Genomic DNA, 144,179 nt, shown 5'->3' on the forward strand with positions numbered 1-144,179 from the left:
GGGAGTGCACGGTTAAATTTGTTCATGCACTCGTGCTCCAGCACACAAACACACACTTGTGAATATACAGCGCGTGCAAGGCGAGCAGAGCAAGAGCTATAATGCTTTCCTTCCTGTGCTGAAAATTCCTACTGGGCAATATGAACTGTCAATAGAAAATCTTCTTCTGCACATCTCTTCTGAAAATTAAGTAAAGACAAGGACACAGAGAGTGTGTGGAGCCTCACCAAGCTTTATTTACATGCGCACTATTTCTTATACAAACTTCAAAATTCAAAATGTAATACACAGGAAAATACCCACTAACATTAAGTTGAGAATAAGCAAGATTAATAAAGAGCAAAAGTTCAAAGGGAAAAGTTCAGAGTGTGTATGAAAGGGAGCTGGCCTGGGCTTCTTAACAAGGATGGAAGGACTCATAAGAAGATAATATAAAGAAAATGTCCAAGAGGTGATTAAGGTTTCTAGTGGTATGTGTCTATTTTTGCTTTTCTCAGCTTTAAACCAGCATATTTTGTTCTGCGCGTGTGTGTCGAGCATCAGAGGAGGTCATCTGTGCCTGAATGAAGCAGTGGTTTTGTGAAAGGCCTGCTCAGCTATGACTACGAGAAAACTACCCTCCCAAAGAGTCGATGCATTTTTACACCGAGCCGAGTGCACATAATGTTAGGAACGCCTTTTAGATTTGATATTTCCCAAATTGATAAGAGCTCTTTTCAAAGATGACTGCGTTCCCCGGATTTCACTTTGCCTGTCGTCTTCACAGGAGTAAGTAATTTTAAGTACAGACAGTGTAGATGAATTCAAATGCTTAACAGTTCATGTGATGGCTCAGGAGTCCCCCTGACAACAGAAAAGACAGATAGTGTTCTGGAAATTTTAGATGTAGCAAGGTGTTGGTAATTCCAGCTTGCTGACATTTTCACTACGTCAGTGTAATGGGTTTGTAATAATAATAATAATAATATCGGAGGATGGTGCAAGTGCTCCTCTTTAAGCCCTGATTATTACTTTTTTATTTTTTAAAAAGGAACAGAGTGTTTTAGCACTAAAAACACAGTGTTCCTCTCAGGTTGAGAAAGGTCCAGCTAGCTCATGCGCTAAACCTCAGTTAGTATAACAGACCATTCTAGCCAACCATGCACACCCACTCCTCCTTCCTTCCTTAGCTTCAAAGAGATATACACGAATCTGTACACTGATATACATGACAGGGAATACACTTCATGTCACTGCCCCCAAATGGAGAAGGGGTCTCCAGACGCTACAACAATGGTGCCTTCCACCATTTCCAAAATCTGGTTCAACAATTAAAATTGCTGGTAACAGTTTTCCCTCCTTACCTGGCGCATGATGTATTTGCTATTTCTTCAAATTCAGAGGTATGACAAACCCCAAGGGTCAAGTACTACATGAGCATATAAGGACATACAGCGAGTAAATATGCATTTCACACGGTTCATAATGCATAAATACATACATGCATACAGTCGGCTGTTCTGTATGCACTGCGAGGAGCTACAAACCCTCGTGAGATTAATTCAGTTGAAATAAAACTCCATCGATAAACACGTACACACATTAACATGTATTTAGGAGATACAGGAAGTCACCTGCAGGAGCACCAGGTGTGTCCACGAGGGGATCTGTGTGTGTGTGTGTGTGTCAAGAGTCAAACAAGAGGAGAAAAAAGCTATGACAACAAAACCAAAAAACAACAGACTGTGTGAAGTAATAATCCTGACATTTATCGTCCTTCTAATTCTTCATCCTGGTGGCCAAAAGTTCACAGGTTACAAGTTCAGAAACACAAAGAAAATATGTCTCCCCCCCCCCAAGAAACGTTAAAATACTACTCGACTGTGACTTGACGTTTCTTAAATGGAAAGCCTTCCTTCCTCACCCCCTGAGTGATTCTGTATATGCATAACAAGCCCCACAAGCTCACGACAAGAAACCAGCAGAGCTTAACATGGATCCCTGCTATTTTTTGCTTTTTTTTTTTTTTTCCTGTGTGTGTGTGTGTGTGTGTGTGTATTTTAAGTGTGTGCATAAATGTGTGTGCTGTCATTTGGCTGCCAGCATATCCTACTGTTTATTTCAAGTAATTTGGCAATATACAGAGATAGCTTATTGTTTTAATCAAGAAACAAATGGCTTCTAGAGGAATGAGCCTATAAAAGAAAAAAAAAAAAGACAACAACCTTCTCCCTTTGCTCAAACTTATCATGCTACAAGTGGCCGCAGCTCTAGGCTTCTGTGGGTTTTGGGTAAAAACAGAAAAAAAAAAAGAACAGAAAATATGCACAGCTTCCTCTCGGGACAGGATTCAACACTGTTTATATAGCACCTGTTGTGGTGTGGAAATGTTCACAACCCTAGGACACAGGTTTTTGTTTTGGCTACATCGAATGCTGTGATAAATGACCTCAACAGAACTCACCAGAAGTTAGGAAAGCAATGAGAAGACATACAAGATCTTTTCCCTCTTGAATTTTTTTACCTGCCCTGCACTATTCTGTACCAGAAGTTTTCTTCCTCTAGTCTTTTGATATATACAAGGATAAAACAAAAGCTGTAGCAATCGTCTAATCATAATATAACCCTCAGTATGCTGCTGTTATTTCAAAGTCATGCATCATATAATATAGAAAACAGCAAGTGCATTGTGTTAAATTGAGGAATTTAAACTTCTGGGGTTTTGGAGATTTCGCAATCTGGTGCAACGTTTCAGTTTGTCTACACATGGGTTTGCATGGACTGAATAAGTGGACACTCAGTGAGTACGACATTCCCATTTCCACCTTTTCATTTCACCAGTACACTGACTCTTTCTCTACAGACATTTTTGATTAAGAAACAAATATGATAAAACAGGAACTCAAACAACAACAACAACATATGACATTTAAAATTACTTAGAACAGTGGGAATTTCTTTTTCAGTATAGTATACGTCTCAGGAAACCACTGGATCTGATTTACACCACAACATGTCTTGTTTTTTTTTTCTCTTTACACTTCAGTGGGAACACCTGCACCATGCTCTCCTTCGATTCTTTGCTTGCCATTTAGTCCTCAATTTCCACCTGAAGACCCCTTTTTGATAAGCAGTGTCTCTTTGATATCAGCAGACTGGGCGTCAAAGGAAAATTGCATAATTCTAAGATTTGTGAGTTTCTTGTGATTGTTAGATGTAGCTTTCGTTTTTGCTGTTGTCGTTTCACAAGAAGCTTTGAGGGCTCATGTGCAGCATCTCTCGAGTCTGCAGGATCGTTCATGGTTCACCAGTGTGGGAGCGAAGGTAAAGCTCTCAAGAGGAAGTCTTCTTCTGTAAACACAGGGTTGGTTATTTTACATTGTGCTGATGGCAGGTTTGGCAAAAAGGATGTTGTGTGTTCGATCTTCTCTTGCACCACACAGGTCAGACCTGGAATGAAAAAGATATGATTATCTTTTTGTGTTCGTAAGAATGAAAATCTCTTCCCTTTTTTAAGTCACATTTTTGAATAAGTAGATTGGCAAATGTCACTGGCTCATATTAACAACAAATTTCTGTTCACTGCTGGTTATTTGCAGCTGCAAGCTAAGTGCTTAAAGCTACCACTTCTGCATATGTTTCATAATAAATGCATTTGAATATGAATTATTAAATCCATGAATTATTCCTAAAGTCCTGATCAAGTCCTCATCACATACTTCCTAGAAACCCAAGAAACCAGTGGTTGACTGACATTTCTTCAGCAATGTGCACATGACATCATGACATCACTGGAGAAACCTCAATTGAAGTTTATGGGAAAATTACTTCTTCTCACTCTAATTAAGACCTCAGTAAATGTTTTGCTGGTGAATTTATGGTCTCAGTCATATTTAATTAAGCATGATGTTCATTTCATAAATGGTAACAATAAATTGAAACAAATGAATCGAATGTATCTGGGCAAGTCTTCCTTGTGGTAGACAAGTTGCTACTGTTTGAGTATGCAGCTTTACTGGGTTCTTGGTCATATTCAACCCTCACTCACGACTACAGGATTTAAAAAAATTGATGATAATGGCCAAAATTCCCAATTCAAAGCTGCGAAACAATATCTTCAATGTCACAACATCACGGCAGCTATTTTCATCTTTTACAGACCAAATACTTATTTCACTCATGACAAGTAGATCAATTTATAACTTTTATGGGTGATATTCTTTCTCTGTCAATCAATTGAAACAACCTTTAAAATAGACACTGCTTATTTCTTTATAAGTGAGCAAACTTACAAATTCAGCAGGGGGTCAAATAATTATTTCCCCAAAATTTATATGCAGTCCACATCCTTATTAAAAACATATAACATGTAAGGAAAAAAAACTGCTGGAGAAGTTTTTTTTATTGTGTCAATGTGATTTAGGAAGAACAATTAAGGTTGAAGTGGTTCAATAAAGAAAAAAACCCAGTAATTTTGTTCTGTGAAGTCCTTTCTTGACTCCTGTTATTATCACATCATCTTAGTGCTTTTGTCTAAGTCTGTCTCTATTCATGACAAAAATAACTCTACAACCCTACTGTGAGCATGACGTGTACTACACCAAATTTTACAGAGTTTTTTCAGGAAAAAACAACCACTAATTAGCTCATACATCTAATTTCCCATTAGATACTTCAAAACAAACAACACTTCAATTTACATACCTGCTCTGCTCCCACCCTCTCAGCCGGGTACCCAGCTCTGAGAGGTCTGCTTGGTGTTTGTGAAGTTGCTGACTCCATTCATGTTGGCAAGAGAGTCAAAGTTAAAATCCAGGCCATCTGCATCCATAAGATCGTTCCTGATGATGGAGTCCATGTCGCATTCCAGGCTGCCATTGAATATGTCCAGGTCCAGATCTGTGGGGAAACGATCCGGATAGCTCCCTCCATTGCTGCTAACTGTCCCGTTCAGGAAGATTGAGGTGTCAATCTGCATGGAGGAAGACCCATTTCCTCCCAGGGGTGAGAGCAGGAGCTGCTGTTTGGCATTAGCCAGAGTGTTAGCCTCATTCACTAGGTTCAAGCCTCCATTTATAGACCTCAGAGAGCTGTGATTGTGGTTGTTACTTCGCAGTATCTCTTGTTGGTTGCTTTGAAGTCCTCCAGTTGTCCCAAAAGTCATGACAGGATCATTGCGGAGCATGAGGCCACGGCGGGAGTTCTGGGAAACGAGGGCAGCTGCACTGGCCTGTGACATCAATGGATCTGACTGGGTCATCATTACATCACTATGGTTGTGACTGTCAGAGTTGAGCAAGTCTTGTAGTGTCTGGGTGCCAAAGCGGGTTGTGCTGATGCTGGAGAAGGACGTTTGCTTGTTCTCCTGGATGGTCTGCATGGGGGACGAACGCAGAGAGGAGCCCGCCGCGTGGGGGCCGAAGATGGAGTTACTGTAGCTAGCACTTCCATTAGAAGAAGAATTGGAGGATGGAGAGGAAGTGGAGGAAGGTGAGGCTATCCCATTGGGTTTGGACCCAAAACTGAAACCTGAGGAACCATTTGGTGCAGTCTGGCTGGAAGTGGTTGGCACCATGCTGATGTTCTCCAGGAACTCATCCATTATGTCATCTGTGAGTCCATCATTCAGATTCATTGTACCCGCCAGGTCTGCCAAACGGGGCAGCTCAGTCGGCACAGCCTTCCCATTCGTCTTGGCGTTCCCAGGAGACAGTGTTCTGCCAGGACTGGAGTAGAGCATAGGCGAGAGAGGCGGCTCGTCATCAGGCACCTCGTCTAGCTCGGGGTTGGCCAGAATAGGCGAGAGGCGGCCACTCACTGTGCTGGCATTGGAGTTTGTGCGAGAGCGGAAGTCTGTCCAAGCATCCAGCTCCTCGCTGCTGCGTGAGGTTGGGCTTCCAGGCCACTTAGAGAGACCTGAAGGACTGTCCGCACCACCTTCACCAGCTGCAGCAGCTGCAGCCTGCAGGGCTGCCTTCTTCTTGGCAGCACGGCCGCGGGCAGACTTGGTGTACTTGTTGCTGTTGTCCATGGAGACTGCCCGGCGCCGTGGAGCCTTACCACCCTTTCCTCCTTCTGGATTGATCATCCACCAAGAACTCTTTCCTGTTCCCTCATTTTGGACACGGATGAAACGACTGTGGAGGGATAAGTTGTGTCGGATGGAATTCTGTAACACAAAACAGAGAAGAAGACTCCGCTGAGTGCTGTGTGGAAAATACTTTTTGCGACAATTACTCAAACTCTGCCTGTCACCAGTATGGATTTGTATCCATTCTTCTTTTTGCCAGTGCAATATTCAATGAAAACCTCTCATTAAGTTCAACAACACTGATCCATAAACCACCCACGAACGCTCATTCTGCAGTCACGTAAACAGTTCTTCTCAGTGACTAGACGTACAAACAGCAAAAGCCTATTGTTTCAATTGTTGATCCACTAAATATAGACAGGCTCACATTAACATTGTGCACCACTTAGCGCTGATGTCTGCATTGTTCCCGTTGTAGCTTTTGTGTTGTGGGCATAAAAGAGAAAAGAGAGAGACAGTGTTCTAAAAATCAAGCCTCCTCAATAATGAATGACACATACAAAGAGCCTCTATATGTCAGATCACGTGTGTTTGTGTGTGACTGTTTGTCTTGGCTGGTGTGTATTGATTAGCTCTGAGCTCTTTCCTTGTGAGAGGCCAAAAGGCCCACTGTGGGGCAACTTTTTCACATGACAGTCCCTGCCAGTGATCAAGAGTTTCATTCACAACACAGAGACGTACGCGCGCATTAAAGGCCCAAACGACTACATAACAACCCTGTTGAAATGCTTGTTGTCTTGCTGCTGACTATGTTAGCATTAATAGTTAGCAGGCGTACATTTGTTCGTGCTTCACATTGTGCAGAGACTTTCACCACACTTGCAATCATTGTCGAGCTACTTTCACACGTGCACTGCAGCCCAGAGGTTTTCTAGACATTACCCAGAAACGCAAATGTCAAACTCAGTTGCATCTAACATTAAACACTCTTTACCCTACCAGCTTAACAGTACAAAGTCTGTGTCGTGTACAACCCATCCTTTTTCATAAATAGAGCCAGTAATATGCAGAAGGACCCATGCCATAATGGGTCCTTCTGCACATCTTTTTTCATGCATCTCCCATCACCGTACCCAAACAGAGCATTTCCAGTAGTGAGAGATGTTGTCATGTGCCACATAGGACAAAGGGCAACCTCACTGCTTGTATAGATCTGATCCTCCTGGAGTTCATGTGTAACTCTGTTATCTGTCCATAACCTTGGAAATTGTGCATGGTAAAAGTGGTGTACTTATTAAACTTCATGTTAGAAGTGTAGAAGTGTCAGAATGATTATGTTAGCCAAACTAAAAACGGGTGATACTGAGGTGACTATCTGATATTTCTAGTAGTTTCAGAACACAAAAGACTGAGAGAGTCAGATTGGCTTCTTTTGGATGCAATGGCTTGGGTTATAGTTAAACCACAAGATAAGAGTCAAAGGCCAGTAACAGATAACACAGCTTGATAAAACTGGGATACTATTTAAACATGAGAAGTTCTTGCAAGTTTTATTGATGTGTGTCATTATGAGTTTCTATTTGCACAACAGCAAAGATTTTACATGCCTTGTTTACTTTAGAGAAGTCTGTTCACTTCAGTACTCTTTTCAATAATTGACTAATGCAGCTTAAACTGAGCATGGCATTGTGTAAACGCAGTAATTTAAGGCTTGAAACTCCAACTTGATCCCTAAATTACAAACATGTTCTTATCCATCTGGACATCCACCCCCCCACCCCCCACCCCTTCCGGCCATCGCACACATGCTCCCACACAACACACACGCCGCCATCTGGTTACATAACAGGACATCATTTCATGGATCTTTTTATGACAGGATAACAATGTGTACACACAGCCATAGTCTCAAATTTCAACTCACAGTAACACCATTAGGAGTCTTAAAAAAAAAAGAAACATGCATTTTAATGAAAAATAATTCTGTTCTGGATCACTAACTTATATGTTTATAACCTTGCCTCTAGCATTAATTACACTTTCCCCGTCTTCTCAATTTATTGCAGGCTTTGCTGAATTAATTATTTTGCCTCAGTCTCCTTCTTTTTCCACATCCCCTCCTTCTTCCGCAGTTTCTGTTGTTTCACAAACACATAGCTCTTATGGGCCCTGTGGGACTCTGGGGCTATGCAATATCCTCCCATATAAACAACCCAACCGCCATCCACAACATGCATGCAATTTTCCCCTCTCCTTTTACCTCTTATGTATATTTTTACTCATAAAGACGGAACAGACTTCTGGGTTCAAACCAGCGAGAACCAACATCTTCTCGTTTTTGTGGGAATCACAATATTGTTTTCCACGAAGCAGCACCGTCTTTACCGGGCAACAGTTTACAGGCAATTTGGTCAGGACTGTTATTCTGGTCAAAGGCAGTTCAGTCAGAGAGGAGAGAGAATGGGTTTAAGTTACATTTCTGAATGCTGTGTTGGCAGAGCAAAATCTCTGGGGCCAAACTGAACCCATGACCCTGTGTGAGTGTATGCATATTTGAGCGCGTACTATGGGTGCGGTTGTGATAGTTATATGAAAACGCTCCTAAATGGTTTGCAACTGTTATGCAAAAACTTGTTTCTGTTGGAGCGTACGCTTCTCCCGACCTTTGCTATGCATTGCATAGAATCATGAATGATGGTGCGAACATATTTCTCAATTGTGCACCGTGTATTCTGCAGTGAGGTAAGAGGGGAATAAATACTAGAGAGACCAGTGTTTATCCTCTGCCGGCATCTCTCGAGGCATGACGTATTGCTGCTTTATTACAGAACACACACGTACATAAATGTTTCCATCTGCCAAGAAGTTATAAATAATGGCAGGGGATCGGCTTTGTAAAGGAAAAATAAAAAACTTTGGCGGGATGAATAATAGGATAATTTCTTAAATAACAGAGTTTCTTTATCCAGCTGGTGTAAACATTCACCTGCCAGCGCCTGATACTTCATCAGTCCTTCTCCCTCGAAAGCCACTTGTTTAATGCATCTCTTTTTTTGTGCCATTGCTCGTTTCCTTCAAATGTCAAGTGTGATATTTCATAACTTTGTGTGACGGGCAAGTGATAAAAGCAAGCAGGGCATCTGCAACCGCAGCATGGCCCTTCATCGGAAGAAAAGAAAATTTGGATCCATGTGAAAGGGAGGATAAGAACATGATGATTACAAGATGAAAGAATGAATAATGTGCATGCTGTCAGTACAATGTGTGATAAACTAGTAGAAGCAAGCCCTCCCACATACTCTTCCTCACAAACTGCACTGATCACCACTTTTATTCTGGAGATTTCAAGGATTTCCTAGGCACAGTTTTCCGTGTTTTTTTTAATTTGCCTTGAGCACCACAATCCAAACTGTGCATAGATGCAGCACTGCCTGCGGTTTAGTACATGGAAAGTATGTTGTTTTCTGATTTTGGTGGCCTGACCTTTTAACCGTTTAAAACATTTTTTACTTTGCATTTCTTGCAGACATTCAGCCTGTCGTGCAAACCACAACATCTCATTTCTGTCTGCTGTGATTCTTCTACTGCATTTAATGACACACCCAGCATATTGTTGAAATTTCCATGAGTTCATTAAACTTAATATAAAATATAAAACATAGGAAAAACTCTTAAGACACATATGGTGAGCCCAAACCAAAGTCCTGGAGCTTAAATTTAAAACCCACCTCCTCCTGTCCATCATAAGCTTAAATTTCCCGTCATTACTGACATGCACTCACTGGCCACTTCTTTAAGTACACCAGTTCAACTGATTGTTAGTGCAAATATCGAATTAGCCAATCATACGCTGGGATTTTCCCACACAATCATCTCTAGGGTTTACAGAAAATGGTCTGGAAAAAGAGAAAAGGCAAAAAATGTCTTGTTCCTGTCAGGTGTGACGTGGGATTGCCATCATGGATGTGCAGCCTACATATCTGCATATCTGTGTGATGCTATCATGTAAATATGGACCAAAATCTCTGAGGAATGTTTCCAGCACCTTGTTGAATCTATGTCAAAAGACTTAATGTAGCCTGAGAGTAGATTTCAAAAATGTGATAATATCTCTTACTTTGAAGCGACTTCCTTTTATTTATTCATTTTTAAATGTGCCTGATGGTTACCACCCCCAAACTATTAAAGTTGTTTCATTTGCTGAAAATTTGCACGTTAAGAATTTATGTGTGAACATGGTAAAGTCACAGTGTGAGCTGAATACTGTATGCATACTGCTGTAGCTCCTTTGGGGTATTCCCGAAGCCCATTAATAAAAACAGCTCACTGAGACAGCAGCTCTGATTCATAGCTCCTACTATGCAGCCACGGCAGCTAAATAACGCACATACACACCTACAAACAGCAACAAAAACATTCCAACGCAGAATGAAACTGCTGATACTATCCAGGTAACTTTCGGGACTTTTTTCTTTTTAAATTCTTTCTTTCTTCAGACCTCCTCTTATTTCTCTCTCAGGTGAGCTTTAATTTCTGAGACTTGAAGTTTAGCAGGAGGGCCCTGTCACAAAGGCAGACAAATAGATTTTTTTTTTAACTCAACCTTGCTTTTCATTTCTTGAAAAGAAAAAAATACTTCTTCAAAGATGTAGTTTGACATTTTAGCATTGTTGAGAGTTACTTCAGCATCCGTATTACTCTCATACCTGTTGGTTAAATAGGACGTGACAGCCAGACTATGGTTATCTTTACACGGCACAAAGAGTGGAACGTTGGCAGCAACGACAAAAACTTGAATTAGAATTGTGATTCAGTTGTGCTTGCAGATTTTGTTAGCCTCACAAAGAGCCATCCTAGCAATTTAAACACTCCTGAGCTAAACAAACCTCCAAGTTAGCCATAGCTTTATATTTAGACAGGCATAAGTGTGGCTCGAAAAGCTTTAATCATTTAATTTTTGCCAATGAAACTGATAACAGACACAGATTGCATCAACATCTGATTTGATATTTAAAATAAAGTGCTCTTTCTAATTATGTTTTCTCTGACTCACCTCTGCTCACCTAGATAATGCAGGTTCAGCTATCAACTGTTTAGCAGACCGGTTATCCAGGTTTAAAAGCCAACTAACTCAGAGTAGCCAGATAAAGTTGAATTTGCTTGGTGAGACAGGCCCCAGCTGGGTGTGTGTGTGTGCGTGTGTGTGCGCACCAGCTGCAGCTAAAACGTAGGAACACATAGGCCTTTTTGTCTGTCAGCAACATGTGGGAACAATTAATCACTGTCAGCAACCACGCTAGGAATCTCCCTCCCTGCTTTCACTCAATCCTCAAATTTTTGAAGGTGTGTCAGTGAATGCATAGAATATTTTTGCATTTATGCAAAACTGATTTGCCGGAGGTGCAGGTGTGTTATAGACACAATGAAGTTTTTAAACAAAGAAGGGGATTGTAAGTGCACTCGGGAAATTTAGACTGATGTATAGGCAAAATGTCGTGTTTTAAATGCAGAGAAAGAAACGACTGAAAAGTCATTTAAAAGCCGATTTCTCTGATTGGTTCAAACGATCCTGGGAGCGCTTTGTAATTGGTTGTTGCAGTAGCAGTGGTGATTGGTGGAGTGAAATTGCTTTATGTAGCCAGGCAGTACAGAAAAGGGAGGGTCTACGTGGTGTTGCAAGTGTATTTCATCACCCAGCTACAGCACATATTTAAACTCCAATGCATGAACTGGGTCAGTTTCACTTTGCCTTGTACTCTGTGTTCGTTTGAGAGAAGTGTGGACACAAGAGAGTGTTCATGTGAAGGTGAAAAAGGTGTGAGGGGGCAAGGAGGACGCAGCTTTTCATGTGTGCAGGAAAGAGTTGTGTCATGAGGTTATAGTGTCATGGAGTCATTAGAGAGCACTGAGTCAAAGGTGCTTTGAGGTTGCACTTTTCACCCCATACATCGTACAACTCCACCCCTCTTGTCCTGCTTCCACCTCCCTGATTGGACAAACTGTGTGACCTGAGCCTCACACCTATGGTGTACTTAACCATCAACTGGTACACTGTGCATGTTTTCAAGAGCCCTAGACAAATACAACTTTATCAGCCATTATGTAAACCAGCACTGATCTGAGACCAGTGTCAACAGAGACTGCTGCAGGGTCAAGTGTACAACTATCACAAAATTAGCTACTATTTCAGATCAGGGAGTGATATATGGATAAGTCTTGGCTTCCCCTGAAGTTTGGCGTCTTTACAGAGTGCAAATAAGATTACATTTGTGCAAACAGGTGGTAGACAGCTTGCTGGCAAATGTACAACAGATATGACCATAAAATGTTTCTGAGGCAAACGCAAGGGACAAAGAGGTCTTATTTAGATATGATAACTCTGAACGTCATAGTTTTTATGATTCCTCTGTTCTCTTACAATTCTGCTATGTTTATGATTTATACTAACCTTTCTATAAGGATCCTATTCATTCTTACTGCATGAATTTACTGGGTTTCTATTATTTAAAATTGCAGCTTGTTAGCAAGCTGTATTTGCAGAGTGGTGCATTTACTGGCACTTTACTTTGTTGTGCAAAATTTGCAGTAAAGTGGATGCCATTGCAGACTTTAAGAAGTCACTCACTCAAAAGTGCTTCGCAGCAGGTCTGAGTCGAATCTCATGGCTGCTGGACTCCACCAGGGCTATCCTTTGACACCCATTCTGTTCACAACTTTTATGGAAAAACGTTCTAAGCCTAGCCAAGCAGTGGAGGCTTTCCACTTTGGTGGCCTTGGGATCATATCTCTGCTTTTTTGCAGATGATGTGGTTCTTTTGGGTTCATCAAGTAGTGATCTCCAGCTCGCACCGGGGTGGTTCGCAGGTGACTGTGGTGGGAATGAGAATTAGTACCTCCAGGTTTGAGGCTACGGTTCATTAGTGACAGGAGAGTGGAGGGGGAGGACAGACAGACTGTTGTGGCATCAGAAGTTGATCTGCATTCCTACCCTCAACTACAGCCATGAGCTTTGGATAGTAACCAAAAAACCCCCAAAAGAAATCTCAGATACAAGCAGCATCTTGAGGGCATTCTAGCAAGACTCCTTCTGAATGCAGGGAGTTTTGAGCATGAGTAGACTGTAGGGCAGATCCAGGACACGTGGTGAGACTGCATAACTTGGCTGGACAGTGTTCCCTTGGAAGAACTGGAAGAGGTGCACGGGGAGAGCCAGAAAAAGGGCAAAAAAATGGATGGATGGATGGATGGATGGATGGATGGATGGATGGATGGAATTTGGCTTTTAAGGAGTGCAAGATAATGTAATGTAGAACTCACTACTATCCATCCTTCTGGTTCTGGGTCATGTGATGTTATGTAACAACTTGGACGAATTAAGAATAGTCATGTGTAAAAAAAAAAAAAGTCATTTGTGCAAACATATATATAAAACACACATTCTCGCATGAACAGCTAATCTGAGTGTGTAAGATGTGGCCGAGAGCACTGAAAGTGTAGCCAGGTAACGTCAGACAGAGATGAAGATGACACGCAGGTCTTTGACACGTAGATGGCGGATTATAAATAAACTGCCCTGCTGGTCTGTGCTAACACTCCCCGAGAGGGGACGATTATTTATACTGTGACCCTTCACAAACACACACACGCTCACATAAACACACACACACATACACTCGGCCCAGGTTCCAGCTGCCCTGAGCTCTGGACCTCAGACAGAACATTCCATTCTCTTCAATCATATGTGCGTTTCCTGGCCAGAGGCTGGGTGTCTCTCCAAGCTTGTGTGTGTGTTTAAGTTTCCTTTATGTGTGTGTGTGCTGAAGAGGGATCTGGTGCTTACTGGTAGGATCCTCGTCGTGCTTATAGTTCCTTTGTACAGTTTGTTAATTCGGTTAACTAAGGCACACATAAACAAAACTTAAGTGTCATTTAAGGTAAAAAATGTAATTTTGACAAAAAAACTTACATCTTTAAAACAACTTTAAAACCTGACTCACATATCACAATGTAAACGGGAGCAACAAAAATGCACAAATGCTGTTTTCCACAATTGTGACCCGATTAAACCAAAAGATAAGAAGCTACTGACATCACAAATGCCTTACTAATGTAATATTAACCTCTCTCTCTTTCTCACCACTTCTGATTCGTCTCCTTCGCTCTCTTTTCTGTCTGTTTTTAACTGAATAATGTGTAAGGCCCCATGCTCAAAGAGCTCCTTGTTTACTCTGACATTTCCTCCAATCACTTTGCCTGAGTCGGGGGGAGTTGGCTCACCCATCCCACTTCAAACGACCAATCAGTGTAGATCATGCAAAGGTAATGGTTAGTCATGTTACCTTGCCTAGGCTTCACTGGGTCAGTGTGTTTTTATCAGTGCTGGGGCTATAGAAACCTCAGCACACGCACACAAACAAGCGCATACACACAAACACAGAGCAACTGGTGGGGTCAGGGATACATCCCGGAATAAAAAAATCTTATTTCTGACATCAGCACACAAAGAAACATGAGCTTGCGAGACATATGTAGCTGTACATTAACCAACATGTTGTTCATTATAGCTCAGAACAGTGTGTGTAGTCTTTGCTCTGGGACAACACAGGACATCCCTGCTGGGTTTTATCAACCCGAGTTCCAGGACACAGCGTCCTAAAGCTACAGAGCAAGTGCGCCTGCCAAGAACATATACGCACACGCACGCGCATGCAAATACACACCCACGCACATTACACACACACACACAACTAAGACAAAGATGACTTCTTCAGACACAGAAGGAGAAACAGGCTTACAAGAGAGAGTCTGAGTGCAAAGCTGTGTGCATCCAAAATCAGGAACAAATCTCTCGTATCCGTGCTGTTTTGTTTCGTAAGAATTCAAGCTGTGCTACTGCTAAAAGCTGCGCATGCAAGTGAACTTGCACATGGATCAGTCAACCCATACCGATAACTTTCTATTCCAATATTAATCGAGCCTAGCTGTTAAATCCCTGTTATATTAATGCCAACTTGAGCTCTTTTAAGCTCCTTCAGTCTAAACATAAAAATGTACCAGGCACTTAATGAAGCAAGGACCAGACATCTGCCAGTGTTTTGTAAAGAGAACCAGAGTTAAAAAAAAAAAAGAAAAGAAAAAAAAAAGCTTTTAATATATTTGACGATAAGCTGCTGTTAGATTCAAAATACATTTGCTTTGTGGAGTTGTTTGGGGTTTTCTCTGGCCGTTCTACCCTGGCTTTGGGATGACGCTGTGGTGACTCTCGGCCTGCCCTTTTTAAGAACTTGAACGATTTCATCAACAGACATCTAAAAATAGCGAGAGACCAGAGGGCGAGCCTGCCAGTGATGATAATCGTGGCGTGTGAGCGTTGATGACAGAAGAGCCGTTAGAGAAGGAAAACACATTGACGTGCGATGGCGCAAGGTATACCCGAGTACAAAGAGAGAATAGTAAAAAAGACAAGAAAGGCTAACCACCAAATGATCCCACTAGCATGCATTACAGAGCTTTCCTGTGTGAACAGGTGATTAATGAGTCTGTGTGTGTGTGTGAGGGAGAGATAGAAAGTCATTGAGAGAGACTCGAGGAGACAGAGCTAGATAAAGTGTGAAGGAAAAGAGGACAGCCTCAGTATTAAGAGTAGCAGGGTGCCTACATGATTAATTACATCTCTGTGTGATATGAGCAGAGCTGAAGTGCAGAGGGACAAGAGGTGGTGGGGGAGGGAAGGACCAAATCGTATAAAATGATCAGGAAGGAGAATGTTGCCATTCCTGTGGGAAGATATGGTGCAGGTGACAAGGAATACATTTGGGGTATGAGCCTGGCATCTACACCTCGCCACTCAAGACACATTTCAAGGACAATGTAGGAAGACAATGTGATTTATTTATCGTTCATTTTCAGCACAAGCAACAGCAGGTGAAGGAGTTGACGTTGATCTCTTTCATTAAGTTTCTCAGTGAATGAAACGGAACAAACCACACACCAGTATTATTTACCAATTTCTTTAGTTTAACTTGATTCTGTTTATCAGTAGTGAGTTTATTCTGCCTTACATACTAACACGCAGGCTCATAGGTGCAACTCTGTGGCAGCCCCCAAAAATGGGGGGAAAATTATTTTAATAGTTGAAAGAAAACCAAGAAAAGAAGAACAGGTCAGGTCAGTGGAAAGAAAAGAGGAGGGACAGTAGTAGGAAGGGAGGGCGAGGAGACATACATGACGTTTTAACATGCACCGTTTAGGTGAGGGGTCGACTGAGGTTTGCCACCTCCTTTAACACCCCTCTTCCCTGTGTGCATAGCGGTATTTTCACTGAGGACTTGTCTGAGCTCTGTACAGAACAAAATGTTTTTAGCTAAACTGAGGACACAGAGTGGCTTATGAATTACTCTGAGGGTCTGTGAAAGATTTATGAAAGAACTGCGCACCCTGATTTTTCTCAGCAAAAAAAAAAAAAAATACAAAGAAGAACTGAAGTACAGAGAAGATTCCCCCACTCTTGACACTGTGGATTTTTCTTAGTAACTAAAAATAATTTCTAATATTGTCATTTATTATTTCTGCTCTACAAATGTTTTCCTTGTGACTTCTGTTTTTTCTTTTCACAGAGCACCACTCTGTACTACCAAAATAATACATTACTAGTGTCACCAGATGTGTTTTTTAAAAAAGAAGAAAAATCTGAGAAAATCTTCTTTTGTGTATTTCTTATAGTTCCATGTTTTTCCCCATTTAATCAGTGTTTATTAGAAATTTTTATCTATAATATTCTATAGTATGATTTTGCGCAACTGTAAGTTGAAAATGTCATTTAATAGCACATGCCCATGGTACAGTATTGTTTGGTCTGTGTTGTTTGGTGGTTGCTCGGCAACATGGCGACATCACAACACAACATGGATAATTCCAGTTTTGTTAGCTGTCACGAAATCAAGATGTTATTATGCTTTTATAAAGTGTTGTTGATGCGTAGACGCTACAAATTGTTTATTTTTAGCCCATTTGTGGGTGGTTGCTAGGTAACATGATGATTTCATAATATCTGCTATAGATAAGAACCTTCACGGTGCACGAAGGTGTACCCTTGTGCCAATTTTGGCTGCTGAACTCCTGATTGTGTAACAGGAGTTGGTAAACAAACAGGGATTTTTGTACATTATAGCCTAGCTTGGAATAAGGTAGGAAACTAGCAATAGCTATAAACTCTCACGCAATGTACTGGCACTATTTTAAATGCCATAATTCCTCCCAAGTAGAAATTATTATTATGACCATCATTATTATAAACATCCTGTTGGATTGTGGACACAGAGTAGGTTTTTCTTCACTTCTCTGTGTCACAAGACAAAAAGGATTGTAGCAATATGAGGCCTGTGACTGTACACTTGTTAGTACAGTTGTAGTGATGCCTATGTTAATAAGAGTTGTAAGAGAACTTAAGTCAAGACCTTGAACTTATGTAACACAAACATTTGCGCAAGTCCTGCCAAACTGTCTCACTGTATCTCCTTAGCTGTAATAAATGTATTAAACTTTTCTTTGCCTATTCAAGAGTTCACTTTTCACTGATCTTGCAACAACAATCCAAAGCAGACCTTTGCCAGCAAATTTCTAGCTACTTTAGCTTCAATGTGTGTGTGTGTGTGTGTGTGTGTGCGTGCAACTCTGAGCTGTGTCGTTTCTTTGGCCGAATATTTCCACAGCACAGGCTGCCTGATGCCTCAGGCTGTAACCCGGTCATGCCTGCGTTTCTATCACTTGTCGTGTGCACTGTAATAACCTCTGAACCTATCAATTCACTCAGCTGAAGGTGAGCTATGATCTCGTTTGACAGATCACGGCGATAACAGTGTTGCACATGATCATGTAACAAAATACTAGTCCACAAATCGAGTTTGACCTCAGTTGTTTGAAACTTGTGACTTGCTGTTCCTTGTTTGTATGTGAGTATTTGCGTTGTGATTGGTGCCTTGGTTGCTGTAGGGGAATTCACATCTGGTCCAGATTATCTTGTGCTGAGTTGAGGCCCTGCTGGTGTTCATGGGGCTCTTCACTCTAATGGTGCTAAAAACAGATACAGTACACACAGCAGACCGCAGGGCACTGATTTCTACCATATGCTGTACCATGACAAACATTTAGAGGATAATTGTGGTTTATTGTAACCCGGCCTTTATTTTTGCAGTTCTGCTTGCTCTAATAATAACATGATGCTGAAATTTGATTTCTGAGAAACGGGAGTGTGTGACACTCATAAAAGGATATCTAGCTCAGCAAGAAAAACAAACAATCAGTCAGTCTGATGGGTCTCAACCCCAGAGGTCAGTCGAACTTATTCTGAACGGGACCCAAAGGTAAATTATGAATTGCAGATTGTAAACACTGAGCTCAGTTTACAGATACCAAGTTAATTCCTTGCAGTTTAACCTCAAAATAGAGTGGTTTAGATAATCCTGCAAAACTCAGTGTGCATCTTGCAGGTGTGCGTTTCTCCACCGTCATGCAATATTTCACACTAACACATAGAAATGAGTGCCAAAGCTACAAGAATACGAGGTTATTAAAGCCAAACCTAAGCCTTTGTGATGACAAAGCATGCTGCAAACTCATTTATGTTTATTTTTTTATGACTTGTACCAGTTTGGCCAGTCATACTGCAAAAAATGAAAATTTGATTATTTATTTTTTTTTAAATCTAATAGGTTTAACCTCACCTGATCTAACCAACACCTCTGCAACAGAAAGTGTTTCTATTTGACTTCATGAGCATTTGAGTGCATGTCCTTGTGTGTGTGTGTTTGTGTGTACTTGAGTGTGTGCCTTCTTCTCTGCTGATGTCAGCACTTTCAGGCCTGTCAGCTCTCTTCCTCCCACACACCAGCTGAGCAGCAGGAGAAAGGGAGCGAGGTGGCGGTGAAGGTCTTTGACATGCATATGCTCACATTGTGGATTTCATGTGTGTTTCAGTGCGAGTGGAGATCCTAAGTAGTGTTAATGACCAACTTTTTTTAATTTTTAAATATGCAATTAATAGTGTTGCAAAGGGACACAGTTAAGAGGGCTTCCTTCTCCATATGCTCTTTAAAGTGCTTTTAAAAGTGAAGAATATCAGTGAACAATTGTGCACCGATATTACGGTGCGGGAAAGATTCCCGTCAGTCATGTTACAGTTTTGGTTGCCTCTGCAAGACAGACAAATCACGCACACACTCTGTTAAAGCACACACCAACCTATGCGTTTTGCCCCAGCAACAATGAGCTTCTTTTTCAGCCCCTCTGGGCTCAAGCCCTCTGAGGAATCACATGACTTCCTGTTTCAAGACAAAAGGAAGGCGAGTTGCAGCTGCCTCAACTCTGACCTGGATTTACAGTTTCTACAAATGCATATTTTCATTTCTGTCGTTTCTAACTGAAATCGTACAAAGTCTGTGATGAAATACCCCAAAAACATGACTACTGAACTCAAAGGTAAAAGAAATAAACAAAATATCAACAACACAAAAATCCAGAACTGGCATCAACTGTCTCTCACTTTGCACTTTGTGTCCTTGTGTAAAACCACAGTTTCCCCCCCTTAATGTACTCCTTTCTCTTCTATTCCGCTTTCATCACTTCCTGTGACAGAGATGCTGAAAAACCTGGTTTATAGAGCAAAGCAGTTGTTCTATGACCACATAACACACTTCACCGGTCTCCGTAAGTGCACGGGTTTGCGTGACCGATATAATTATGGCTGATTAAACATCACTGTTTGTGTGGATCACTGCAGTGGAGCTTGTGTGTGTGTATTTGAGCATGAGCAAACATGAACTCAGAAGTTTTACGCAGGTCTGTTTGTGTAAGTGATGCAAGCGTCTGTTAAGCTTATTAATTATGAAAAGTGGCTCACGATAGCGTAAACGTGCACGTCCTCTTCACCGATGCACACTTGCATGCACGTTTGTTTCTTACGCACATTATGTGCTGTTAGGTTTGCACATACGGATCATACGGATCATATTGTGCAAGCACAGCTTATTTGTGGATTGACAATTTCATAGCGCTAAATCAAGAATGACATGTGAAATTCCTGATCTACCCGAAACAGTGAGTGGTGAAAAACGAAACATTCTGTGTGTTTGTTTTTTTAACTTTGACATAGGACGTGAACTTAAAACCATAGCCACAGACGGGTGTAGTGAGCGTCATTCTCAGAAGCACAGTCTCTTCTGTGATTCTTATCTCCACCTCTCTTTCACATCTGCCTACAAGAAAAGCTCAGTTTTAGTTGTTTACGGGGCTCCTAATTACTGAAAAGAAGGAAAAAAAATCTTGCACAAGGCTCTCTGTTTCTCTTCTTTTAGACCTGTCTGGATTTTATTAAGACTTTCTGGTATGGAAGAGCTATGCTGTGCTTTTATGCAATATTAAAAAATACACAAAAGGAAGTGACAGGGAGTCTGGGGGAATGAGAGCAGACATGCTGAAAAGGTTATGAGCCAGACTGTGATGAATTTTAAATTATGCATTTTTGTCCAAACGGACCAGTCACTCCAATTTTTTTTAACACCTCATAGAAAGCACAGTGAAAAACAAGTCTTCACTATAAGGAAGACACTTCTGTCATGAAACAAGCAATAAGGCAAATTAAACTTCTTATTTAAGCTTCTCCTTTTTCGCTTGAGTGCCATGGTGCCTGTAGTGGAATTTCATTAGCAGAGTTGAAGCAGACTGTATTGTTATCAGGTCTCAGTACTTATTTTGAGCCTAAGAGCAGCGTGAACTTAAATACCCTCTTTCTATATCTTACTATTTGAGGTACAAGTATGGGCGCATGGGTTATGTCGTCTGTCCTAGCTCTCTCACACGCTCATAGCTTAGTTTCCTGCTTCATGCATGGCAGTACTTCTGCTCATTAGTCACAAGGTTTTCTGTGTCATATACACACATATACACATTCTATCTATCTATCTATCTATCTATCTATCTATCTATCTATCTATCTATTGAATCACATAACCTGTCCCATGTCCCTTCACATAACCCTCCCTCTGATCCACACGCAGCACTTTATATTAATGTTACTTCACTATTAATAGACCACTGATAATTGCACTGCTACCACTTCTGTCTTTCGCGAGTGTTTTTCGTGCAGGGGTGACCAGCAAAAGAAAAACTTGCACTTTTCAGTCGTTGCTATGTCTAAGATCGGTTGTGAAAATGTGTGCAGCTTGCAGCCGTGACCTCAAGTGATTCTCACAGAAGCCGGTCTCATCTAAGCTGCTGATCCCATTTCCCATGGCATTAGTGACTCAGTGCACTTCTCCTGACCTCACCTGTTGTAAAAAAAAAACAAAAACAAGAGACTACCTAGTTTGTCTAAGTTCATGCCTAAAGTTTCTTACAGACTAAGCGGTTTGGCAGAGGATAAAAAAAAAAACATGGAGGGAGGAATAGACGAGCAGAACAGTGTGGCCTAATCTCTTTAATCTACTGTACAGGCTCATGAATGAGTCTCTATCTTTTCCCTCAAACCCTCCTCCCACTTTCATTTTCTTCGTTCTCATTATTTGTCCATCTTCTCCCTAACAGCTCCCCTTTTGTAATAATTTTTCCTCCCATTTTGTTCCTTGTCCTCTCTCTCTTTAATGCTCTCTCATTGCCAGTTTCTGTATTTTCCTGTCATCTCCCGCTTCTTTCTTCGCCTCTCTGAAAGGTCTTTTCTAAGTCAACTCTCACAACAAAAGCTGTATGGTGGCACTGGTTGGCTGTAGGCCAAAACTCTGCTCTTTGCCTCTTTCTCCATGTCTGTGTTGGTGAGCAGCCATCACTCAATCTGCTCTTCATACTCCCCCCTCTCCCAGCTCTCTCCTCCATCCACACCTCTCTTTTTGTTTTTCCTCCCACACGTTCTTCTCTCTGAGGAGGCAGAGTGGGTAGTAATTTCGGGATTTCAAATGTTCTCTTACACACCAACACACACGCACACTGCAAGGTGACTATGGAGCTGTAGGGCTCAGTGCTTCTGAAAGGGGTGTGTCTGGTAATCCTTTAGAGCTTGTGTGCGAAGGCCTTGTAAACCAGAGGGAAAAAAAGGAACAAGCAAGGAAGAGTGGAGAGAAAAAAAATGAGAGAGAAAGAAAGAGCCGACAGGCTTTTGAGCAGAGCAGGCCTCTTTCTATAAGGGGTTCAACACCGCAACCTCCACATGGTAATAAAAAAAAAAAAAGCACACGCACATATGGGCTAACAAACCACACTGACCTGAGAGTGTGTGACTCCTTCAAGCAGGACTCTAAATAGCAGCACCTTAGAGCTGATTGACAGCGCTTTCACCCAAATGCAAACATGCACACAGTAATGAAAGGCTTGCTTAGGTTTGCTTACAAATGCTAGTCATGCAACAGGTCCACGGAGCTTCAGACAGCAACCGTGGAAGGGAGGAAGAAGTAAGAGACTAGAAGTCTTGTAAAGTAGGCCAAAAAAAAAAAAAAACCCTAACCAAGAAAAAAAGAAGTAAACAAGTGACGGGGGGAAAAAGTGGTTTTAGGTGTCTGCTGTGCAACGCCAAACCAAAATCCTTCGTGTGAGTTTTACCCATCTGAACCTACATGCTGACCTTGCAGCAGTAGCTGTGTTGTGGCACATGCAGTCAGCAGGCACCGGCAAGTGACAGAAATAAGCAGGGGAAAAAGGAAGCGGTGGCGTTGCACGAGTCAGTCGATCTGTCAATCGCTTGCCTGGTCACGAGACTGAGGAGGAAGCGAAGAGCTGAACTGGCTAGCGCCGTATCTCTCCATTGTATAATGCGTATGCATCTTTCTTGTGCGTTAGTGCATATTTGCCTTTAGACATGTTTATGTTTCAAGGCGTGGTTGCGCGCAGTACATTACAGGCTCTGTGGATGCATGTTTTTTTCTATCTGTACGCTGCCATATGCCGTCTACTTGGTGAGCAGTGGAGAGGTTAAAAATTTGAGGAGAGGTTAAGCATTTAAATGAGAAAATTTACATAATTTTCAAATCTGTCTGCACAGTGTAAACCTAGAGCGAAGACACAGTAAATCTCCCTGCCAGAACCTACTACTATTTATACTCTGATTAGTAAAAGAATATTTTCCACAAATCACGATTTATCAGTTTTTTCTAGGATTAAACAAACATGATACCAAACTAGCTGCACTAAAAATGCTCTAGCTCTTGTTCATATTGAATGGACACACGCAAACCGTATCAGTGTTCTTAACTAGCTTTCTGCAATTATGAATTTTTAACAATGTAACAACTGCATAAGACATGAGACTGGAGAGTATTCATTTAAGGTCACAAAGATGTTACTGTATGCATTTCTAGTTGGATTTGTGTGTGACCAGTCTGCATTACCAGACACTGAGTAAGCCTGTCTTATATCTGTATTTGTCTCTGTGTGTGTGTGTGTGTGTGTGCGTGCATTTGCATCTTTTGTTGTTTTTTTAGCTTCGTTTTCACAGCGTGCCCTGGAGTAAAAAGCCCGCCGCCCGTCTGGTGCGCTATTTCTCACTAAGTGGGTCAGTTGCTGGGTAAGTTGGGGGTAAAGTTCAGGTTAAAGTCAGCCTATGTATCTGTGCGTGTGCATGAAGTCGGGGCAGGGATGAGCCTCCGAGGTTGGGGCAGGGCGAGAAGATCCGAAAGAAGAAAAAAAATGAGAGCACCAAGATTTAAAAGAGGAAATAAGAGACGTCCAGACAGACAAGAATGTGCTTTACTTCGTGTGGGCAGGGCTGCATCTAAAATGCAAAGATATGGGGGAGTAATAATAAAAGAAAACGCAGACTTGTGTGAAAGGGTGAGATATGCAGATTGGGAGAGACAGACAGACATCGGAGGGGGCGGGCAGGGGCTGCAGAGAACACAAACTGCTGCAGGGTGCTTTTAATGTGAAGTAGGAGGGAGTAGTAAAGTGAAGTGTACAAGACTTTATTTTGTCTGCTTTTCACAGTCTGCTTGTCTGGGTTAGTCTACTATGGGCAACGCCTAGGGAGCACCACTTATGGGGGGGGGGGGGGGGGTGCTTGACTGTGTGTGTGTGGGAGCACTTAGGGGTAGAGTAAACACTGTAGAAGAATTTGGGTTAGCGTGAATTATTCACTGGTTCAGCTGAGTACAGAAGTGCCAGGCAGACTTCTCCTTGGGCGGTGCGCTCAACTTTAAAAGCTGTTATCGGATGCGAGGGGTAGCTGCTGGAAGATTGCTGCACAAATGAATGGGTTCGCTTTGTGCACAGTGTCACAACCCAGACGATTAGATAACCAAGCAATCCTGTTTCTAAGTCATTTGTGGTCTGCGAACTCAGGATGTCCTGTGATCAGCCTCCGTGTGAAGAAGCAGTTGGGCAAAGCACGCACTTTGAAATAGTGTACCACCAATTCACAGCTGCAATCTCCCTTCTTTCATCATATTTATTTGTGACACTCTTCGCTCTCCTCCATCTCTTCCAACATTCAAACGGAGAGAGACGAAAGACACTGTGGAGCTATATTTGCCAGCAGGTGCCTGTTTGTGTGTCTGTGTGTATTTGACTGCCTAACACGCTAACACACACTATTGCACTCTCAGATGCAACAGGGCACCCCATGTTAATTCTCCCCCCAACCCCCACTCTCCCGCCTACGCTCTCCTATGCTCTGCTGCCTCCTTCCTTCACCTCGCTTCCTCTTTTAACCTCCCTGTTTTATTCCCCCTTTCCTCGCTCGCCTCAAGTCTGGGTTTGAAAGTTGGAACGTGGCCAATTAACACAACAGCCGGTTCACCAAACCCAGGCGGTGGAGGAGGGGAACACAGAGAGAGAAAAAGGCTCACATCACTACACACTGACCTACATACACTTCCACCCAGCTGATTGAATCCTACGTTGAAGCCCGCGGCCAATCGCGAGTGGGGGTGGAGTGCCAGCCAGCCAATGGCATTGGCCACTCTTCGCAGAGCTCTTGCACTGTCTCTATACAGTTTTCAGTAATCATACAGAGGCAGGGAAAATGAACAAGACGGAGGAAGAAAGGGTGACAGATGCGAGGCACTGAAAATGAGCAAAAGAAAGAGACAGAAGGGGGTGAGAGTGTGGCTGATACTGAGAGGAAAACGTGGCTCAAACGGGCAAAAATTTCACACTTGCTCTCAGCCTCAGTGTCCCATGGTGCAGCAGCCACTGACAGATGAAGTGTAATACTGGCTAATGCTAAAGAGTGGATTAATGGCCCATATTTGTCCTCGCTCCATTCCCGGTCCAAGGCCCAGCCTAACCTTTTCAGAGCCACACCTCTTAATCTCAAATAGTCCCCAAACATGCCAACGAGTTACGTAAAAATATGAAAAATTCCAGAATTTTTTGCTGAATTTTGCCAAACGACTGCTCTCCTTGCATGAACATCGGTAAAAACCCTTCGATAAACACTAAAAATCCTGAATTCCACACCTTCTGTCGGTTTGTGGTTTTGCTGCCACACCAGTGCAACCAGCAGTTACGCACCTCATGATTACATTATCTACTAAACCTCATAATCCCATGATGACCATGAAAGCTGAATTAGATCAGTTGTCTGAGTGATTAATCTCTTAAAAATAAAAAAACCCCTACACATCGACAACAACTCTTTGCCAATACGGAAAGACAAATGAGATCCGACTCAGTGTAGATGAATTACAAAAAGAAAAAATGAGCAGCCTGAAGTCTGACATGCTGATAAACCTTAGCAATGTGTGCATGTCTGTGGTAGTGCACACAATATGCACTTCCACAGACATACACTTGTGATAGCATGATGCCATCGCGGAGAGGGTTAGGGCATTCTGGCAGTGATCAACATGGAAAGTTCAATCTGCAGCCAACTGACTCTAAAACAAAAACTTACATAACTGTTAAGGCTTTGTTTACATGGAACAGAGATAGGACAAAATAGAAATCCACTATTCTGTTCTATTCTATTCTACTCTACTCTGTCACCGTTTTGCTGTGGTGGCAAAAATAAAGGAAGAAGAGAAAAAAGGGTGTCACAATCACAACAAAAAAACGCTTAGAAGAGCAAACTGAAGGAAAAAGAGGGGGCAGTGGGGAGGCGCAGAGAGACATCATGAGGCACACTAACCCATATTTGAAGAGATTGAGGCGCATATAGCACCATACAACAGGGCCAACACTCTGAAAATGGATTACGAGCCTCCCGTTTTGTTTTTTCTTTCCACACTGGGTGGTGGAGCCTGCCAGCAGAGATGGCCCTTCATGAATAATGCACACATTGACTCATGTGGTCATATGAAAATGGATTCCTTGCCAATATTGACCAGTTGAAAAAAAAAGAAAAGAGAGAGAGCAAAAGACAGAGAAGCACTCAACTCGCTAAGCTCTCTCCAGAGTGAGGGGGGTCCGAGATAATTAAACTGTACTGTCAAAGTGAAGAGGGGTGGAGGGTTGGTGTGACCCTCCAGTCTGAACGCTGCACCGTGGCAGAGCACTCTCGTGGTGAGAGGAGGGTGTGGAGCCATTTGGAGGCATATCGCGGCATTCGGGGTGGACTGCTCACAGCGTCCGAAGCTTGTCCGCTTCACTTTTTGTGCTTTTTAAAAATCTGTGCAAATTAAGCGTTTTATTTCTGATGTGACACTTTTTCTTGTGCCTGCCTCATCTGGAGTTGGCTTTTTTCCTTCATTTTCTATAATATCATTTGACAACCAATGAAGAGCAAAAGGGATGGAATATTGCTCTCACTGCAAGTTCTACTGCAGCTGTTATTATTGCAGGCTCTGCCTTCCCTGCAAAGAACACAACTTGAGATTAAAGAATCACTGATGCTTTAATTCTGAAAGGACGGGAACCCCAATTTTCACATGCAAAATGCTGTCCTACACTTCTTAACACCTAGTGAAGTGGGAACTACCACAAAAGGTGGTTTTAGAGTGCTTCGGCAGGTGTTTTTTTATGTGTGTGGACAGATTTCGTCAAGTCAAAACCACAATCACATCAAAAGTGATCAGGTTAGACTCACGAAACTTTACAGATTTGGAGTAGAGATCAAAACTAAGGCCGAGTTTAAATATGGGTTTGGTTATTTTGGAATATTTTCTTTAACTCCTCATATGAGGTAGTTTTGTGTATCCCTTTAATTTGCCTTGGTTACAGTTGCCTATAGTGTGTAAAGTATCTTAAATACATAACAGGGTCGGACTGCACACTCACTCCAGCCAAATCATGGCTTCCAATACTTTACATACCCATCTCCCCGCCACCTCCACCAACATGTTGAGGGATTGACAGAAGAGGAGGAGAAAAGCAGAAGGCGAGGGGCCCACTTTCTTTTTCTCAGCTCTTGCTCTCTTTTTTTTTTTTTTTTTTTTAAACCTCTTTACATGTAAGGGTGACCCGAAGGCTTCTTCCAGAAAGGAAAGCATGTGTGCGGGGAAAGTGAAGATCTCTCTGGGGGAAAATGTACAACAACTGCTGAGGCCAGGGCTTTCCCCGGTATTGGCTTAGGCCTCCCTGCACACACATGCCGATATAGACATATATATTCATAGCGAGAACAGAGCCTTCCCTATATCAGGGCTCCTACACATTCAAAGGCTGGGAGCAGAATATGGAAATAAGAAATGTGCACTTCAGAGTCTCTCTTTGAGTTGAACCTATTTGAAGTATGTATGAGGATTTATTCTGTATTTCTGCCAGTGCATGCTTTCCTCCTAAGAATCCATGTGTGTTTTGTGTCTATCCTTGCCACGGAGCCATTTTGAGACCCTCCAGGTATTGAGGTCAGTGTCTCTGGATATCAGTTACTCTCCTCAGCAGCACCAAGGGAACTGAGTGATTGATGGGCAGATGGCTAGCTGGTTTGGATGAAGGTCACTCTGGGAACAGAGTGATGATATACAAGCAAAAAGTAATCACAGATACCCATAATGCCTAAAATCATACTGCCACACAGGGTGAAGATGAAGGAAGAGATGAGGGAGAGAGTAACAGAGAGGGAGGCTCTGTGTCTGGGTAAAGCGGTATCCGATGTGCCTTGGGGTTTTGGAGCGATTTCATGCCCCCATAAGCAATGAGAAGCACAAACACAGACAGACAGACAGACACACACACACATGCGCTTCTGAGGATTCTCTCTGCCCAGCTATCCACTTTGGATGAAAAAAGCATGGCACATGGTGAGAATTGGAGAGGTTGAGCAGAACTAAGATATGCCAAAAGAGTAATTCAATTGAATTTTAATTTCTCCAGCACCAAATGACAACAGCAGTTGCCTCAAGGTGCTTTATACTGAAAGGCAAAGACCCTACAATAACACAGAGAAAACCCCAACAATCAAACAACCTCCTTTGAGCAAGCACTTGGTGACAGTGGGAAGGAAAAACTCCCTTAATATGCTACGCCATATGCTAACAGATGTAAGTGCTCTAACAATGCATTAATCATTCTATTTTCAGTGTTATCCGTTTCAGAATTAAGTTTCACTGTATATTTCTTAGAAAGCAGTCAAGTCTTTTTGAGCTTTGAGCACAGAAAAGAATACCCTGATTCTCTTACAATCAATCATGAGCATGTATAATTTTTACATTACATTTGCAAAACTTTTATAGCAATGGCCACTAAATCAGATATGTGCAGACCAAAGTTACCTTCCATACCTGCATTTTAGGAGTAGAATGCCTTGCAAAAACAGATTTACAAAGAGTGCTCTGTTTGCATATAAGCAAGGTTAAGGACGAACGCAGTCTGTGTGACCATAAATCAAACAGGGCTTCACTAACTGTCATACATAGGTCATATATGTGCAGAAAGTAGAGAACTACATTATCATTGGGTCATATGCTAAACCACGCTCTTATAGAGCATGTCGTTCAGTGCTCTGTTCAGAAATATTTTCACAGTAGTTGTGAGTTTTTCATCTCTTATTCTTCATCTCTTATCCTCAATGTACCATCTATGTTTCAGGCCTCTGCAACAAATTCAACACTTACATGTTAAATTTCAGCAAAGCTAAATATAAGGGAGAAACTGGAGGAGCATTGCTCGTTTCAAAGTAGGTTTGTAGGTGAGCAGTTCAACGGCAGAGTTTCACTGAGGGTTACTGGTCCCATCAGTTTGACCATTCTCTTTATCAGGTAAAGATAGATCCACCCCTGTTTAATATAGCATCTAATAAACACTAATGCAAGATTTTTACCTTCAACCTTAAAAGGGCTGAATTCATTTGCAACACTCTTCGGGAAGCGCTTCAACTTTGAGATCGTGTTCCTTAATTAAAAGTTATTCAGCTGAAGGTCAAGTCACTTTTTGCTTTGTCAGCAAGCTGTTGCGTGCTTATCAGATCTACCCATATCTTATGTGGCTGTGTTCTGTTCTGCTGAACCTTATCAAGCTCCTAACCTCCCCCCATTCTCTCTTGTAAAACCCAGGTGTGCAAACAGAGAGGTTTACCTAGGTCTCATAAATGATAACAGATAAGAGGAGGGAAGAAATAATAAGGAAGGAGCCAAGCTCCACAGTGACCTTGTAATCTCCCTTCCTTTTAACTTGGATCTTTTCTTCTTACTCAAGGTAATTTATTGATTTATCCTCTAATCAGCAAATATATGATTAAACTGATTTGGTTTCTGTCACTATAAAGACTTGCGTTATATATGGCATCTACTTTGCAATTCTGTAAATATGGATGGCCAGATTTAAGCGTTATCAGTCCCATTACAGGTACAGATACTCATTGGGGAAACAGTGTTAAATTATTGAGCTGTACTTCTCTTTGAAAAGCAAAGAACCTCAAGCAGATAAATACAATTCTGAAATAATTCTTCGATTGAAGTGTTTTAGTGAATGACATCATGAAATGCCAGAGAGATTGGATGTGATATAATCACCAGTTGCTAAGGAAAAATGTAATCCAAACTTCTTGGCAATGATTCCTGGACGTTTCTGGCTCTCACTGGATGAAATCAGTTGCTGCACGTTGCTAGTGATCACATGCCTGCAAAACCTCACTATGTAAGGCAACATCAGGATGTTCATTTATTCCTAACTGTGAAGAAAGTGATTTTGAGCAGAAAGTATAACTTGTTATGTACTTGTACCTAAAATTGTTAAACCTTATACAATACAATGAAAAAGAGTGAAGCTTTTCTGTCATCCCCTCCTATCATTAAACCACAATAAACCTCAAATTATTACAAACTCACAAACAGAAATAGTTGGCAAGGAAAATGGGAAACGTCTCCACACTGTTGACGCTTTGTATTAGCTCCCTAAATGCTATAATCGCTATTGTCCTAGCAAAACATAAGGGTCTGCTGGTGAAGTGCCGCTTATATGATGCAGTAAATGGAGAACAGCACCAGACTGGATTTAATAAATGACACAGACCCCCAATCCAGTTATCTCAGTTAGTAGCGAATCAATAGCATGCAAGTAAGATTGTCATTAAGGCCCCAAGCTAGCATTAGCATTCTAATACATACCAATAACAAGTGGTTGAGCAGGTACAATGGTTACCTCATTAACATACACAAATTTGTTAATTAGCACTAAACACAAAATGAAGTCTAAAGTAACGGGAATGTCATTATTGTTGAAGAGACACGTTAAGACTCATAATGATCCTAGCGAAAAGCTAGGGAACCATTGAAGTGATTAGCTTGAAACCCATGATGTTCACACACACACACACACACACACACACCAATAAAGGAGCAGAGAATAAGATATTAGAGAGGAAAAGGGAAAACCAAAGTGTGAGGTATGAAGCACGTATGTTATGACCAAACCAACAAATGAGAGGTGGTGAGTGGCTTCAGTGGCTCACAGATTCAGTTTTGCACCGCTTGTGCACCGCCCCAAAGCAGATGGATTCCAGTTAGTAAAGAGTGCCTCGAAGAAAAATGTCTAATTGAAATTCTATCCCTTGTGTGTTTCTCTCTGCCCTCGCAGTTAGCCTCTCGTGCAACCAGGGAAGGGGGGGGGGGGGGGTGTTTCAGACATCTGATACTAGTGAAAAACATAAATGACACAGGACAAACAAACGTGTTTGTGTAAAATGTTTAAACATGTCCAGATGCATAAATGTAAAGAACTGACTACAAAGAGACACACACTCTTTGATGTAACCTCAGCTGCTGCCATCAGCCTCGTCTTTCTGTGTCAGTGGCTGAAGCAGGCTCAACAATGGCTCGCTTTCATCCCACAGTAACATATCCACACACACATACACACAACCTCTGAAGTGCTGGGCCATTGTTGTGACTTCATGACAAAGATTGAGACCCTGGGGCCCACTGGAGCCCGAACTGCCAACCACTCACATCTTAGTTGGTACATACAGTGGGGCAAAAAAGTAAAAAAATACAACTCAATACTTTGTAACATAACCTTTGTTGGCAATAACAGAGGTCAAACGTTTACTATAGGTCTTTACCAGGTTTGCACACACAGTAGCTGGTATTTTGGCCCATTCCTCCATGCAGATCTTCTCAAGAGCAGTGATGTTTTGGGGCTGTCGCCGAGCAACACGGACTTTCAACTCCCGCCACAGATTTTCTATGGGGTTGAGGTCTGGAGACTGGCTAGGCCACTCCAGGACTTTCAAATGCTTCTTACGGAGCCACTCCTTTGTTGCCCGGGCGGTGTGTTTTGGATCATTGTCATGTTGGAAGACCCAGCCTCGTTTCATCTTCAAAGTTCTCACTGATGGAAGGAGGTTTTGGCTCAAAATCTCACGATACTTGGCCCCATTCATTCTGTCCTTAACACGGATCAGTCGTCCTGTCCCCTTGGCAGAAAAACAGCCCCATAGCATTATGTTTCCACCCCATGCTTCACAGTAGGTATGGTGTTCTTGGGATGCAACTCAGTATTCTTCTTCCTCCAAACACGACGAGTTGAGTTTATACCAAAAAGTTCTACTTTGGTTTCATCTGACCACATGACATTCTCCCAATCCTCTGCTGTATCATCCATGTGCTCTCTGGCAAACTTCAGACGGGCCTGGACATGCACTGGCTTCAGCAGCGGAACACGTCTGGCACTGCGGGATTTGATTCCCTGCCGTTGTAGTGTGTTACTGATGGTGACCTTTGTTACTTTGGTCCCAGCTCTCTGCAGGTCATTCACCAGGTCCCCCCGTGTGGTTCTGGGATCTTTGCTCACCGTTCTCATGATCATTTTGACCCCACGGGATGAGATCTTGCGTGGAGCCCCAGATCGAGGGAGATTATCAGTGGTCTTGTATGTCTTCCATTTTCTGATGATTGCTCCCACAGTTGATTTTTTCACACCAAGCTGCTTGCCTATTGTAGATTCACTCTTCCCAGTCTGGTGCAGGTCTACAATTCTTTTCCTGGTGTCCTTCGAAAGCTCTTTGGTCTTGGCCATGGCGGAGTTTGGAGTCTGACTGGTTGAGGCTGTGGACAGGTGTCTTTTATACAGATGATGAGGTCAAACAGGTGCCATTCATACAGGTAACGAGTGGGGGACAGAAAAGCTTCTTACAGAAGACGTTACAGGTCTGTGAGAGCCAGGGATTTTCCTTGTTTGAGGTGACCAAATACTTATTTTCCACCCTGATTTACGAATAAATTCTTTACAAATCCTACCATGTGAATTCATGGATTTTTTTTTCACATTCTGTCTCTCACAGTTGAAGTGTACCTCTGGTGCAAATTACTGACCTCTGTCATCATTTTAAGTGGGGGAACTTGCACAATCGGTGGCTGACTAAATACTTTTTTGCCCCACTGTATAGCGCACACACACAATAAGGGACCATATTTTGTGTGGGGAAATTGCTCTAGGGATATTATGGGAACTATTATTGTATCCCTAGAAAGAACTGAAAACATCATTCCCTAATTTTAATGATGCATAGAGGATGTGGAACATTGCAGCTCAGCATGTGTACAGCAACACATCCCAGGCTGTGTAATTCATACCAGAAACTGAAACGCTTTGCATGTGTGACTTCGACCTATAGAGTTACACAGAGACAAAAGAATGCTGTGTGTCTGCACAGAAAGCCTGTGGGTTGAACAGGTGGCTGGCAGGATGGCTGCTTGATGCAACTCTTAGGCTTTGCTTATCAAATCTGGGTTATCAAGTCTCTGTGGTTGGAAAGCCTCCACAGCATGTGAAACTGCACCCTGGCCAGACCAAATGTCAGCACACTTTCTCACTATGAGAACTGTTTTCATTACTGTTTGATGCTGTAGTCACACTGGGTAAAACAGTGGCTGGAGACTGCGGCACAAACAAAATTATTGCGATGATGTGATGTCATGACCTCTGAAATCGCTGTGGACAAAGTCTGCGTCCTCTCGCAGTCAGCTGCCATCTTCACAACGACATCGGTGCCTCAAGATGCCGATAAAACAGCAAGAAGGCGGAGTCAGTCTGCTACCGCTTTGAAGAGGACAAGTTGGCAATCAAATGCAACCTGTCTTGTCTTGGGACCCTTGCTTTTATGTAGGAATATAACCGGAATACAACCAGTCGTCAATTAGTTGACCAGTTGGTCACCGCAACTACTTGCAATGAGTGTACAACAGCAAAAAATCCAATGCAGCAATCACTTTACTAGCTGCTCAGAGGTTAATGTTTTTACTCTGGTGTGACTGAGACATAATATATGGATTCTTTAGGTGGAAACAGTTAAATTTAGTGGTTATGCTGAGCTTTCACTGGAATAAATTACTTCTTTATTTAAATAACATTATTAGCGATTTTTTAAACATCAGACAGGATGTTTTGTCATAATTCAAAAAAGTAAAAACGATAAAATTGTACAGACGTACTCCAAAATTTACTTCAAGCAACCAACCATCTCATAGCTAATCCATAACAGGTTGCTTTACACTGACATGAACAGTTAGTGATTTCTACTCTAAATACAAGTTGAACAGGTTATTAGACAACAAAGAGATTCGCTGGATGTGTCAAATCGGAATTCAGTTACTTCGCGGGCACTAGTGCTGAATATTGTTAATGTACTTTGATCAGTTCAGAGTCTTCAGAGTGGAAAGTACCTGAACTATTTTCTTCTATGGTTATGACAGACACTGAGCTAATATATCACACCACTGAGAGCTAGTCATAATCACTTTGTCTTATTCTGTGACTCACACTTTTGCAAACATGTGATACATGCTTGTAGACACCTAGATACACACGCAAACACATACACACAGGTGGGGCACCTGAATGTAGCTTGACTGTGGCTTCCAAAACACTTAATCTAAGGTAATCCAGGTTTAATATGCTGTTATCACTCTTACTGACACACAGGGGTATGAGTTGTGGCGTCTTTCTTCTCTCTTTCTTTCTTCTTCTTCTCGCTCCTCTGCCACAGAAAGCTTTATTGTACTCAATTAAATGTTAATCAGGAACAGTAGCTCATCCTGTCCTTTACAGACTCAATGATGCCAGACAGGTGGAGCGGTGTGATTGAAAGAGACAAGCTCAGAAGAAAACAAATTAAAGTTTAAAAGCCACATTGGAGAGCCATGTTCAGAAATGATAACTTCAAACACGCCTCAGGCAGATATCTGTTGAGAGAGCGCGGGTGCGGGTAGCCTTACCTGCTAGACACACATTGCTGTTTATAGTACCCCTCCCCATATACACATCTAAAGATACATAAAAAGTCAACACATAAGCCACTGTGTGTTTATTAGTAGATGTTGGTGTGCAGGATGGCGAAGGGGGTCGATTATAGCGGAGGAGGAGGCGGCGAGAGAGAAGGGGCCCTCTTTAGCAATGTGGTTATCAGAGAAACTGAAATGTAACGCCACAGCGGGAGGTACATGCATGCTGACTCTGCATGTGTATGTGTGCGTGTGTGTAAGCAACGTGTTCACTAGGTCACCTTGTTATCAGCTGTCACCCAAACTGCAAGTCTTACCCCCCACCTGAAAGACAAGTTGTCGGGTGCTATGGAGACAGATAAATAAACCCCACCCCTTGCCCTGTTGGTATGCAGGCCTTTAAGCACGCACGCACGCACGCACGCAAATGAATGCACGCGCACGCCTACAGCAGCTGGGCTGATAGCAGCCCTTTGGATAGTCATTAGCTATATTCTTGACTGCCCAGCAAGACTTCCTTTGCTCCACTGCTCATTTCCTGTTTTCTAGAAACAAAATATTTCCTTTCTTGTATTCAAGCCCATTGTTTTGAATGCTGTGTTCATATATAAATCAACTGGATTACAACAGATTGAGGAGGAAGTCATATTTTGATACACATCACTTCAAGACATTTGGAAAATAATTTTATTCACCAAAACTGATGATACATGTAAGCAGTTTATACGCAGGTTGGGCCAGCTGCTAATGAGCTTATTTAGAAAGAGCAAACTGGGCTAAAGGGGATGTATAATTGCTGCTTTCCTCCGTGTCTTATTTCTTTTTACAGAGCCAGACAGACGGTGTGTCTCAGAGCGGCATGTGCATTTTCCAGACTAGCGTTTCTGGATTCTATCTTGAACCTTCCTGCTCAGACTCTGACCTAGAAAAGTGCTTTAGTTAACCTTTCCCTCGGGAGGTTGAAGGCAAGGGTCAATTACAGAACAGTAGGGCTGGAGCAGGAAGACAAGTAATGACATGCTTTCAAACTTACTGTACGAGATTTAACTAAGGCCCTTCAGGTAAAAAGTAATGTTTAACCACCAGATAAACCACCGCAGAGTCAGGTTTTATTCCCAGATGTTAAAATACCTGCATATGTGGACATTTTTGATTTCTTTTTCTTGTAACTTTCTTTATTTAGCAGCTGGTGATGACTCTTGCAACTTCAGCTGTGCACTTTGCTGCAGTTATCTGGCTGAAACACCAGTTTTGTGCACTAACAGTTGGAAAAAGATCAGTGTAATCTGATGTTGTATAAACTGCTGAGCAAATGTTTTGCAGCGTGAGGGTGCCGCGATAGCAGCGTCACAAATGTGATTCAACAGGCTCTGGAAAGAACCTGCAACACGATAGCTGCAGTTTTATAAAGCGACGAAGAACTTAAAATAATCCTCTGGGAAAATTCCACCTGTGATTGTTAGCACGCCGGCTGTGGGAAATAACTGTGTTATAACTGTAACACGGCCAGTAATAATCAACAACACTAACGAAAAATAAGGCCTCTTAAAAGTGTTTGAGGGAACAGCTAAAAATGAGGATAAATGTGCTCATATGCAATCTTAACAAAAGCTAGATAAGATAAATTGATACCATTCTGTTGCCTGTAGAGTAAATATGCAGTTGAACCAGGGGCCCATTAGTTGAGCTAAGCATAAACACCAGCATCAGTGGGAAAACAGCTGTCCTTGCTCTGTCCAACGGGAACAGAACCCACTCACCACCTTGTCTAAAGTCCATTAATTAAATATATGTTTGTGTAATCCTGTTCAAAAGCTGAGGAAACACCCAATATTTTGTTGTGTTGAGATATAATGGAGGTCTGGACACAGATACTGACAGAGACTCTCAGCACGTTGACGTTAATGGGCTTGGACACACGGACTGTATATAAAAGATGGACATAGCAGCTGTGACATCACCTCTTGGACTGTTTTTCAGACTGGCTGCAAACAAGGTTGGATCTGACTGAGAGGACGGGGGATGATGCACACATGTACAACAGCAAACTCTCAATCACAACCGAGTTCTGCTCCAAATCACAATTTTTTCTCATCCTTTTAGGGTCTATCTGGGACTATAGTTTAAAGGTCTGCACACAAAATGCTAGGCAGATATAGTGCCAGTCAAAAGATGTTGGGGTGATGGTCGTCTATTTGAAAATTTCAACATATCACCCACCCCTAGAGCAATTTTATACCCATGTGTGGTGCCCTTGGTGTGATGCCAAACAGCATTGTACCTGCAATGTCCGCTAGTCGCACAACTCTTAATATTTGTAACCTGGATTTTTGCTACAGCTGGGTTGAAGACTCAGGTGTCGGTTTTTACCGCTGTTTTATTGATATATATCAGTACAGAAGTTTCAAAAAAACTTTGAGTGCAAATGGATGTGGCTGTGTGATCACATTACATCTGGCGCGTGAAGCAACCAAACCGGCAGGTACACTGGAGCCTTAATCCCTTACTGCATGAAGTAAAATGCTGAGTCAAACCAAGCCCTCATCTTGAACCTGCAATTCGTGTGTAGGACACATGTGTTTGTATTTTAGATGTTATCAATAACTGGGCATGTGCAGGCATGTGTCTGTTTAACACATGCAAAACACATAACACACACACTATGACCTGTCTGCTTCCAAAATCCAAGCCTTGTCAAAACACAGCTGGACTCCACTGAGGTTTTAGGACTATTCATTCGTATTATAAAACCTTGAGTGTCTCAAAAACAGAGTTGCGTTACAATAATGGCCACCAAAAAAAAAAAAAAAAAAATACTCCCTTGATACTGCCTTGACTCCTTCTTGTCTTTTTTCCTTAATGAGAGGAGAGGACCGAGATTTATCTCCATTCATTAGAGCCCACAACAGATCTCAAGAGTTGTGCTTCAGAGGAGCAGCGGCAAGCTACAGGGGAATGGCTTGTTTTTCCTCACCACGGTGTTTTACATCCAGACAAATGAGGGAGCTGGCAGGAAAATAATGAGGGATGGAGTGAGAGTGAGAAAAGGAGAGCGGACTAAAGAAGAGGAGTTCAAGCAATGAAGGAGAGACTGAAATGGTGAGAGAGGGTTTGCCTTTAGCCAAGAACAGGCCCTTAAAAATTAATATGGTGATCTGAATTCATCCCAAGTGCACTGAATAATTGAGAAGTGTCTTTGAGGAGAATAGATCGTTCTGAGGATGACATGGGTGGTGAGGATCCAGAAAATTAAGAGAAAAAGAGAGAAAGAAACCAGAAAGTGTGCTTTTTTATTGTCCAGCCTCCTTAATGTACACACAAAGCTCTCGGGAGACTTCAAAATGTACTTCTTTCTGTGTGTTTCACTGGCCTGACTAATTATGACAGAAAATCTGAAGAAGAATACAGGTTTTAATGCAGAGTCAGGTGTATAGACAAATAAAGTAATGAAAAAAAAAGAAAAGCAGATGCTGGCACTTGTTGACGTACAAGCGGCCAAAAGTATTTGGACACCTTTGTTATCTTACATCTTTGAGTTTTTAATTATTGTTCCACTGAAAGGGGAATCCGAATGCTTCGGCACAAAAATTAATATAAGACTATAATAGCGCATAACCTTGCAACATAGTTTGGGAAACACCCTTTCCTGCCAAACCACGTCTTTAAATCTGTAAGTGCAGATATTTTTGCGATAACAGTGTCAGAAAACATCTGCATTGATATACGTCACCAACCTACATCTTAAGCCACACAATCTCTAACTATGGCTTTTTATAGCTTTTTGTCTGTAAACTGTTTGGAACAGCTGAAAATGACAAATACAGAGTGAGTAAACCAAAATATAAAAGTTGTACAGCTAAGCAATGCACTCAGGCTCACTACACTCTCTCTGTAAGCCAATGGGAGCTCCTATTTTGCATTGTTTTCTTACCGTTCCTGATCATGGCCTCTTTAAAATAACACGTTTGGAAACTGACTTTACACTGACTCCAAGCCAGGTGTTATCACCCATCCTCTCCCACCATCTCACCCATGAGCTTATATGGATTGATTTCCCAGTTGGCCTTGCGGCATAATTTATGCAGAAATTGCATATGGATGTGATTTTGATTTGTCTGCATACTTTAGAATGATTTTCAGATGCACATCTAGATGGGAAAAAGCTGCTTGGGCCTTTTAAAGAAGATGTTCCCATAGATTGGAAATGGAACTGGAACAGAACCTGGGGATTTCCTGCACACCGAGGTTGACTGCTCTGGAAGACACTATTCACACTTGAGGGGGAGCCTGAAGCTGGTGTGTTCCTACAACCTATTGTCCCTTTCGTCTTACACACCCTCACGCCCTTCCTTGGGGAATCACAGCCAGAGGGCAGTTGTAATACCCCAATTTAGAGCAAAGCTTGTTAATTTACCCCCTCCTCTCCTCCCCTCCTCTTACTGTCTTGATACTCCCCCCCCTTTTTTTTGCTTCACTTCCTTCACATTGGTAATTTCCCAGCTCCATCTGAGAGGACTTCAGATTGTGCTCCACATACATACAGACACATAAACACACCACCCATTTCTCCCGTCTAATCTTTTTTGGTATTCTCCTTCAGTATTATGAGAGTTTCTTTAATATTCCGTCATCAACCTCAAAGAGTGCTTAAAGCTGAGGTAGGCCACATGTTTTTCCTCTGGCTGGACAAAAGAAATCCTTAATAATACAACTGTAATTTAAGTGGTCTGGGAGGGAACTAGACACGTTTGCCTCCCTTGGACTCTGGTTTTAGGCTTTAGAAAATCCAGCCCTATTACGAGAGACTGGTCAATCACGTCTTTTCAGAACAGATCAGGTGAATAGTCATATAAAAGGTGAAATAAAAATAAAACTTTTACTCTTGCAAGCAGGGTTTCAGCTCATATCAAGAACTATTTTCTGGTGTTTTATTTGATTTGCCGTTTCTAGAATTCGATCTGCACTCAAGCTGGGCTCCTATCACCCAAATAAATCTCATCCAACACTGGAATAATGAGCAAGGAATGAAAAGTGAAGAAAGCTGTATTTTTTCCCCTACTTCCCTTTTTCTCCACCTTGTCCCGCTGTAATAGAAACAATAAATAATTTTGGCTCCAAAGAATCAACTTTTGGAGTTTTGGAGTGCCTGGATAATCAAACACAGGTTTTTGTAACTCTGTTTTCCACACAAAGTCAGATGGTCTAATGTGTAATGATTAGGTCGGGAACCTGTTTCTATCCCTGCGTGTGTGACTGTTGCAGTTGTTCTGTAGATGAACCTGTTTTCTTTTCTCTTTGTAGAGTGAGAATCAGATCAGGTGCCTTTAACTCATGTGGTTGTGACTCAGTGTTCTGCGGTCTCTCCAAGTAACCATCAATTATCCAAGGACTTTAACATTTGTTTAAAGTGTGTTGCAACCATAAGGATCTTAAAGACTAAAATAATCTAATCAATAAAATTAATTTCAGATCCCTGTATTAATTTACAACTCCTGAACTGTTTCGATAAGCCCGGACATGACCAGACAAATGCACTAGATATGTCTCAGCATGTCCGTGTGGAAATGTCTGGTCTAACCCTATTTAAAAAAAAACACACAGACAAGAGCTTAAGCAATCAGCTTTATATCAGATGGCGATAACCGTACTTTATGTGCAGTGTAGCTGTTACAACCTCTTAACCTTAATTACCAATGTGACATAACTAGGGCTTGGCCTGTGACGGGCAGCCATTGGGAACAGGGAGCCTATTACAACGAGGTTAAGTAACACTGGAGCACAAAGTTCACTGCAGCTCAGAATACTTGCGTGTACTTGCACAGAAATACACACAGGTGCACCTAATCTTTCGTTTATGCAAACAACACGCGCACACACACAAACCCAGTGTTATGCGTTATTGTTGGCTATCTGCTTTTACTGAGGCTGATGGTTAACTGAGAAAGACATGGAGCACAATGTTGTAGGTGGGAACCTGTGAGAGAGACCTCAGGAGGATTACTAGGATTTGCTCAGCAAATCTCCTCAACAAAGGTGCCCTGGGTGCATGAAACTGTAGGTGTTCAAACCTCTGTGTGGAGGTGAAACCTAAGAGCAAAGGAAAGGGACTCTGAGGTCCCCATGCAGAGGCAGTCCTCTGAAAACTGGGCTCTGCAGGCTGTCTTTAGTTTCATGGGCTTTTCACTAAAGCCTTAGTACAGCTTGGGACATGCTCAGGCCTTAATGCTGAGAAGCCTGCTCATTATTTCAGAGCTGTAGAAGTGTCATCCTTTAAAAAAAAAAATCCAGTGTTATCGAATCACAGATTATTTCAACACAGATTTCAATAAAGATTTGGTGAATCCCTGCAACATGTTCAACTTTTTTTTCTCCAGTTTGAGACCTTTTGTGTCACACTTTGAATAACTAGATTCCTCTATGAAGGAAAATCATCCCAGCTGTGGAAGTACACCTAATGAACTTGTGGCTTTGATAAACATCACCACCCTGGAGATGGTATTTTACATCCCTAAACGCCACTGGAAGTAAAGCCCAAGATCAGCTGGAATGAATGGCCTGTATTTGTGTAGCGCTTTACTAGTCCCTAACGACCCCAAAGCACTTTACACATTCAGTCATCCACACACACATTCACACACTGGTGATGGCAAGCTACATTGTAGCCACAGCCACCCTGGGGTGCACTGACAGAGGCGAGGCTGCTGAACACTGGCGCCACCGGGCCCTCTGACCACCACCAGTAGGCAACGGGTGAAGTGTCTTGAAGTGTCTTGCTCAAGGACACAACGACCGAGACTGTCCAAGCCGGGGCTCGAACCGGCAACCTTCCGATTACAAAACTCTCTGTTCTTGAAGTCTGGAAACCTGCAAACACGAACCACTTTATCTAATTTGCTACCACTGCTCCAGCACCAAAACACATTAAATGGAAAGTTTTACTCAGCATCACACATGTAAACAAACCAGCACGCACAAGAATATGTTTCTGGTTAGTCAGTTGGCAAGTATCCTGAAGATTCCTGATCCAGGCTTCTAATTTCTGTGTTTACCTTTGCTCAGGCTAAAGACAAATCCAATCTGATTCACAAAAGATGTTTTTTGGAAACCTCAAGGCACTCATCCTAATGGTCTCAATAAACGTTGCTCACTGCTCATTTCCTAGAATCTCAAAGGATGTGATGGGTAGTATGACGCCAAGAGACACACAGGCCACTTGAATGAAATATGCCTGGTTAAAATAAACTGCACTACTCTGTATCACAGATCTGTGATAGAAAAAGACGTCAAAACTCTGTTACAGCTAAAAGCAGCTAGAATCTGTCGAACTTATTCAACAAAAATAAGAAAGAAGAAGGCATAGGCTGTGAGCCCTGGCCAAGATTTACTGACAGGACATGTGTAACACTAAACCTCTGACAGCTTGGCCCTCATGCCCGAAATTCCAGGAGTAACAGCCCTGCATGGTGACGGTGAACTCGGCCTTGATGAGGCTACACCCTGAACCATATCACATAAGAAAACTTGAGAAGGCCTGACAAAATATGGGCCCCCAAAGGACCAATCCCTCAGCTTATGGTGGGTGTTAATCTCTGCTCTTTGACCTTTTGTACTTCCCTCCAACGCCCTCTCTTTTTTCACAGTCCCCATATGCCTTTTCAGTCACCAGATCGATGCATAACAGCTCGCCCAAACTCAGGGCAGATCTTATGTAATTCCCCCATGGTAGGATCAGCAACCTTGGCAGTTGCCTACCTGACCCAGGAGACTGGCAGATCCCTGCCAAGGTTTACATAACAAATAGCAAACAGGGCAATGCCTCTGTGGTTACGATAACATAATGGAAATGTGTCTCATATATATATATATATATATATATATATATATATATATATATATATATATATATATATATATATATATATATATATATATATATTTTTATCCAAGTGACTATCAAAGTGTCATTCTAGTATCGCAACCACAGACAGACTGAATGGTTTCACTGAACCAACCACAGTGAGGTTTCATTGCAGAGGTTAGTCATAAAAGGAAGGCCTCGGGATTCAAATGTTTCCACCGAGCACTAGTGTTAAATTGTTATGTTTACATTCAGCTCCTTGGCCAAGCGGATTAGCTGCTGTTCAGTAACTGTCTTATATAACTGCATCATTCTTTGAAAGTCTTATGTAGCACCGCTTTACTCAAAATATGCCACTGTGTTTCCAGACAAACCGGTTCAAGTGTTCGTTTGCTCCATTTCCAGCCATCAAAGAAATATCACGGATCAGGAACTTGGAATTTTTCCAAGTCTTATAATGTTTTTTTGGAATAAGCTCCTGGTGTCACATTTTGTTACATTTAGAAGATAATTATGTAAAGGAGTTACCAATCCTCATGCTGATTAAAGAGATTCGTGATCTTAAATGACCTAAAAAAACCCCTGTGTTTTCTTACTGCTCTGTAATTTCCATTAACATGATAATTAGAGGTGTAATGAGTGCCAGACTTCCCAAATAAATAGAAGCTGAAGGGGGTGGGGGTGGGGGGGATCTACAGTCTTGGCATAATTGAGTGCATGTGAGTGTCTGTTTGTGAGTGTACGTCAGTGGGTTTGCAAGCCACATGCTTTTTGTTTTTGTTTTGATGGAGGAAGGGGGGGGGGGGCTGGTGGGCTGGATGGTGGGAAGACTCTTACCTTCCATCCTGCGGAGCTGTTGCTGTCGCCTTTGTCTTTGAAGTAAGGGATGGATCTCACCATCCACTCATAAATCTGGGACAGTGTCAGTCTCTTTTCTGGCGAGCTCTCAATGGCTTTGGTTATCAGGTCGGCGTAGGAGAGATTCCCCCAGGCGTTACGGCGAGATGATGTTTTCCTTGGGGTCTGCACGGCAGACAAGCTGCTGGGGTTCAGAGCGCCAGGGGTGGCCGTCGGGGAGTGTGTGGAGAGCGGGGAGCCACTGCTCTCCTGGCCGGGTGAGGAGAGCGCTCCATCGGCAATGGGACTGTTGCTACTCTGATCTTCTGCCGCCGCGCCAGAGCCATTGACACTGATGGCAGCCGCGGTGGCACTGTCCTCTTCGTCATCCTCTTCCTCGGGTATAATATCTGTGTCATTGCTCTCCGGCTTCACCGCGCTCGAGTCCGGTCGCGGCAGAGGCCAGGTGCAAGACCTTGGCCGCTTTTGGGGCTCAAAGTCCGGGTCTATAGCCACTTCCAGGTCCTTGAGTGTGTCGGGGAGCGGAGCCTCAGCCATTCTCTCCGGCTCCAATCACAATCTCGCCCCCGCTGCCAGATAATAAAGTTAAAGGACAAGAAATGGAGAGCTGTCAAAGTCGCATCCCATGAATGCGCGCTCCCGTCCTTTGTTGCTAATTCTATAGCAGATAAGTCCCGAGAAAAACTTCAGTTATTCACGCCTGGGAAGGACAGGAAGAAAAACAAGAATCAAACCCAAAGCACTTCGTTATAGAAAAGCAAAAAAGCATCAACGACAACAACAAAAAAAAGCCGAGTCTACAAAACACAGTGCTAAATGTGTCAGTGAAGCCACACTAGTACTATTTAAACATGGCACCCCGTGATCTTCACTACATTTATAATAAAATACTACTTCACTAACAGAAGCTCTACGCATAATCCCCTCCTGCTGCAAGAATCTGGAGAGCACCGGCGGAGGAGAAAGTGCTAAAGCTTCCTTTCTCTGGTGCATAAATCTGTTACGAACACTTTAAATTAAATACCTTGCACGGCCGGTCACTTGATAGCACAAAAAACCTCAAAATACAGAAAAGACTAAATCCCGGATTGTCCACAGCCACTTCCAGTTGCCATCTTGACTCTTTTCTCTTTCACTCCTCAAGTGCGCACAGCGATGTAAATGCAGACAGGACGCATGCAGGGCAAGTCGGTGTCGATGTGGAATAAGGCTGCCACCTCACTCCGGGTTACTACTGTATCTCGATCTGCCCTCCACACACTGAGATACATACACACGCGCATGCATAGGCGCACACACACTCTTTACACACGCGCGCGCACGCAAGTCGATTAAAGACCAGCCCTCTGGATCCTGCGCATGGGATCGCCTTTTAAAGTGACACTACAGTTATATCGGACGGCTGTATCTCTGCGCGCAGAGGCTGGAACTAAAGATTGCTGCACGGCTGGGACACGTCCTGACATGTCAGTGGTGTGCAAAGAAGTTAAAGGACACAGGAGGAGAGGGAAGAGGGAGAAACACTGAAGTCCTTAACATGTTTACTTCAGAAAGGATTTCACTCTTAATGGAAAGCTAACATATTGTTTCAGGAAATGGAATTTGTGGCACAACAGGTGCAGGTATATATTTTTAAAAAAGCAACAAGTTTAATGTCAGTTGCTTCAGAAAACCTTATAAATTGTTACATTTTATCAAGTTTTATATATGATGCAATATTAAAATTATTCGTTTTTTCGCCAAAACATATCTAAAACATTTATATTAACGTGATATTTAAAAACATACTGATTTACATTCATCTTTAAAGTTAACTTCCTATTCAGTACTCAAAAGTTCAGTGGCCGATTGTGCCTTTAATCAGTCAATCACGCCCAGACCACTCCCACTTTTGTAGTCCAGAATTACGTCATCCCTTCTAGAGATGAGGAGAGTAATCCTAGATGGTTCTCGGTCCAGTAAGTGATGCTCTGGGCCTCCATCCCCTCCTCCCCGCTGCTTCTCCTCCACCTTGACTGCCTCAAAAGAGCCTCGTCCACGTCTTTGTTTCACCGAGCGCGCGTGTTCGCCTTTCTGTGCAGGAATGCGCGTTCATGAAAGACTGAAGCAAAAATATCACTGAAGCATTACAGTATGGATTCATTATCAAGCATTTGATCCAATAACACGTTACAATTTATGTGCTGCTTTCCTTTGTTGATTTATCGCGTTTATTTCTATGGCGTCATTGTCACATTTAAGGGTGAGGATATTGCTTCCACTACCAGTCAGATCATGCAAATAAACAATGTATTATCCATTTGCTGGCCTTTGAGTAAATCTTATCACAGTGCACAAGCATTAAGTATCAGTTGGTTGTTATTATTAACGCTATTGTTTTACTGTGCTCAATGACACACATTTTCCCAGGTGGCCTGGTAGCCTACAGCTCACACGCTCATCCACAGCAGCAGGCTAGAGTGTGTACTGTACAGAATCACACACACACACACACACACACACACACACACACACACACACACACACACACACGCATTGTGGGATGGTTTTTGTTCTCTTCATGTCAAAGAGAATACCTGATGCAGCAGTTTGGCGCCTGCCGAGAACTACAGAGTTAAATGCTCAGTGGATGTTCAGCGGGAGGTCAGGATGTCTGAGTTTACACACACACACACACACACACACACATACCTGTTTTTCCTACATCGTGGGGTCCACTGAGTGACAGGTGCCTAATGGGATCCACCCTTTCCAAAGGGTGTAAAGACATGATTTTCACTCCTAAATTCATAATAAATTCATCTAAACTTAAAAATGACTTGAAAAGTCAAACACTCTCAAATAAATTTTAAACCTGAATTTTTGTTTTAATGGGGACCAGTCATAACCTGTCTACTGATACTGGGGACCAGTCATGTGTCTATGAGCATACAGTCAACAACACTGATCCATGAAACCTTACTATCATATTACATAATGACTGAGACCCTGAATTGGTTAAGTGGAAGAAAATGGATGGATTGCTTTATCAATCTCATCCTGACTGCCAGATACTTATTTTATTAATTTATTTTTTTAAATCTGATTCTAAAATATTAGTTAGGCAGTTATGAAATTACACAAACACTATTTATGACATTTTAAAATGTTGCAAAAGTTGAGCAAAAGGTAACATTTTGTATAGTGTTTTACTTGTTATAATTGAACACGTGCAAATAAATTTTAAATCAATTCAGTTTGTCAGTTGATTTTCATGAGATATGAACCATCAGATCTGCTTTAACAGAAAACAAAACAATATTTTTACCGAAACCACCACATGCCACGTTTTCTTCCAAACCACATTTGACGGTTAAAAGAAGTCACCTACTGTACGAAATGGGCAGACAAACTGAGCTTATGCCTTCAGGTAACATTTATTTCAGCCTTTTAAAGTCAAACATTCAGCCCCTTACATCCAATAAACAGTGTATGTGTATATCTATATATAGATATATATATCTATCTATCTATATCTATATAGATATAGAGATATATAGATATAGAGAGAGAGAGAGAGATAGAGAGAGAGATCTCTCTCTCTCTCTCTCTCTCTCTCTCTCTCTCTATATATCTCTATCTATATATCTACACACACACACACAAGTATAAATATAAGTATATATAAGACAGTACTCCATGATAAGCAAGGCGGCATTTTCAGAACGGGAATGCCTTTTCCTTTTCAAAACATAATTAAAACTAATTAAAATGGAACACGAGTTCCATTCTTTCCAAACTTTTTTTTTTTTGACGTCCAAAAAAATTGGTCTAGCACAGAACGTAAAAACATTGCAAAGGGGCAAACAAGGCACAAATGAACAATTAAGAACAGGCTGTTAAACTCTTTTTGCAGCTTTACGCTGCATTGCAGTGATTCTATTTTTTACATAGAACTTAACCGCTGTCCAGGTTCTGTTTTGAAGTGCTTTCGGTGAAGCCTCAATACAGGCAACGCACTCCGACTTTCCTGGTACTTTACCAGACTCAATGAAGGACATTAGTGTCTTTTCCACAGCATGGACCTCAGCTGATGTCCAAGTCCTCTTCTTTGATGTTCCTAAAATAGAAAAGAAAGTGACTTAATACAGTTGTAATAATTAATTTAAGATTAATTAAGACAAAACTAAAAGGGTAGAAGCTTCAGTTTTAGAGTAATCACTTTCAAATTTTGCACTGTTTCCCCTTAGCTGTTGAGGGTCCAGTTAAATCATGAATTTTCAGAATATTAATAAAATAAATCTTTCAGTGAACTGGCAAATTACACATTAGGTTCTTGATACATCCTATGTCCCTGAAACTGCCTACACTTTTCTATCATTTGCGTTTTTTCCTTGCTTCTTCGTACCTCCCAAGAAGGATGGAGGATAGATACAAGAAAATCTAAGGAAACATCTACTTCTAACAAGTGAGGTAGCTAATCACAGTTCAGTTGTCAGTCAGCTTTAACAGTTGAGACTAACAATAATAGAGACACTTGAAAGCAGCATTATTTTCTCCCTGTAGCCTGCTTTCACTTTATCACCTGTAGATAAGTAACAAGCTGCCATCTGGATTCATACTGCAAGTCAGCCATTTCAGATAAACCAGGAGAATGAGAGGAGTCAAAGAAATCCTGCAGGTTAGGTTTACAGGGTCTGACTCAGCATCCACCCTCACTCTGAAATGGAAAACCTGGATTACCTAGTTTTAGCCAAACATGTTTTCTGGCACAGAGCCCTGATTCCTGGAATGATCTTGTCCAGAATTAACATGACATAAAGACTTTTGTATGACTTTGGTTGCTTCAGGTAAAAGTATTCACCTACTGGAGCTCTCAAAAAAAGAGCTGAGTGTTTTTCTGTTAAGTAACAACAGTAAATTCTTTGACCAGTAACAGTCATTTTGGACAAGAGTAATAACCAGCTAATCAACCATAAGTAGCCAGCCTTAATAAATTTGGCACACATTTTGTCTGCTGTAACGCTAATGAAAGCCTTGTACTGAAAGGCCTCCGTTTTTTCTTACTGCCTTGTTACATTAATCATTACTAATTCATCATCACGTCATCATCAAGTCTGGATAGATTGTACTAAGAACATTTGTACAACTTTGAAATAAAACCCTTATTAGGGTGAGAAAGCAAATCAGTGCTTATTTTAGTATAGCCTTTTTAGCTGTTGTGTGGAAAAGGGAATGGGTAAAGAAGAAATGTGGGCAAATGCCAAGCCTCAGTCTGTGGGATACCTGCGGTAGGGTGGTCACCATCAGGCTCATCTGTGGTCCACTGTCCTTGCTTGAATCTTGGTGGTCCTATGGGAAGAAGAGTAAACTGTGTAAGTAGAAAAAATATGTACTTTGTGACCCTGAAACACAGAAGACAAATACTGAAAAACATGCAAAATTGTGACTGCAATGCAGTACAGTCTTATCACCCTGCTACATAACTCATCTACTGTGCTAAAATTTTAAATATCTAAAAAGTTTCAATATTACACTGTCAGTCAAATACCTAGTCCAGTCTCATTCAGCTAAAGAATGTGTGATTTTTTTGGCAGAGCTCTTGAAGGAAAACAATGACAAAGGTTGAAGCAAACTATTTTACCCATTCATGGTTCTCTATATGCAGAGAATTAATGCCAACTGAACTGACGTGGCTTGAAAATAAAATGGTGGGCAAGCAGCTAGCAGCAATAGAAAAAGCTAACAGTAATAAGCACGCAAGGGTACAAAGAAGGTTACACAATACAGGCAACAATAGTGCTATCAGGCTCTTTGGTAGGGGATACTCAAAATGATCAGTCTAAAAAAAAAAAAAAAAACCCAACTTCTAACCTACTTTCTAAAGTACATTCAGTACATCCAGTTACAATTACAGAAATTGTGGTTTTCTTGTGGATTATTGGAAATCTGCTCTAGACAGTCATACCAATCAAAATGTTTTCAGGTTTGCACAACTGAAATATATCCCAAAAAAGAACATCTATACTATCTGTGCTCCTGTTTGGTTTAATTCTACCAATTTGTAAAAGCAGGTTTCAACATAGGAAGGGGGGGGGGGGGGGCTTAAAGTTCTGTAGTTTGTGTGCAAATTACCCATTTTAGTGGCATCAGTGTCAGACTCCTTTTCCTTTGTTGAAGTTCCTGTTAAAAAAATTGAGATAACACAATCAAAATTCTGTAATTTTTTTTAGGTTTTTGTGAAGCTTGCTTAGAGGCTAACTTAAGACAGGTACTGGAGGCGAAACAGGGTGTGCGGTGGGTGTGAGAAGTACCCTCTTTAAGGTCATCAATGTCAGATCCCGTCTCCTTTCTTCTCTTAGGTGTTGAGGATCCTGTTAAAAAAATACAAATATGTATTTTTTAAATTTCTGTGTTTATAAAAACCACAAAATAATTTAAAAAGGTACCATCTGGTTAGTCTGCTGGATACCTGTGGGTGTTTCATCGAACTCATCAGTGGTTGGCTGACTTCTCGATCTTTGGGATCCTTTGACAAAAAAAGTCAAAAAAGTCAGTAATGTTTTATGGTTTAACTCTGTGCCCATTCAGCCTTCACACTACGCAATGTATTTTTTGTTAGAGGTATTAACTGTATGTAAAGATGAATGGCATGTCTCCAACTCTTTGCACTATTCAAATATTAAGCCATAACAACAAGTGCAGACATCTGTTGCCTGTCATTTGGATCAAGTGTCTGCACAATAGTGATGGGGCAGTGCAGCAAGGGATACAGTTCGTGTCCATCCACCTGCCAGAAACTAACTGAAATCAGCTGTCAATAATGACAGCTCACAGCCTTTTATAACATTTAAGTACACTTCAAACCAAACTGATCAGAAAATTTAACAATTGAACATACATTCATGTGATAAGTAAAATGAGAGAAACTCTTTCGGAACAATTTGGCATGTACTTTGATGTTTTAGTTTGCCCCCTCTGTTAACAGTCTGCCACTATAAGATTGCATGTTTTTGCTACAAATTTAAAAACTATCATGTCATCTATTTTTATATGCAGTAAATGGCTGGATGCTAAAAACAGTTAAACCTGTCACCTACTCGATGTTGAGGAACTGAAAGATGACTCCTTTGATGCATCCGTCTCTGAAAGATCACTTTCCACATCTTCCTGCATTTCTTCTGTAAAGCAGTATAAGAAAACCATGTAGCACAAAAGACATTTACTCTGAAATAAAAATATAAGAACATTTTGTTTACCATTGGGATTAATTTGGATTTGATCGAGGCTCATTCCCTTGAAGTCTGACAGTCGGCCTTGTTCTAGAGCAATGAGCACTTTGCTGACTTTAGCCAACTCAAGTGTTCCTTCAGGCAGTCTATAGTACTCCCTATGGACTCTGATATCATGGCCTAGAAAATTTGCGAGGATGTCCATCTCATTGTCTCTCAGGTTTAGGACTGTGGACAGTGTGGACACATGCTTTCTCAACTTAGTTGAGGACAGTGTTTCTGGATGCTTCGCTCCACATTCCTTTGCAATCTGTCTGATGGCATCTGATCCCCTGAAGTGAGTGTCTGCTTCAGGTCTCGAGAAGAAAAAGGGATTTTCATCAGACACACCACAGGCCCGCCGATGTGAAACCAAGGCTTCCATTGAGGACAGCATGTCTGGTGTTAAGAGGATAGGAACTTTTCTGTTCCTTTTCCCTCTTATTTCAATGCGCTGGAAATGGCAACAAAGTTTTTGTTCCAACTCTGAAAGTCCTACTGCCAAATCCGAATGGACTCCTGAAGTGTCTCGCAGGGTGAATGCAGTTAGTGGCATTTTTGATACCTCACCCTCTCTCCTGCGGTTAAACAGTATCACTTCGCAAAGAGTCAAATTGGCCAGCATTGACCAGTTCTTCTTATTGGGATCACTGGCAAGTCTGGTTTGGTATTCTTTTCTGTACCTATCAAGATACATATGCATGGTTTTTACATCCTCGGTGAAAGGGAGGAGTTGAGGAGTGTTCCATTTTCCTTCTTTTAGAGTTTGCAGGGCACGAGATGAAACACACACATCCCATTTCTTCTCGTAAAGATCCCGGCTTCTCTTCAGATTCTTAAGAAATTCCTCATCATGAAAATCTGCCATCTTTGCTTCACACTCAAGAATATCTGCAATCTTCTTGAGACTATGGCCCAGTTTCAGAGCCAATGATGGAGCTCTGTAGATGTTTTTGTCTTCATCAAAGCCAGCCACATCCTTTACTGCTTCAACCACAAACTTGAAATTTGAAGGTACATAGAAATCCTCCATTTTTTTCAGTGTCCCTGCTTCCCTTGAACGCAGAAGTAATCGTCCCATTTCTCGCATTTTTTGTCTGATGTACTCATGTTTGGTCTTGTCATGTCCATGTTTTGAATACAAGTGTTCTCCTAGTCTCAAGATACTTTTCTCCTCTCTGATGATGTTTCTGACTTCATCCTGATGCATAGCGTTCACCAGTTCCCAAACCTTTCTGCTGACACCATCTGGGACAGGCTGTGCAAAGGCACAAAGTGACTGGATCCGACTTTTGCCTGGTTTTGCTGTGGTGCACTTCTGTGAAAGCTTGCACCTTGAAATGTGTCTCCATAATAAATGTCTTTTCAGCAGTGCCTGGCAGTTAACGCAGTGCATGTAGTCATTTGGCTTCACTGGTTTTTTAGTTAGCTGACTTGGGATTAGTGTTCCACAGCCAGCTTTCAGAACCTCAATATTATGTGCACGGTTCCCCTTGTTTCTAATGAGGTCAAAATGTAGTTTGCGCTCCTTTGATTTCAAAGGAAAACTGATTGCTTCTGCTACAGCCAGTTCACTGCTGTGCTTGCGTATTAAGTGCCTTGCCATTTTATGGCACTCCTGTGGACAGTATAAGCAGTGATGCTTTTTACTGTATACTCTAGCCCCATCTTTCTTTTTTTGCAGCTTCATCACAATGATATTTCCCTGGTTAGGTTGAGAGCTTTCGCTTTCTACTGTCTCATGGTCCTTACCCGAAGATGTACTTGGAAGTGCTTCTCTTCTGGAAGTCTTTTGTGACTTCTTTGTTTTCTTAATTTTCAACAATGGGACCCTGTTTGCAGGACTGTCAGATCCCTCTGAACTGCTTTCATTCCCTGAGTCTTTTGATGGAATATATTCATCATCAGTGCTTTCAATACAACTTCCAGAAGCTTCTGATGTGTCAGCCACCTTGGAGATTGACTGCAGGTGTTCACTGGTAAGCTGAAAAACCAGATAGAGACATTTATAGCTAAATTTGCAAGAATAATTACCCAGGTGTGAAAATCTTACACCGTCTGTGAGACCCCTTTAACACCTTCATTAAAGTGAACTTTAATTTGTTAGAACTGTTACCAGGTTAATGAAGGGTCATAGGATTTAGTGATTTTCATTTTTATCACGAACTTTGGCTTTGTATACACAAACACTTGTTTACCAATAGTTTCAACCCAACCACAAAATTAACAAGGAAAAATTAGGGCTGGATGATACCATTTCAGCACTACCATAAGAATTCACAGCTGACAACCAAATGTCAAATGTTTGTATCAAACAAGATACAAAAAAACTCTCAAAAAACAACCTGTAAAATAATTATTGAACAGAGCTGTTCAAATAATTGGATGAAAACTCCTGTATTTTTTCCTCTCTCTCATTACTTTACATTTTCCTCCAAGGAGGCAGACTTGTAATTTCTAAAGTGCTCTTGAGCAATAGTTCTCCAGACATTCGGAAGGTCTTTCAAAGTTTTTCTTTGGACATTGGCTACTTTTTCACTCATTTGAGTCCAGTCCTTCTACCTGACCATTTTCAGAGGAATGTTTTTGTTTGTTAAGCTACTTAATAATGACCTATGAATCATTCAAAGCAACAAAAAAAAAGTCTCCTAACTTGAGAGATGAACCAGTGTTGTGTCCCCACATAGACAACTTAAAAAAAAAATAAAATTTAAATGTTATCTGTAGGTAATTTCTTTCTAGCAGACTGTCACTAAAACACATCACTTGTTTCCATTTCATTAATTGAATCTATGAATAATGGTGTGCACTGTCTTTGAAAGAAATAAATAAAATCTGAGGTAAGTGGAGAAGCGAAGCACAAAAAGAAATCACAGCCATGAAAACAAAAGGGGGAAAAGAAAAGATTACCTACAGCAGATCAGTATCTCAAAGTCTTGTCATGTTTGTGTTGCTTAAGAATGGTTATTAAACTAAATGAAACTGAGAAGATGATGAGGTATGCAGAATTACACAAAAACTGGACTTAAAAACAAAATCACTGGAAACATGGCTTGTGGAGTAAAAAAAATCCAAAATTGAATTTTTTGTTTCTAACTCATCAACGTGTATGTAGGAGGACAGCAGAGAGGTTTAACAGTGAGGGTCTACAGTCATCTGTAAAACATGGTGGAGGCTCTGTATTGGTTTGGGGCAGCATGTGTTGGAGATCTTCTCAAAACTGATGAAATTATGACCAACAGTGGAACATTAACAGTCATTGATTTGCCTCCCCAGAGCCTCGACCTTAACATTATTGAAGCAGTGTGGAGTCATCTGACAGAACAGAACAAAATGCAGAAACAGCTAAAGAGGACCTTTGAATGTCCTTCAAGAAGCCTGGAGAACTATACCCATATTGCTAGTAAAATACAAAGAATGAAGAGTGGCCCAAGATTTTTGTTAAGTACATATAGTTTAAAAATTGCAATGCCAGTCTTCTACAGTAAGTTAACGCCCTAATAAAAGTGTGGAAATGACCAGAATTATGCAAACTTACAAATATGCTGTCAGTTCGTTTGAGTGATGGCACATCTGGGTCAGCAGCATCAGAGTATGAACTTTCAGGAGTGATGATATCGATGTCAGTATCAGCATCAACATCAACAATTATTTCCTATGGAGAGAGGGGAGATGTAAGACATTGACAGCAATGACTGTAATACATCGAGAAAGATATCAAACCTGATTTTTAACTTCTCAACCCAAAGTGAATTAAGAAAGAAATTTTTACATTTTGAGTTCTGTAAGTAAACTGTAACAACCTCATGAGTTTGATTTGAATAACATATCTAGAAATTTTAACTTCCCATACATTTGCAATCCTGTGTAGACTTATGCTGACTTCACCACACCAGGAAAACAGTTAATTTCATGAAAAATTCAACTCAAAGATTGCAAAGCATTAAAGCTGAAGCAAAGCCACCCATAGGCCAGATTCAACCTCCTGTTGTTCAGTTCTCTGCCAGGCCATGTGTGACAGTATGTGACAAAGACAGTACATGCTAACAAAACAGTGAATGCATGGTCAGGGCTGTGTTTGCTGGTTCTCTTTAAAACTGACAGCTTAACTCACTCTAGCAAAAACCTGCAAGTTATGAAAAAGTTTCAGAGCTACTTATGGTCATATGGGATACACTAAAAGTGCTTATTTGACACATACCATGCTCTCAGATGATGTTGGTAGCTCAAATGAAAGATCTGACAATGAGGTCTCCCCCTCTTGGTTAAGACTTGCTGAGGGCTTTAAAATAAAATTAAAAAAGACACATGTATTACCATGTCTACATACATAATGTTAATGAGGAACATGTTAGATAAGATGTGTGATAAAGCATACTTGCAATTTTGAAAGTCATGCAAGTCAATTCAGCAATTTGCACCTTGAAAACACTAAATATGAATGACATCTAATCCACATCAGAAACAGTGCAGACAATTCTGGCTCTCCTTCACCTCTCACACAGGATGGGTAACAAGAACTGGTATTGAAGTACTGCCATTGGCTTTTATTATTTGTTTACTCAATCCTAAATGTTGAATGTGGATTTTTAAAATTCCTAACAATCCTGAACTCAAAAATAAGCATTCTATAATTAAGAAGCAGTACAGGGCAGAAGTGCGTAGCTCATGACCACAATAATTATATCTTAGTATTGAAAAAAAGTTAACAGAATCACTCCTATATGTTGTTTAACCATGTCAAGTCTTTGTTCCACATATCAATATGATAACCGAACATATAACATATCTAGGCCAAATGTAAACACTTAAAATCATGGAAATATCTGCCTTAAAACAATACAACAGAGCTTTCCTTTAAACTTATTAAAATGCCTTTCAGGGTCACTGGACTAGTACATTTTCAGGTAAATGAGAGATTTTTTTGGTTTCCTGTCCTGACTGGCACTAAAGCTGTGTCCCAAAACGTCAGCTGCATCCTCCTGAGGCTGCATTTGTAGACCGATTACATCACAGCGACACCACGAAGGCTGTCCCAATTCGTAGACTCCTCCGAATCTGGCCGACAAATGCGTCCTCCTTTTCCCCAGATTTGAAGGATGGGTCGGGTGTATCCTTTGTGCCCCACCATATCCCAGAATTCATAGCGCGGCCCAGCCGATTCCAGTTTCCAACAATGGCGGCCGCTACTAACTTTTAATATTAATCTGTCTTATTAATCTTTCTGGGTCACAAAATAAACTTTTAACATATTTTCAGGTGAGAATGTAGCTGTGTAAACTTCAAATATCTGCTCAGTTTATCAAGAGATTGCATATTTGCAAAAGTGCTCAGACGTTTTCAGAGACTTCTGTTACCCAGCCGTTCGATAGCTGACCGGAGGGTTCAATGGTCACTCGAGCCGGCGAGACAGCTGAGTTTATTAAACGCCAACGAGACAGCTGGTGACGCAAATCTGAATGCTAGACCGTCCCGTTTTACAAGCCTCGCACTTCCGGCCTTCTCGGTCTTCGAAGGATGCGGCCTAGGTTTTGGGACACAGCTTGAGTGTCAACATACTTTGCACACTATCTTAATATACAACCAATTTCTAAAGAATGCAAATTTTTATTAAGTTTCATGAGCTGTGGAGGATAACAAAGTCACTTTAGCATTAGATATAACTGTGGAAAATTAATTGAGTGTGGTTTAAGGGGGGTAATGAGTTATGGATTCTCAATCATGAGGTATATCCTGAAGTCCATTTCATTATCACTACTGTGGGCTGTGCTCTTGTGCTTGTGTGTCAAGTTCTGCTTCTGTCACCTACGTGTGTGTGAACATAACCCATCTTTTATACAAATTAGGCTAACATGCAGTGAAAGAAAGGCAGAAAAGCCACATAATGAACAGCAGCTGTCACATTTATTTATTTATTTATTAATCAATCCCAGCACCACTGCTAATTTCTCATCTATATCTACATGGTAAACTGTTAAACTTGTAGAGTACTGAGCCTGTTATATACCACAAGTTAAAATCAATTTGTTACTTACCAAAGTCTTGGAAGCTGCAAGTTGCTTAGGTGAGAGCTGGGGTTGTGATGAAGTCTCACCCTCTTGGTTTGTTCTCTCCGATGGCTAAACATTACAGAGACAAACATTTCTTTTGATAAGGTTCACAAAAAGGTGATTAACAAGACCAATACACTCCTAAATGCATCCTCTGTTTTATTTAAACCTAATGCTGTGTAAGAAAACACAGCATTACTACACATACTTTGGTTTTGATGTCTAAATTCAGAAGGCTTTAATTACAGCACAACCAAAAGAAAAAAAAAAACCTTTCTATTAGCCTATAGTTGACTAAACATGGCTCCATCTTAAAAAGTGGCCCTCAGTACTGTTGTAAACTAAGCTGAAGACAATTTCAGCTTGCACTGAGTGATGGGATGTACCAAACATTTTTTTCAAGCACTGTACAGAAGTACAAAAAAAAAAAAAAAGTAGTGAAAAGCTGAATTTCAGATCAGCCAGGCTGATAACACCCCCTGAAATACATGTAACTGTGTACACACTTTGCTTTTATGTATACATCTGTATACATTATACCAACTTTTACATTTTAGTTTAGAATGACATTTGGGTACAGCTTCTACTTCTTTATAAAAGGCTAATATGTCTTGCTTAAATGTCAGTCCTAGGTTTGTACACTATTCCCCCCTCCTCCCACACATGGCAAAAGCCATTTCAAATTAGTTAACTAAAGAGCTGACACGATGCTAAAGTTGCTTGGGTGAAACTCTGGCGTTACAGAGACACACAAAAAAACTTCAGCACCTGGCTTTGGTGAAAAAAAAAAAGTATCTTTTCAGTACACCTGCATAATCAAACCAACACACCCCTACAGAATGTTTTGGCACATGCATTCATACTGTCACAAATCTAAGTCAGAAGCACCACTGTATTTATTAATATTGTAATATGGAAAAAATCAAAACCCTATCATGATTACCTGTGTTTGGTGTTTTAAGGAGTCCATGGCTCTTGACAAGCATTTATCATGATGGTCTCTCAGGCGTTGCAAACGTGCCTTCAGTCTGGTGGATTGTTTACTCTGGAGGAGGTTAAACACAAAACAGCTAACATAACATGTCCATACCTGAAGTACACTAGTTTTATACATCAACAAGTAAGAAATACACACTTAGTGATAATGGGATAGTATTTAAGGTGAAATCAATAGGTCTAATCACATATGTTAGTCACTATGAAGACATGGTGCAAATATGAATACGGTTTTTAAAAAAATCAATCTTTTGAATATAAGTCATAGTTTAAATTAAGCTGTGCAGTAGTCTGTTCACATGCTTAATATTGTTACATTTATTTATCTTAATTTACTATGATAGTAATTTTATTATTGAATATTTTTAGTACTTCATCGTTTGTGATTATCAGCCATCAAGCCACTGCAGAAGGAAAATGTATTTTTTTTTTTTTTTTGTCTATCAAAAACAATCACAACAAAACTTAAACCACCACCAAATTACTTTCCACGGCTGAATATTTAAGTGAGGGAAAAGTCGGTCCGTCTGCTGCTCTGGTACTGTTGCTGTCCCCGCGACCTCACGCTTCGTTTTGCATACCACGACAAAACATTACACTTTAGCCATTTCTTAGCTCGTCACGACAATAATTGCATTTTGAACTTGGGTCCTCGACAGCCAATGCTAATCCAGACTCCTGGATTAGCTTCGGCGGGTCTGTCTCGCTGCTCCGACTGCCACCCTCCCCGCCACGACAAAAACTTGACGCTTTGAAAAGAAATGACTCTGTAGCTGCTTAGCTTGTTTCTTGTTGTGAATACTTACTTACTTAAGGCCTATAGTTGAACAAAGTTGTTCTAGAAATTTACTCACCATTTAGAGCTAACACTATTGCTAGCTACTCATTAAGCTCATTGATTGCTCATTAAGCGTTCATTTTCAGTCCCACAGACGCCCAAAAATTACGACAGTAACTAATAAAAGTGTCCAAAACAGACATTCATGACTGCATGAATGTTAAGATATCAGATAAAAAGTGTACCGTTTAGGAGAATGTCGTCGAACACCCCATTAAGCTAAGTCACGCAAGCATTAGCAAAGCATGCTAACTACAGAGCAAACTGTCGGCTGCAAAGACTTCACTTTGCCTAATTATTAAGTAAACACTAAAACAGTTTGTTTAATGTACTTACCACATTTATCCCTTCATCCTCTATTCTCTGACTGTCGGACATCTCCACTTTCTCTCTGTCAGCTTCTTCATACTTTCAGCCGTCTCCTCTCGCCTCCGAGCTACGCCCCGCGTGTCTGGCTGCACCGAGCACGCGACTAATTAGCAACACCTGCAAGCCTGTGACTGCGACGGGTGGGGGATGGGAATAGGTAAAGTGAGGACCGCAAAAGTCAGGAAAAGTGTGTTTTCTCTACTGCAGCGGGTGGGGGACGGGAATAGGTAAAGTGAGGACCGCAAAAGTCAGGAAAAGTGTGTTTTCCCTGATCCCTTCCCTTCTGCACCAAAATGTCAGCATTAGATTGCTGAACTTGTGTTTTAACAAAATATTAATGTATCCAAGAAAAACTAGTTTAATATGGTTTTAACATCCAAAATTATTAATTAACCTTTTATTAACCAAGCATAATTTAGGCCGCCTGGACTTTTTTGGTAATTTTGGCTGTAAAAGGGTCAAAAAACATACTATAACTGAATGCTTTTGCCCCATTTTATAGAATAACCTCAGCTTTCAATACCTGGCAGCCATTTTATATTATTTTATTGTTATGAAAGTGGAACAACAGTTTAAAGTAAAAAAAAAAAAAAAAGAACTTGAGATTTATAGTGGAAACTGATATTTAGCAATAACAAAATACAACACAACATCAACTTGCAATATGAACTATAATAAATATGTACAAAAATGTTTTTTTATCCTTGCTCACTCAGTTTTTAATTTATTGGCCTTTTTATATTACAAGTGTCCAGGCGTTTTTGGCCCTGTGTGATAGACCCTGAAGAAGTTCCTACCCACCTGGAGACAGAGACCCACATTGCACTGCTCACCCAGCCAGGGAATTTTTCTTTTGCACAGAGTGCACTTTCGCCTTCCTTGGGTGGCCATGCTTGCTTTTGACTGTCTTTCCCTGCTGCTTGTGGGGACAGCAAAATGGTTGGAGCTCGGTGCTGGTGGGCATCCCGATTTCAGAGAAACAACAAGGAGATGAGCACATTTCACCTGCTGATGGATTTCCAGAATTTAGAGGTGGCTGTACACCAGGGGTTCTTTTTGGGATAAACCTTGGTGGCTGGGGGACCACATCAGAGTCTTCAGTAGTTTTCCAGCGACAGCATGGTGACCGGCTGCGAACAGGATTCCCAGAAGTTCGATCCCTCTGTCAGCGAATCTGACCCTGGGTGACACTCCTCTCCAATACAGAAACCAGGAAACCAGCAGAAACTTTGGAGTCCAACAAAGCAAAATCCTGGCAACAGGAGTCCAAAACTAAACAGATGACCTGGGAAAACCACAGAGTCCAAAAACACAGCTCAGTGGGCCAACCCGGAGGCCAGTGGCTCAATAATACAAGACGGTAACTCCGGGGGCCAACCCAGAGGTCGATGGCACCAGGGTCCAAGGTACACAAGTTCAGGGGGCCGACCAGGAGGCCAGCAACAGAAACCAAGTAGTTCTGGAGGCCGGCCGTGCAGAAGGCAGTGGTGGCAATGTAGGCGATCCGAAGGCCAACCGCGTGGAAGGCAGCGGCAGCGTCGGAGCATTTCAGCATTTCAGCGACGGAGTCCAGTCAGCGACCTGGAAGGTGGCCGCTGACACCAAACCACACACAGACAAGGTCGAGCAGGCTGAGCCGGACGTGGACGAGGTAGCGGTGTGGCAGGACCAGGACCAGATGAGGCAGGACCAGATGACAGCGTGGCAGCCGCAAATGATGGAGTAGGTGGCGCTGCAGGCTGGATGGATCCCTCGGACCCTCCAGCGGGAACAGATGCAGAACCAGCAGGCACAGGGGACCTCTAGCAGTGATGACACTGGCTGGAGATGAGCAGCACATTGGCTTGGCTAAGGCAGCGACAGCGGGATGCAGTCCTCAGAGCGCTGAAAGTGTTCACTAATACACCCAGCAGAGGATGGAGGCGGATGGGTGAACTCGCTGGAGCTCTCAGCGGGTGATGACGACTGAGACTGCTCAGTGGAGTTCCCAGGTGAGGTAGCTGGCACTGGCGCCTTAGCCTCCAGGGATCTAGAGTCGGCTGGTGGCTGACACTCAGCCTCTGTGGAGGCCCTGGAGGGAGTTACTGTCTCTAACATGGCCAGCTTTTGAGAACCAGCAAATGTTTTCATGACGTGTGTTCCCTGCGTAGGATGAGTCATTGAACCAATGAGTGGACTAACAGCTGAGCTAAAGGTGAGTGAGCTAGGGGCTGGGCGACAGACTGAACAGGCAGTTAAACTAAAGGCTGATCTGCAGACTGGACTGATGATAAAAGAAATGGCTGAGGTGCAGGCTGTGCTAATGGCAGAGGTACAGGCCGTGCTAAGAGGAGCTAGCGGCAACACAGGAGGCTGAATAACAGACTGAGCTAAAGACGAGTGAGCAGGAGACTGAGCAGGAGACTGAACTGAGAGTGACTGAGCAGGAGACTGTGATAATGACTGAAGTAATGGTTGAGGTGAAAATGGAGCTACAGGCCGGGCGGCTAACTGGGCTACAGGCCAAAGTGGTAGTTGTGGCAGAAGCGGATCAGGTGGTTGAGTGACTGACTGAGCTAGTGACTGAACAGACCAAGCAGTGAGGGTTTCTAGAAGTGTGGCTGAGTCCTCCTTGCCTGGGCTGCCCATGCAAAACAGTTCAAAATAGAGCCTCGAACATGTGGGAACACAGCCGGGAGAAAGTAGACTTAACGAGATGGAGGAAGCAGAACTAGATACACTGACATAAGTCATGGACCTTCAAAATAAAGCAGGAAATCCACGGACAGAACTCAGAGGTACAACACCGACAGAGAACGGAGGGAACACAGAATACAGGGACCTGAGAGACATGAGACATGACTGGGGAACAAGAGAATAAACACAAGGGCGGAAGTAAACCTAAAAGCTAGAATTCACAATCCCAGAAGAACAAGAGAACAGAAACCAATACCCCAATAGTCATGAACCAAAAGGAAAACAGACTAATAAAGCATAATACAAAATCAAAACATTGGGTCACAGGCCCAGGACAGTAACAGACACATGTTCTGGTGAATTAGGGACTGCCTGCTGCTCTACCATTGCTCAGGCTGGATCCCCTTGTATTCTGACCATAATGCTGCATGTCGCTCCAGGACCGGAAAATGTGTCAGAGTACCAGTGACCCAGACCACCTGGCCAACCTCCATAAGTGGGGCACTCATTGCTGAAATGGCTGGGTCACCCACACGTCTCCCGTTTTGTATTACAGAGATCAAATTTGAAACTATGCAAAGCTAGCATATTGCTAGGTGCTACGGCAATCTGTGTTCAAAATATTTTATTTATTTATTTATTTTTTACAAAACTGGATCATCTCAAATTTTGGGAATACAAGTGGACTGTTTTTGTTGGAGTTTAACTTTTATATCACTTGTTTATTTGCTTATACTCTAATTTAGAGGATGTAGTTGCTGTTGTGCTTGAATCTCAAAATGGTTGGCATTATTCAAACTGCAGTAAACAATTTGAAAAATGTGGGTTGACTTGCATACAGTGATGCATTTCCTGATTTTTTTTCTAATTTGTCATCAGCATATAGGCTGAAAATGCTTATTTATCCCAGTTTTATTGTTTCATAAGTTGACCATTTATTCATTTAAAAATAATAAGTATTATATACTTTAATGATTTGATATTTTGTCTCCTTAAATGATATCAGTTGTGTAAAAAATCGTAAGAAAATGAAGTATAATAAACAAATGAGCTCCCTTAGTAACTGTGGTACAAATAATTAAATAAAATAGAAGTCTGGTCACATTAAAGTGGGCAGGCTCTAATACTATTAATAAAGGAACAAAGTGGTATCTTATAAATACTTTCACACTTTGTCAGAAAAGGGATCCAATACATGCAAGTTTACACACTGCAATACCATCTCAGACCACTGGGATACACAGTTATACACACTGTCAGGAAAATGTCCCCACGGATGCAAATACACACACTGCAATACTACCCATGGTCACTAGGACATACACAAAGTTGTGAAAATTGAATCTGTGGGGACCATTTTTTTTTTTTGAAAAAAACTTAACCAGGCATATCAGCAGCCTGTTTTCTATTGAATACAATGGTTGTGCCCGTGGGGACCAGGGCTCGGTCCCCACGGGAAAAATTGGTCCCCATGGCGTGACTGATATCTCAGGTCATGGACCCCAGGAGGATAGAAAAACAAACGCACACACACACACACACACACACACACACACACACACACACACACACACACACACACACACACACTCACACACAAAAAGCCCTGTGTAATTTTACCAACATGATCACACTTTTATCTTTCAGCTGCTTTATATCAGGCTGAACCTTCAAGATATCCGAAGGGAGTTAGTGTTTGGTTACTCGGGGAGAATTTTAAGAATGATTTTGTTTGGGTTTAATATTTTTGCAGCAGTAAATCATTAACTACACTACATTTGATGGTTTCCCCTGCTCTAACTACTATAAATCTGATGCACTGATTGTTATTTTTTAAATTATTTCAAGAACTTTGACACATTTTTACACTGAATCTGCTCTTATAAACCTTAAAATTTGCTTTATTTGTATAGATTATTTTGCTTTGTAGTCTTTTATTTCTTCCATAGCTGTAGCAGTTGTTTCTTGAGCACATTTATAGCATCTATTTAGCTAAACATAAGGCCCAGGGGCCAGAATTGGGCTAGCAGGACGGCTTTGGAAAGTGAAAACGAGGGCACAGATTTTGGTCTTTTAATTATACATATATACATATACATACACACACACACACACACACACACACACACACATATATATATATACATACATACATATACTGACTTGTGTTTGCTCTGTCATCTGGTCAGCAATATTGACATGCACATTTAAAATAATGTGCCTATATTTTCTTTTATTCTATGTAATATTTTATAAGTGGAAGGTATGCACTCTACTTCCTGTCTAGGTCGGTTTGTTGTGCTCCAAGATAAGTCAGCTTCACCCTACATGCCCCTTCTGACGCTTGTAAATCCAGGATCGCCAAAACACACGAATCAAAAAGCGTCTGAATTTTAACTCCGCTTCTTTCGTCCAGGTGAAATCACAACATTATCAGGACAGTTTTAGGCAGCAGCCTGATGAGCGAATGGATGATATGACGGTGGACAGGAGTCAAAAGGTGAACTGTTTTAGTCTTCCCTATGTCAGCATGGGGTATTCAGGATCCAGGCAGGACTGAGATGACAAACATCCCTCTAAGCCAGCGTAAATCATCCAATTAAGTCAATCACAAAGCAAGGGCGGCCTTCTCTGTTTATGTCAGATGTTTACTCCAAATGGCATAATGGTCTGATTGGATTAGGGGCCTCCCCGTGGGTGGAGATCGTTTTAAAAAAAACAAATCCCAAACTTTAATTGAAAGTTGTATGGTGGGTGGACTTGCATCCTTTACTACCCACTCAAGCACATTTTAATGATTGCACACATGATGTGTGTACACGCACCCACATCGTGTGTATGTGTGTGTAGGTGTGCGCGCTTAAATCTAATGAGATTATACATTTACCTCAGTGTTTTTGTAAGCTACTTGTTCCATGATACTGGCTGGATGGACACTTCGTACAAACAAACTGTGTTACATAACGGTCTTGGTTTAGATAATGTAGTCTGTAGTCAGAGTGGGTTTGTCTGTGATGGAGCGGTGCACTGTGATGACCTTATCTTAAATGTTAAGCCCTCTGCCGCCTCCTACAGGCTCAAATGAGGGAAGTGCAAACGAATATGGATAGCACAGTTAAAGTTCAAACTGACTTTGAATTTACACGAAAATATAGATGATATACAAGAAACATATTTATATTTTAATAGCCACAAATTAGATTTGCGCAAACTTACTGATCAAGTTGTTAGGTACACCTGCTCAGCTCCTTGTTACTGCAAATATATAATCAGCCAATCACATGGCATCAACCCAAAACAATTAGGCATTGTCAAGATGATCTGGTGCTCGAATTGTGGATCAGAATGAGGAAAAAAGGTGATTTAAGTTATTTTGAAAGTGCCATGGTTGTTGGTGCCAGATGAGCCAGTCGGAGTATTTCAGAAACAGCTGAACAACTGAGATTTTTCCACGCAACCATCTCTAGGCTTTACTGAGAATGACCAATAAGAAAGAAAATATTCAGTGAGTGGCAGTTTTTCCAGCGTAAATGCGCTGTTGATGCTACAGGTCAGAAGCGAATGGCCAGGCTGCTTAAATGACTGCTTGTTACAACTTAAGTATGCAGAGGAGCATCTCTGACTGCACAGCACGTCAAACCTTGCAGCAGAATTCCACACTGAGTGACTCTCCAGTTAGTCAAAAAAAAAAAAAAAGGAAAATGGGGCTTCAATTCACCCGAGTTCACTAGGTGTTGGACAACATGACACTGGAACACTGTCGTCTGGTCTAATGTGTCTTAATGGGTCTATCCAACATTTGGATGGTAGGAATTAAGCATAAACAACATAGTCAAAGGAGCTTGCAAAGAAAAGCGTTTGGACTTCTTTAAGTTGCTTGAAGACGTTTCACCTCTCATCCGAGAAGCTTCTTCAGTTCTTAGGTCAAATGGTGGGGAGCCAAACAGCCACTTCACAAGCGCATGGCACAACATAGAAGAGCCACCTCCACAGGACAAGACTCAGCAGTCCATCTGCATCTTAAGGATAAAGGACACTCTTTCGAGGATGCCAATGTTCACATTTTGGACAGAGAGGACAGATGGTTTGAAAGAGGAGTGAAAGAAGCCATCTATGTCCACTGTGAGCGACCATCTTTGAACAGAGGCGGTGGTTTACGACACCAACTGTCTGCCATCTATAATCCAGTTTTGAGTTCCCTCCCCAGACGCCTTAACACCCACTCACATCCTGGGCCATCTGACCTCAGGAATTCGCATGATAAGGTGGGGCCAGGTTTCACAATGAGCTCACCCGAAACCCTGGCTGATTGGGACCCACACCCAGTTTCACACCTTGGCTCAGGCGATTAGAGGATCATCAGGGGGTCCTTTTGTCCCTCTTTGGGGGGATACTCCCACTAGGTTTAAATCTGGGACTCCCCACCATTTGACCTTAGAACTGAAGAAGCTTCTCGGATGAGAGGTGAAATGTCTTCAAGCAACTTAAAGAAGTCCAGACGCTTTTCTTTGCAAGCTCCTTTGACTACGATGACCTGGATGACTGAGAACCTTCACAGATATAAACAACATAAAAGCATATATCCATCCTAACCTCGTATCAATGGTTCAGCAGCCTGGTGATGATGTAATGGTGTGGGGGATTTTTTCTTGACATACTTTGGGCCTTTCAGTACCAACAGAGTATCTTTTAACCACCACAGCCTAAGTGAGTATTGCTGCTGACTGTGTCCATCTTTTCAGGGCCACATTGTAGTGATGGTTGCTTTCAGTAGGATAACACATCATGTCACAAAGCTCAAATCATCTCGAACTGTTTTTTTGAAGATGACAATGAGGCCACTGTACTCAAATGTCCACAGTCACCAGATCCAACAGAACACCTTTGTGAAGTGGTGGAATGGGAGATTTGTATCATGGATGTGTAGCTAATAAATCTGCAGTAACTGTGTGATGCTATCATATCAATATGGACCAAAATCTCAGAGGAATGCTTCCAGTATCTTGTTGAATCTATGCCACAAAGAATTAAGGAAGCTCTGAAAGGACTTGCAATTCCAAAGTTTAGCTGATGAAGTGGATGGTGTCTATATATACACACTCTCTATATACTATATAGTCCTCTTAATCCTGTTGTCATGTTGAAATATGGGCTCTAAGTTGCTTCAAATCATCAATTTGGCTCAAATATCATAAAAACCTTACAGAGAAATTTAAAGATCTATTTAAAAAGTGCACAAATAAAACAAATATTATTGCAAGACAAAGTTAACTTTATTTTCTCTCCGATTTCATAGAAAGCTTACAAAAATGGCAGAAGTTCCTTAAAATAAAATACATTAAGTATATTGAATAATAGCAAGCATATCCTAAATCAACATCAGTGCTCAAATGGACAGCTTGAAAACACCTTGCCCTTTTCACATCCACCCACTAGAGGGCAGTAACCAACTGCAGTGAAACACACTTACCTCCTCTCTAAAGTGAGCACCCGTTTGCCTGTGGTTCGCTCATGTTAGAGAGGTTTTCATATTATTTAAAACAAATAGTTTTCAATGGGGAGATAGCACATGTCACAAAAAAGGACCAGGCAGCATCTCCTATGCAGTGTTAGTGCTTAGAGCAGGAATGTCAAACTCAAACACACAGTGGGCCAAAATTCAAAACTGGAACAAAGTCGCGGGCTAACATTAATATTTATTGAAAAAAGAATCTTCCACCAGATATGAGAATGAATCTTTTCTTATGGACTCAAACAAGTTTTGCTGAAAAACTGAATATGGAACAAGCAAAGCTTAATACTAAATAATATATTAGCTGTATAATACCAGTAGGCCAGCTCTAACAGTAATTTGGTATGGCTCCGCGGGCCCAATGTAATTAAGCTGCGGGCCAAATTTGGCCTGTGGGCCAGAGTTTGACACCTATGGCTTAGAGGCTCTGTGCTGTGCTGAGGTAGATAATTATCATGACAGTTAGGAACAGGTGCTAAGTTTCACTGTGGGTCTTTCTGCGATTGCGGTCTCCCTCCAGCCAGTATGCCTCCGTCTGCATCTCCATCAGTCTAGAGATTGTCCTCTGGAAGGCAAAGATCTCCTCCTCGGCTGTGAAGAGGGTAAGTCGCTCTGCTGCCTTCTGAATAGACGATTCGAGACCAGAGTTGGCAACTTGTATACTCGAAAGAGAAATGTTTATGCAGCAGGGGAGAAAGATTAAATCATCGGGCTAATGAGTGTAGAGTCATCTATTTAATCTCCAGCCTGTACATCTGTGTGTAAATATGTGAAAGTGAATACTGCATTTCTGTAAAAAGGATCTAGATCTTAGTGAATTCTTCCTTAAAACAGAGAAATTGAGGACACAACTTCAATAGCAGTAACAAGCCAGTTTGTTATTAAACAAAAAAAATTAAATAATATAGTGATATCCGATTCAACGGGATAAATAACAGAGATGTGACCTTACCTCACTGAGGCCTAGCTCATCCAGGAGCTGTCGGTCCCTCTCATCATCTCCTCCAGTGTGGACAAAGAGCCGGTCCAAAGGAGCATCTGCCAGCAGCACCACCCTCACCTTGGACAAGGGGGCAAGAAAGAGCAATGTGGGAGTTACTGTCTATAACATTAAGGGCTAAGTGTCTGTTTACTGGTCGCTTACTCATACATTCATTCCCTGTCTTGAATTATTGGATTTAAATGTTATTGTGGGACGTGTTATTGTCTCATTGATGTGATAAAAGTGCTCTCATTCACAATCCCAAGGTTTCTTCCTGTTAAGAGTTTTTCCTTCCCACTGTCACAAAGTGCTTGCTCACAGGGGGTCGACTCTTTGTTTGGGGTTTTCTCTGTGTCACTGTAGGGTCTTTACCTTACAATTTAAAGCGCCTTTAGGTGATTGTTGTTGTGACTTGGTGCTACATAACTAAAATTTAATTGAATATAATATGGGGTTAAAAGGTAACAAATCAGTGAGTATGAAGTTACCTGTTATGAGGCTGGCACAGTGTTGAGGGGTTTAGCCCTAGTAGTAAATACTTTTTTCAGTGCTGAATAGAGTATTTTGCAACCCCCCCCCCAATCAAACAAATGAAAAACTGTGTGAGTGTGATAGTAGCCCTACTGGAGCCTGACTGATATATTTATTGTCCAAAATAATCCTAATGATGATGTTGGCCTATCACAGGTACCTGTATTGGTGTATATATTTCCATTACCAGGTCCTTAACTGGGCTTTAATCACTTTCACTGTACCAAAAGATGATGTGGCACCAAAAGCTGGTAAAGTAAAAATTTCCTACCTGTAGCCAGCAAACAAAGAAGACTCTTACATAAAAAATAAAAAAAATACCAACACGCTTCTCTGTGTGTCTGGGTAGGACTCCAGCTGCTGATTCCATTCATTGCCCTGGACTGCGAGCAAAAGAAAGGCAAGAATCGGCCTGAAGCAAGAGAGCCCACTGACTGTGGCTTACAGAAGTCTGCCTGAACAGGATAAAAGTGACAGGTACTTCGATGTGTATGTCCATTAGCAAGACTGTCAGGAGAGTGTAATGCAAATTCAGTTCAGCTACGAAGGAGTTCCAAATTTCTGATCCAAGGCCAACAAAGAGACTGAAAAGAGATGTTTGTGGATGATTAGGAATAATACAAAGCACCTCTGATGGTTCACATGGAAACTGGATGACATGGAAACCCACTGTGGAAAATGCCACAAGCAAGACTCACCTTTCATCACAGGGCAACAAGCTAAACCTGAAACCTCCATAGAGCAGCACCAATGCTAACATCCAACACAACCTGTCGGGGTGCAAGACTGCAGTGACCCAAGGGAGCATATACATGGAGGCATGACTAGCTCCACGGTTGACACCTCATTCAATTTATCAAGCCAGGAGAGTGACGTAGCAACATGACATCACAAGGCATCCCAAGACCCCTTTCTCCAGGAGAGGATCAGGGCAGTAGGGTTATCTTGATATACGGCTTCAGTAGCATTCATATATCACCAAAGATCACCACAACATACTCATATTTATCCAGATCTCTGGACAGATTCTGCCAAGGCTGCCTTTCAGTGTTCAGGATGCTCATAAGCGTACCACGATTAAACATCCAAAGCTTCAGAGAGTCAGGCTGGACCACTGTCAAAGGTGGAGTATGATGGCCTTTAGCAGCATGTCACCAACACAGCTGCCTAGATGTAGGTGCACCCAGGTGGAGAAAACTCTGTGGAAGCTCTAATGTTCCTCCTCCTTCTCATTTAATGGTATTACTTAATTTTTACTACTTTGTACATTGTAGATACATACTGAAGATGTCAAATACATGAAACAAGATATATGGAATTATGTAGCAAAGAAAAAAGATAAATAACTATAAACTAAATATGTTTTATATTTTAGATTCCTCAGAGTAGCCACCCTTTATTTGTTGACAGCGCTACAAACCCTTGGTCTTCTCTCAGTGAACTTCATGATGTAGTCACCTGAAATGGTTTTCACTTCACAGGTGTACCTTATCAGGGTTCATTTGTGGAATTTCATGCCTTCTTAATGGGGTTTGGACCATCAGTTTTGTTGTGCAGAAGTCAGGTTGGTACACAGCTGACAACCCTATTTGACAACCGTTAGAATTCATATTATGGCAAGAACCAATCAACTAAATAAAGAGAAATGACAGCACATCATTACTTTAAGAAGTGAAGGTAAGTCAATCCAAAAAATTGCTAAAACTCTGAACGTGCCCCCAAGTGCAGTCGCACAAACCATCAAGCACTACGATGAAATTGGCTCACACGAGGATGTGAGCCAATTTCTTAGGATGAATTCATGCTGAGGATGAATTCATTTGAGTCACCAGCCTCAGAAATCGCAAGTTAGCAGCATGTCTGATTAGAGCCCAGAGAAATGGCACACAGAGTTCCAGTAGCAAACACATCTCTACATCAACTGTTCAGAGGAGACTTTGTGCATCAGGCCTTTATGGTCAAATAGCTGCCAAGAAGACACTACTAAGGAAAAGCAATCAGCAGAAGAGATTTGTTTGGGCCAAGAAACACAATGGAAATTAGACCAGTGGAAATCAGTACACTGGTCTGATGACTTTGGTTCCACACGCTGTGTCTTTGTGCGATGCAGAAAAGGTGAACGATGGTCTCTACGTGAATGTTCCCAACGCGAAGCATGGAGGAGGAGGTGTGATGGTGTGCAGGTGCTTTGCTGGTGACGCTGTTGGTGATTTATTCAATATTGAAGGCACGCTGAACCAGCATGGCTACCACAGCATCCTGCAGCGACATGCCATCCCATCCGGTTTGCGTTTAGTTGGACAATCATTTATTTTTCAACAGGACAATGACCCCAAACACACCTCCGGGCTGTGCAAGGGCTATTTGACCAAGAAGGAGTGTGATGGAGTGGAGCTCTGGACTGTTGGAAAACCATTTAGGTGACTACCTCATGAAGCTCATCGAGAAAATGCCAAGAGTGTGCAAAGTAGTAATCAAAGCAAAGGGTGGCTGTTTTGAAGAATCTAAAATATAAAACATGTTCTGAGTTATTTCAGACTTTTTTGTTTACTACATAATTCTATATGTGGTAATTCATAGGTTTGATGCCTTCAGTGAGAATCTACAATGTAAATAGTCATGAAAATAAGAAAAAACATTAAATGAGAAGGTGTGTCCAAACTTTTTTTTAGTGTATATATATTGTTGGAAGCCAAGAGTAGAGTATTTTATATTACACACTCTTGGTTTTTAACTGAGATGTCCCACACATCCAACACTTTTATGGATGCAATGTAGGAAGATTTCTAAAAGTTGTAAATAAAGGCAGAAAAGCTGCATTAGAAATCCTTCGGTAACACATGAGTGTAATAGAATCCATGCCTTTCATTCTTTTTTTTTTTCACCTTTTTGTCATAGAAGTTGTCTATGAGGGTGGTAAAGCGTCTGGCCTGATCCTTCATCGATAGCGTCAGCACGGGAACGCGGCGGATCACTACTGTGTCAAAGAGCCGCGCCATCTCCAGGTAATCGCTGGCACCCAAAGCCTGGAGAACGACAGAGCATGGGAGATACTGAAACAAAGTCAGACCCGAGCTTCAAACAGACAGCACGCCACAAAAGAACACATCAAAGATTTCAGCTTTGCACATGTGCACATCTGCTCCATAAATGGGTACAGGCACTGTGAATTTCTGCACTCTGCACACATGGCCTGAAAAATGACAACTGTGAAGTGAGGGCACCTTGTGCAAAAAGGTTCTAGCTGTTGTAATTTTCGTCCTCGTCCTTGGTTCTTTGCCATTCAGGCTGATTGCTCTTAAAATTAATGAGGACTCGCCAACATATGCCAGAGGAAGCCTTGAAGCTCACATGCCTTCTAAAACTCGCCGCTGTCCATCATGGTTGAGACTTTGCACACACTACACACTTCCTCTTTGAGGCGCAGTGGGCACAACTAATCATAAAAATGTCAATAGACTTTCTTTTTGACATTGAGCAGAAAATACCTCATCCAGTTCAAAGGCCCGGACAATAAACAGAGCATAGAGGTAATACAGGGACAAGAGAAGTGCTTCGAATTTGAGCAGTTTTGATTAGTAATGAGTGGATTTTGTGTGTCTCAGTAGTAAAAAAAAAAAAAAAAGAACAAGAAGAAGGATGTGGTTTGACTTTGGTCAGAGGTCACAGGCTGTTTTAAATGCCATCAAGCAGTTCTAATTTGTTCTCTATCTGTATAGCGAGTAACTGTTGTGTTAAAGCTAAAAACCAAGAAAAGCTTACCTTAAAACACTCCTTGTTTTTATGTTGCCAAAAGATGTTAAGTGTCGTTATGTATCAGCCTGTTTTGTTGCACAATAATGACAAATTAATCGATCGTAACAATACTCACTCTGCCGCACAGCTCATCAAAAGTACAGTCAGCAACGGTTCCGCAGGTCTTTTCTAGAGTCACATCTCTACCCAGCACTGAGAGCACCCGGGGACCTGTAGCTATGGAAACACACACACACACACACACACACACACACACACACACACACACACACACACACACACACACACACACACACAATGTACAATGGCTACAGTATATACATGTAGTTAGGTTAAAAGGTAGTATATTTATGAAATTTGCTTTACTACACACTTGCGATTTTTGATCTTTCAATCTCTAATATAAGACAAAATAAAAGAAAACATAATGAAAAATATTGTTTACTACTAAAAAACTATTTACTATACAATTAAATCCTAAAATTTCACAGTGTTACAAAAAAACCCACTTTAAGGCCCAGTAATTTTAAAAATCTAAGTTCAAGTCTAGAGTTTGTTTTTAATTTAGAATTGTGCAGCTTTTGTTTTTTCCTGTTGAATTATAACATATAAAAAAATAACATGAAAAGCATCACAAATAGCCCAAAAAATGTATAATTGTATTATCTATGTAGTTTAACCCTGATAAATGTTATTTCTCTGTGCCACAGACTTCTATTGTTGTAACAGAACTATTTAAAGTAGGTGAGTGAGCCGTCTCGTGGGCTTGGGTGACATGAACATTAGCAGTTAAAAAAACCTTCAGCAGATACACTAGATAATCCTGTATGATTGAAAAGTCATGGTCTGTTTCGGGAATTTAAAAAGACAACAACAATAAAATAAAAAATTCAAATCTATTTTTGAGCCTTAAATACTAAGAAAGGATAAATGTGAGACAAATTAAGGTAGACATTGATGATTTGTCTAATTGTTATCAACACTGTTGATTTTGGTATTTTCTTTTATCTTTCATATATATAAATATTACAAAATGTGTAACTTTGACGTGTCCTTGTGTCACAGAAAAAAAGTAAAAAATAATCAATCTTTCTAAAATGCATTGTCTTCCTTAAATGCCCTTACCACTCTTTTGTCTTAATGATAGCTCTTCAAACAGTGCATCCAAGGCCTCTGCACCAGGCTCCCCTGTGCTGCACAACACACATGCACCAGTGCGCGCACACACAGGCAACGAAACAGAAAGGAAATAATAGGATATGAAATTAATAATGCTGAAGTGGCCACATCAAACGGTGGCAGCAAGGAGAGCAGGGGAGAGGGGTACTTAGCTTTTCACTCCATCGGTAAAAAACAGGATGTTAGGCTCTAAACACAAGCATTAGCCTGTGAATACACGTCGAAATGAGATTGTGAAGTGTGTGTGTTCGTGTCTGCGTGTGTGCTTGTGTTTTAACTCCAGGTAAAAGGGTGTGATGTACTCTATTTACATACAGTGAAAAGACGAAAGCACTTGTTTGCCTGCGTGCGCGAGTTCCTAACAGCGCATATGTAACAAGGGAAATAGAAAACTAGCTTTTAAAGCTCTGCCCTTTTCTCATATTCTATTGATTCCTCTTTTTATTCTTTTCATGGATCTCTCAAGGTAATGCAGGTCTTTATAAACCTCCCAGCCTGCGTCTCCCTCATTTATTCATCTGTTTGCCTTTTCTTTCTGCCCAAACTACATGATGTGCACAAGCATTTCCTGTGTTTGTGCGCGCGTGTGTGTGTTTAATGCAGGTTAATGTCAACTCAACCCAGCCTCCGCACAAACTCTGGGCTGAGGAGGACTATAAAGAGGGAAGCAGAGAGGTAGCGTGTTTGTGTGTGTGTGTTTGTGTGTCTTACAGGTAGTAAAGTTTCCCTGCTGCAGCCTCGCCAAGCTTCCTGTAGTCAATCCCTGTGTCTAAGCAGACGGTGTGGCAGTATTCCTGTTGACACACACACACACACACACACACACACACACACACACACACACACACACACACACACACACACACACACAGTATACAGTAGGACAAATGTTTAAATTCCAGCATCCACATTAACCTACTTCCATTTAAAATGTGAAGTGTTGTATAGTTTAAAGAAAAACTCTTTTTGCTGTCTATTGAGGATAACATTTGCCCACTGGCTTGGTGTTATTTGTGCTCTTAACAAAATTAAATACAGTTTCCATGTTTGTCACAAGGAGATTTTAATCTTTCTGGACAACACTGACACACCTAACACACCTAATCGATTATTCTTGTCCTTTTATTTGATAAAAAGATAAGGAAAATTAGAGAAATATCAGAACTCTGATTTTCATATTGGTGATTGCTGATAGAAATACTAAAACAAATTGCACTTCTTTAGGTTTAAATCATTGTGACACCTTGATTTGTCTTGATGATGCATTGTTAATATGGCAACCCTGTAAAATGGACAATCAGAGCTTTGTGTCTTCACTTCTTTCACACTAAAATGGATACAGAACAACCCTAAAAAGTATTAAATTAAATAACAAGGCATTGCAGAAGGCAGCCGGCATCTTATCTCCTATCCTCCGACAGCTTTGGGATTTTGTGTCAGCTGTTCTCGGTTTGCCGAGCCGATCCATTGTTCTGCAGCTATTCAAGTGCGTTACAGCAGGGGTGAACCTGCGATGCAGGGTTCAAACTTTTCCACATAGAGTAAAACGTCAACAGGATTCATGTCAGGGAGTACAGCACAAACTATAATCATCATCTCCACTATTCTATCAAAGAAAAGAGAGGAACTGCATATCATCCCATCCAAGCCATCATCGGCTGACTGAGTATTCAGCGACAGCTCCAGTAAATTATGAAATCAGTGAATTTCTGCCACTGGCCTCCTTAAGCTGCAGGATAATTAGTAATCATCACAAAGCAAGGGGACGGAAATACTCTATTCTTCTCTGCTGTCAACTTTTTATCTCCGTGTCCGCTCACACAAACGGGGTTCCCACTCTGAGCCAATTGGCTGAATCAGGCTTAATAACAACCTGACAAACTCGCCCTCCCCCACGCACAAAAGGGAGGTGTCATTTCATCAACCTACTGTGACCCCACCAACGGGTAAATAGTCCCTCCAGAAAAGAAAAAAAAAGAAGGAAAAAAAAACTTGTCACTATTGCCGCCACATCATTAGTATCTCAGTTTGTCTTTTCTCCTGCCATCTTCAACTCCCTCCCTTTATGAACCTCGTCTCTAACGTACCTACGGTAAAGGCGGCTGTTGCGTTTCTTGACGGAGGAGCGAGGTGCAAATACGAGAGGGGAAAAGAAGGAGGAATGGAAACACAATCAGTGATGATGATTCCATTGGTTATTTATAATCAGATGAGGCTGAGGCCTCGCGGGTCATTACTTGATTATCCATCTTGAGGGGATTGTCAAGTTCTCACTCCTCTAAGATTTTTATCCGCCTACACATTGTGGTTTTGCAGCCTCCCCACACCCCGACGTCCTCCTCTCGCGAATGTAGTCAGTCTACTTTGCAACTTTTAAATCTCGTCTTAAACAGTCCCTTCAGTTTAATCGGCGAATGGCGATGTACAAATAGTGGAGTAACAGCTTTTTTTTTTCTTTCGTCAGGTGGACGGATAGAAGAGGTGATCATTTATTTTAAGGAAAAATGATAAAAATGCGCTCGTGCTGCAAGTTGAGAAAATATTTAGGTTGTAACAAATTTGTTGGTCACAAGTGTGCAGTCTTTAGTTTATTTTTTTATTTAGTAATTTTGTAGGCTCACAATTTGATTAATTTATCCATTTGCAATACTTTTAAGTTTTTCTAATGGAATGTTGTAGTATTTTCTAAATGATCACCTCTTTAGATTTTGTCTTGTTAATTAAATTAAAAGAAACTCCGATCTGCATTTTTTGTTATTTTAATCATTATTAAGACACGTGACAGATTAAACCATAAAAAGAAAAGAAGTGCAGCCCTAAGGTTTATTACCATCAGGCAACAATATTAGCTTTTTAAACTAGTGGTGTAAAAACCTGGCAAATGTGTTGCCGATTCACAGAAAAGCAGCAAATTAAGAGTTCCCCTGCTCGCACAGATGCATTCACCGGCTCAGACACAAGAGAGAGAGATGACAGACATGAGAATCAGAGACTCTTTAGAAGAAAGTCATCCAAACACATGTAGCTCCAATCATGTCATTGTCCGAGCTGTCCACTGCTCTCACTGGACAGCCGTTTAGCATAAAAACAGAGTGGCTTTTTTTTCTTCTTTTTTTACCCCCCTGCTCCCTCCACTCCCCTCTGTGCCCGCTCCCTCCATGACATATCTTTCTCTATCCTTTACTCCTCAAAAAGTTGCTTTTGAGTTTTTCAAAGAGCGCGGTGCCATTGAGCTGCAACAAAAGCCAAGGATAGCTGACTATTGGGCCCTGATGAGGTCCACTCCCTCATTACCCAGCAGCAGAAAACATTTGATGCTTTTTTTTTTTTTTTGGCCTGGAGAATTGACCAGGCCTCAAAGAAATGCAGGGTGGGAAGGCTGAAAAAGAGACGGGGGTTGGAGGGGGGTGAGGGGAGGAGGGGAAAGGTTGTCGTTCATTCATCCGTGTGTGTCTTACAGCCTTGTGTGGAGGGACAGGAAAAAAAAAAGTGGGAGGTGGCAGGGACAGAGGGGTCGAGAGAGAGGGAGAGAGATGTGTGTGTGTGTGTGTGGGGGGGGGGGAGAGCTTAAAACAGTGCCTTTATGCTGGCAAGTTCTGGACGACTCTTCTGACATCAAAGTGTTTTCACTAACTGGGGAGCTGCTTAGTTAGTGTGTGTGCGTGCACGCATGTGAGCCGGCTGGGGGTGTATCTGGTGATTTTATTCATTCTTTGGGCCGTCTGGGGGGGGGGGTACGTGACAATGTGAACACCCTAATTACACCTAATGATCTATTCCCTTAAAGTGTGACTGCCTTGGGCCGGCGATGGATTGTTCTGCAGGGTCGTTCTCACAACCTTCTCCTGCCTCGGCTGCTCCTCTTGGGGAAACATCGTTTGAGTTGGAGGCCCCATCTTTTGTGATCCAGGACCCTACCGGACCCCCCGCTCTCAACCCATCGAGTTTCGTTGGCCCAGGACTGAACCAGAACGGTAACTCGGGCAGTGTGTGCTACCTGCACCTGGCCAACAGAGGCTCCATTTGTTGATCGTGACAGACGCGAGCAAAACACGGGCTCCACACAGTTTATTACAAACATTACACTTGACAAAAATTGCTCTCTGATCATCTTGTATAGTATAAACCTGCAAGACCTTTACAAGAAGATTTCAACAATGTAGCATTGCAGTCTTTTAAACCTGCAGGACTTTATGTGCACAATTAAAAAGGAATCAGCAAAATTAAATAAGAGACTTCATCTTTCTTGTTCTGTGCACTGTGAAAACCTGTCCGTACTACCCCCATCCATCTGAGATTTTGTACCGCTGACTTTGTAAAACCTTTTTTTTACATATAAGTTAATTCTCCCCAGCACCTCGGTCCCGAGTTAGATTGTGTTCTGTCTTAGTCTGCTGCCTATAAAGATACTGATTAGTGAATAACTAATTATCTGGTGTATTAAAATGGATGCAAATAATTCAAATCTGACATTCAAAAGGGTATTAATGTCAGTAATATACATAAAGTTAGTCTCAGAATCGAATTTCTGTTAGGATCACTGTAGCCAAAAATTGTTATTTCCATGTGTGGTCACTTGTATTTGGTGGTACAGTTCTGTTCTGGGACCTCCTCCTGTGGGCTTTGAAAGCAGCAAGAAGACAACAGAGCAGGCATCAGTGAATAAAGATGTCACAGTGATTCAGATAGGTAGGGTGAACATGGTTTGCACATGCGACTTTAGTCAGTTTAGTCAGTTTACCAGATGATGTGGACTCCCACTGAGATCAGCTGATCTACTGGGAGAGGAGCTTGACTTTATGTCACTTCCGGGTGGCTTGACTTCTACTGTTTTCCCTGTTTTCTTGGTTGTCTGTACTGTGACTAGCAAAGGCAAAAACGCACCCCATGAAAGTCGAATTAAGAGACATTTCTATATTTGTACACGCTTACTATTACACATCTGACATCTGAACACTCTGATAGAAAACAGGAAAACATCATTTGCCCAAACGGAACCAAGGTAACTGCCATAATTAAAATTTAGGGTAACAATTAGGATCCTGGTTTGATTCTTTGTGCTTAAAAGAAATCGATTTGTCCTATCACCCCTTGTTCAGGTTTCAGAACAGACAGAGAGAGACACTGATATGAAAGAAGTGAGCTTTGCCCTCGAAGCATGCTGACATTAAATGTTTTAAAAGACAATGACTGTCATCAAATATCAAAATCTATTTGATTTGAACTCTTCCAGCTCTTCACACACGGTCCTTCTTACCAAGGTCTTCAGTGGAGGACCACGTCCCTCTCATTCTTCAGTCTTTCCCTTTCTCTCTTTGTCATTCTGTTTTGATTTATATATTTCATTTTTTCTCATCACCAACTGCTCAGCACAGAGCCAGTATTGACAGTGACACAAAAAAAAGAGATGAAAAGTGGATCAAAAGAAGGGTTAAAAACAGATAGAAACTCAGAGATACTCAAAGTTGCCTCAGGGTTGTTGTCATGTTTTTCTCCCCTCGGCAGCTTTGTGCGCAACTGCAATCGAACAAGTGGAGGGAAAATAAAGTCACTATTCTGCTACCAAAATACAGAGACCTGACCTTGGGTGAGTAAAGCCAGCGAGCAGAACAGGATAGTGATAGAATAAAGAGTGGGGATAGAGGGGTGGAGAGAGAGGATGGGCAATGAAAAGTGGAGTGGAGAGCGAGGACAGTTTGCGAGAGAGAGAAAGAGTGTCTTCGTTACAATACTGGCAGCATCCATTAAAAAAAAAAGAAAAAAACCCCAAACCCTGTATTTCACAAAACTACGAGCTTTGCAGCGGCTGCAAAGAAAAAGAAGCCGGAACAACTGAATAGACTCACAAATGGAGTCTACAGAGATGCTACAAAGGACGAGAAATTACAAACGACTGTGTGGATGAAAAACAGCAAACAAACTAAATGATGAACAATAAAAAAAATAAACAGCGTCTTCTGGATTAAATGAAGTTGTATGTAGCCCATGCGTTGCAAGTCATTAAATAATTTTTTAAATATAAAACTGGATGATTGTGGAAGATCGGGAGCTGCAGAAGGAAAGGTGACCCAACTAATCAGAAGTCAACAGTTAGATAAAGACATCATCCGAGGCGGACAAAAGTGGCGGTTTAACCCTTACCACTCCGGCTCAGGTGATGAGGGGAAGAGGTCAGAGGCTATTTTTGTATGTTAACACCCTCTTTTCTCTCCTGCACTCACCATAGAAACACACGCTGGCACGCACATTCGGAGGCGATCTGCGCTGAGTCAGCGGCTGCTCCCTGCGAGCATTCATTCAATCTATTAAGGGTCAGCTAGTTAGCAAGCTTTAACTTTACAGGACAGATCACTATAGAGAATCCATAGCACCCCACCTAAAAAACACCCCCAAACCCTCCAACCAGATGGCCTCACAAAGGAAAACATGGTATCCTGAAAGAGAGGAGCCAGTACGGGGCAGAGAGGGACAGCAGGCATTCAGGACCTTGATGAGGGTGGATTAGAGAGGGCAAGGGTGCTGCTGCTGCTGGGTTAGCAGGTGGGGTGCAGGGTGATTCCAAGACTCTATGCAACTTTTAGTGGGTTTGACTTCAAATGTGTGTGTGTTTAATGTTACAGTGGTTAATGACTCTGGTCAGGTTAGATTGCCTGTATTTTGCACACATATTCACTTTAGCATTTGTAATGCAACAGATTATTTATTATATCAGAGCTAAACCGGAGTTTTAGGGTTAAAAATACTGTGATACCTGAATATATTCAGAGCCAATGCCATGTTAAGTCATTTTATAAAGAACCAAGCCTAAATTAATCTGAGTGACTATGTTCTATATCATGTATTGTATTTCTTTAACAAAATCCCCATCATAGCATGAACAAAAACGAATGCATTTGTTTTCAAAAATAAACCAAAAGTCAATAATAAGGCATATACTATTGTATATGTATAATCCTGTGTAAAAGTTCCTATTAAAAGCAAATGAGGCATGCCAAATAATAATGAGAATTTAACAACAATTTCATTCAAAAAGCCACAAAATTCAAGTAGCAGTATGAGTGGCGATTTTCAGCGCACTCACAAGAGAGCATTTATCTACTACTTCATACCAGGAGTGTGCCTGAGCCAGACCTTAGCCGAGCACTGCTTATGTGACTGTGTGTGTGTAAAAAATGTCTGCATTCAAACTAAAGGTCATAATATATAACAAGATATTCTATAGGGAATCCCTAATAAAGACAGCGTGGTCAACATGGGGCATTAAGGAAACTCTTAGTTTTGGTAAATTAGAACTTATTATTAATTATTGGCCGTCCTACATAACGAAACGATGGCAGCGCAAGTGGTTTGCATCAATGTGATTATATGAAACTGGAAGGTTGCACAGCTCAGGTGCCTCATACTTACAGGACTTCATATTGTTCAATTATGAGTTTATCTGGTACGTTTAGTGTCAGAGGAGTGGTTCTCAGTTTTAAATTCTTAATAACGCTAAGCTGCTTACTTTCAGTTCCTATCTTGCCCAAAAAAAATTGCAGCAGTGTCAACGCTTGCCTTTACTATTCAGACAAAATACCAATAAAAGGCGCAAGAATGCTGCCCTCCTCTGTTGCAAAATGCATGACAACAAATTAATATGCAATTATTTATGATCACGATCACTCCAAACACATCAATGATCATCTGGGATGCAGGCGGGATAATGGTGCTACCTGCTTAAATTGCAAAGTAGATTTTTCGCTAGAAATGCTAACCATCACATCGCTCCTCTTCTCCGCTCCACCCCCCCCCCCCTCTCTACTTTTGAAATGCAAGCAGCCTGGGTCAGTCACAGCTAGTCCACCCATCTCCCACTCTCCCATTCACATTACCTGTACCCACTCACACTCTTTTCCATCTCTCTCTGCCTTTCTCTCTCTGTGAGTCTTTCAGTGTGCCCTGGTATGATCAAAGACAGCTTTGTGACACTGTGTGAAGCATCCATGAAGCAGAAAACATCAAACCACTAAGAGCAACTCGCAAAAAGACGGACACAGAGGCATACATGCAAGTGTGTGTCCGTGTATGTGTGCGTGTGCGCGTGAGATAAACAACTGAATAAATTAGAAAGACAAGAGAGAGGGATGACTTTGTCTCTACCTTCAGCACATCGATGAAAGGTAGGAAGGTGTCCCTCTGAAGTCCGTTTTTGTACAGATCTGAAAGAGGAAGGGAGGGCCTGTATTAGAGCTGCTGTTTAGCCTTCTAATAATGTCATCCCCTCGCCACAGATTGGCAGATAAAGTGGCTATTGATGAACTGAAGGATGGGTGGGGAGGCACGACAAAAGGACTGGGACCAGGGGAGAAAAATGGATTTCTCTACCGGCAGCGGCAGCAACATAAAATTCATTACATTCCCAAACAATGGTGGCCAGAGAAAGGACTGTCGCCTTTTCAGCACGGACAATGTCCACAGCAGCTCGCTGAATAGAGGTTTCAATTAGCTCGGCTGGAACAAATTACATCTGAAGTAGCATCCCTGATAGACAGATAAAACAGATAGGGATTCACACACAAACAGGGACAAAGACACACACACAGCGAGGCTCAAGCTCTCTCCAGCTGCAAATGCAAACAAGTGGCCGTTGTTGATGTTTGGACTTAAGCTTACTACAGTAGGACCTGACACAAAAACAACCTTTGCTTAATAACTTCTATACTGTAATGGACTGTGCCCTATGAGACTGGAATATGCCAAAGGTTTAAGAAAGAGAGTTCAGTGTTTTGGGACGTACATTTTCTTCCTTTATTGGTGCAAATACTATGTCTGTGTAGTAAGTATGATTGCTGCTATACCGATGAGAAACTACATAATGTTTAATAAAAAATAATGAAAAAAGAAGGCACACCCTATTTCAACTCTAATATTTTACATGTTAAGATATATTAAAATAATTATCTAGTCCTTGTAGAATGTCCTAAAATGAGGTAAATACAACCAGATGCAAACATCAACTCGTGATGCATTACACATGTCATTATTTACTTAACAAAAACTAACCCACGATGCAGAAGCAGTGTGTGAAAAACTAAACATTCACTGCAGTAATTGTGTTAGTAATTGTTACGTTTTGGGGGCGCATTTGTTTATGTACAGCTCTGTTAAGGTCCAACCACAGCATTTAAATCAGGTTGAGATGTGGACTTCGACTGGGCCTTTGCAACACATTGGCTGAAAATGAGAAAATAATCAATCTGTTTTAGATTTGCTGCTGTGCTTGAGATCATTTCTTGTTACAGAAACACATTTCTCACATGTGACTCTAAAATACTTTGGTATACAGAAGAGTTCATGATTGTTCCCAGATCATGTGGCTGCAAAACACCCTCCTGCCGTGCTTGACAGTTGTTATGAGGTGTTTGTGCTGCAGCACAAACACCTCCATTGGATTTCATAAAATGTGCTGTGCAGTATGGTCAAACATTTCCACTATGGTCAAGTTTCTCCAAAGGACCTTTTCTAGAAGTCTTGTGGTTTGTTCAGGTGCAACTCTGGAAACAAAAGCTGTGCTGCCATGCTCTTTTCTTCACGTAACCCTTCCAAACAAGTCATACTTGTTCAGTTTTTTTCCAACTGTACTGTCCTGGACTTCAACATTTAACATGCTAACCTGTAGAGTCTGAGATATAGGGCTGGGTTGGGATTTTTGCAGTTTTTCTGAGATATGCGCAGTTTGAAAAATCTTCCTTAGTATAGAATAATAAACTTCAAATTGTTTGGAAATGGCTTTATAATTCTTCCCACAGTAAAGGGCAGCAACAGCAATTGCTTCTTTAAGATGACTGCTGATATCTTTCTTTCTGCACTGTATTAACACACACCTGAATGCTCCATACTAGCAAACTGCCAAAACTCTGGCAGACGCTCACACTGATGATCAGTTAATCAACTGCATTTGATTAGTAGCACCTGGCTGCTAGTTACCCTACCCTAATTCCTATAGAAACAGTACAGATGTTCTTAATTTTTCACACAACCCTTCTAAAAGTTTGGCTTGACTTTTAAAAATAAATGCCATATTTTTTGGACCATAAGGCGCCAGATTATAAGGCGTACTGTCGATGAATGGGTCTGTTTTCATACATAAGGTGCACCGGATTATAAGGTGCATTAAGTGAAACAAAACAGACAGATAAGTCAAACTTTACTCAACTCATTCTTCTTGTTTCCTTCACTTCCGTACCATTGATTCATTAATGTTGAATTCTCTTGCAGCTGCTCTATTCCCATGTTGTTGCAGTATATTAATGACTAACCTCGTATTAGCACATCATTATATACCAGCTAGTCCAACTTCCGTAACCCTACAAAAGTCACTGCTGTTTAGTTTTCTGTCTTCATTTATGTTGGAAGTGATGTTTTCATGGATGCCTGGATGCTAAACTTAGTTGTTACACCTGGTAAAGCAGCAGCTGATCATTTTATTAAAGATGAAAGAATTTAGACAGTTTTGAACTCTCAGTCACGCCGCAGTGTTCGTTTGACTTTGGGACCTGAATTCTATGATGTGCTTCGTTAGTCTGTTTCTCAGCACTGACCCGAACAAACAAACAGAAACTTAAAATGACTACGGCCAAAATGCAAACACTGAGGCTTCAAAATGTGGAACCTAAAACCATTAGTCCATTTTTGTAATCTTCTTCTTCTTTCGATCTCTATAGCGGATCCCCTGCCTCCATCTCACCCTATTCCTAGCATCATATGCGTGCCTTCACTCCTGAAGCTCCATATTTAATGCCCTTTGTCAAGTGTAAAGTAAAAGTGTAAAGTAAATTCCCATATACTTTACACTTGTATATGGGAATAGATCATTTGTTTTTCTGGTGTTCTATTGCTAGCTTTGTACTCACTATAAGTGTAACATAATAAGAGGCACTGAGTTGCATTTGTTGTTACTTCAAGTTGCTGAAGTCTAGTGAGTCAAGCTACTGCTAAGCTAGCGTATGTAGACTCAACAGCGTCAGCCCAGTCAACACAGAACAGGACACAAAGTAGTGTGTCGGCAGGTGACAAGGCGATTGTGGCTCAAGAGTTGGGAGTTCGCCTTGTAATTGGAAGGTTGCCGGTTCAAGCCCCGCCTTGGACAGTCTCGTCGTTGTGTCCTTGGGCAAGACACTTCACCCGTTGCCTACTGGTGGTGGTCAGAGGGCCAGTGTTCGGCAGCCTCGCCTCTGTCAGTGTGTGGCTACAATGTAGCTTGCCATCACCAGTGTGTGAATGGGTGGATGACTGGATGTGTAAAGCGCTTTGGGGTCCTTAGGGACTAGTAAAGCGCTATAAAAATACAGGCCATTTACCATTTACAAGGCCAGAGCAGCACTGCTAATGAGTCAGGAGACATGTGCCACTGCACACTTTACTGGAACTGGATTAATACATAATTCAACCTAGCCTAATAATTAAAAACATTTGCGATCAATGGAATTAAATGGGCTAATGTAAACTGCATGCTATCAACTATAATGTCCCCCAATCTAAAAAAAAAGAAAGACACCATTTATCCCTCCATCCCTCTTCAGCTGCATTAAACCCCCATCAAACAACAAAACACTGAACGTTCTAGCACAAACCTATCTCTGAATTTCCCCTCCAAACATGTCTAGGGCTTTTTGATACTAGCATCTCCACATCAATAAACACAGAAAATGCATGCCTTTCATGTCTAGTTGTCTCCTATGGCTTTAAGAGTTCCATTAACCATGTAATTAATACCAAGTAGTAACTCTATCAAGTTTCCCTGGTTTGGGGCTTTGTTCTTAATAGCTAGTAAATATCAGAGATGCACATCTTTGTCCATGAGAGCCACCTTGTTGCCATCCACTCCGTACCCACTCAAGGCTTTGAGACATCGACATTACATGTACCCAGAGACGATGAAGACCTTAGATAGCACATCATGCATTTATCTCCACGTTGATCACTTGCTAATTCCTTTTCCATCCTTGCTCTGTGGGCAGTAAATGCAACATCAAAGCCTGTTAAAAGATGGCGTCATGTCTAGGCGGGAGAGGTGAGGTGTTTCTTTTGGTCAATTGCCGTAAACAGGACGCAGCCGGTTCAATTCTTGCAGGAGAAAGTATTTCGAAGACAATTATGGTCAAAATAAAGTAACCTATGGTTGTAAGTACCCTCACTGGCAACTTTAGGTACACCTATTCAACCTTTTGTTAATGCAGATATCCAATTATTCAATCACAGGGAAGAAACTCAGGAAAAACTCAGGCGTATAGAGACATATAGAGTCAAATCAACCTGCTGAAGTTCAAACATTAGATGTAGAGATGCAACGATACCAATTTTTTCAAACCGATACGATACCGATACTTCGATCTGAGTACTTGCCGATACAGAGTACAAAAAACGATACTTCTACCACACACACACACACACACACACACAAATGCAATGAATTGGAAGACAGGTTTTATCATATTCCCTGCTGATAAAAAATAAAATCTTAATAAAAATGACCACAAAAAAATTTCAAGTGAAAAATAAGCACTTCTGTTAAATTATTGCAGAGTCTCCACATTGTAATTTTACAAAATATCACTGAACTATTGGCACTGTCTCGAGCTTTCAGAATAATAAATAAACACTTCTGTTTGGAATAAAATGAATACAAATTAGGTTTGCGACTAAATTTAACTTTTATATTATTGCAGAGTGTCCATATTGTAAACAAACAAACAAAATAATTATTATAAAATAAATAATAAATAAAATAATAATTGGCCCCCTAGTGGCCAATCTAAAAAACTACAACAGAAATGACAAGCCACCCTCTGATTAATGAAATAAGTTGGTATCGGTTCATGGTATCGGTTAACTTTTACGAGTATGAGTACACACACATTTTACAGTATCGGCCCCGATACCCGATACCAGTATCGGTATCGGTGCATCCCTAATTAGATGCATCAGAAAGGGGAAGAGAATTGATTTTGAGTTTCGTATGGTGTTTGGTCTGAATATTTCAGGAACTGCTGATTTTCTGATGGTTTGCCTGCACAGAGTGAAACAGAGTGAGCACCATTTCTGCAGTTCAAAATGTCTTGTTAATGTCGGAGATCAGAGAAGAGCGGAACTAATAGCAAAACCTGTTGTTACAACCAAGGTATACAGAAGGGCATCTCTGAATGTACATCATATCAAACCTTGAAGTAGGTAGGGTATACAGGAAACTGAAGCTTGAATTTGCACAGACTCACCAAAATTGCTCTCAATTTCTGCCGCAACATTTCAATAGTAAACAAGATGAAATGGCTCCATCCGTTGCTTTATCAATAGTTTAGGCTGCTGCTGGTGATCTAATGGTGTGGGGGATATTAGCTTTGTATCAGCTCAGCATAACTTTACTGCTACAGCCTGTCTGAATCTTGTTGCTGATCACGTCCATCTCTTTATGAACGCAGTGTATTATCTTCTCATGGCTGATTCCAGCAGGTTAATGCGCCATATCACAAACTGCAGATCATCTCAAACTGTTTTCTTGGACAATAAAAATTGAGGTTATTGTATTCAAATGGCCTCCACAGTCATCAGATCTCAATCCAATAGAGCACCAATAGAGCTGGATCACAGATGTGCAGCTGATAAATCTGCATCAACTGCATGATGCAATCATGTTAACGTGGTGAATCTGTGCCACAAACAATTAAAACAGCTCTGAAAGGAAAAGGGTGTCCAACCCATTGCTAGAGTGGTTTACCTAATGAAATATCAGTTGAGTGTATATTAGCTTTTCACTGGTACTGTCAGATTATTAATGGAGCTAAATTTCCCCAAATGAACAGTTTTCAGACTCACGAAGATGACAAAGCTTAAAACTACATGTTAGGAAGCTGCAATGAAAGACATCAAATTTCTTCTATTTTGAGATTTCATTATTATCTCCCACTTCAATATCTATATTACTGACAATTTGTAGTCGCAACCATTTATCTTGGTGTTGACAGTGTTTTCTGCTGAGACGCTAAAATTACAGCTGACTCTCTTGGTTTTTAACTCATTGCTTTAAATAAAATTTTAATAAAAGAAGTAGAATGGGAAGACATGCACAATATATATTATTATTGCTACAGACTACAACAATATAATTGATAAGGAATAGCTAAAACGTGCATTAAATGTTTGCTGGTCATACCATCAGGGGGTCTGTTGGAGGTAGCCACCACCACCACTCCAGTTTTAAACAGCGTCTCAAACAGCTGCTTCAGGATCATGGCGTCAGCGATGTCCGCCACCTGATTGAAGAGAGCCAGAGAAGTCGAGGAGCATCTCATATTATTCCTTTCTTGCCACACCTGTGTGTGCACGAGTGTGTTTGAGGTCACAACATTCCATGTTGATCAGTGTCATTCAGGTGTGCTCATTCAGTCCTTTTTGTGTGGTCATTGCCACCCAAACTTACGTGTATACACATGGATGCAAACACACACTCAGGCACTTAAATTTACTGCAAATGGTCAAGAACTGGCCTTCCGTTGAGTGGAGTAGCTGAGGCGAGGAAAAAGACCTGAGCTAATCAACGAAGCCGAAAAACAAGAGGAATGAAAGAATAATAAAAACAAAGCAATGCGAGGAAGGACTGGGGTCATGACGGCAGAAAAAGCTTCTATCAAAGCATGTCCACATAAAGGCATATTAAAGTGTGCATGTGTGTTGTATGTACTAGACACAAGGCTATACGGTGTGACAATACATAAATCCAATTCAACTGTCTGCTGCCTTTTTCATCTACATCATTTCCATGAGTCCACAATGAACAAAGGTCGATGACAACACTGAAGCAAGGACGTTTATGAGTCGCTAGCTGTTAAATGAAGAGCTCTGACCTTTCTATTACTAATCCAGTGCTCTCACTTTTGTTCTTATTCTCTCGTCTGCGTCTCTCTCTCTCAAACCTATGTTGTTCTTTTGAACACCTATAAAGGGAGAAATGTTACCCTGTGATTGGCGGTTGTCAAAGCGACATTTATTTAACGTGATGCTCGACCGATGAAAGTTGGGCACAAAGGATTTCCAACCTCTCTGGTAACTTAAAGTTGTCAACAGTAATTTATATCCTGTTAAATGACAATGTTTCCTGCCAAGAAGATGTAAAAATGCACAAACAGAAATCCATTGTGAGAAAACTGCCTCACTGTAATGCCAAATTCTTGACTCTTAAAGTACTTTTCTTGTTTAAAAACCCTAAAAGAAAATGTCTTGAATAAAAGAAAGACTTTGCAGTCATGCATCTGTCCCGCCCTCTCCTCTTATTCCCTCTTACCTACTTTCCTGTATATAACAGGCACTTCTGATGGCCATACCCACAGCATATGCTTCCTTTCAGACTCTGGAGAGTCTTCTGCTTTTTGCATATTAGCCCCACTGCCCTTGCCAATACTTGATTAACATTTGTGTTAAAGCCTTGATTTTGCTAAGGAGAGGTGGCTAAGGGCATCAAATTAGCGTGTGTGTGTGTGACTGTGTGTGCGTGTAATGAGAATCAACAGAAAGCCAAGGCTCAGTGTCTCTCTGAAGGGGCCCCCATTTCCTGCGACCACAGGATTTTATTTTCATTTCAAAAGAATCATTTAAAAATGACCTTTTATACAACATGGATTTGTTTATTCATGTGCCCTCACACGGGCATAGTATGAGGGGCAATATTGATTGCTGAATGACTAGGGGAAGAGGGAAAGAGAATGGGTACCCACAGGATGAGAAAGGTGGAGGGGGACTGATGTAGCACTTGTGGAGCACAAAAAAATAATGGTGCAATCTCTGTCAGCCATTGCCGATATTTAAATGAGCATCCAATTACTCAAGCGGCTGTCAGTTTACAGCGAGGCACACGGGTGCCAAATGAAACCTCTTTTGATGTTACACCTCTTTATGTACACAACCTATGAGCAATTTCACAGTGGCTACACAGTGACTGAGGCCCTGAGACAATGATGCTCGAGCGTTTTCTTCTCACTCTTTCACGTTCTTTCTCACTCTCTACCCATCTTTCCATCTTGGACCTCTCAATGGCGAGTATTCATTAGAGGAGCCGTGTAGGGGTCGCAAAAGGAAGGAGGGGAGGAGAGCTGGGGGGGGGCTACAAATTACTGATAATGGCATGGCGCTAATGAAGAGAATGGAAAAATGTCATTAGCATTTAAGAGGATAAGATCCATCTGACCCGCCGCCGCCAGTCGCTTTCTAGCTCCACTCACTTAAGGAAGCAGGAGAGTGCGACTGATACCCAGAGCTTCATTTGCATGGCTGAGTGGTGGAGGATGCTGATTGGTATAGCCCCTTGCACCCCCCCCGCCCAAACCCCCAACTCTCCCAACCTCGCAACCTCTTATTTATGCATCACAAACAACGCGCACATGTCTACTTGTTTCCCCCGCCATTCACCGGTAGCAACAGTCGACAAGCGAAAACAGCAAAGCTGGCGACAGCAAACAAAACAAATCAATGAGAATGCACAAACAGCGCCGCGGTTTAAAATGTGAAAGACGGCCAGATGAAAGGAGCGGCTCTTGATCCACCCAGATGGACGGAGAGTGATTAGAGGGAGCAACTGCACCTTCTGTGACCTCTGACCTGCTGGCATTAACTGTAATGATATCAGTAAAAGGAGCAACATTGTGCTGCTAACAGATGTGTTTGGCTGGCTATTGATGAACGCAGAAACACGTGTTTTTCTTCACTACAGTGAATGACTAACAATCTCACAGAGAGTAGACAGCCTCAGTAGTGGTTCTCACCTCTAATGGTGAGAACATTGTGCATCACTAATGACTCAAGGGGGTCCTTTAGTTGTGTACAGTGTGGCTGTAATGGATTGAGAGCAAACTATTGTGAGATTAAACAATGTACCTTTATCTGTCCTAGTAAACTATAACTAAACTCCACACTAAAGAGAGAAAATACAACTGGAAGTCATTTCGCAATTGTGCTATATTTAAAAGAGGCCACTAGGTGTCCCCAGTCCTGTTTTTTATTTGGATTAGAAGCACGCAGTTGTTCACAGGAGAACTCTGAACTTAAAATACAGAAAGTGTAACATTGAACAAGTTTTTTCTAGTTCCTTATCTTGACACAAATAGAGGTCAACCTTGAAGCAATTGCTGCCAACTGCAGGAAATAAACAGCAGTTTATCGCTTTGTTTTATTCTTTAAAGATGTCTGATTTGTGAGTTTCTGCTGACCCAGCATTCATTTGGGTTGTTGTACAATAAAGCAACACTTTGGTAAAAGACAACTAGTCAGATTCACTCTAAACAATGGGAAATATTAGGGAATAAAAACTTGAAAACTTCATAAACTCCCAGTTATTTCTTTTCTCTTTGTGACCTCTTTTAAAACTAGGAAAAAGCACACAGATATTATTTATGAAACATCCAGCCTGACTTGACAGACACGTATCCCCGTTTTATATTAATAGCACATGTAAACAATAGCATGGCAAAAATATAGAAAATTTAACTAGCACTATATTTATCAGTGAATATATAAAGCACATGGCTTTCAATTAATGTGTGAAAACCCCTAGTTCGACACCAGGAGGAGGCACAAATCACTGGCGAGGCATCCAGGACAAAAATATATCCACATCAGACATACTGAGCCATCCGCTGTGGTGATTGTTCGCGAATAAGGGAGCAGCTTTAGTCAGTATATAAGTGCAGTAGTTACAAATATCGAAACACGTAACAGTATTTAAAATTCTCATTGTGTAATGTTCCGCTTTACAACAGTGCCTGTGACATGGTTGCTCACCTGAAACTCGTCAAAACACAAGAGGCAGGTCTCACTGCTGATCTCCATGGCAACCGGTGATATGGGGTCATAGGTGAACATTTTCCCTAACCTCCGTTTTGGCAGGCTTTGTTTCCTCCGATGGATCCCTTTAAAGCAGCACACAAACGTCAGGCACATCTTAAAGCACACCTGCGTCGGCAACCCAAACCCACTGACAGTGCTGAATAAAGCAGTAATTTCACCTGTGTGCATAATGGTAGACAATTAGCAGGACGGCTTCAGGACAAACAGAGGGATAAATATAGGATCTCCGGTGCACAGGGAGTCGGAAAACTTCTACAAAGTCATGCAAGGAAACATTGGGCTGTTAGAGCTGAGGAATGGGAGGATGCTACTAACTTTTGTGGATGTCCAACATGAAGCCGTTGAAGTGGACTCGCTTTTTGCGACTGTTCTTCACATGGGAGTAAAACAGATCCATAAGCATGGTCTTCCCTGTGCCTGAAAAGGTGGGAAAACCAAACCAAAGTTATTATGATAACCACAGAGATGTTAGTTTGTATAATGATAGGAGCTTTTTCTGTATCCAAGCTCACCAACATCTCCATATATATAGAAGCCTTTGGGTGGTGGTGCTGGTGGTGGTGGAATGGGTTTCTCCTTTGGGACAAAATATTAAAATTAAGATGATTGTAGTGCATTTTTTTTGCTTTTTTACATGAATCTCAACCAACATAATCGCTGAAATTTATGCACAGTGATTATTTCCACTCTATAGCTAATGACTTAAATAAACTTCTTCATATTGATTCCAATAAATGTCTGAAACATCATCTAATAAACAAAGTATGCTAAGGCATTAAGCCACCACTACAGTGTGAGGTTTCACAATCTCCAGACTAGCCCACTGCAGGGGAGGAAGACAAAGGGGATCTAATCAACAAGACAAGCCAGGGTTCCCACGAAAGAAAAGCATCATCAGAGGAACAATGGAGGGATTTGTCAGACAAAACGGAGAGGACTGGATGAGGCTCCATACGAGATGGAGTGGACTTGTCTGTGCAGCCTGTTTAGCGCTGCTAATTGTGATACGGTACTGTTGCATTGAGGTGCTGCTGGAAGTCATTGTGCTGCCTGCCTCCTATTATCAAAAGGTCCTTGCTTAAAAAAAAACAAAAAACTTCTGTGTGGAAGCTGAGAATATCGAGTAAAGCCAAAAAGGACCCAAGCCATGTGAACGAATGTGGCGTCAGCTTAATCATCTGTAATAACAATGTGAAGAATATCTATGGGTGGCCAAATTATGGATCTTTTTATCGCCTTTAAAAAAAAAAACGCTGTTGTTTAGGATCGTCCATCTCTGTAACCGGGCAACACCAAATAGCTTTGGAATTAATCACTCACTAAACAAAAAAAGTACTGGCCTCTTTGAATTTAATTTAGTTAGAGGACGGTACTCTGTGTCCACCGAACTCAGTGTCCATGCACAAGGGGCACTTGACTCTGGTAAAATGTGGACAATGGCAGTTTGAAATCTAAATTAAAAAACAAGCTTGCTATCCAATCTCTCTCTCTCTCTCTCTCTGTCTATTCCCGCTCCACCCCTCTCTCCTTTTTACCCACCCCTCCATCCACTGCCAGTCCTGGGCTGGATGTGAAGTACTGGAAGAGCAACAAGCCTTTCCTGTTTGCTCTGGCATAACAGTGTGTGACTTCTCCCTGACTTCCCAAGCTGCCCTCTAGCATGGCGGGGTAATTGTCAGTGGCTGGAAACCATTCTGCTACGGCAGAGTGGCGAAGGACAAGACCGTCCCTCAGCCACTCTGTCTAACTGAGCTCTGTGGCCTCATCTCACCTCATGCTGCAGGATATAGACTGGCACATGAGTGGAAAGTTCACATGCAGGACATGGTCATTTTGGCTTTAGGAAGAACTTCTTTTGACCACTGCCAAAAATGACTTGCAGAGGCATGGTCGGCTAAGATCGTCAGAGCCCGAGTCAAGTTTAACTCACACAACTGTCCTGCTGGAGGCCTACCATATGCAGGAGGACTCCATGATGCAGGTCTGTCTTGAAGAGGGTGGATCCCACTGAACAATGGCCCATTGTCAGCCAACCATCCGCAAAACCACGCCACATTGGGTCAATATTAAGTCAAGTGTACTCTCCTCACAGACTTGATCAGTTAGTGAGGACAATGGCGGCACTTTCACAGAGAGAACAGACACCAAAAGGACAGTGGTATGACCTGATTCAAACTGGAATAATTGCATAAGTACTCCAGTCAGTGTGTGTGTGTGTGTGTGTGTGTGTGTGTGTGTGTGTGTGTGTGTGTGACAGACAGAGCAAGAAGTAAGGTGCAGAAGGAGAGGGGTGGGTGTGAGGGTGGTTGGTGGTGGTGGTGTTGATACCCTACCACCAAAGTATTTGTCAGAGTCCCAAATCAAAAGCAAAAAGTACAAGAATGGCTGAGACAATGGGGATCCCCTCATTACTGCCCGGAGACGGTGAGAGAGTGAGAGGGGTGCCGGGACGGGCCCAGCGGGAGGTCTGCCCTGCTGCCTTCCAAAATCTGTGCCTAACTCTGTGTGTCTGTGCCAGCCAACCACAAAAAAACTCCCACCACCAAATAGTAGACAGTCAGCTCCCCTGACCTAAAAACAACAACAGCCCCCCTGCATTATGCCGTTCCAAAACTCACATGCACAATAAACTTCCCAGACCCCTACCCTCCCTTTGACCTGAGCCCCACGGCCACCATCGATGATACAACAGGAGAACAGGGAAGTCGACTCTGTGAAGTCCGTCCATATGTTAGATGTCAGTGGTGCTTTTTAATCCAACGACAATCCGGATCCAGACATATCTATGCTGCCTTATGAATCCTAAACTGTTCCCCAAATAATGTCCAGCGTAATGCATCATAATCCAAACGATGCAAATCCGATGCTTTCAGTTTTTGTAATTTTTATTTATTATGTAGGAATTTTTGGAAGAAATAACACTGGTCTTGACCCTGAAAAAGAGTATAAATACCCTTCAAGACTGTCTCATTAGCTTTTTTCCCTGAGGCTTTCAACAGTATTGCATGGTCTTCATCGGTGAATGGAGTTTGTTCAGTTGTCACTTGTCAGTCTGTTGCCATGCAACATGCTAAAAAGCTTTTTTTTTTTATAACAGCTACTGAGCAGGTATATTTTAATAGTGTAAAACTACCTTCCCTGATGATGAAGACTGTGTGAGATGTGGTTGAAAGCGCTGGAAAAAACTGCAAAGTGAACCTCGAGTTTAGAGTGTTTTAAATGTTTGTCCGCATGGCTCATCCGTCTCCTCGCAGAAAATGAAACTTGTTTAAAATACAGTGAAACACTGAGTCGCTAGTTGCTTTAGGCCACAGTGATTAGACCTCTAGTGAAGTCTGTTGTTCTTACGTTTAACTCTGGTGCTCAAAAATGTCGACATGAGGTTGTTTAAAATTAATCAAGGGTTTGATGATGCACCTTTAGATAAAAACAAATATCATATTTCATGAGTACAATAAAATATATTATTACAGTTAAGTGAACAATGCATTTTTTTACTTTTTACATTCAATTACAATAAATTTGATTTATTTATATAGCACCAATTGACAACAACAGTTGCTTCAGGGCATTTTACACTGTAATGTAAAAACCCTACAATGTTTAAAACAAAGAAAGAAACCCCAACAGTCACATGACCCTTTATAAACAAGAACAGTGATAGTGTGAAGGAAAACTCCAGGAAGAAATCTCTAGCAAAACCAGGCTTACGGAGGGGCAACCATCAGCAGAGAGAAGGATTTTAAATTTAAATCGGGCTTAACAGGCAGCTAGTGAAGAGAAGCCAGTATAGGAGAAATATGCTCTCTCTTTCTCGTTCTTGTTTGTACTCTCACTGGAGCATTTTGGATCAACTGAAGGCTTTTTGGGAAACTTTTAGAACAACCTGATATTAATGAATTATGTAGTCCAGCCTACAAGTGAGGAATCTGTGTTGCTCTGAGACAGAATGTTTCTAATTTTAAGGACATTGTGCAGAAGAAAGAAAGCAGTGCTAGATATTTGCCAAGGTAATGTCATGTAAAAGGGAAATATCTAAAATGAATATGAGACACTGTTTTTCTAAGATTTTTTAGGTCTGAGTACTGTGACCTTTTTTTGTCTGAATTCAGAGGTAGGGAATTAGAGGTCATCCAGGCCTTTATACCAGTATGATATGCCCGTAGTTTAACCAGTTGATAAATACAAGGTAACTGAGATAAAATATTTTGTGACTGAAAGACAGAATTGTTTTTACACCGCCACTGTGTGTGTGTGTGTGAATTTCAAATCAAACAATCAAAATGTGATTGAAGTGCAGATTTTTAGCTTTAAATTCCAAAAACAGTTAATGCAAAGTTAATTACAACTATTTTTTATACATAGTACTCTTTTTAGAGGCTCAAAATTAAGTAGACAAAATAACATGATGAAAATCTTTTGCATCAATGCCTGAAGTCTAAAACCCATGAACATCACCAAATGCTGCATTTCCTCCCTGAGATGATCTGCTAGGGCCTTTACTGCAGCGACCTCGAGTCTGTCTACATTCAGTTTTGTCTTCAGTAACTGAAAAAAGCTGGTTGAGATCAGATGAGTGACTTGGTCATTGAAGCGCATCGCATTTCCTTGCCTGGAGAAACTTGGACTGCTTTTGCAGGATGCTTTTGGGTCATTATCCGTTTGCACTGTGAAGCGCTGACCGATCAAGTTTTGCAGCATTTGCCTGAATCTGAACGGAGAGTATAGCCCATCACACTTCGCGATTAATCCTCCTACTTCTATTAGCATTTATGTCATCACAAGTGACTCAGTTCTACAGAGAACCATTTATGTCAATGCCAAAATACTTTTCTCATTGTCTCATTATTTTCATTCAAGTTCATCTTAGTTTACCCAAATATTTGTTTTCAAAACTACGCAAGCTCTCTTTGGTTGAGGTCTACAGAAGCAAAACTACAAAAAAAATGTATCTCTCAATCAAATGAAGAAAGAAGAAGATGACATTTACCAGTGTCATACAACCAAGGTATGCAGAAGAGCGTCTCTAGACCTACAACGTGTCCAACCTTGAAGCAGCCAAGACCACATCAAGTGCCATTCCTGTCTGCTCAGAACAGAAAACGGAAGCTATAATTCACATGTGTTGACCAAGACTGGACAATAGAAGATTAGAAAAATGTTTCCTGGTCTGATGAGTCTTAATTCTTATTGCAACATTTCAATGGTAGGTTCAGAATTTCGTGTAAACAACATGAAAGCACGGATCCATCCTGACTTGTATCAACGGTTCCAGCTGGTGGTAAAGGTGTGCGGGATATTATCTTCAGCCTTTTAGTACCAAATGAGCATTGTTTGAACACCTGAGCATTCACCATGTCCATGTCTTTTTTATGACCACAGTGTAACCACTGCTTCTAATAAGATAACGCACCATGTCACATACCTCAAATTCTCTCACACTGGTTTGTTGAACATGGCAGTGATTTTGCTGTACTCAAAGAAAACCTTTGTGATGTGGTGGAAGAGGAGATTTGCATCATGGATTTAAAGCAACTATGTTTCTCTGTGTCTGAAAAATGTTACCAACACCTTGTTTAATCTAGCCCACAATGCACTTCTGAAGGGGAAGGGGGGTGTACCTAATAGAAGAGTGTAATATATTAGTAAGTATACATAGATTGAAGAAAAAAAGTCCTGATTTTTGCAGTAACTGACTAGCTGTGGTATATATTGGGGATAAAAACGGGCAAGTTGTATCTTCTCTGAAAAGCCAAACCTGCCTTATTCACTCCAACCATGGCCAGCACAACTTCTCTTTGATGATATATGAACAATCATGTCATTACCTTTTCAGTGAGCTCACTGCCTTTGTTTTCGGCTGCTCTGGTGCCACTGTGATGTTGGCTGCTGTCATCTTTTGAGTTTAGAATGTCTTGATTCAAGTAGATACTGTTACTGTAGCTCTTGAGGCTGTGCTGCAGCTGGGCCAGCTGCTGGAGAACCCGTCTCTGTTGGGCATCCCTCCTCAGGTAGCCACCCTGAACGAGGCTATCAAAGTGCACAAGAGTTTCACTGGAGCCACACGTGTCTGCTGCTGGAGGATCCGAGGAGCAGGACGATGCAGATGAACAGCATGCCCTCCAACTACTGAAACCTTGAAGCATTACACCAGAACACGTCAGTGTTACATGCAAACATAAAATATGCCTGGATATAGTATAATCTAGATGTTATAATATGATTCCAGTAAAGCTGTATTAAAACATGTCGTAGCAATAAATGTGTAGTTGTAGCACACGGAATCTAGATAGAGGAAATACAGTCTGAAACATTTCCCGGACGGGTTAGTCTCTGCACGTTGGCGCAGAGTCGCCTACCTTTTCCAGAGAAACTGCTCGACAAACGACAAATCTGACGTGAAATCAAAGGAGAGTCTTTGAGGAAAAACTTCAGTGAGCGACTGACAGCGGCAGCAGCCGTGTAAGTCGCCATGATGTTTCAAAACGCTAAAACTTTATTGAGATTCATCCACACAAGCATTTCGCAATAGCACGACGAAGGGGCGTTTAGAATATTTCAAATTTAAATAAATGTCACGAATGTATCACAACTCTATAGTATCTATACACATAAACCTATAAGATTTTGCATCAAAGGAACAATATAATTATACATTTTTATAAAATTTATAGTTTGTATTCTGTATTTTGTCGATTTTCTTTCTCCGTTTTTGACTATAAAGTGTTATTGAGTGCTAATTATTATGACTAACCCTGTGAACTAGGGCATTTAAGGAGAATAATATAATACTGACCATTAAATTTCTATATTTCGATCGCTTGGGGTGTGACAGTAACAAGTTTACGTTCTAGCAGTCAATTTATATTATTAGCTGTGTTTGATCTGGGTTGTAGGGTAAAATGAACACGTTTGTGTCTGTAGTGTAGTAATCGATGTGTGTAATGTGCCCGCTGGCAGGTTGTAAATAAATCGTGCAGGGGGTGACAGAGAAGCGTCAGCTGAACCTCAGCTGATCGGAAGTTCAGCTCTACTGCATTTCAAGCTGGCGAGAGTAAGTGACTGGGTGATACCGAAATTTGCGTGGTTTGCCTTCAGAATAAACTATGAAAATTTTATTTTTAGCTCTAACAAGAACAACATTCACGTGGAGAAATGAAATAAAAAATATATCTTATCTTTAAACTCGGATAAGTCATGAAATCAGACTGTATTTTAACGTAAGTCTTCATTTTACGTACACAGCATTCACCAAAATCCTTTATTTTGAAGGCCATCAAGGTGACGTGCATATTCGTAATCTGACTAACTTCACGCAATCCCCAGGCTGCTAGAAGGAAAGGGAGACATGGCTGAAACCATAGCTGATACAAGAAGGCTTTACACCAAGCCTCAGAACTTAAATGACGCCTATGGACCTCCGAGTAACTTTCTAGAGATTGATGTAAGCAACCCTGAGACGGTCGGGGTGGGCAGAGGCAGATACACCACGTACGAAGTCAGACTGAAGGTGAGCCTACCGTAACAAGTGCAAATGGCGCTAGCTTTTAAGCTACACACCTAAGCACGCAAACATATCTTTTCTGCAGTCACAGAAAGTTGTAATTTTTCTGACATCGCGATTTTTGCCGCCACTAAGACATTCAAAGGGTCGATATTTAAAAGTGTGGGCTATTAAGAAGTATCAAATTGTCCGTTGCTAAAGGAATTAGTCGACGCTTGCTAGGAAGCTAGCAGCCTTTATCTGACTGCACGGTTACCTGACGTTACACTGTCTGCTCAACGTTGTTGGTGTACATAAAGCTGTTTGACTGCATGTTAATTAAAACATATTTAAAAGTGTTTGATAACGTGTGTCTGTTGACGGCGACATTGCTTCGGGAAAGAAGGGGTGTGCGCGCGCGTGTGTGTGTTTACATTAGCCTCAAGTGTTTTTCCACAGCGCAGTTGAAATATGTCTACAAATAAACTGCAGTTATATAACCTCGGTTTGAGCGAAACACATAACCTTCTCAAAGACTTAACGTCTTTCTGAACAGTTGATCTCCAGCCACACCCCATTGTCTGAGTGCAAGCCACAGATAACAGCATTGGTCACACTTAATGACAAACCTGAGGTGAGGACTGGCCTGTATGACTAAATGGTGCACTGGGACATAATGCGAACATTTTGGTTGATATAGTATTTTACTTTGTAGCTTTTCTGACGTGACAAATCACCAGAAGCCACCCCAAGTACTATAGGCTAAAGGAGAACATACTTTTGAGTCAGCTTCTCTGGAGCTATAAAGACAGGATGCAGGATGCTGCCTGATCCTGTCCAGTTTCACCCACCCCCTTACAACACACTTCCTTCCTCCAACTTGTAGAGGAGAACAAAAGGTGTTTTTTTTTTTTTTCGTATAAAGAATTCTTTTTGTCACTTTACTATCTATTTGGCTGTCAGTGTACATTTTTTTAAAATTTGAAATTCTGGGATGGCAGCTAATGCTGTGTAGAAATGTAACAGTGTTGTTGAGCAATAGGTCGGGATGACAACTGTTAGAGAGTCAGCAATTGCAAAACACATCCTGTGTATCTTTCTGTCACTGCAACTTTGTGGTCAGAGTAAAAATCAGCCTGGAATAGCTGAGGTCAGCTGATACATTTCTTTCAGTGCTGATACAAATCACTAGTAACCAAAATCAAACTATTAAAATAACAAATCATAGTCAACATTAACTCCAACACTAACCTTTGTTAGGCTTTTTGTGTCTTAAAACTGTTGCAATGTAACAACAACAAAAGAACAAATGTATCTTTTTAAGATCTGTTCTCAAAGATGAAGTGTATTTTTTTCTGGGAACTTGTAATTATAGAAATAAATCACTGTAATTGTGATATTTGGCAAGATAGTTAGTTCGGTTAAGTATTTGGAAAATCACTTTTTTTTTTTTTTGCCTCTTTACACAACTGCTGTGGATTTTAATTAAACTCTCCAGATGTGATAGAACTGCAATGATGCGCCCGCATCCTCATGACTTGGTGACAGCTTTAATTCAAGAAGCCTTGAACCAATTTTTATACTTTTTCCCATTTTTAGATGCTCAAAAATAATTAATAACTGACTAACATTTTCTTTGTCAGATGAGATCTGTTCCCTTGTTGTTTTATTGCAAATTAAATTTAATTAAATTAAACCTAACAGAGAGGTGGAAATGATCAGACTGGCCGAATCAGCAACACCAAAAGGCCTGAAAGACTACAGAATACAACTAAAATAGGGGGTTTCCATGGTTAAGGAAAGCAGCTTCACAACATCTAACCAAGTCATGAGGCGGTCTACAGTCAAGAGATACCTTCATAAATGTAAATAACAAAGGGTTTACAACAAGGTGCAAATCACTGGTTGCACTCAAGTACAAGCAGCCCTGATTAGACTGTCAGAAACCATCTAGAAGAGTCTGCATAGTTTTGAAATAATATTTGAACACATGCAAACAAGATGAACTTGTACCAGAATGATTGGTGTGCAGACTTCAATCATACTTGAAGAGAAAATAATGGAGAGGGAGAGAAGTGGATCATGATCTAAAGCATGCCATATTACCTGTCAAACATGGTGGAGACATTTTTTATGGCACTTTCATGTATGACTGTCAGTGAAATTAGTGTTTATTTATTATGTGACTGTTGAAAAGTAGCAGAATGAATTGTGAAGACTACAGGGCTATACTTTCTGCTGAGATTCACTCAAAAGATCCTGCAAAATGGATTGGACAGTACTTCATAGTGCAAATGAGTAGTGTCCCAAATCATACTGCAAAAGCAGCCCAAGTGTTTCTCAACTCAAAGAAATATTGTGAAGTTCTTTTTTTTTTCTTCAAGTCGGTCACCAGATCTAAAGTAAATAGAGCATGCGTTTCACTTGCTGAAGACAGAGCTAAGGTTAGAGAGATCAGTTGGACACCTTTTGGAGTAAATGTGTCAAAGCAAGTCACAGGATGAAACAGCATATTAAAAGCACTCCTTAAAATGGTTAGCTTCTATAATTACCTTTGAGCCTCTAGAAATTTATATGTATAAAATGTAAATCTCCTGAAAGTCTGCATTTCTATCTTGTCTCGATAGTTTGATTTATAGTCCACTGTGATTGTGTCCTGAGACAAGAGTTGTGTCATTTTCCAAATACTTATGGACCTAAATGTATCTGGCAATCCACCTTTGAAACATCAAACCTGCTTAAATCTGCAAATGCTTTTCTTTGATCCTGTTTATGGCACAGTACCCACAGTGTTGATAGGATAAATGTCTTACAAAATAAAAATGTAAATATAAACTAAAGGTCGCTTGCTCTATTATTGAAGTTTTAAATCATATCATACATGGAAACGGGAGTTTACGTGGTTGTCATAAAACGATTGATTTTAAGAGTTTTTTAGAACAATGAAAAGTTTGAACATTTTTATTTCAGTGACAACTTAGCAGTCTGCCTGTGCTGATAATCTCAGTGAAAGCTCCATGGTGAGCAACTTGGACAACCTTGGACCGTTTGCTTCAGCTGCTGGTGCTTTTGTCAGATATTAAATGTCATGCCTACATCAGGAATTTTGTGAGAATGCTAAAATATAAGTCTTATTTGACATGCAGACACAACAAGCAGGCAGTTAGATTCTCAAGAAAAGAAAAAAGACACATTTTAGCTGGGTTAGCCACGAGGTAAACGTTGTATTTTTTACAGTATTTTCAAGCTTTAAGAACTCTTTTAAAGGCTTGTCAGTTTTGCCACATAAGCCAGGCAATTTTGTATAAATGTAACTATTATTGGACCTTTTGTGTTCGATTTTAAATACACAGACTGTCAGACAGTCACTATAGGCTCATCTGATTGCTCCATCTCCTCATCTCTAAATTGTCATCTTGGTTGACTGACACCCCTGTAGTTACTGGCCCGGAGTATTTAGATTGGTTACCAGCCCTCAAGTATTTAGTCGTTTTCCTTTACCTTTAAGAAACGAGTTGAGAGGAGAGAAGCTGTCTCCAGGCATTAGCGTTGAATATAAGGCTACTGTACTTGATTAGCGTGTAATAATTAGCATATGCGTGTAATCAGCATTATTGTGCACCTCATAGCCCTGTGTGACCCTGCTTTGCATAAGACCACAGAAGAAGCGGTGCATCCCTCACTTCTCAACAAATGTGGTGTCAACTTAGCTTTGCTTCTCTCCTTCTCCTTTCTTTAGCTTTCTTTGGAAGCGTTTTACTCCATCTCCAGCCATTAAAGAGTGTTTGCCACAAGGCCTAGGTCTGGAATGCGTAGTGTTTGCTTTGCCCCTTCATTGCTTTTTTTCCCCTCTTCCCCCTCTTCATCTACCTTTCTTTTAATATTTCAGAATACTTGAAATATATCATCTCATTACTCTGTACTGTTTCCGTTCCTAACCTTTTCCCCTGTTCTCACTGCTGTGCCGCTATCCACCCCAAAATCGAGAGAGCTCTTGTGGCCGCAGTGAGAGAGTCTGCCTAATCCCCTCATTGAGAAAAGAGAAGAATTGAACCAGGCCAGGGTGGCTGGGTGGGTGTGTGTGTGGTGAGGGGGAGCTGGAGCATTTACTCCCCATCCTCACCCTCCAACTCACCCCCCCCCCCCACCCACCCATGGGAGGGCAGAAAGCCACCCCCTCACCAGATTTCATCCTGTTGCCTACTTTTCCCATTTTACTCCCAGCTGTGTGCAGTCACTTTCCTGGTTCATACCGTGTAACCATTGTTCCCCATGATAACTGAAATCATCAAGTTTGCTCCGAGACTGTTGAAATAAGAGTCATTCATTTGGCCTGTGACTCACCGGCGGTGTTGGGATGCTCACAAAGTTAGTGGCGAGACAAATTGTTTAAACATTGTTTACTGTGGCTGTGAGGCATAGTCACTTGTTGGCAGACGGGCCTGCGTTTGGCGTTTGAAATTAATGGGATCAATCTCTCACTCTATGCATCAGTTTTTTAACGAAGTGGAAGCTAAGTTCACACCGAAAGGAGGCGGATATCTCATTTTGCATGAGCAGACTCGTAATGTCGGGGGTCATGCTGAAACAATGGATATCTGTTCCAATCCAAATCCCTTCGTTTTAAGGGTAGTTTTTGAAGTGGCTTACGGTTGCTTTTTTCTGCTTCTGCACATTTTTCATGTTCCTAATGGAGAGAGTTGTTTTTCATGAGTCCTATCATATCACCTTAATGGTCTTTTAGTTTTTTCTGTGTAGTGTCTGGCAATACAACATAGTGTATTTGTTTGGACCCTCAGCAAACAGGGGGTTGGAGCTGGGATGGGGGTGTATTGGGGGTGTATGTGTGTGGAGTAGGAGGAATGGGTGATGGATATTATCAAAATTTTAGTTGGTTCCCATCTCATCCAGAGAGCACATTCAGGGGAGCGAACTTTGGGATCTCACTTTGTTTATGGATAGGAGTACATAAAAGGGCTCTTATAGCTGTGTCTCTCACTTTCACTCAGTCTTCTACCCCTCCTCTTCTCTTCTCCCATAGCTTCTCCCTCTCTCTTTTCCATTTGGGCACCAGGGTGAGGGCGGGGGCCTTTGGTCATTAATAAAATGGGGAGAGATGGTGTGTGTGGGTGTGTGTGGATTGTGGGGGGAGGAGGGGAGGCTTGTCAGGCACAGTCAAGTGTAATCCAAAGTCTACAGCATCCTCTTCGACAACTATTTTAATGGAAATGGGGAACATATTGTATCAAGGCTACCATATCCTACTTGAAATGACAGTATCAAAAGTGGGAGTTGATACTATGGCAACAAAGCAGCTTTTTGCCAGCTAGGCGAGTTGGAGAGAGGGTAGGCTGTCAGGCCGCAGAGGCCGGCAAGCGAGGGAACGAGTGAGAGAGTACATGGAGAGGCGAGAGCAAAAGACCCATAGCCCCATAGCCCCAAGTCTTTTGTTCGGGGTCTTTTTTTCCCATTTTGGAATATGATGCAATGAGATGGTATTATGTTGCCATTTTTAATGCTATTATTCTGAAAGGGGACTATATGGGAGGGGTGAGAAGGGGGCATGGGGGAGGTTTAGGATGTGCACTCTCAAACTTGACTTAATCCATCCTGCTAAAAGCTAATGCATGGTGGCCTTGAACTATTCTCTCAGGAGATGAGTGATCTTTGTCCCCTCTCTCCCTCTCTCTGTGTCTCGCGGTTTTTAAGGGTTCTGCCTCTTTTCAACCCATTTTCAATGAGCCTAAGGTATTGTGTCCCACACATTATGAATCACATGCTCTTCCTATGGAGCGTAGATTGCACCTTGAACACTCATAATTGAAAGTGAAGCAAGCAGATCCACTTTGAAGGAGGTACATGTAGCTTTATGCTCCTATTTTAATGATGTCTAAAAATCTATTTTTCCACCTTTGCTTTTAATGTGGCCATTAATTTCTCATTTCTGTATTTTTCTACCTTTGCAAATGTCATATTTGTGCCTTTTGCTTGCTGTTTTCTCTGGCTTTCCTCTTTTATCTGTCTTTTATAAACTGAGGAAAGCATCTTTTTTTTCTTCCTTTTTTTGTCCCTTTAAAAAAAAAAAACAAATAAAAAAAATCAGTTAATAAAATCCTAAGACCTGACTGGGTGTGGGCTGGTCCCCTGTTCTGATCACTGTGAGGGGTTAGTAAGTTGATACACCCTGGTCCTAACCTCTAACCAGCCGTGAAAAGAACAGAGGCCGGGGAAACCTGATCTTTGACTCTCACGCACCGCCTCTTTCTATGTGTTCGTGTTAGAGAGAGAAAGCATGAGTGAGACCTCTCATTTTTCAGTTCTGTCGTTTTCGTTCCTCCCCTTGTCCTGAAAGGCCAATCTCTTAATCACAGGGTTATGGTGGGTGAGGGAACTGAAAGGCCAGGTGACTTTCTTTCCTTACACTCTCACTGCTTGCTTCATTGTCTTGAGATAAGTGGTCTGGGTTCTAGTGTGCATACAAGCAGGCTTGAATGCTTTGGACTATTATATTTACATTGTTAAATGTGTGACTGGTCAAATCCTGTGCCTAACACCTGTGCCTGCATACCTCCTCTGTCAATGTGTGCTCGCACATGGATAAGTGTTTTCTGTGTTCACGTGATGGGATTAGAGTCACGGCGGTGGCAGATTACCTGTAACTGTGATCTGTTGTGGTGGGGATTAACTTTGTGGCACTCCGTGCTGTGAGGTAACATGACGCAGCAGGGACGGACCACGGTGAGAGGAGAGCGGAGTTAATGCCAGAGCACTGGGGCGATAAAGCTAAGATAATCCACTTCTCCTGTGACCTGAGAACGAGGAGGAGTGAGGGGTTCATTGACAGCTTCACCTGGAAAGAACTTGAAATAATTGAAAAAGGAAGTTTTTTGGTGGGATGTTTATTCACACACAAAAAAAAAACAGTTGAAAGAGGGAGTGGCAGATATTGTGCCCAGTGTAAGGAAATACTCCTACAGTTAATACAGTGTCACCTGAACCAGGTTATTTCACTTGGTTTTATGTTTTAAATGTAATAAATGTGGCCTTATTTATTTAAAATAATCTTACGAATTTCCTTTTTTATGTATAGTCCAGGCTCTGAATATTACATCAGTTAATATTTATTGATGTAATTTGGCGTATTCGTCCTAAGGGGGGAAAAAGGGGGCTAAACTCTGTTTTCAAATCAGCTTGTTTATAACCCCAATTCCCAAAAAAATATTGCGATCCTTTGTGATTTGTGAGTAAGACAAAGTGGAAAACTGTTCTGTGGTCAGACACATTGAATTCATCATTGATTCAAACTCTTTTTGGAAAACATGAACGCTGCATCCTCTCAACTAAAGAGGAGTGTGACCATCTGACTTATTATCAGCGCTCCGTTCAAAAGCCTCTATGCATGTGGTATGGGGGTGTGTTAGTGGAATTGGCAGCTTGAACATCTGAAAGGCCAGCATCAATGATAAAAGGTATATACAGGTTTTAGATCAACAAATTCTCCCATATAGATAAGGTCTTTTTATGGAATTCCTTGCACATTTTGGCCAAGACACTGCTAAACGGCATAGCTATTACAATAAATCAGTTTCACAAAAACAACAACAACATCTTTTTAATCTAGGGCTATGCTTAATCCATGCCTGGGAAACTGATCTAGTGTTCTAACTGCTGTTTTTCAAGTAATTGAATGCTTGGCAGTTTCAGGGTTAGTGCATTCACAATTTAAATAGCTTGCATGTGGTGCAGAATGAACTAAGGAGTTGGACCTACAGTTGTGTTTTTTTCAATCTTTACTTAATGTCCATGTAAGGCTTGTATAGTTGACCCGAAATAACCGAGGAGTGACCTTTAAGTACTATAAGTCTCTGTGTCACAAACAGTATCTGCTATTTTCATATATGTGCTTTGTTGCTATCAATTCACATATTTCTGCCTGTCTCATCTGCCATGTAAATTAAACATTAAAAAATAAATCTCTTTGCAGTTACATCATTAAATACCAATGCCTCAACTCCATTCAGTAAGCTTCTACGTTCACTACTTGGGAATACTTGTGTCAGTGTTAAGGGATCAGTTATTCCTGCAATTTCAGTTAGAAATTCCAGTTAGATTAAAACACAAAAATGTCTGCAGAGTCATGAAAACTTGTTAGAAAAAAGGCAGAGCAAACAGCTAGAAAATGGTTAAGCTAAATGTAAATGGACAGGTACTTGTATAGCACCTTTCTCTTCAGTTTGAGCACTCATAGAGCTTTTTACTACAACTCTCATTCACTCAATCCCATACATTCATGCAGCACTTTTATCTATGCCCAAGCACTTTTATCTAACGTTTATATACACTCAAACTCCGATGGATGCAAAAAACGTTGGCAATTATCAGTATCAGGGTTTAGTATCTTGACTGAAGATACTTCTACAGATGGACTGGAGTAGCTGGAGATTGATCCACCAACCTTTCACTTGGTAGACAACCTACTCTACCTGCTCTTCCACAGCCACCTCAGAAGCTTTTATTATATGTTGGCATACAGGGCTTTCTTATTTACTGCAGTTTATTAGTGTTGTTGCATCCTGTCTGTGAAATGTTAATAATTCTTTGCAGATTTCTGACATAGAGAGATCAATCGCTGGATCTTATATTATGTGTTATTATGCTCACAAGTTAATGTATACAAACCTTTTAGTTGTACACAGGTGATTTGTGCCCTCTAGTGTGTATCAGTTGTGGTTTTGAGGTGGTCCATTTGACAGTTATGAAGTCCCGTGAGATTGAAAAGGAAACGGTCAGCTGAGAATATCTTATAAGATAAACGATCAATAGATGGCCAGCTTTACTGTAATACTGAAATGGTTGGTAAGAAAGCAAAAGAAAATTGTTGTGTTTAGCTGAACTCATAAATAAATCAGGAAAACTCAATGGACCAAAAGCACTGACTTTTTAAGTGAGATCACCTGTAATAGTATTCAAATCCACATTTGGAAGACGGTGGGGTATATTGATGAAGGGGTCATGTGAAAGATCAGTATGTCTACACGAGTCCAGAGTTTAACCCAATCATCAGCTCAAGAAAACATATTCTGTGCGATTGAGTAAATTGCCCAGGTAGCATTTATTTTACAGTTAAACATCAAATCAGTCGTGGTTGACGAGCGACTCTCTTCATCATTGCTAAGGATGTGACAGATGAGTTTGTTCTTTCCCACTCAACACGGGTGGGATCCATAATTTTGAAGGTTGAGGATAGGACAGAGCAAAGACTGAAGAAAACAAATGCCCATATTTTTCCCATTCAAACACCACAAGAGGAGTCTCAAGGGCAGAAAATGTGACTTAGTTTTGCAGATCAAGGGAAATAAAAAGGAAAAAGACTGAAAAGGGGAGACCATGAGAGAGAGAAAAGACCACTCCTGGTCTTCTTCCTCTTCAATTAGTCTTGCACAGAGCAGGCAAAGCTTCCAACCTCTCTAGTTTCTCTTCTCCTTCTTTATGACCACGTACACCCACCTCCTTTCTCTTTTGTTCAGCCATTTACTCAGCCTTCTAGTTAACTCTCCATCCCCTTTACCGCACACAGTCACAGTCGTCTGCTCATCGATCAGTCTGCTGCTCGCGCTGTATTCATGCTGCACCTACTTGCTCAATTGCTTTGCTCTTGTGATTCCTTCTTCCATGAATTCTGACCCTCTGTGAATGTAGCCTGCCAATGAAATGCTCATTCACTCCCTCCTTGTTTGTACATTGTCATGGGATGGCCATGTGCTGTCAGGAATAGTGAAGAGTTTTGGCATTGTGCCGTAATGTGCTGTTTGCTTCAATGTTCTCTGTCAATGTCGAAACATCTCCTCTTTTTAAAATAAAATTCACTCTCAAGTGCTTGTCAACAGCAACTTGGAATTATGCACACATCTGTGTGAACGCACAAAAAAAATTGGCAAAGCATTCTGAGTGGGACAGACCTTGGTTAGCAAAATGTGGAATTTCTTTTCGCCTTGAGGCCAATTTCTGTTCAGTTTGGTTCGATTTGAAGGAGTCTTTGTTTTTTTTTCCCCCCCTCCTTTTTCCCTATAACTAAGTCAGAGTAGATAAGACAAAACTATGCCCAAAACCAAGTCAATAAAACCTTCTTCTCTAGCTCTTTCAAGTTAGCTCAAGCTCTCCCTGAAAGCTTTTTAGTGATAATTTTCTGATATTCATATGATTGCCACAGAAAGTACAAACCTTTGTTTTGTTTTTAGTTATCACATTTTCTTAAAACATGTTTCCAATAAATTAATGTCTTGGTGAGTTTGTTTGTTAACTCTTGGGGAACACTTAGGGCTGTTCGATATAACGATATATATCGGATGACGATATAAAAACGTCTATAGTTTCATTTTACGCTATCGTTTGTTTCATGGTGTCACAAAATAAACTGTTTACTGCAATATTTTTTCACCGTTTTGATGGTCACTGTAGTGGCTATATTAATTTCTTAAAGTTCTCTCTTTCTCTTATATTTAATATAACCATACTACGGACGGACAAGCGCCTGTTTTGATTAGCAACAACGACGGTAAAACCATTGCGTGTCCGCTTGTTTATGTTCCACATAAACCTTTCACAATAAAGCTCAAGCTCCTGTTGAGACTTTTCAAAATAAACTGAATCACGTGAAAGAGCGGATTATTTAAGGATGAGAAGTAAAAATGAGCCGCCAGGTGCTAAAAAATACACCTTAGACTCAAACGTTAGAACAGGCTTTTCCCCGCAGCACGCTGTGTAATAAATACACACAAAGAAAACGGCGGCTGTTACAACTTATGTCTAAAAATGTATAGTTTCATGCATCGGTTAAAAAGCGCAGCTTCCCGCAAGTCGAACTGCCCGAGAGTCACAGAATTTACAGAAATGCAAAATTTTTGTGATTTATATCGTTATCGGACGATAGAATTCTTATATCGGGATATGAGATTTTGGTCATATCGCACAGCCCTAGGAACACTTCCAACAGTACAGAGATACTGCTTTGCAGTTTGGTGGTTGTATCAAATAAAAGTACCCAGCACACTTGAAATAACAGAATTGGCCTAATACAGCAAACGAAAACAGAACTACAACTAGTGATTATTTTATTATCAATCAATCCGTCTGTTTTTTTTTTTTCCTCCGTTGATTTAATATTTACCTGGTTTTGGTGGCGTTTACAGTTGCGTGTGTAAACATCGCACATATAGAAAAGTTTTGAATGAATTTGTAGGCATGTAGAGTGAGGTCATGTTCACAAATCAATAAAATGTTACATCCACCAAGGTCTTTGTGGTTAACTTAATGTTTTATTCGTAAAAAATTAACAAAAACTTTGAAAGTGTGGTTGTTACAAATACACCGTATATTATCAACATGTATTAACAAGTATTGTATGAAGACTTAAAATATGTCACATTTAACCCCTGACCTCTCCTCAAGGTCCGTAGTGAGTGAGCGGAAGTTCAAAGTGATAATAATGGTATACAGAGCTGTATAGATCAGGTACATTTGGAGTATCCAATGCCAGCTTTTTCTTATAACTTTATGTACATTAAAGTGACAGGTTAGAACTGTTTAAGTAACAATTTTAATACATGTATAATGTACCTGAATAAGAATTATTTTTTTAGAAAGCAAATTACACTTCAGATTTCTTTGTTTCTGGATCTGGAGGCTTTGTCTAAGCAGGGAAACCTATTGTTTAGGAGACCACTTCAATTAGTTCTTGCACCTTCAGCGCTGGTATAAATGGTATGGAGCTGTGGCGATGACTCTGTTTGCATGAAAACCCATCGATACAGTGAGTGAGTAAATCTGCGATAGACTGGTGACTTGTCCAGGGTGTATCCTCCTCACCCGGTGTCAGCTTGGATGCAGTTCCCACGGCACTGAAGTGGATGAGAGAGTAAGAAAATGGATGGATATGAAATGTCAGACAGTAGTACTCAGCTTTGAGTGCTCAGTCCAAAAGCACTATATAAGAATGAGTCTATTTAACATTTCCTTGCTTAGTTTGAGCAACAGTCTGAAGTAAAAATCAATCCCATAGTTGCTGATCAGTTTTCTTTTTATTTTCCATTCATTTGAGCTTTAAAATAAAGATTTACTTTATCACATTGTGGTGATAAATCCATAACTTTATTTAAATAAAACGGGCATCATTTTCATTATCCTCACCATCAACCTGTAGGAACAACAAAGTGTCTTAGTAAGCCACTTTGAGATCTGGTAACTGGTTACAGATTAGGATTTTCTTCGTTGTTGTCCTTTAGTGCCGACTCGTGTCCTACGGACAGGTTCATAATCACTTTTATTCGTCAGGATAAAAGTGTGAACTCAGCTTTCTGAGCTTTACTTTGAACCACTTTGACCTACCTGAAATTTTCTTAGTGTATATCAAGCTACTTCTTGAAAAACTGTGATTTCATTTGAATAACTGCAGCCAGAGTTTAAGGACAATTTCTTTGTAAACCACAACAGCTCTTAAAATTGACACCTGTAACAGTCTGCTACTTGTGTTTGTCCACAGACCAACCTACCCATCTTCAAGCTGAAGGAGTCTTGTGTACGGAGGCGGTACAGCGACTTTGAGTGGCTCAGAGCGGAGCTGGAGAGGGAGAGCAAGGTGAGCCATTGTAGTGAACTCTACACAAAGGCTGCTCGAGTACTTAGCTTATCAAATCAGCATATAACATTGACCACATCTGCAGTGTTTTGCTATGAAAGAGAAAGGAGTTTTGTGCATCTTTGGGTTGTTAAAGAACATTTTTTTTCCCTGTCTAGGTTCAGCCCATAAACAGTTTCAGAAATGACACACAAAAAGCATTGACAAAACCCATATTTAAATAGTTTGAGTTGTGCAAATTTCTCATAATTTGTTGTAACAATGAAAAACTTTCGATTTTGCGCTTTCTTTCTTTCTTTTTTTTTCTTTCTAATGGGAAATCTGTTCTCTCAGGTGGTTGTACCACCTCTCCCGGGGAAAGCTCTTTTCCGGCAGCTTCCTTTCCGAGGGGATGATGGCATATTTGATGACTCTTTCATCGAGGAGCGGAGACAGGGTCTGGAGCAGTTTCTCAACAAGTAAGCCTGTCCACGTCTCAGTCTTTATCCATTCTCCCACAATGCATCCATGAGGTTAAAACAATTTCTTCTTAACAATTTCTTCTTTGCAGCTGCAGTCGTTTTCCGCTTCTGCCGTTGCTAGTTTAATTTTTTATTTTTTTTATTTAACTCTGACGAACAATGAAGCACGTTGTGCAATAACTAGATTCAACTTTTTCACTTCTCTTCATATTGTTAACAAACTGAACCCTCGGAGACGGGCAGGTCTTTTTCCTCACTATCCTCCTTAATTCTCCTTTATAATTACCTCGCAAAGGACAAGAACAACCAAAGAGGACTCAAGTGCGCACCCCCACAACATAATTTTTCCCACATTTGTTTTGTTGTTGATGTGTAATTTATGTTAATTGCAGCTCAAATTACAGCGCATGGTTCCACGGGATGGTGTGTGCACCTCTGCTTATTTTTGATCCAGCATGTCCTCGTTTTCAGCTGCGGAACAATAAAAGTTACAGTGTGATTGTAATTATTTGCTTTGATTGCAGACTTGGCCATTATCTTTGTTTCATGTGCAAATGTTTCCTGTTGGAATATTAAGTGTGCAAAGACAGTTGAGGAAAATTAAAATCCATAAATGTTTTTTTTCTTCTTCATTCATTTATTTATTTTTAAAGGAGACAAGAATGTGTTGGTAATTAAGATTTCTCCCTCCCTGTGCTTTCTGTGAATGAAACACTGCTGTTAATCATATTATTGTTCAGACTTAACACCGGCTGATGTGGCTGGCAGCATTGTTAAATCTGTGATTGAGAGCATTGTGAAGAGGAAATCTTTTGGAATGCTAAACATGATTATCCCTGCAAAACGAGTGAGGAGGAGGAGAAGAGCAAACAATCTTTTTTTTTTTTTTTTTTTTTAATGATAGGCTAGTCAAACATAATGCTGGCTTCAGGTAAGAGGAAATGGCTTAAAGATTGTAAAGATGCTCCTGCTGCGCCTTACGTCCATATCAACATTTCCAAACCTATTAAACAGTATTTGTTGGTAGCTAGCCTGATGTTTCCGGTGACTGCCCTGGTATTTGACCTCTGGCTCAGTCCCTTTGCAGCTTAATTTGTATGAAATATTTCCTATCAGAGGTTAAGACGCATGCATACAGTGCGTGTAGTCTTATCATGTTGATGTGTTCTGAGCAGTTTGTCGTTTACAAAAAGAGCCGTTTAAGGGTCTCAGGTGCACTGGCTCATTCTCGTTAAGCCGCTTTGCGTCATCTGAAGGGACATTGAGGGAAACTCGATGTCAGAGTGGCTTTAACAGAGCCCCAAACATCCAATATTTTCCACAAGAACTACCACTCTGACTGGGAGGGGGGTCATAAAATATTGATTCATTTAAGTCCTACCGGGATTTAAAGATGTTTGAGAACACCAAATACTCCAGAGCCTCTTATCAATCCCTCAAACTAGAATCAGAGTCACTTTGTGAGATAGTGGAAGGAGATAGGCAGTCTGCTAGTTTTCCTGTTTGCCTTGGTGTGACTTAATTCTAGGTTATACATCTTTGCTCATTTCTGAGTCGAAAGGGGGAAAACGGATTACTACTCCCAAGTGAACAGTTTTTGTGGCTGTCAATATGTTTGTAAATGTGTGATAAAGTTGTTGTAAATTTACGGTTAAATGGCAAATTCAAATAAGAACAGTAACTTTTAACCATTAAACTACTGATATGTTAACTAGATCAGTTCAGATCAGCTCTTTATTCTCCATTAGTATAAATTACTTCAGCGTAATTATTTTTCAGAGTAGTTTAAATTATTTGTTAGTGAATCAGTGACATTGTTGACTGAAATCTATCCCAAATCTAAACTGCGCACTAAATTTAAACAGGTTTGACTTTGAATGCTCTCATATAATATAATATAGTATATTTTAGAGACCGTAGGGAGATGACAAGTAAAAGGGTTCAAACAAAGGTGGGAAATTCTTTGCCTTTCACACACACAAAAATAAGAGTGTTATAACTGTTTATAAATGGTGCCCAAGTAACTTCAGGAATGCCTAATTGAAGTTGTGCACTTATTGTAGTGTTTGAAGTTCATTCTGTGTCGTCGGTGGTTAAGACACTAAACAGTAAATGAGAAGCAGCTTTTAATGACAGGCGAGTACCTAGATGTGTTATTAAGCAGTGTTAGCTTGTAAAACTTTTTGTAGTTTGACTGGGGTTTTTTTTATTGTTTGGATTTTTTTTTTAAACTACATGTTTGTTTTGTGTCTTGATCAGATTTTGTATTGTTGTTACTGCACTTACCTATTCTTACATGTTTTACTCTGTTTTGTTGTACGACTGCTTCTTTGTGAAAGTAAATTTTACTTACCTACTCAGCTTGCTTATTAACTAAATTCAACAAAAGTTACACTTAAATGTTTTTCCCCATATGCCACAGTGGCACTTTTGAAGGATGTGAGGGCATGTATGTGTAAATATATACTTTAAAACGCAGTTATACTCAGTAAAATTCTTTTAAAAGCATTGTATCAATCCTTATGCATTTACGTGTTACTAGAGTCTGATAGGATTGAAATACAGCAAAACATCCGACATGACCAGTTTATTGTGCAGGCCGTAAATAACCCATTAAAAGTGGGCGAGTCACTTTTTTTTGTGCTTTTTAAAGCGTGCACACAAAAGATAGCATCCTTTAGAAATACTTGCATAAAAATGTTGAATGCTAAATAATTGTCCTTCTAGCACAATTTAAAAAAAAAAAAAAAAAAAAATCCCCACACTTCTCACGTCCATTTCAGTAATTCATGCGAAATCTTGTTTCCTGTTTGTGCTCATCCCTGTTTAAACTCATCAAAGCTTCATGTTTGAATGTCCACTTTTGCTTTTGTTTTCCAGAGTGGCCGGTCACCCTCTAGCTCAGAATGAGCGATGCCTGCACATGTTTCTACAGGATGAGTCTGTTGACAAGAACTACACCCCATCCAAAGTCAGGCAAGCCTGAGGGAAAGAAAAAATAAATAAATAAATGGATGGCTCTGCTTGGCCTGGTCTCACTCAGCCCTGCTCAGCCTCGCTTGGCCCAACAACCCAAAGCTCTTTTCACTGCTCCAGGTTTCTCTCAAACAAACATTTTAATGACAATATCTCCCATCCCACCCCCTCCGCCCAGAAAAATTATATAATTCACTGCCTCTTTTAGTTTAGTTATCCTGATCTGTGTTTGTTTTCACCTTCTAATCAGAGTCAAGAATGTTTGACACGTAACTGTGGTTGAAAGTAATTTATAGCAATTTCTCTTTGTCTGGAAATGCCACTAACATGGATATATTAATGTATTTATCATTTAGCTATGTCTTAAATATATTCATTTATATAGTAACATTGAATGAGTGTTCTGTATATGCAAAGCTCTCGTAATGACCCACAGCGTTTCTCGTCCAGTACGGCATGTTGCTCACCACCGACCTACCAACTAAACACAAAAAACACACATGCAACGACGAGGGTTGACTTTCAAATCACACTTAGGTGTTCTTCTCCGAAAAAGGAGGCATGCGTATGTGTGCGTGTGTGTATATTGACCAGCACCTGCCCAATTATCACAAATGATTTTCTAGCAAGAGATTTACACAGAGGGAACTGCAGTATTTCTACTGGCTATATGCATTTTGAGATTTGTATACTGCTGTGCCATTTTTGTTTATTTTGAATATTTTCCAATAAAATAGGTGAAATGTCTCCACGTGTGAGTGCATTTGTTGTCGCTTCGGGCCGTTTGCCTGTCTCGCTACCCGCTTTGGACAGTCAGTCAGGACCAGTGCAGTCATCCTAACTTTATTGTACCTGTTTAATAAATACTGTACAACATGTATAAGAACTATAGCTATTCAAAGACAGCCCTGAGTTTGGACTTAAACTAGAGTTACTTCTATAGGTGAACCATGCTAAAGACACAAATGATGCAGTCTATGACTTGTGACAGATTAAGCTTGAATTAGTACAAGATGTATTTGGGCCAGGTCACTATGCTTAATGAATGCAAGATACAGAAGCTTTTTTTTTTTTCTTTGCTTTTGTATCACATGTGCCACCACAATAAAAGTAAAAAGCCATTTCTTCTTGCCTTCAGGACTATTTGTAAGGTCTGACCTTTTTTATAATAATAACATATCTGTACATTATTTTTTTTAAGCACACTGCCTCCCACATGCTGCACATATAAGATGTGAGGACTTTTGACCCGTGTAGTTCCATGTAAAACTTTTGAATTTGAACATGGGGTTTGATTGCAGCTTCATATGTCCTGTGAGAGCAAGCACTGCTCTGATTTTGGAGAGATTAATCCCAAATGAACCATTTTATGTAATACAAATCTCATTTGGTGGCAAAGAAAAAATGTAAAATATGTTATTCATTACTTGATAAAGCACTAACAAATCAAATGAACGGACACAGAGTTGGTTATTACTGATGAGCTTCAGGTGTTCACAAGAAATCCTGCATTAAATCAAGATGCATGCATTAGTGTTTAATAATTTAGTACGAGCTCTACATCCTTATAAAGTGTCACTGTAATTAGATATGAAACCAACACCACTGTTTGCTATGATGCCAGGGCTCCAGCTGGTAGTTTTACTATATGCATCTATAGTAAAACTATACTATAAGCATCTAGGTCATGTTATATGAAAACCGTTTAATTCAGTGTATTTTATTCTCTTGATTACAACTCTAAATAGTTATAACTCCATTAAAAAATTTATGGGTTTTTTTGCTTTTTTGTTTTTACAACAGAATAAAAACATTACAGGCCACAAAAACATTTCCAAGTGCTGAATAAGATTTTATCCAGTGTTAGTGTCTAACTTCAAAAAGTCGACTTTAAGCGTTTTCTTTTCTTTTTTTTATGCTGCGCCTCAAACAGGACACACCAAACAAACGGGACAGCCATTTAAATACAGACACCATTTTTCAGATGAATGTAGTTTTACAGTCAAAGGGGGTGGGGGGTAGATAGTGCATCCTTTTTAAAGAGTCCTCCGCAATGCTTCATGGAGCTGACGCCTCATCCGTGCATTTGGTTTCAGCACCGAATTGAGGAACAGCGACTCGCATCTCCCCCCGGATGCTGCTGCTTCTTCTTTTTTTTCTTTTTTTTTGGTTTCCTCCGTTGGGATTGAACACAGAAATAAAATGGTGAATTGGTCGTCAAGCTCATTGGTCTCATAGACACTCGGAAAAAATCAAAACAAAAAAAGTCTTAATGTACAGCGTTTCTTTAGGAAACGTGCTTGGCAGGTGCTCTCCAGAGCCTTAAGGCGACATTTAAACGCTACAAGCTGTTTTGGCCACAAGATATTGCAGTTTTCAGAATCAGACAGGCAGGTCTCTAATGAAAGGTACATGCTAATCCTTGACTAGAGCAACTGTTAACAGGCTAAAGTTGTGATCCGGATGTGTTCAATGGAGCCTAAGCCTAAATAGGCTGTATTAAGACAGCCTGTAAGAGATTTTGTGCCGTGGCTACACCTGCTATGATTTGACAGTCTGTGTTGATTGTTCAGTGGGTCTCCTCGTGGGCCTCCAGTCTTTTCCCCCCCCCTCCTCACGTGCCCCGGCAGATGGTGAGAATTCATATATCGCTGGATTTGTACATATCGGACAGGAGCCTGGTGATGGGAACGTTGCCGATGGTCTTTTTGAAGAACACCTCCTCTATGGTGGACGGGCTGACAGAGCGGAGGGCCGGCAGCAGCAGGAGGAGCTTACCAAAACGACACGGCTGAGTCGGGTACCTGAAACACAACTGGTGTCAAAAACAGCCTTTTTGTCCGGTTCCATTTGCAGACTGTCTGTTGCAGCCTGTCCAATTACCGCACACCTGTGACAAATAGCTCCTACTTAGCTTGAATACGAGCTTCATCTAGTGCACCTGCACAATTACAGGAGGCTTATTGCCTCATTAACTTTATAATGAAGCTGGCAGACTATAGCCAGTTGACACGTGCGTAAAGCATGCTTTATCTTAGGATGAATAGATAGATAGATAGATAGATAGATAGATAGATAGATAGATAGATAGATAATGGCCCGTATAGCGCTTTACTTAGTCCCTATGGACCCCAAAGCGCTTTACACTACATTAAGCCATCCATTCACACACTGGTGATGGCAAGCTACAGCCACAACTGCCCTGGGGCGCACTGACAGAGGCAACTGCCAACTTTTGAGCCACGATCGCCAGATAGATAGATAGATAGATAGATAGATAGATAGATAGATAGATAGATAGATAGATAGATAGATAGATAGATAGATAGATAGATAGATAGATAGATAGATAGATAGATAGATAGATAGATAGATAGATAGATAGATAGATAGATAGATAGATAGATAGATCTCTTTTACCTGGTGTGTATATAACTGTTGAGAGTGAGCTGGGCTTCATCTTGCAGAGCAGCAATAGCGCTGGCGTTGCGGAAACTTCTTAATTCTGTGCTTCCATGCGTAGGAACTGTAAGACAAGAGGCATCACTATAGCTGTTAGAAATCTGCTGACATGACACTGATGTAATGACATGTCATATATTATCTTCTGTCTTTCCAGATTGACTGTAGTTTTATGCAGCAGAGAAAGTTGAGATTTGCTTTGGTAAATATGGTTATTTCCGGTAAGAGTCTTTACACTGTGTCAAACATTCGGGCAGTAATTTGCGAGGTACTCACCAGCTTTGAATGTCACGATACATTTCAAGCAGGCGAACTCGGTCGCGTCAAGGCGCATCTGTCTGAATCTGGTGACCACCTCTTGAAGCGCTTGAATCTCAGACATAATCTTGTTCATCCTCTGAGACTCCGTGTTTTCAGTGTTCATCCCTTTGGATAAATGTAAAGAAAAGTTTCATTACGCACGACGACAACAGCTGCTCGCTCTACACTTAAAATTATCTCGTGCTTTGCATATACCAGAAACAGCGAGAAGAGTTGTGGAGTCCACGGGAATGGCCCACTGCGCGATGCCCAGAACAAATAATTCCCTCCAAGCGTCCTCCAACAGAATCAGCTGTAAGGGGGTATTTTAAGTGTTAAACTGTGCACAACATGCAACAATTAAACCATTCAAAGTATTTGAAACTTTTTGAATGGTAAAAATAACAACACAAGATTAATTCCTACTTATTTTTCCATGTTGTGTGCAGGGTTTAGGGCTTGGTTGGGAATTATTAGATATGCAGTTTTCAAATCGATACTATCAAATTCATGACATTAATTTAATTAGTTTAAAGCGTCTGTCTGCGGACCAAATACTTGGCAGCTGTTCACCATTTCAAACCCCACAGGGCGCTAATGGCCTGTTTTGGGATCATGTTTAAGCATCATTCATTTGGAGAATGAGTCCAAATCGTGGCTACCTGATCAGATAAAGGGAGGGTGGAGAACGCGGGGACACTTTTTGCCCACTTGATGCTCATGAAGAGAAGACGCGCAGCTGACTCGCACACAGATTCCGTAGCCACCTCGTACAGATACATGGGGGTGCCACTGACCTCGTGGGGATACTGCAGAGAGGGAAAATGAAAATGTTGTCATTGTTTATGTCAGAAAGAAACGCAGGTCGGAAAACAGTGAACAACAAAGGTCGAATTCCAAGCCCCCAGCACCCAGTTTTATAATGATTAGTGTTGCTTGTGGTGGATTTACAGTGAGAAATCTAATTGGCGGATTTGTGGGTCTTACAGGCTTTTATATCTGGAGAGGAATTTCAACTTCTAACCCTTGTGTTAAAAAAAAGAAAAAAATGTTTACTAATTAATCGCACAATAACGGTTTGGAAGAAATACAAACATCTAACATTTTAAGGAATTCTACATCTAGAAATGATTAAATGTAAAACTATGCATGGACTGCGACACGAGAGCCAAGAAATGATTGACTTCTATGCTCTCATTCTTTACTTGAAGGTCTAAAACTCTTTGAAGAAAGTGTACGTTGTAGCTATTAAATTGCGTAATCTTAAAATAAAAATCTACCTTAGGAGTTGGCTGTGCTAGACCCACGATGGCCTGTCTTTCCGGTGTAGTGGCTACTGTGCTCATCTCCAAGTTGTGCGGCTCCAGCTGGGTGACAGTGGTGAAAAAAGGAGGACCGGGTAGGGAGGATCCGGGGAAATGTGCCGAGGAGCCATTCACCTCTTTGTGGCCCCGGAAATACAGAGCGACCTGTTTGCGAATTGTAGATGTTCGTGGCCCCCTCTCATGCTGAACGGCTGTGGAGCGGGACAGTAGGAAGGCAGTGTGAAAGAGAGCAAACTGCTTATTTATCAGGATCGTTAATTGCATTCTCCAGGAGCAATCCCGGGTTTATTTTATTGAACGAAAGCTGCTACTTAAAGTGCAAATGTTCTGCGTGAAAGAAAAAAATAATGAGCTTCTACCAGCGCTCACAGGAGGTATAAATAAGATATCCTTTAAAACTAGCGGGGAGCAGGTAATTATCAACTTCTTTTCGGCTTTGATTAACAGATTTTATACACTTTTTTTCTCCCCCGAATCCAATGCTGTCCTACTGTACTGGCGTTTCTTTGCTCAAAGTGATAATTCAATTAAGCTCGTTTACCGTCTTTATTCATGTTCACTTCCAGACACTTTTTCAAACGACAAGCTCGGCACTGGTTTCTGTGAGTTTTGTCTACGGGACAGCCACCCTGTACAGAGAGAAAAGGGGAGGGGATAGGGGGACATAAAAAGAGAAAGGGGTTACAGCTTCTAGTTAAAATTCTCTTAGCTTGCAGGAGAGGGAAAAAAGCTTCTTGCTATTATCCTCCTGGGAGGGCAATCTCCAGGTGAAAGATCGTATCTTTTACTTATGGAGGTGCTCCCCTGCGGCTCCAGTGTGGCCTCATCCCGCAGGATAAGTACTCTATCCCGCCCTCTGCCGCCTAAATCCTCGGCTTCGAGTCATCACATTAGATTGGATTACACCTGATATATTACAGCAGCGCGGCACTTAGCCCAGTACTTAATGGTCTAGGCATGACATAATTAGGCTCATCAAGAGAGACTTAACTCAGCGCCAAAAAGAAAAGCAAACAGAAATCAGCGCGTAAAATGTGCATTCCGCGCGTAAAACGCTTGGTATGTTTTGTTGATGAAAATCAGACACGTAGGGGATATAAAGAATAAAGGATGAGACAAATTCTGTGCAGGGTGCTAACTTTATTTGGAAAATGTAAGAAATTGCTCCACATTCATGGCAATGATTGCGTACAGGTTTCTCACTTAGGCTTGATTTGATAATTTATTTGCCTGCTTGTTTGCCCGCCTTGCTTGAAATTCTATTAAAAATAAATAAATAAAGCTACTTAATCAAATTTCAAAAACCGCAAATAGTAGGTGCATTTAACCACAGCCAATTCAGGCTCGTGTAAAAAGCAGGGAAATTTAGTTACGAGCTTGTATAAACTTAAAGGAGGCCTCACCTGCGAGCCAGATTTACACACATAAGTCCGATTTCTGCGGATGCTCCTCTTGAAGAATCCCGAGCAGCCATCACAGGCGTAAACACCATAGTGTTTCCCTGAGCTGCGGTCACCGCACACTTTACATGGGATGTCCAGAATCCGACCTGGGAGAGGTCAAAAGTGTCAAGTAAATGATGTGCTCACTGAATTACGAAGCGCACAGTTCAGTTTTAAATCAAAACATTTTGATGACATTTTGTAGCGGTTGCTCGCATAATCGCGGGATTTATGAATAAATATGATGGAACAAAGTGTTTAAAGTGTTTTTCCAGAATAAGTTGGTATAACAGTTTTCAAAGTTGACACACTGGCTGCAGTTCAGCGGTCGACCTGCAATTATGTGACTTTACACCGACCCTATAATCAGTTAAAAAGTACCATAATCGAGCTCATATACACTGAAGCAATGGACAAACTGTCCTGCATGTGACTTACTTTTGTCCGACAACTCCACACAGCCACAGACACGCTCTCACACTCATTACACGCACACTGGACAACGCCCCGCGTCTCATCCGAGCACGACCATGGGAATTCACTGCGCACATTTTAAGAATAAAGTCCGGTGGGAAGCGTTATATTTGAGCTCGCTAAGACAATACCCCGAAAACGCACAATGGAGACATTAGGGGAAAGTGTTAACTTAATGATTTTCTCCCATTGAACCTCGTCTGACTGCCTGGATCTCGACAAGCTGCCAACTCCACTTCATAATGAGACTTGACAGCTGCTTTATCCCACAGGTCTATAGGCCCCAGGATTAGGGAGTGACACTGCACCATGAGAATAATGCGTACCAACTCGTTTCACCAACTCAAATGAAGTGTATGTAAATCAACCCCGGTGTAGATGAAAAAATGTGATTTTTTTTGTGAAGATTTTGTATTCAAATCTCTTAAAAAGAAGATATTTGTATGCATATGAGGCAGTCCTTTTTTTTATTCTGGAGGGAAAAGCCGTCTATGTAATTACACTGACGTTTTGCCACCTGCTCATTGATTCACCAGTGACCCGTCAAAAAGGGTAGCATGGGAATAACTACTCAGCAGCAAAAACAATGACTTCAGGAGAGAGTTATAAGACTTGAATTGGCTGTTTATTAAGAATCAAAACTCCCTGTAGCCCCTTAATGTACGCAAAAGACATTTAATTGCTGTAACATGCAATAAAAAAGTCATTTTAAAGTTGGATTTAAACATTTTATTGTTAAACAAAATTTGGTATTTTGGTACCCAACTTGTCATTAGTAATTGGAGTAATTTATGCTCAACATGTTCCAGACATACTAGTCCTAGTTATTATTATTATTATTATTATTATTATTATTATTATTATTATTATTATTATTATTATTATCACTGTTGTTCTTTTATTTTCTTGTTTTCTAAATATTTTTTTATTTTGTTTTAACAAACCTTTAAAACCAAAGCTAACCAAATCACATTTTCATTGACACAGCCCCCAAATTAAAATTTAGAGTTTAATTAAACCGCGGATGACCGAAAGTGCAAACATTTTCAACAAGAAAAAATGTCCCCCCAAATATTAAACGATGGTCGCTGGGAGTCAATTAAATAAAAATGACAGACAATTTTGTTGTGAAAGGGGGAAATGTATTTAACTTCCCGCTGTGGGGGTCCACTGCGTCTCCATTGTGAGCAGTAATTGCTTGAAGATATATGGCATATTCTATTAACGTAATCACCATCAAGGCGAAAACCTGCTAAAAGTGTTGGAAATGAAGTTTTAGGGAGAGAAAGAGCTGTTTCCTCTGACCACTCGGTAGCGTGGCTGTGAACTTGAGTCACAGCAATGCTGTGAGTCGTTTTATTCTCATTTGAAAACACATGTTTACATCGGCCGAGCACAGATTTTAAAAGCGGCGGCCTGGTGTGGAAAAAAAAAAAATGTGGTAGCGCTAAAAGAAGCATCAAATGTGAATTCAACAGAAATGTCCATTCTTTGGAGAGAGAGAACAATAGCCTACTTTAGGCCTATATTATGATCTGAGTCCGCCTTCATTTGAATTCATAATGAGGCCTAGCAGAGGGATAATTGCAAGGGTTAAGAAAAAAAGGGTCAGAAAATAATTTGATAGGAAAGTGTAAATCTGCTTGAAATTTATTACTATTTTTAAAAAGTCAGTAACATGATTTAAAGCGCTTCAGGAAACTCAAATGAGGGATTCAGAAATGCGCAAACACATTTCAGACATAAAAAAAAAGAAAATCTCGTGCGCAAACGGGATTTTTCTTCATGTAAGATTGAATGATACCCTGCATATTGCGCTGTTACTCTTTTTAAAGGCTGAAAATTAAATTGCAGGCAACAAGTGTCATCAAAGGGAAGCATGTGGGGCTTTTGAAGAGCAGCGGTCGGCAAATGAATGTGGCTTATTATTTTCGCTTCCTTCATATTTTGTTTCTCGAAATCTGTGAGCAACATTACAAAATATATTTTACACATGATTTCCTTTCATTCAGGAGCTTTGTTATCCGGGGATGTTCACGTATTGCATTCTGAGACGGCCGACAGCCAGTCCCCATACTCACATCTTTGTGATCATGAGGTAGAGTCGTGAGAAACATCTTTAAAAAAAACCATGGACTCACTGTACTTTCATTTGTTATACCCGTCGCTACTATAGACCTCCCATTATCTATGCCGTGTTCTTCAGAGGAATCGGGGATGATGATGAACAAAACTTACTTGATTTGACATTCAGAATATCCAAACAGCCACTTGTTGAACCGGTTGGTTTGCTCATCATGGATCCTCGATATTTTAAAGAATCTGGATAAAAAGTGTCCTCTTTCTCCTTTTCTTGTGGACAGAAACAATGAAGTTTGTGACACTGAATCACTTGTGGTTTCTCGGTTTCTTTGCCAGCAGCGACGAGAAACACAAGTCAAAGTTCCGAAGCCAAGTTGACAGAAAGTCAGCCTCCGATCGATCGAGAGCCACAGATTAAAACATTAATTATACATTTTATCAGGGATCTTTGCCCTCGACGCCGAAGATTCCGGAGAACCAGGACTGGATCTCCGCGGCAGCAGCCGGTAAACGGCAACAGCAGCTCTCCAGCTAGTGGCGCAGTAGCCGGTGCGTAAAGTTCGAGTTGGAAAAACAGTGGTTGGAGCGCATCCGATACTGCCAACGCGGTGGCGAAGGGAAAAAAGGTGCAAATTTCCGATTTTCTTACGGTTGAAAACTTGTTAAAACCAGGACACGATGTGACTTTATGGTGGGAGCCTCCCGAATAAGCCTTGGTAATATTTATGAGAAGTGTCAGGGGGAGGCTGGAGGGTGGAGATCTCCACTTCCTTCATCCACTTGGCTTTCTACTCCAAACTCCATCCTGACGTCACTGGCGTGTGAGGGAGTGTGTGTGTGCAAGTGCTGTGAAGTGAAGTGCCTTGCTAACGGAGCCAGATCCACTGCAGACAAAACACACATGTTGCATGTTTTCCTGGACTGCATTTGCGATTTTTACTGTGTAGAACTCTTATTTATAATAATAATGATAATAATAATAATAATAATAATAATAATAATAATAATAATAATAATAATAATAATAATAAAAATAATATGACCGAAAATATTCAAAATGTGTTTAAAATATATAATCGCATATCCTAAAGGATAAAAAGATAAAATAAAATGAAATAAAAAAGTAAAAATGATCCAAACTGTTGGGACCGTGGAGGTGGCTTTAAGAGGCTGATTACTGTAACTATTTTCGGGTATGCTGAGGTATGCTGACCACTAATAAGAGTGTATTACCATATGCAGGGAAGTGGGGGTGAGGGTGGGCTGAGACCTTCAACAGTCAGCGCTCCTCATTTCCTACACTAGCACAAAGACATTTGTGTCTGGTTCCTCGTACAGTCCTCCAGATTAAATGCTTGGGCTCCACCACATACGTAGCAGCGGTCAAGACAACTGTCATAAAGCTGAACTTTGATTTATAAAACACTTTATTGCGTATTTGATTCGTTAATAAATATAAAAAAGGCTAAAGAGATGACAAATTGAAAATGTTCATACAGTTAAAAGTTGTAAAATATCTATTTCTCCCCCGTTTTCTCGGGGGCGTTGGTGTAGTTTTGCTCCACAATCTGCATTATCTTTCCTTTGTTAGTGGTTTATTGGAGCTCGTTAGGTGGGCAGATACACCATGCAGACACACTTTGGGACCTTGTAATATAACTTATTAAAAAAAAACAAGGCTTCTAGAAATTAATGTATTTGGGGTTTTTTTTGTTGTTTTTTTAAAGAACGATTTGCACTCTTGCACTTTAGCTTTTTTAGTTACAGCAAAAGAAATGGGCAATAATAACAATAACAACAACAACAACAACAACAACAACAACAATAATAATAATAATAATAATAATAACTTTTGAGATCTATCTATCTATCTATCTATCTATCTATCTATCTATCTATCTATCTATCTATCTATCTATCTATCTATCTATCTATCTATCTATCTATCTATCTATCTATCTATCTATCTATCTGCCACTGTAGCTGCCAGCATTCTCTGTAGTGGGTGATCCGGTCATGAAGGTGCAGACCACGGCCGGCTGTCCGGGGCCCACTCATTGACACACTGACCTTGACAGCTTGTTGCGCTTTCACCGGGTAACTCCAGAAATCCATATTCTGTTTTAATTGTGTTCATTCCCACGGTACACTGAAGGCCATATGGACTCACAAAGTGTCGATTTAAGCGGACAGGGGCGAGGCGGAGAGGCGTAGTTAATTGCAATTAGCTTTTGTCGTGTCTTTCAATCTGCGCTTTAGCTGAACGGCTCCGGCTGGAGCCTAACAAGCCTGAGGAGAAATCATTCTAATATTCCTTTGATTTTCCTGAGGGGGCTCATAGAGAGGCCCTCTGTAGGACGTTTATAGACGCAAATTGTGTGTTTTAACTATTCTCTGAATAGGCCACTTATAAAACCTACTGTAGAATTTTAATATACTAGTTCCCCCCCCCCCCCCCCCCCCCAGACTTATTTTTGGCTTATTTTTGCATTTCCTAAATTATTGACCTTTCAAAAGAAATGAGTTCCAATAACTTTCCTTAACGAAGACATAATCAGTAATCGATAACAGTTTTCATTTGTTTCTAAATGCACGTGAAGTGGTGTATGTGTGTGAGTGTGTGTCTGTGTGTGCGCATGTGTGTGGGTGGCTGCTGGGTTGGGTGAATGGTGAATGTGTGACATAATCTCCTTAACTCGTCCTAATCCTCGTCATTCACTGATAGCCTTTACACAAATATAACCAACATCATGGTTGCCGGGGCTGCCTTCTTTCACTTTTTTTGTATGAGTGACTCTCTTCTCCTCCAGCAGTCAATGAAATGTGGCCAACAAAGGGGGCAGTGGATTGTGTATCTGTTTTTTGGGGAGGGGGATCTCGGCATCAGTATGCGGATACTTGACATACTATAGTATAGACTTTAACAACGAGAAAAGAGTGAGAGTCCAACAGAAGTCAGCGCAGAACAATGCAGGGAGACCGCGGTGTGTGCTCAATGTCTGAATGAGTTTCGAACAATGAGAAAAAACACCTGCGAAAACATCACATATCAGACAGAAAGCGGATTTTATATTCTTGAATTGTGCACCTGTTGATTTTTTTTAAAAAAAAATTAGAACATCCAATGTTTTGCTTTTTAGGGAATCTTTAAATAGATCCCATCCATTAGAGTTTATCCATCTTTTATGTACTGGTATCACTGTGGAGGCCCCCCGAACCGACCAGGCGTAAACCAATTGGCTTTGGAGAGAAGTCACTAAGCTCCAGAAAGCAAATAATAGGGAGAATTCAAGTCGACCAAAGGCCCCAGCAGCCGTGCATCTCTGAAAACTGGCCAGGGAGATCATCTTCAGTCATCTCATAGCCTACAGACACTGATCGTGTTTAGCCGAGGAGGTTAGTTGTCTGGACCGTGAAGAATCACTTCATCTGCTATGGTAATGACAGTGATTTTCTGAAAACATTCCACTCGTTGAACGCAAAAAGGTTTGTTTGGCACATTTCCGAAAACGGCAGTTGAAAGATCTTCCCCAGGTACTGTTAATACCCAATAACCTAAAATATGATTTAACATCCGAAAGAAGTGGAAAATAATCAGTCTGATTTCAGCACCACGGACAGTTCTTCAATAAGAGTCACTGAATATATGCAGGTTACCTGTCCGAGCGATTCTTCAAAATTTTAAGGGGCCCGCAGGTTTCCACTTGCACATCGGACCACATTTGGCTTCCCAAACTGTTTTGATGGCAAGTCTTAAATCGAAATTACTCAAGACTCACGAATGGTGAATCACATTGGACATATTGAAGCAACTGCAGGTGAGTTATAATGAGAAAACAGACTCAGTTCCCTCAGTTGCAACATCAACTCTCTATCTAAAGGATGTTAACGCTATGAGGCAGAGTAAGCAGCTGATCGGGTACAGTGTGTACAGCAACATGCTTCTCTAGGAAGGTATGGAGTCAGCAGTTCTTTCAAAGTGGTTATTAAAGTGGGCGTTTAATGCTCCAGGAGCACAGTGTTGTTGTCGTGCTTGCTCATCTAGGAGCACGCTGTCTGTGAGTACAGTAACACTATAGTCCTGCTCCTTAAACTCCACAGGCCTATCCCCGCATTCCTCCACTGCCACCGCAGACATTAGCGCCACCTCGTTAGCTGCTGTGTAAAAGAGATGCTGGCACACCTGTGCTTGCGCGCAGACAAACCCATGCGCGCTTACACGCACACGCCAAAGCCCCCCCACCCCCAACCACCACCACCAAAAACACAGACCCAAGACCCAAACCCAGAAACCCACAAGTCGGTGCGGTGCAGTTGGACGCTCTGACAAATCTATTTGGGGCAAATTGTCAGTGAGAAACTTCCGCTCGAACTGCCGTGGACAAAACTGGCTGTTGGGGAGAGCAAATCCCGCTGCATGAGGGTGGGGGACAATGGGGGGCGAATGTGTTGATGTGCGGCCGGTGGCTGGGGAGGTACAATGGACGGATTAGTCAGTCCCCTGGCTGACTGATTTGAGATGGCTCCTCTCAGCCTCTCGCCGTGGGGAGTCCCATTGTCCCACTTCTGATTCCCACTTCTCACAAACTCCAAACAAAAGTCAATCTCTTTCTCAAGGGGGGGGAAAAATATCGACCCGTGTTTAGCTGGGGAAAGTGACTCAAAAACTTATTTGCAAGAGATGACTGACTCTGTAACTCCCCTTCCACTCTTTATGTCTTTTTCCCTTCTCTTGGAGTCCTCTTCATGTGCAGTCTTTATTGACCGGCGGTGGTTAGCGAGACGTTGAATGATCCCAGTTTTTCAGACTCGAGTGGGGCTGGGGGCACCTGTTGGAAGCTTAGAGGCGGCTTTGCGCCCGAGGTCATTAATATTAAAATATACAGAGATGCCATCACGGGCTGGTCTGAAATCGGTCTGATGTCGCCCCTGGGTTCCCTCTCTGGATGGACCTCTGCTTTCAGTCACTCGTGAAGAGCTTTCTTTTCTTTTTCTGTCTTCTCTTTTTCTTTTTTCCCTCCCTGAAAAGACTCGTTAACAAATTATGACAGCTGAGTAGAGGGGCTTAGTCTGTTCACACTGCAAAGACAAACATGTGAGAGCCGAGGAGCCCGCGATGTGATCAGTGTATCTACAGTTCATTTATTATTCTGCCTGTGGTGTGTGAAAGTGTTCGGATTTCCAGAGCTGAAAGGACACGTTTCAGTCATGCAGAGGTGACTGGACTTGATTAGATCGGTGGGTGAGTTGTACAGGCCTGGCTCTTTGTCTGTCTTTAAGTTCGTTTTGAACAATAAACTTACCTAGTTAATGATTTTATCTTTCATTTATATGTGTCTAATGCTCATTTAAAATAATCAAATCTTTGATTGTCTTTTTGTAGCTACAAAAAACAAGCAAAATGAGTATGAAAAATTGACACTTTCTAACACATTTACCCTCATTTTCAAAGTCATCAGTTTAACTCGAATTTGTTTATTTGATTTCTACATATTCAGTTTTCATTATTTTAACATCAGTGGGACATCAAAGGTTTGATCTACTGGCATCAGAACTACTGATCAAACCACAACAGGTTTTGAGAACCTTCCCAAAATACCTTGATGATCACAGGTCGTAAAAACAAGACATAATATCGTACTCATTCATTAACTCAATAACAGAGTGCATATCAATTTATCAAAAAATAACACAGTTTATAATTCATCTAAGAAAGCCTTCTAGACTAGTTGTGATGTCACAAAATCATGTTTATCTACAGTATCTAAACCTCTATTTTTCAGCGAATGAATTTGAAAACAGAAATCCTCAACATACAATTGAGGAAACAATCAATCTAACAAACATGCCAATTAGCAACACACATTTTCGAGTCGAGAGGGACTTTAACAGTTTGCTGCATCAGAGACATTTTGCAAAAAATGATTTTCATATATATATATATATATATATATATATATATATATATATATATATATATATATATATATATATATATATATATGTACACACACACTTTCTCCCACTCTCAGTCCCTCATGGTGTCTAAATGACTGGTCGCGGTCGTCGCACAGATTAAGCAGAGAATAGTCTTCGTCTACTCCTTCCACAGCTGCCATTCACCTGGACTCACTCTGATGGTCATTCGGCTGTTTGTCCAGCTCTGTTCAGCAGTCAGTCTTGCTTCGCAGCCCTGCTTCTCCTGATGTTATCCTGCAGACTCCACAGGTCAGGTTCAGTGATCACGGTCTGAGGTCACAGCTTCCACCCGTCAGTAACCCTCAGGTTACTGACGGGTGGCAGCACAGGAGCTGTCATCATGAGCCTCACACTCACCTCATGGGTCTTAATACACATCCAGACACCCAGACGCTAGGAGGACTGATGACCCATTGATAGAATCGGGGCATGTGACTTTGTCTATGGTCAGACCAGGGTACAGTGCATGCATATGGGATGCAGCTCCTTGGAGAACTTCTTAAGTAAATTATATAGATTTTTGTACATCACAGCATTTTCAGTCCAAAATTTCATATTTATTATAAGCATGAAGGAGTATTTCATCACCCTCAAGCATAAAGTTTAGCTCATGTGTGCAAACAGACGTATAACGTCACCTGTGACTGCAGTGGAAGCTGTCTTCAGTGTGTGGCTGCTCAAATTAAACTTGGCCAAAGTCTCAAATAATGCAGTCAGCATATGTTTAAGTAATCTCAATGAGCTAAAGCTCAGCCTTCAAACTGCTCTAAATGCGGTTTCAGATATTTTCTTTCTGCTCTTGGCTCTCTATGATGTCAGTTAGGAGGGATCTCCTTAATATGGTAATCTCAGGGATGCAGCTCTTTTTATTTGGTCCACTTTGAATACTGAAAGTCAGAACATTACGAGCACCAATATAGCTCCCCCGTTGAGCAGGTGGCCCAGATGTCATAAGCCTGGGTTTGAATCTGAGGCTGTTTAACATGTGTCTTCTCAGGGTCTATACTCCCATTCTCACCAATAATGACAGAACTGCAGTTATAAATAAATGAACTAGACCTTTAAGTATGAATGTAGACATGATCTACCTAAAGGAGGATTTAAAAGAATAGAGGTATTTTCCACTGTGTACATTAATTAGTGCTTCTGCAACCCTTAGTATTAGTAGGGTTCTGTCCATGACAATAAAACTTGATTATCTCATAAAGTTAACACAGCTTCACTTCACAGTTTTGGGGCTCTTTCCCCCATTTTTATTTATTTTTTAACCATGCAGTAAATACGAAATGTAAAGTATTATAAATGTTTGACAAGATAGGATACTGTCATCTGTTTGCTTCAGCCTACATATGGAACGATCTTTCTAAAATGTTAAACAATCACAATACTGGGTGATAATTTGTTATATGATGACGATTTAGTTGTTTTGTCTCCGGAATGCCAGAATGCTGCCAAATTGCAGCAGCTGCTCAGTCTCTGCTCAAGTTATATTTTGCAGTATCTAATTCAAGCCTAGAAAGAATGCAATAATGACCACTTCAGCTATAGAGGACCAGAAGCAAAGTTTTCCCTTATTTTGTAACATTTAAATGCAGCGACTAAAGTTAAGTACTTGGGTCATGCCATCAAGAATGAACTCTGTGATGATGATGTGTAGTGCCAGTGTTGTAAACTGTATGCAAAGCAATTAGCCCTTAAATTCTATGTGAACAGGTTATGTTAAAAACACTCTTTTTAGAGCATGTTGTACCTCATACGCATATTTGTGGTGCACTTACGGTGTATTGAAAATGAAAATACTTCAGGTGGAATGTATTCATGCATTCAGCTCCCAACATGGACAAGTGCAAGCCAGATGTTTGTGACTAGTATTGTTCCTATCTTTCATGCGTTGCTGAGAAATTTCATAGATAAATTTATGCGTTTATGAACTGATTCGAAATTGTGGTTACAATGGTTTCAGCTGTACCAAATTTATGTGACACAAGATATTTATCCTGCTTCTGGAAGCACTGGAACGACTATTTATTAATTTTGCAATTACAGATGATTACATTTGTGTGTGTGTGTGTGTGTGTTGTTCTTGCATTCTCTTTCTTTACTTTTCTGTTCTTTTATATTTAAATGGACCGCATGGAGCCTTCATAACTGGAGGTTCTTTCAGTGTATGTTATGATTACAGTGTCATAACCAACATCCTCTTTGAGTTGAGAAAGCTTTACTACCTAGGCTAACCACTTGTATATCTGCAAAATCCATCATCACAAAGCTTGAAAGCTGTTCCTCATGAAAACATGTGATGCTGGAGTTACAAGTTTTGTGTATTTAAGGCGTGAAAATCGTGATGCAAATTAGCTAACCTACACAGTTGATGACATAATGGAAGAAACATTTTCAATATGTAGATGTTGTTTTACCTATTCTATTTGAGTAAGCAAGTATTTATTTGTTAAGCAAGTTTTCAACTGCTTTTTGAAGGAGTTCATAGAAGTGGTAAATTGAAGACTAGACCCCCTTGCGGTCGTCAATCTGCGAGCAGGAGTGCGTCTAACAAGAAGTTGAGATAAATATGTGCAGCTGGTCGAATTAGTGCTCAACATGTAAGCAGGAGAATTTTAAAAAGAATTTAAAATCAACCGGGAGTCAATGAGAAGAAATCTCAGCACTCTGGAAACTCTCCATTTCCTCCTCACCTGCTTTGTATATTTGAGTATTAAAAACGTACCAATTTTTTCTATACAAAGTCTCCCCTGTTTATAAGTGAAGTTTTGAACTGTAGCAAACCCCCCAAAACAAAACATCCTACACGTCTTAAAAAGAGGCTGGGTAACTTTTTCTAACAGTCACTCTCACAGCTCTGTGGCTTTGTGATGTTTTATTACATTAGTTGTAATGATCTTCCATAAGCTACTGGTCAGCTGCACACCAGATAAGTGAGTGAGAGCACTTAATGATTGCTTAAGAGTGAAACACAGTGTATACTTTTTAAAAATTATACCATAACATCACTATGACTGGGCTCATAGCTGCACCTGTATTTTCACACTGATATCTACTCATAATAAACAGAAAGTTTATTATGAATAAACAATCATCAGTGAAGTGTTGGGTGTGTTAGTAACAGATTGTAAATTATTAGAAGTGCTTTCATACGTCTTTCTTTTTGGACTTTTTTTTTTTTTGCAGAATAAATGGTAGAAGTGATGAAAGCAGCTGTGGGACGTGGGGGTCCTTTAGAAACACCCAAACAATGATGAGGGCAAAGAGGCACTTATTTTTTTCTCATATTCACTACATTTTCTCAATCACCCACCCCACCACCCAGCAGCTCAGTGCTTTCCCATCCTCAAATTCCCTCAAAGTTTCAGATGCTCACAATTCCACAATGCCCAGATGCTGTCCTTTGGCCCTTTACCCCCCCTCAACCCAGAGCTATCATTCATAACCTTTCTGTGGAGCTGAGAGTGAAAGAGGTGGGATAAGGGGGAAAAAAGAGGGGGAGCGGAGAGCAACATGGCAGCTTATTTAGAAGACTTCCTTTATTGGAACATGTGCAAGCAGTTCACTCACAAAGGACTTAAATAGGATATTTTCTGTTCCCTATAGTTGCTTTCCCCTTTTAAGTGCCGAGGCAAAAAAAGTAAGTTTACAACTCCCTCCTCAATGGGGGCTCTTCACTCTCAGGTTGCGGGGACCTGAGTGACCTAGGAAAGTTAATTAGGAGGCGAACAAAGAGCGGGCTGGAGCAGAATGCCTCGCCTCTCCTCCAGCCAAAGATGTCATCCATTAATTAGGAAAATCTTTAAGGTGGCCTTATTGAATTTACAGAAAGCCCTGTGGTTGGCGGGCAACAGTTTTTTGATCAAGCCCTGACTCAAACAATGCCTTTCTGGAGGTTAAAAAAGAAGAAGAAGGGAGGAGATTGGTGGTAGAAGAAGAGAGGAAGAAAAAGAAACGTATGGGTTTGCGGCGCAGTACAGTTTAATGGTGGGGAAGGGGGGGGGGGCGGCTGCTGATTGTGACAGCTCAGATTCACATGGGTATGGGGGACATAGTTTGGGAATGATGTCATGCAAAGGCAACCTGGGGGCTTGGGAAGTAAGAAGGAGGGGGTGCTGAGCTTGAGCCACAGGGGCCACTCAAAGTTAACATCTCTGCCTGCATCTGGGCCAAATCCTTTTCTTCTGGCCCAGGAGAGGCTTTCCTGCACACCAGGCCCTCCACCACTCCTCCCACCGACTCGTTCACAAATCAGGACTTTGCTTTAAAGCTAACCCTTTGCTAACTGACTATCTAACTGCCTATTCAACCTGAGCTCACTCTGAATAATATAGCTGGATAACATGGGACTACAGAGTAGCACCTGTACTTTTACAAAAAAGTAGTTTTAAGTATACACCTTTGTTACTCTGTCTCCATAATTTTATGTATTTGAACCAGGGATGAAATTTAAAGCATCTGAGGCAGGCATCAAATTTTAAATACTTGGAATGTGACTTTTAAAAATATTTCACAGCAGGACCATGCCTAAGGTTTAGAAATCATATTTATGGAGCGGTACCTGTGCCTTTGAAGAGACTAGTTCCTTTAGCTACAGTACAATCAAAACCAGAAGATTTTAAATATGTATATGAAATCAAAAAATATTGAATTTCTATACTTAAAATTAAACTAACACATGGCGAAAGCTACTTACTTAGGCTAACGTCTCTGGTATTACTGATCCACTCATGAGTCACTTATTAACCAAATCCCCCAAACACAACCCATTCAGATAGAATATCACAGTCTTTTCAAAATAAAAGTCCTCTAGAGTATGATACATTGATTTGTATCAATATTTACCGCCTTGGTTTGAAAAATATATATAATATATATATATACACTCTCACATTCACGTGAATGAATAGTGGAATTGTAAAGCGCTTTGAGGGTCTTGAAAAGTGCTATATAAATGCAATCCATCACATATATCTATATATCTATATATATATATAGATAGATATTTTTTCCTTTTTTTTTTTTTTTTTACAAATGTTATATATATATATATATATATATATATATATATATATATATATATATATATAGAGAGAGATAGATAGATAGATAGATAGATAGATAGATAGATAGATGTAAAGTCTGTCAATAAATTTATTTATCTATTTTTTTCTGTACAAATGAATTGTTGACATTAGGTGTCTAATGGACTTGTTTTACACTTTTTTGACCACCAGTGGTAGCATAGAGCAACACTGCATATTGAAGAGAAGAGGGTTGAAATAATCAACATTTGTTAGCAGTGACTTCCCATAAAGTGTAGAAAACAAACAATAAATGAGCAGAAAAAGTCCACACCTTAGGAGTTTGATATGTTTTTTTTAAGCATGTGCATTTGATGTACTTACAATGGAAATCCTAGTTTATTTATTTGATTTTTTTCCTTTTAAATCAAAGTAAAGAGACTATCATGCATACATATAACCAGAATCTGAATAAATCTAAAAATATATATTTCGGGTTATAAGTAAAGAGATACTACTCACTTCCTTGACTGAAGACACTGTAATGAGTAACTCATCAATTCTCAGTGTTTGAAATAATTTCACCAAATGGGGGAGAGATAATCTTGGATTAGGTTCAAGGGGGTAACAAGCTCACCCACTGGCTTTCCCCTCTTAAGTGACTTAAAACCAGTAATAGATTTGGATCAAGGCATGTTAACATAAGCCAAACTGAAGAGAACTTTTTTTTTTGTTTATTGACAATTTATTTTTCTTTAGCAAGAAAGATAATCCAATTGGTAATTCATCCCCAGAACGAGCTAAAAGGTAAGAAAATAAGCCACTACAAATGACAGTCACGCCGATGCTCATGCTATATACTGGCATGCTGTCGTGTCCATGTGTCTCTTGGGACCCCCTCACCCCACCCCCTCCTGGGCGACTAATTTGAGGGGAGGGACGGTGTGTTTTGTTGCTTGTCAGAAACAATCACCCATGGCCCATTACATTAACAGCACTTTACGCTTTCATTGCTGTAACACATTGAGCGCTGAGAGGGGGGGAAAGGCGGCCGTGAGGAGAAATCATACATCATGAACAACAGGGAGATAAAAAGTTGGCAAACATTTGCGGATGCAGTTCAAAGGATCTAGATTTCACTGTTTAGATGCCAACGTTGGAACTGGAGTAATCAGTTTAAAGTGAAGATCCTTTGTTTTTTTCCTCTAAAATGTACGATTAAAGTGAATAACAACTTTATTTAGTGCTCCCTGTGCCGCCCCCACCTCTCTCTTGTCCTCGCTCCCGGCCCACCCGTCCTCTCTCTGTTCTCTTTGGGCACTGGAGGTTGTCAGTCGGGGTTTATGTCCAGTTCACTGGAGCTGAAAGAAGTCAGTTTCGCATCTTGTTATGGAACAAGTCGTCCTGCCTCTCAGGAGTGATGAGAAGAGGGTCTGGGTGAGCAGGGTGAGCAGGGAGCGGGACCATCCCCTGGAGGCGACCAGCAGTGAGGAAGTCAATGCAGCTTTTGTGCCTCTGCTGTCGGCTGCGTGTTTGGTAATTATCCGCCTCTATGTGAAGACAGACTGGACTTTCCAGAAGAGATCCCAACCAGCCAGTCCACGGAAGAGTGCACAACACACCATCAACAAAGATTAACTTCTCACAGTGATGCCAGATTGGGAGAGAATCAGCAAATATCAGCAAATACACGAAGCTCTCTCTTGTGTGACATGACGAGCAAAGCTCCGCAGTCTTGTTTGTCATTGTAGCATGTTTAGATCGTGACACTGGTAAAGCTGAGAGAATGAAATGCCACCACTATTTGCCTTCTTTTTAACTTAACTGCACATCAAATGTGTTTTGCACAGAAACATCCACATTACTATTGTCTATTGATAAAATCATTACTGATAAGCTATATCAGTCAAAATGTTATTGTTGTGGTTGGTAAATATTGAGTGACCTTTATTTTGTATGAAGTTGATAATGAGAATTTCTCATTTTAGGAATCAGGGGACTCATTTTAAAGGGTCGGTAGCATTTTGGGCTTTTTCGACTAAAACCATTTAATTTTGTGAAATTGGTTTACCTCCGATGTTTAAACTAAACAATATAAGAAGAGAGGAGAAATTTGTCATCGATGGTGAAACTTAGAACTTACAGATAACTGTAAGATGTCATCCTGGTCTAACTAAACAATATGGGTTTTATGAAAAAAGTTTGGAAAACGATGGTTTAACTGTAATGCATAAAAATTCCTAAATCTAGCACAAAGATAGAAAGTAAAACAATTGCTAAAATACAAGTAGCTCAAGCATAGACTTAAATATAACTCCTAATATAAAACTATTTGTTACTCGTGTCCATCCTTTAAAAAAAGTATTGCAATTTATGCATATAAACTTATACAATATGTATATATTTTACACAGTTGCTTTTAGCTATTATTCTATTCTCACATGTACTTTTGATACACACTGAATATACGAAGAAATTTATTACATTATCCAGCTTGTGTGTGAGTCACTTACTGTAACAAAGCAGAGTTTTTCTAAAAACCTCACAACTAACAGTTGACACCTTGCAATTACAAAACTTTCAAAACTCTACATTTAGCTCAAAATAAAGAATGAAGATGGGTTGGGTTCATCAGAGCATGAACACCGGAGCTAAAAAATGAAGCCAATTGAAACCAATGAGGAAGTGACAAAAACTTTAGTTCTAGTGGCCACTTGAGGCTGTCTCCAAAAGCATGTTAATCTCTTCTGACTCCCATTCTTGAGTGCCAAACTTTACTGCATTAAAAAAGTACATTTATAGCCTGGAATGAAAAAAAAAAGATATTGGCCTCTGTGGATAGATTAGTATAGGCAATGTGAAAAGTGTGTGCTTCATTTCTACTGACTGAAATTCTATTTGTTTTTAGAAACAGACTGCAGCATGTGAGGTTGGGCAGTGCTCTCTCTGATTTGGTGATGTGCAGCACACAAGCTCCACAGGGCACGGTGCTTTCTTCAGTCCTGTTTCCTTCAGACTTTCAGTATATCTCTTGGTCACGCCACCCACAGAAATACTGCAACAATTCTTCAGGTTTGATGCATATTTGGAGTGGTCATCTGCATCTGAAGGTGAATAAGACCAGAGAGATGGCGACCGACTTCAGAAGTGGCAGGACAGCCGACCTGTGTCTATCCTGGGACAGGGCGATAATGTTGTGGAAGAGAAGTAGCTTGGATTCTTCACCAACAACAGCACGAGCTGGAAAATCAACACAGAGGTGCTGTGCTGGAGGATAGGATACTGAACAAAAAGTTATCATTATGAATAATCCTGACCATCCTCTGAACTGCTTACCAGACAGGCAGCGGCAGACCTCAAACTGACTCAGCTCCATTGGCACAAGGACTGATAAAGAACACTTTTCATACCATAAGCTGTCACCATATATACAAGCATAAAATAATTTCACAAACATGGGATAAATAAAGTAGTTCTCATCTCTCGTCGCATCATTAGCACTATGATTAACCAACCATCGCCATCTTGGTTGCAAAAAAAACAAATGTGACTATGAGGCGTAAACATCAAAGATGATATATTTTACAGATGTTTTACTACTCTTTTATTGAACCCGTGCTCTCCTTCTTTCTAATTGAATGGTTTGGAACTTTAAGTGTGCTGAACAGCCATTCAAGGTTTATGATACTTCTACACTGGCTTTGTTTTTCTGAACTGGAAGCTATCTCCATGTTTTGTTTTGACTGTCTATTGTCTGTGCATTGCGCCTTCACACTTTATGATTGCAGCATGCTAGCCAAGTTATCATCCATATAAAAACACTCCATCTCCACTTTTCGGTCTTTGTGATGGCACACATAGATAAAACAAGTCAATTTATTCACTTATTAGTTTGGTGTGCAGTTTCTTCATTAATATAATTCATTAAGCATTTTAATTAAACCTAACAGTGATATTATGAAGTGCGAGCATAAAACATTGTGTGGTTTTTCTAAAAATGTTTTCTTTTATATTAATTATGTTTCTCTTTCTTTGAGTTACCTGGTTTGGGGTGGTGGGTGTTTCCTGTCTGGGCAAAAGGTGACTGAGGAGGACTTTGAGAACAAAAAACCAACCAAGTGCTAATCAGAAACAGGGGTGTTTTAGATTTACTTATGTTGTTCTGTGCTTAGTTAGTATTAGTGTTTGCTTTTGTTTCCCCCTACTGTGTCTAAATGGTTTGGCCAAACCACTATAAAAGCTAACCTCTTGTGTCTTTGTAATTGGGTTAGTTTGTGAGTTGTGTCCACTTTGTTGTTTTAAGTTTCTGGAAATTACTTTTTGTAGAGTTATATTTAGTTGATCTCTTTTATGGGCCCACTAATTATATTTTTGAATTTTGTCTTTTTGAACTTTTTTTTAAGGGTTAAAATAAAGAAAACCAATTTTGAAGATATTTTTTTCCTGTGTCCTCTATGACTTGGCTGCTTGGTCCCTCACAGTCTTGCTCTAAACCCACATTTATTCTCTGGGTTTTCTGTCCCACATCTCCCATTTGCTGTTACATTTATAACTGTGTTGTCAGTGTGTGTCTGCTTGCTGGAGAAGGCCTCTTAATCTATGTTTTATGTGTACACTTCTAATTTATATATATATATATATATATATATATATATATATATATATATATATATATATATATATATATATATATATATATATATATATATATATATATATATAATAATGTGTGTGTGTCTGTTAGTTATACATGTTACAGCAGGTTTGTCAGTAGACGCTATGTTGAAATGTGGTTTATAAATACATTTTACTCGATAAGAATGTGATTTGCTTGCTCTAGTTTGATCTAACCACCTCTTCCCCCTGATTTATTTCCATTTGCTCCTTTGAGATTTGAAACAGAATTGTATAAGTAGCATGAAGGCTGTCATTGCGGATATAACTTTTAAATCACTAATTTTCCTATGTAAAAAGACAACAGCACTAAAGATTTCCTCGTATTTGCAGCTTTATTAAGGTCAACATACCTTATATCCTTTATTTTCTGCTGACCCTCTGAGAAGAGCCGTAATCAAATTTATCTAGAATTACAATGGAGTTGCCAAAATCTTCATTATTACATTGTTATTACAGCAGAGCAATGTAACAACATACCACTCAATAACTATAGCAACGTTTGTTTTTGTCCGTCTTTTTTTTGGTTGCTCCGTTTAGGTGTGGTCACATCCGCTCATCTTCCCTCATCTCTTCCTTTTCCTAGCATCCTCTTCTATCACACCAACCTCTCTGCATATCTTCCTTCACTATATCCATGAACCTCCTCTGTGTTCTTCCTCTTTTCCTCCTCTCTGGCAGCTCCATCTTCAAAATCCTTTGTCCAACATATCCACTACGCCTCCTGTGACCTCCAAACCATCTGCACCCTCCTTTATCTCCAAAGCACTCCACCTGAGCTATCCCTCTGACATACTAATGTCTAATCTTGCCCATTCTGGTCACTCCCAATGAGCATCAGTGCCACAGTCTCCAGACCATACACCATAACATCTCAGTACCATCTTGTAAATCTTCCTTTTTACGCTTGCTGCTATCCTTCTATTCAAGAGTGAGTTTCCCAATTGGTGTGGATGAGTTGACGCTTTCCAACCAATCCTTCTGAGTAGTTCAATGACCTGGTAAGGAGCAGTGGTGAAAGCCAGGCTTAAATAGTGTGCTTGATTGTAGATGAGTGACAGGTGTGTCTGTCCGAGGTCTCCAAAGGCCACGCCCACGAATGAAAGCAACTGTTAATCAACTTTCATGCCCACAACACTCACACAGACACGGGTGAGAAAGATGGAGCAGGTAGGAGAGGAACTTGGAAGACCATGACATTCTTCTCTTTTAAACATAAAAACCTGGTCACATTTATTATTGTATCTCCATCATCATCATTGTCAGGTTTAGTGGTGCTAATAGATCTGCATCTATTAGCCTAGTTATTTTGGGGGGGCAACAACACAAAAAGTCATTTAACAGAAAATATGAGATAATTGTGTACGATGCAAACTCAAGCACGTCTGCTTTTTTCCATTATAACTCCTTCATTTAAACTCGGCTCAGATCAGTCCCTTTCAAAGACACAGAATAAGCCTGCCTTGATCTGCATCAATTGTCATCCCGGGGCTCTGTGGCTCTTCGTCGGCCAGTGCGCGGGCGAAGTCAGGGCTAATCCCTGGAAAAGGGGAAAATCACGGGAGAGGAGAAAAGCAACAAAAACCAAGTCAAGCGTGTAAAATGAAAGCGAAATCTCTATTATCACTCCCCGCAATTCCCAGCAAAGTGGTGAAAATCAGGGTTAGTTTGTGATTCGAGTCAGACGCGAAGGAAAGAATATAGGGGTCCCTGCGGGTTGGGAGACTCACACGACGAAAAGGGCAATATTCTGGAGAAAGGGGCAAGAAGAAAGCCCCTCTCCCATCCCGACATAACCATTAAATGCAGTCTGACTTTATGTTGTATAGAGAAGGGGGGACAAGAAAGGAGGCACAGTTCTCCGATGAAAGAATGAGGTTTTTGGCGGATTAGGGACGGCCCGAGGGATGAAGAATAACTTCTGCATAACTTTACAGCTATTTTCTCTCCCCACGCCAAGAGCCAAGTTTAAGGCTGAACTGGTTTGAGTTAACCCCTTTGAGATTGTCCAGTTTCCCAAGATCATATCACACTCAGCTAACTGGGCAGTATCTGCACCAGCATTCAAATTAATTTTTTTTGGCCTCTCAGCCTACAGCTGTCAGTATGAAGTGACTGAGAAGCCTGTTTTCATTGTATTCGCCTTCTTGATTGTTTTATACGGCATATGAAAACTTCCATGAAGTTAATAAAATGTAAGCTTATGCTAAACATTTCGTACTAGTAACAGTTTCCCAGTAACAACACTTTTGATTTAAGGAAATGATTTTTGACAAAGTCTGAAGATGGAAACTAAGTTTTTATATACAAATCATGTCTAAATGCACACAAGCTGCATAGTTTAATACTTGAAGTTTACTCACTTAAACTGAGCTTTCTGTACTTTTTAAATACTTGATGGAACAGATCGGCACCAGCCAATAACTTCAGCCCGTGCATTATGGCTTCAGGTGTTTGCATGGCCAATTATAATATAAAGGCTTAGCAAACAATTAGGAAAAGACTTGACAAAGCATCAGTAATAGTTTTTGACCTCACTTAGGTTTGTCGTTCAAATGTAGATTAAATCTGCTGTTTGTCTCATGACACAAAATGTTAAAAATATATGAGTGCATTCAACACAGAATTAAGTCATGCTTAAGGTGGCACACAGTCTGAATAAAAAGATCTTCTAACTGCCCATCTTAAGGTTGTTGGACTTCTTTTTTTGAGTAAATGAGTTAGCATATTTTTAAAGTGAAGCTAATTTATTATATTTACTGAGTAGAGGGGCCCCAAGCACAAGGGATTATCTATCCAGCTGTACATAAAGGGGTTGAAATTTATTCCAATTGATCTGCCACAACAGCATGTCCCAGTAGTAACAGGGGTAAGTTAATGCATAATGACTGCTGCTGAATACTTACTGGTAACTGTTCTTAAGCAAATTAATAGATACAGTGGTGTGAAAGAGTATTTGCCCCCTTCCTGATTTCTTTCTTCTTTTTTTTTTGTATATTTGTCACACTTAAATGGTTTAGGTCATCAAGTAAATGTAAATATTCGACAAAGATAACACAAGTAAACAGAAAATGCAGTTTCTAAATGAAGTTGCTTATTATTAAGTGGAAAATAATTCAAACCTGCATGGCCTTGTGTGAAAAAGTGCATGGCCCATTGTTATAACATTGATTCACTGTAGTGTATCACATCTTTGGAAAGCTGAATTCAATTTCTCTAGCCACACCCAGACCTGATTACTGCCACACTGTTCTCAGTCACAAAATCACTTAAATAGGACCTGCCTGACAAAGTGGAGTAGACCAAAAGATCCTCAAAACCAGATATCATGCTGACTCCAAGGAAATTCAGGGAGAAATAAGAAACGGAGTAACTGTGATCTCGAAAAGGTTATAAAGCATTTTCTAAAGCGGTGGGATTCCAGCAAACCACAGTGAGAGTCATTATCCACAAATGAAAACATGGAACAGTGGTGAATCCTCCCAGGACTGGCCGGTTGACCAAAATTACCCTAAGAGCGCAGCGACGACTCATCCAAGAGATCACAAAAAACCCAGAGAATAATATTCAAAGAACTGGAGGCTTCACTTGCCTCAGTTAAGGTCAATGTTCATGCCTTCACTGCGCACAAGTGGCAGAGTTCCAAGATGAAAACCACTGCTGAGCAAAATGAACATGCAGGCGCATCTCGGTTTTGCCAGAAAACATCTTGAACATCATGATCTCTAAGACTTTTGGGAAGATACTCTGTGGACTGACAAGACAAAAGTTGAACTTTTTGGAAGGTGTGTGTCCTGTTACATTTGGCGTAAAAGTAACACATCATTTCAGAAAAGGAACATTGTACCAACAGTAAATATGGTGGTGGTAGTGTGATGGTCTGGGGCTGCGTTATTGCCTTGGGACCTGGAAGACTTGCTGCGGTAAATTGAACCATGAATTCTGCAGTCTACCAAAGCATCCTGAAGAAGAATATCCAGCCATCTGCTTATGACTTCAAGTTGAAGCACACTCAGGTTCTGCAGCAGGACAATGATCCAAAACACACCAGCATGTCCACCTCTGAATGGCTTAAAACAAAACAAAGACTTTGGAGTGCATTGGATTCAGGTCAAAGTCCTGACCTGAATCCAATGCAGATGCTGTGGCATGACCTTAAACAGGGGTTTCATGCTTGAAAACTCTCCAATGTGGCTGAATTATAACAATTCTGCAAAGATGAGTGGGCCAAAATTCCTCAGCATGTGCTGTAAAAGATTCATTGCCAGTTATCGCAATTGCTCTATTGCAGTTGTTGCAGCTAAGGGTGGCCCAACCAGTTAGTATTTTTAAGGGGCAATTACCTTTGTCTCATATTTACATTTTTGATCAAATATTTAAGTGTGACAAACATACAAAAAAAGAAAAAAAGAAAAAAAGAAAGAAATCAGGAAGGCGGCAAATACTCTTTCACACCAATATATATGCATCTAGTTACAGCCCCCTTTAAAAATGTGTGGTGGGCTCTTCTCAAGTTGTTAAGACAATCAAGATTTTTTTCTTTCTTCAGT

At 40.8% G+C, this 144,179-nt stretch overlaps 5 protein-coding genes and 1 long non-coding RNA gene across 14 annotated transcripts; 1 reads left to right on the forward strand and 5 right to left on the reverse strand.

Annotated features, from left to right (window-relative positions):
- Positions 1-2,019: 2,019 nt before the first annotated feature.
- foxo3b (forkhead box O3b) lies at positions 2,020-44,659 on the reverse strand. Its single transcript, XM_085134160.1, has 4 exons — positions 44,328-44,659; positions 43,283-44,003; positions 4,684-6,148; positions 2,020-3,429 (listed from the first exon to the last, which is right to left on the reverse strand). The coding sequence occupies exons 2-3, from the start codon at positions 43,838-43,840 to the stop codon at positions 4,703-4,705; spliced, it is 2,004 nt and encodes a 667-aa protein (XP_084990286.1). The 5' UTR covers positions 43,841-44,003; positions 44,328-44,659; the 3' UTR covers positions 2,020-3,429; positions 4,684-4,702.
- Positions 7,960-31,343, reverse strand: LOC146501710 (uncharacterized). Of its 3 annotated transcripts, none has more exons than XR_014869607.1 (2): positions 21,018-31,343; positions 7,960-20,968 (listed from the first exon to the last, which is right to left on the reverse strand). It is a non-coding gene; the product is annotated as an uncharacterized LOC146501710 (long non-coding RNA). The 3 variants fall into 3 exon arrangements; XR_014869605.1 differs by having other exon boundaries at positions 7,960-20,980; XR_014869606.1 differs by having other exon boundaries at positions 7,960-20,984.
- A 2,221-nt stretch (positions 44,660-46,880) lies between the features above and the next one.
- Positions 46,881-63,456, reverse strand: LOC146501711 (uncharacterized). Of its 7 annotated transcripts, none has more exons than XM_085134154.1 (11): positions 57,547-63,456; positions 56,589-56,672; positions 54,755-54,835; positions 54,092-54,208; positions 52,306-52,537; positions 50,383-50,463; positions 49,755-49,811; positions 49,558-49,656; positions 49,418-49,465; positions 48,569-48,634; positions 46,881-47,402 (listed from the first exon to the last, which is right to left on the reverse strand). In XM_085134154.1, the coding sequence occupies exons 1-11, from the start codon at positions 57,715-57,717 to the stop codon at positions 47,182-47,184; spliced, it is 1,257 nt and encodes a 418-aa protein (XP_084990280.1). In that variant the 5' UTR covers positions 57,718-63,456; the 3' UTR covers positions 46,881-47,181. The 7 variants fall into 7 exon arrangements, with proteins under 7 accessions (XP_084990280.1, XP_084990274.1, XP_084990277.1 ...); XM_085134148.1 differs by having other exon boundaries at positions 50,383-52,537; positions 57,547-57,648; positions 58,774-63,445; XM_085134151.1 differs by having other exon boundaries at positions 50,542-52,537; positions 57,547-63,442.
- Positions 63,457-64,648: 1,192 nt separating this feature from the next.
- afg1lb (AFG1 like ATPase b) lies at positions 64,649-97,975 on the reverse strand. The gene is made up of 13 exons (XM_085134167.1): positions 97,673-97,975; positions 97,142-97,449; positions 91,826-91,889; positions 91,629-91,730; positions 91,248-91,375; positions 87,631-87,730; positions 81,582-81,640; positions 74,154-74,236; positions 73,389-73,456; positions 72,379-72,479; positions 71,393-71,533; positions 67,947-68,054; positions 64,649-67,616 (listed from the first exon to the last, which is right to left on the reverse strand). The coding sequence occupies exons 1-13, from the start codon at positions 97,785-97,787 to the stop codon at positions 67,470-67,472; spliced, it is 1,524 nt and encodes a 507-aa protein (XP_084990293.1). The 5' UTR covers positions 97,788-97,975; the 3' UTR covers positions 64,649-67,469.
- Positions 97,976-98,611: 636 nt separating this feature from the next.
- Positions 98,612-115,614, forward strand: snx3 (sorting nexin 3). Its single transcript, XM_085134182.1, has 4 exons — positions 98,612-98,823; positions 111,335-111,430; positions 111,764-111,888; positions 114,772-115,614. The coding sequence occupies exons 1-4, from the start codon at positions 98,662-98,664 to the stop codon at positions 114,875-114,877; spliced, it is 489 nt and encodes a 162-aa protein (XP_084990308.1). The 5' UTR covers positions 98,612-98,661; the 3' UTR covers positions 114,878-115,614.
- Positions 115,615-117,472: 1,858 nt separating this feature from the next.
- On the reverse strand, positions 117,473-124,731 carry nr2e1 (nuclear receptor subfamily 2, group E, member 1). Its single transcript, XM_085134171.1, has 9 exons — positions 124,109-124,731; positions 121,358-121,503; positions 120,496-120,583; positions 119,910-120,145; positions 119,292-119,438; positions 118,846-118,942; positions 118,606-118,755; positions 118,288-118,393; positions 117,473-117,671 (listed from the first exon to the last, which is right to left on the reverse strand). The coding sequence occupies exons 1-9, from the start codon at positions 124,167-124,169 to the stop codon at positions 117,509-117,511; spliced, it is 1,194 nt and encodes a 397-aa protein (XP_084990297.1). The 5' UTR covers positions 124,170-124,731; the 3' UTR covers positions 117,473-117,508.
- Between the last annotated feature and the right edge of the window lie 19,448 nt (positions 124,732-144,179).

The sequence above is a fragment of the Neolamprologus multifasciatus genome, chromosome 15 (assembly GCF_963576455.1).
Source record: "Neolamprologus multifasciatus chromosome 15, fNeoMul1.2, whole genome shotgun sequence".
NCBI lineage: Eukaryota > Metazoa > Chordata > Actinopteri > Cichliformes > Cichlidae > Neolamprologus > Neolamprologus multifasciatus.

Coding starts and splice junctions, on each gene's coding strand:
- foxo3b (XM_085134160.1), bottom strand. CDS start 43,840: ATGGCTGAGGCTCCGCTCCCCGACACACTCAAGGACCTGGAAGTGGCT. Junction 6,149..43,282: donor ACAGCTCCGCAGGATGGAAG/GTAAGAGTCTTC, acceptor TTTGTGTTACAG/AATTCCATCCGACACAACTT.
- LOC146501711 (XM_085134147.1), bottom strand. CDS start 57,717: ATGTATAAAACTAGTGTACTTCAGGTATGGACATGTTATGTTAGCTGT. Junction 52,538..54,091: donor AACGAACTGACAGCATATTT/GTAAGTTTGCAT, acceptor CTGGTTTTTCAG/CTTACCAGTGAACACCTGCA. Junction 49,812..50,382: donor TTTCAGTTCCTCAACATCGA/GTAGGTGACAGG, acceptor TTTTTGTCAAAG/GATCCCAAAGATCGAGAAGT.
- afg1lb (XM_085134167.1), bottom strand. CDS start 97,787: ATGGCGACTTACACGGCTGCTGCCGCTGTCAGTCGCTCACTGAAGTTT. Junction 71,534..72,378: donor TTGATGAGCTGTGCGGCAGA/GTGAGTATTGTT, acceptor GTCGTTCTCCAG/GCTTTGGGTGCCAGCGATTA. Junction 68,055..71,392: donor ACAACTTCTATGACAAAAAG/GTGAAAAAAAAA, acceptor CCCTTGTCCAAG/GTGAGGGTGGTGCTGCTGGC.
- snx3 (XM_085134182.1), top strand. CDS start 98,662: ATGGCTGAAACCATAGCTGATACAAGAAGGCTTTACACCAAGCCTCAG. Junction 98,824..111,334: donor CGTACGAAGTCAGACTGAAG/GTGAGCCTACCG, acceptor GTTTGTCCACAG/ACCAACCTACCCATCTTCAA. Junction 111,889..114,771: donor CTGGAGCAGTTTCTCAACAA/GTAAGCCTGTCC, acceptor TTTGTTTTCCAG/AGTGGCCGGTCACCCTCTAG.
- nr2e1 (XM_085134171.1), bottom strand. CDS start 124,169: ATGATGAGCAAACCAACCGGTTCAACAAGTGGCTGTTTGGATATTCTG. Junction 119,439..119,909: donor TAGCACAGCCAACTCCTAAG/GTAGATTTTTAT, acceptor CCCTCTCTGCAG/TATCCCCACGAGGTCAGTGG. Junction 117,672..118,287: donor AACAGTTATATACACACCAG/GTAAAAGAGATC, acceptor GTTGTGTTTCAG/GTACCCGACTCAGCCGTGTC.